Source organism: Cinclus cinclus, chromosome 2 (assembly GCF_963662255.1).
Source record: "Cinclus cinclus chromosome 2, bCinCin1.1, whole genome shotgun sequence".
Taxonomy (NCBI): Eukaryota; Metazoa; Chordata; class Aves; order Passeriformes; family Cinclidae; genus Cinclus; species Cinclus cinclus.
Window position 1 is genome coordinate 109,341,466 of NC_085047.1, and position 144,179 is coordinate 109,485,644.

Here is a 144,179-nt window from a genome sequence, read left to right on the forward strand (position 1 = left end):
GCAGGAAGGAAAGCACTTTCTAGAGCATCACCTCCTCCAGCCCTCGTTGGTCCTTTTTAAACACCAGCCTTAGCTGAGCCCTTCCTTCATAAACAGCATGCCAAGTGACCAGCTTGCTTGCTGCTACACCGGCCAACAGAGCTGATGGTTCACCAGGGAGGAAGGGAAAAACTCCTTAAAAATGCTGTAGGCACAGAAAATCTTGGCCATGTTTCTCTGGAAAGCTGAGCAAGTGGGAAAACATCCAGATGAAGACAAAAGGGATTAGCAGGAGGCTGATTTTTACCCCTCCCAGTAAGATGCAATGTTTTGTTTGCAGATGTCCGAGAGGATGAATCTGTGTCCTCGCTTGCACATGTGTAGAAAGAAAAGAAAACAAACAATGCTTACTTACTGGTAAGTTTTATTTGCTAAGAAATGAGCCACACCCAAAATGCTGGACCGCACATCTGAGGAGAAGCTCTGAAGATTGCTATACAGCCTGTTTTTCCCTGCTTTGTCTTTCTTCATCCCCTTTCCCCCCAAACCAACATAAAGAAATATGCTAATGAAGAATCAGCCTTTTCTGTTCCAATGCTTTATACTCTTAGATTCACATTGTCTGTTCCTCAACATTTAGCAGTAGTGCTTCCAAACCTGGGGCAGTTTTTAATATCTGCGTGAACGAGTCATTATGGTTCACTTACCATGGTGACATTTTGGCTGACATGAGTATAATCCATTTTGGATCACCATGCAAAAGGAATTTACATAGAATCCACATTTTAACTACTTGCCCTGGCATGAATTGGCATTTATTTATCTTCACGATCTCCGAGTTAATTTTCAATGTGTCTGCAGAGGATCACAGGTTAAAAGGCAAAGAAAAATAACCTAAATAAAGCTTCAGAGAATTATTTGTGCACATGTTTGAAAGGAAATTTTATACTTGAGAATTTTACTGGGAGGAAATTGAGACATTTATGAAAACAGCAACATAGCCATAAAAGCTGTGCTTTCCCCTTGGCTGCTCATAAATGTCTGAATTATTTTAAGACTTACCTCTCATATGGCCCATTGATTCTTTGCAGAGAATCAATAATGTACAACAAGGCACCAGTGACCAGTATTTTTAGGTAATCAAAATAATGACAACTCTAGTATGTCCACAGATTAATTTACTAAAAAGAAACACAGTTACCATTCAAATGACAAATGAAATGCTACTTTTCTTTAATGTCTAGGCTTCTGGGGGATTTTGGCAGAGGAGAATGATATTAAGACAAAAGCAGACTCTTTAGAAAATGGATACAGCAAATGAAAGATTTATTTGTAGTAGCAAAATACTTCTCAATAAACATGCCAGTCTGTTCACTCACCCAGCTACATAATTTGGTTTTGGAATGCACACATGCATTTGTTAAACACACTTCACTTGGCACTTCAGGTAGCAGGTTAACCTGAAATGCAAGCAATTTTATGGAAAGAAAAAAGTAATGAAAATCAAGTTCTCTTGCATGTGCTTCTAAACATTACCATCAGTAAGCCCAGGTTTTGAGTCAGCTTACCATTGACGGTTTTGTCAGCACATATGGATAAGAAAGAGAAGCTCTTCCTGATTTTCATAATTCAACAACCTGCTCTCCCAGGAGCAAAGGCAACGTAAAAGTTACTTACTTGAGTGCATGAAAGAGTTGTGATCGATATTTGGTCTAATTTCCATTGTTAAAAACAGCAGAAATTAAATCTTGATCTAAATATCCATGAGAAAAACATGGAACTGGATCACCAAGATTGTATAATCCATCAAAAGAAAAAAGAATTAAGCTTTCTGTCAGCAAGCAGTTGATCCTCTTTAGCACATAAGCAAAGCATTCACCTTTGTATCTACTGCGTGCATAAACATCCTCATCATCTTCAAGGGGTGAATATCCCGATCCTACAATACAAAATAAGAGAAAGAAAAAACTGCAGCAAGAAAGGAAATATAAATTAAAAATAAAAGAAAGCTTTGAGAAAAGACATGCAAGATTAGAATGCAATAATCTATGCAATGTCTTCAGCAGGAGCTTCTCTGAAGCTCTGAGTCAGAGCAGACCCACTTTATAGTGAATTTGAAAGAGGCAAATTGATTTGATAATCAAGTGAAGCAGTAAATTTCTCTTGGTGCTCCTAGAGCAATGTTGTGCAATGTTAAATGGCATGTGCCAAGTCACAGACACAAGAGAGCCCACGTACCATGTAGGTGATCTCCTGGACAGACAGAGCAGAACAGGTACAGGTGAAGGGCCTCCTCAGAGGTTTCACTATAAAGTGGCTCCTGGTAGTGAAATGGCTGTTAAGTGTCAATGGCTGTTAACAGCCGTCAGGACCAACAGCAAAAGAAAAACGTAAATAGCTCAAGAACAAGCATCCTTAATGACCTGTAAGATCCTCACACCAAGAACAAGACATTGAGGTACAAGGCCTGCAAACACAAATTACACTCAAATCAAAATCATGGTTTGGTTTCAAGAATTCTTCTGGCGTTGCTCAAATAAAGACAACAAAGCTCCATTCTCTTAGAACCCTGTGCAATAGCTGAAAAAATAAAGGTTGAAGCTGCTTTCTAAAAATCAAAAACCAGTTGGAGCACTACTACTCAAATAATCCATCAATAAAACAAAGCAGCTGGCAAGAAAGCCTTCAAAATTCCCTAAACAACATTTATTAAAAATTAGCAACTTCAGAGCATGAAGTCTAATCTAAATTCTAGAGAAATCATTTCTACAAAGGGCTCACACAAATTCCCCCTTTGAAATATCCTTTTAAAAATCTTGGATGCAATAGGCAGGTACTTAGGGGCCACAGGATCTTCTCACATGGTATCTCAAGTTACACCATTTGGGGTTATTTGATCACCATTTGTTGATGTCCGAGACTATGGTCTGTGCAAGCTGCTACTTAGACAAAACTATTTAATTCAGGCACCTCAATAGCTACTGATTCCATGAGCAAAGCATAAAACTGTTCAGCAGAAATCAAACCCAAGAGTTTGCTTTCTGTCAACATCTGTCAACAGACTCCATTTCTTATTTAAAAGAAACCCCAAAATATCTGCCCAGAAAATGGTGAAACTTGATTTCTGATCTACCAGACCCGAGGAAACCCAGCCCATGTATCTGCAGCTGCTCAATGGGAGCATCTTCCAGAGCACTTGATCACTGGGAATCCCTCCACCAGTTAGAACTGGGACCTGAAGAAGTGTATTTCCAAACAACTTCTCTGAAATTGAGGGATTTATATGTAACAAAGCCTTTTTATCACTCAGAATAATTTCTCTGGATTTTTTTGTATTTACTGTTGAGGTTCAATTTTGATAGCTCAACATTGGTATCTGAGACTTATGAACATAAAACCAAACTTTTTTGCACTTGAAATCTAACTGCATAGCAAAAAGAGCAAGCTGTGATCCCTGAGGGTTTCAGGAAGTCCTTGATATGCAAATGAATACCTCTCTAAGCATCAATTTTTCTGCCAGAAACTGGAATAGTCTTAGCTAATTACTCACTTTGAGGGTTATAAAACTGTTACCTCAGTGTTATCACTAATAATTGTCCAAATTTTAGTGTGCACTGACTTCAGCATCTAAAATTAGTACATCTTAGAATTATGTGAGCTCTTATACATTTGGCTTTCTTAGACATGAAACCATTAAAGTGCTTTTGAAAGTTTTCTAAGAAAAACTGGCCTTAAAGATTTATTCACTACTTTTACCCTGAAACAAGGCTCTCTTGGTAGAGCTCAACATCTCCCATTTCCAGCTCATTTTCTAGCTCAAAATGAGAAGTGAGTCAGGTCTCTTTCCCAACAAGCAATGTTTTCTTAATAACCACAACAGGTTTGGCTTGGAGAGCCACAAATCAAAGTGTTTCTGCTCCACATACATTCAATACTGCCTGCCAAGCCACTAAGGACAAAGCATTGTTCTGTGTTGGAAGTGCTAAAATTACCACAGCTCAAGGTATAGAAGGCTCCTGCCAAAAACAGCTGTGGACTTTGTTCTGGCAGATGTCAAGCAAAACACATGAATTAACACTTTCCTTTTAAGATTCAGCTATGGATTTACACTATTCTGTTTATGTCAGGAAAAAAACGATTTCTTCATTCATGAAATAGAACTCTGTCCCCATTGCAAAGGTTCATTTGTACACGTCTGATGGCAAGATCAGGGCACAAGAACATAGTGCCAAGCCAGACACTGCATACACATGAACAGCAATTCACACGCTATTGTGCTATAAATCCTTTGTAACAGAAAAAAAGGACGAATGTGACACATAAGAGGCGGAAGAGCTATGCACACTTGCTTTCCCAAGACTGACATAAGAATTATTTACCTGAGTTTAAATTAAAGTAAGCTATAGATAAAAACAGTATAGCACATTGAACCAACCTGAAACTTTTCAGCTTACTGCCCTGAAACAGCACAAGTCCTGGAACACAAGTCCTATAAGGAATTGCTGAAGGAGCTAGGGATGTTAAGCCCAGAGAAAAGGAGGGTCATCATTCTCTTAAACTCCTTGAAAAGATGCTGGAGTTAGGTGGGGTGTATCTCTTCTCCCAGGTAAAAACCAACAGGATGACACAGAGGAAACAGCCTCAGGCTGGGCCAACTGAAGTTTAAAACAGCTATTAGGAAAAATTTCTTCACTGAAAGAGTTGTCAAAAGCACTAGAACAGGCTGCCCAGGGAAATGGTTGAGTCGATACCCAGCAGTTATTTAGAAGATACCAAGATGTGGCACCTAGAGACATGGTTTTGTGGAGTATTAAAAAAAGTACTGCATAAAATACTAAATAAGAGTACTTTGGAAAATAATTTTACAACAACCTTTTTTTCTGGTATAAGCCCATATCTTCAGCTCCTGTGAATTGACCTTACCCCAAAGAGCACTTGAAGAAAGCGTGTCAGGAAACAGGGCTCGTAACTCATCACTCTGACTACCTTAGTACACTTTTTATGCAGCTAAACTAGTGGATAATTTGGCGTCTAATACTGCTGATAAGAAAGTTGAAGAGACATTCTGAGAAACCATGGCCTTATGCCACTGCAAAGTTTTGGCACGGATAACCGCAGAGAACACGAGGCGCGGGAAGCAGAGCTCGGTGCTGTCATTTCCAAACCAGAACTCAGCGCAGCGCCCCCGGCCCGGCCCCGCTCCCCGGCCCGGCTCTGCCCCGGCCCCGCCGCCCCTTCCTCTCCCTCCTCACCCTCGTACTCCAGGCTGGCCCGGGCGCCCAGGGCGAGCAGCGCGGCGAGGCGCAGCCAGCAGCTCCCCATGCTCCACACGGCGGCTCTGCCCGGCCCGGGCTGCGCGGCAAAGGGGCAGCAGCAGCAGCAGCAGGAAAAGGAGCAGGAGGAGGAGTGAGACGGGGACATTCTCTGAGCGGCTCCCGGGGACCGCCGGAGTCTCCTCCTCCCGCTGCCCGGCCCCGCCTCGCCCCGCTCGGGCCTTTGGGGTTCCCGTGCCGGGGCTGCGGTGCCGCCTGTCCCCTGTTCCCCGTGTTGTCCCCCCAGTGGTGCCCAGGCCCAGAGATGTGCGGGGTCCCCGCTCGGTCCCTGAGCCCGCACTGGCTGTGCCGGCCCCACCTCAACCAGGGCGCCGAGCGGGCCGGGACAGCGTGTCTGTCCAGATCTCTTCCCTAGGATCACAGAAGGAGCTAGCTTGGAAAAGACATCTGAGATCCTCGAGTCTAACCTGTGACCGTGACCACCCGGTCAACTATAACATGGCACTGAGTGCCACGTCCAGGCTTTCCTTAAATACCTGCAGGGAGGGTGACTCCCCCACCTCTCTGGAATGCTTTTTCCGATGTGTCATGACCCTTTCTGTGAAGACAGAAGAAAAAAAATCTTCCTAATGTCCCTGCCCTGGTGCAGTTCAGTATCACGTCCTCTCATCCTATCACTTGCCTGGTGGAAAAGACAAGAGACCAACCCTCATTTTGCTACACCCTCCTTTCACAGGGAGTAGTAGAGAGCAAGAAAGTGCCCACTGATCTCCTTTATTCCAGGCTAAACCCAGCTCCCTCAGCCTCTCCTCACAGGACTTGTGCTCCAGACCCTTCCCAGCTCAGTTCCCCTTCTCCTGACCAGCTCCAGCCCCTCGATGTCCTTCCTGAATTAAAGGGCCCAGGACTGGACACGGCACTCATGGTGTGGCCTCACCAGTGTCCAGCACAGGGATGGTCACTGCCCTGGTCCTGCTGGCCAGCATGTTGCTGATCCAGGCCAGGTGCCACTGGCCTCCTTGGCCCCCTGGGCACACCTGGCTCATGTTCAGCCACTGCTGACCAGCACCTCCAGGTCCTTTTCCTCCAGGCACCTTTCCAGCCACTCTGCCCCTAGCCTATAGTGCAAAGACCACCACATTTCCAACTATTTAAATGCTGCTGGGAAATGGAGAACAGCAAAAAACCATAAGAATACAGCAATAATACCCAATTTCAGCTGCATGGCAGCTTTCATAGAATAACAAAAAGAATAGAGCAAAATGAAAAACAAAAAAAAATAAATCCCAAGAGCCACCTCAAAACTACAATGACACTTGAGCACATAGAAACAACATGAATTAAATGAACCAAGGCAACATCTTCTGTAGTGTGCCAGCACTGGCTACTCTTGATACTGGATACTCCTTTCACATTTACCCCATCCTTCAAATCAGAGAAAAAGTGCTTGGGAATTCCATTTTCAAAAAGTTCATCAGTTTAAGCATATGTAAGAAGAGAATGACCAGTTTCCACCAGTAAGTCAGCAACATCTGGATTTCGTTCCTCCAGTGCTTTGCCTCAGAGTTTTGCATTCCACAGTATCTGAAGGCATATCAAATATGCGAATTTAAAACCTTAGCTCTACTGCAGCAAACTGAAGAGCTTCGTGGACTATGGCAGGGCTAAGGTCACTCTAAGACCTCAGAAGTCTCGAAGAAGCACATGATGGGTCAAAAAAGACACAAAATGGTCACGATGTTCACATTTTGTGTGCAAAAATACTTACATTCATTTTTATGATGGTACTAAAAATGGAAAGCTGGGTTTTTCATCTCATTCTTTACCGGCTAAACACCCCAGAGGTCTGCAAAGTTCATGTTAAAAAAAAAAACATTTGCTTTGGTGGGACCTCAGTATTGGTTTAAAAACTGCCTGCACAGTTGGGTGTTTTGTTGCATCTTGTGCAGGTTTGTGAGGCTTAATATATATATATAAATTGTTTTGTTACAGAAATCCTACAATCATAGAATGGTTAGGGTTGGAATGGACCTTAAAGAATTTTGAAACACAACCATTATTTAGTAATAGTTGTGCTCAATTGAGAACAGAGGATATCAAGAAAATTGGGGCATGTTCTTGAATGCCAACCAAGTTAATAATCCCATGTGCAACTTATTAGCCCAAATGATTAATTTCCAGAGATGTTTAGGCAGTTCCCTGCTCATACATATGGAAATACACAGGTGTATAGCACAGATTTGAGTTTCCATGCACAGTCATAAGCTGCAGTCCACTGTTGTGCTTCTATTCCTTGCAGGTGTACAGTCTTTCAAGCACAGAAAGTAATCCTACACCAAGACGATCCCCTCAGGGCTGTACACAGATTAATTCATTGCTTCTCAGTATTGATTAAGATGCAAACACCATGTTTTAGAGCACAGGTTTTAACTTGCTTCAAGAAGAGATGCCTCATACAAGATCCCATCAAAGAACAGCTCTTTCAAAGTCACAATCAAAGCACAACTGAAATGCAGAACAGAAAACTTCAGAATTACCAAGCTCAAAAGAGGTCAGATTTTGCATTCCAGCAGTAGCTTATGCTTTGTGAAGTAAAACCACCCAATTACACAGAAATCATGAATTGGATAGGAAAAAAGCAGGCATGGGTTCTTTTCCCAAAAGATAATCTCATTCATCCTCCCTTGCCATCTGTGACCCTATGAAGAAACACTGCAGCTGACAGCAAGCCGTAAAAGTGTTTCCAAACAGATTAATTACATGTTGAGAGAGCTATTGCTTTGCATAGAAGGCAGCTAACAAAATAAAACTTTTTCATGTGTTGGCAAATATTGTGCAACAAAATGAGCACTACTCCTGGCTCAAGGAGTTTCCTTTGCTTCAGTGAAGTCCTACACCCAGAAGCAGGTAGCCATGCCCATGCAGTTGACTCTCAGAAAAATCAGTGGTGGGATGGAAACTGCATGGATGCAGAAGTTAGTGCTAGTCCAGAAAAGCTCTGTAAAATACAGCTAAACTCTGCTTCCTTTTATGGACAGACACAGATATCTTAGATACAGCAATACCAAAGCAAAACACTTTCCACCACTGATTTTGGTTTATTTTCCCCACTCCAGACTGGCAATAAAAAGTGGAAGTGGCTCAAGTGGCTCTGACTCAATGCAGGCAGAAGTCCTGTAACACAGCTGCAGTCAAGGGAAAGCTGGCAGACATAACAAGAAGCTACAAACCCCTCTGCCAACTCATCCGTATGATCCACAAACCTTAGTGCAGTCCCAGGCTGCTCCTGGGTATCTTGCACCATTGCAAATGAATTTGCTTTCACTGTGATCATGTGTTTAGTGTTAGAATGAGCAGTACCTTCAAATGCTGCTTGCAGTTTACACACTTAAATGGCCAAAAGTTGTTTTTTAAATACTATTCACTTGAAGGTGTTAAAAAAAGATAATAAAAAAACCCAAACCTTCATGAAAATGGTGTCCTTATATTCAATGAAAATAAACAAAGCGTTTGCAGATTCCTAATTCTGGAACTTCTAAAGAAAGTTCCAGAATCCTAATTCTGAAAATTCTGGTTTGCCCTGAATTGCTCGTGATGTGACATTTTGGGTGATTCAATGAAAAGTGAGGATTTAATTTCAAGTTATCAAATGTATATACATCTACATATTGGGTTTTCAGCAGAAAATTAAAGAAAATCTAGACAATAAAAAAGGGAATATATGGATGAAAGGCCTCTGCTATTGAAATAAAAGTGTTGATTACTGTGGGTGAAAAAAGGAAGCTCAAAAGGCCAATAAGAATACACCTGGGAGTTAACATTGGTACAACTTCAAGAAAATGATCAGTCATCCCCTTTGTTGACCCATGTTCCCCACATAAGCCATGTTCCCTTGGTTGCTGAGCAGTATGAGCCACAAGGTGCCACAATGACTCATTAAGAAGATGGGCTCAAGCTGGGAGCTTGGCTCCAAGGGAAAAATCTGAACATTACATACATGAATAGTGCCCTCAAGTGATACTGATTTTCAGCCCGACCAGGGAGTTGGGTTTTGTTTGTTTTGGCTCATTGCCCAAAGTTTTAAATAGAGAGGGGCAGAGGAAAAGGAGGAGGTTAGCTTCCATGATTTTTAAATAGTCAAGAGAAGGTTCAAAAGTGACTTTCCTCCCTTTTAAAGGATTCCAAGGATCTTTTCAATAAAGTTAAATACAGCAAAACAAAATAAAAACTCTGAAAAGACAGGCAAACAAAAGCAGTCACTGATCATTTGGAAAGGCACCTAGAATTATGCCAGCAGGAGACTAACAGGGAGGAGATCGGAAAAAATGTTTTCTTTGTTCAGGTTGTGAGGAATTCAAAGTTTGATTTTTTGATTAAGGCACGCCTCAATAAATAATGCTAAAAAAAATAGTGGCAGCATCTCTTTTTATGATCAGAAACTGTAAGGCTGTTAACAGAGAAAGGATGAAAAGTGTGATGAACACTAAAATGCAAATCAATTCAGCTGAACAAAATATACATCCTTTAATCAATAGGTTTAAGGAAGGTAAGTGTTGCATTATATCTACACAAAACACAGATCTTTAGCTGCATACTGCAAGGTATATTTGTTATCCTGAGCACAGATGTGTCTGTGCTTTTCTGCTATGCCTAAACTCTGGCTAAGCCTTCAGTAGGGGTACAGCAGTTATGGGGTTGTCCATGGATATAGAAGAATGTTTTATACAGAAGAATTTGCACTGTGTGTCTGACAAACTCCAAGAGGCTCTGCAAAGGTTGTTTTCTGCAGGGGCTCAGGGGTCAGAGCCTGGAGCAGTGTCTCTGTGGTTATTCCATACCACACACGTCACCACTGTGGCCAGGAGTAAGGGACTCTCACTTCTGGGAAGAAGGGAGTGACTTTCAGTGGAAAAAAAGATAAATAATTCCTGTGAACATGCTTCAATACGGGCTTTTCCCCTTATATTTAGATACTTAAGAGTCTTTAACGTAGGCCTACATTTTACGAGCACATTGAAAACACGGAAAAACAGGAAGTCACCTATAGAAGGCCAATAAGTGACTGAAAAGAGATAGAACTACTAGTAACTGTTTAATTAAGTAAAGACCATTTAAGCTGAAAGTTTCTCTAATGACAAGTTCCAGTGGACTTTGGATAACTTTCCAACAGAGGAGACTGAAAACTAATCCTGATCTATTCTGAATTGGTGACAGATGGAAGAATATTTTCTTTTTTAATGCTGACACTGGAAACTGGCACATCTCAGCTTCTAACTTTTAATGGTACAGTACCAGTTAGACTGGGGTTTTTAAGACACGCTATTTTTGAAGCTCTGTCATTTAAAAAAGGTTTTTCAGATTTTATAAGCAGACTAAAAGAAAGGCTCCCTATGAAAAAAATCTCAGCTTGAAGTGTCAGAATCTACACCAGCACTTGAAAACTAGCATCAGGAGTTGCTTGTAATCCATAGGAAACTCTCCAACAAGTTCCTAGAAAACAGAAGGGGAGTGGAAAAATGTGATGTTACTAACAGTGATCTCCTCCTGCTCTTTAGTAAACGGAGTCAGAGAGTCTCAGAAGCAACACAGAAATACTATAAACTCTAAGCTGGCAGCGAACACCCTTCTTTGATGAAAACAAGGAATTTAAGGACTCCAGGACTACTTCTACTCATGTTTTACTAGTGCTTTGCAAGAGTAGAAAAAAAGCAAGCATTACACCAGTGAGGAACAACTGAAGGAACAACTCCAGGGGAAGAAGAGCAGTAACAAGACAAAAAATGAGCAAGGACAACAGAAAAACAGGTAGAACTCAAAATCCAAAACAAGATGTAAAGGAGCTTCGAATTTAATACCAAACCAATAACTGAAGGAAAAAGAAAGCAACTGCTTCAATACTCACGAGATAGGAATTTAATTTCTTTACAAAGAATAGTATTAAAAACAGCCTCACAAGAAACAGAATCTAATACAGCCAAAAGCACAGTTGTACAAACCAATTTATGAGAAGTGGCTTGCTCCTTTTGTTTAAAATAATCAATGTTAATCATATCCTGAGGTAGAGTCAAAAGTTCTTTTCACAGGGCCAGCATAAAAATAATGCTGATTAGGTTTTAAAGCAACATTTGAGACAGTCTGTCCAAACCCTTGCTCTTTTTCCATTAATATTCATGTCAGTGTCAAATCCCGGTAAGGAGGATGTTCTCACTTCCATCAAAATCAAGAGGGTAAACAAATTTCCTTCTGAAAGAGTGGTTACCAAGTTCATTTGAGAGGATATTGACTTAGAAGATCCAGCTTCACTGATGACACACACTGTTTGGGGCACCACAATATAAAAAGGATATAAAGCTATCTGAGAGTGTCCAAAGGAGGCTACGAAGATGGAGAAGGGTCTGGAGGGGAAGCCATGTGAGGAGGGGCTGAGGGCACTGGGTTTGTTCAGCCTGGAGGAGACTGAGGGGAGAGCTCAGTGCAGCCACAACTTCCTCGTGAGGGGAACAGGAGGGACAGACACTGATCTCTGCTCTGTGGGGACAGTGACAGGACCGAGGGAATGGCCTGGAGCTGTGCCAGGGGAGGTTTAGGTTGGGTATTAGAAAAAGGTTCTTACCCCAGAGGGTGGCTGGGCACTGAACAGGCTGCCCAGGGCAGGGCTCACAGCACCAGCCTGACAGAGCTCAGGAAGGGTTTGGACAAGCTGTCAGGTGTGATTCTTGTGTGCAGAGCCAGGAGTTGAACTTTGATGATGTTAGTGGGTCCTTTCCAATTGAGGATATTCTATGATTCTTTGTATATTATATACAGAGAAAGACAGAGGTAGATATACACATATATGTAGCCATAGTGCCAAAGACAATACTCAGAAAATGCAAATGCCCCAAACTAGAAAGTAAGTAAATAAAAAGAAATCAAAATAATATTCAATTTCCTCTGCCTTTGGAACCCTAACTGCTGGTTTAAGGCAAAAGGAGACCTGGCAACACCAATATAATAACTTAATAACCTCAACATACTGAGGCCATGTTTCCAGAATTACACCCTGCTTCTTCAGGAGATGGACAAGGGCTATGGAAAATCCGCTGTCACTACCAGAAACAGGAGAGGTGACTGAAGTACCTAAAATGGAGCCCTAAAAGAAACCTGTCCAGAAAGAAGAGGAACATGTACACAGCCAACTTGTAGGTTTTACAAAAGTTATGGCCAGCACCATGGTCCTCAGCAAGAAGTATGATGATGCCCTGTTTCCTTCAGCTCCTAAAAATGCAGTGGCAGGTCCAGCCCCAGACTCCTGTCACCAGGACAGGGTGTGCTGGGAAGCTGCAGGGCTAAGCAGGGAAATGTGAAGTTGTGCTGTATTTGGTGCAGCTACATTACCTAAGGATGGCCACACTCTGGGTCCCTTTCATTAAGGGCAGGCTGATATGTAGGGATTGATGAACAACATCTGGCAGGAATGACCAGCTGCAGCAAGCAAAGCTGGCAGACAGCTTCAAATTACCAAGGTCAGGGTTCACTCAACATAATTAGAATATTATCCTTTAATAGTCAGTTGTATGAGTTTTAGTTTCCACAAAATCAGTTTGGCACTGAAAAAATTCTCTTTATAAACATCCCGAAGACGACAACTAAAGGCCGTTAGGAAAAAAAACCAAAAACCAAACAAAACAAGAGAAACTTGTAGCAGAACAGATATTTTTAAATAGCAGATGTATAGACTTGTTGGTATTCTTGTTACACCAGTTTCTTCTGAGTGTCGAAGTATTACGCCAGTCAAAGACACTGAAGACATAAACCAAAAATCAGTTGTTTGCCTCACAATGGCAGGAATAAGGTGCCATTGTATTTCTCACTGTTTCCTCCTCACAGAAGATCAAAGTCTGGGAAAGTGACTTGTGAGGTTCAGGGATTGCCATTAAAAGCAGACTGACAACCTGCAAATCTGCCATGTGGATGAGAGATATAGATGTAAAAAGGGAGCATGTCAAACACGCTGGGGGGAAAATAATCCACAGAAAAGGTACACAGCTAATAGTAATAGTTCTCATGGAAAAATGAAACCACTGCGTGAATTGTTACTGAGAGTTAATACACTGTAAATAATGTGGAATTTTACCCAAGCATGTGAGATGTATCACTCTCAGCAGCACCAGCCCTGACAGGGGCTTGGCCTCGGGATGCCCCTGTCCCTGCAGCCAGAGCTGATCCCTGTCCTACCTCTGCTCATGCCTCTGGGCTGCTGGGGGAGATCCCTGTCCTATTACCAGCCCTCACAGAGCCAGGACAGACCTAACCCTGCAGTCTTCTGTGTAGGAAAAGAGAAATTTAGCCCCCTCCACTGCCCCTTTTTAAAAAATAATTTTATAACATCAGTTCTGCAGTTTCCTACTTATCTCAACCAGGTACAATGTTTCATAGAAAAATAACCTCTTCAGCTGAGGAACCTGCACAGGTTTTGCAAGAAACCATAATGATTTGGACCACCCAGACACAAACACAAAATCAAGTGCTCACATTCCTGAATGTAATGCTCTCACCTTCCCTTTGCAAATCTGATCCCATGTCATTAAAAATGCTCGAAGATTTGATGAGAATTTCCATTGCAGACAGACAAAATAACCAAAAGATACACACAGTTGCGTATCTAAAAATGTGCTTCTGAGTTGATTCCATAATTTAAAGTTTCCTCTCTTATGAAATTTTACTGTAACACACACAAAAAAATTAGAAACATACTGTACAGTCAGTTCCACAGTGTGGTGTGTCTTGTGTGCAAGACAATCAGCATTGCTCCCCTGCTGTTATTATCACAGACCTGTACTGGCCTCAATACATCGAGGAAAATGGGATGTTATGTTTGGCAGGAAGTCCTGGCAGAAGGCAAAGGGTCAGACCAGCCACACATGGCAGCTCCCCAGTCACTTGTCTCTCACCACTCTGCAGTCACAGGTGCTTACTTATAAGGATTCAACAGCAACCTGAGACAAAATCAACATTTGCCAGTGAGAAAAGAGGCCAAGGGCAACCTCCAGCAACACCTGACAGTAACCCAGCTCACTCTGGGAACAGGAGACATTTTCTGGGAAAAAGCAGAGCACAGCTTGTTTCAACCATCCCTCGACAACCTGCTGCCTTGGCAAGGAGCTGTCAGCAGGAGCAGTCCATCAGCCAGCTGCCTGATGTGAGCTTGCTCCAGCTGTCAGAATCTGTCAGGAGCCTGTTACAGGAGCACTCTCATTGCAGGTGGCTGACAAGTGAAAACCCAAAAGAGCTGCAGTCCCGTCTGGACTTGTGAGCTGCTGTGCACCGTTGGTGCCTGCCAAGCCCTGCTCAAAACACACACAGAAAGTACCTCAGTGCAGTGGCGGGGATTCCTCACAGCTCTTTCCACATTGGAAATGAGAGGTGACTAGGAATTGAATGGCACGGTTTTAGAAGAAATGTTTATAATACAAAACATGAGTTACTGCATCAGCTCTGAAAAGGGCTTGGGAGGACGGCAAGGAGCTTGTTGAATGGAGCTGGTGCACAGGGCTTGCCAGCTGAACTTTATTTAAATTATTCATCTTTGCAGACATTAGGTCTTACTTTTGTTTTTCCTTTGTGCACTTCTGTTGCCATTTGTCAGTCCCACTTACCATGGTGCCTTCACACAAGAAAGGCCAAGAATGTTTTGGAAAGCATGGCTTCCTGTGAACTGGAACCCTGAGCAGCATCTACACCACCAAACCCATTATTAATATTCCAGTTTATTCTCATGTGTCATGTACTACAAGCTTGATTATTTTTTTCTGTTCCCTGTCTTGCATTCTCGTTGTCTTTGTGCAGTTAAGAGAAGCTTTATTAATCACAGAAGAGTAAACAGAGACCAGGATTGTGCTTTGGAGGCAACATTCACCCACTGCAAACAAATCTAATACCATACTCCTTGCAATGGGCTTACAAATAGGGAAATATTTTCTAACTCAGATGGAGGATATTCAATTCCTTTGGACTGATCTGTTTCAGAAAACCAATTTACTCTTCCAAAAGAGAAATGAGCTATAAATCAATATTATCTTTCTGTAGAGTTGAAAGTTGCCTTTATTACACACAAAATATTTGTGGCTTTTAATGCATATTATTGCTAAAATGTCTGAGTGATTTTCTAAGTGTGACACATAGTAATGACTTGCCTACGATATGACAGACAAAAATATTGCAGAAGAATGGTTTGGATAAGAATAAAACAAAAGAACTTAGAAGGCTGCAGTGCTCGTCTCATGCTTTACTGGCATCCAGGATGTGTGAAATGCCTTGAAGACATCTAAAGGTACAGTTTAATATTCTTGGTTTTGACAAGCAGTTGGAGAGAGGTACAGAATCCCCAGTCAGAAACACTGCTCCTAAAAACAGAGCCAAAACACAATTCAGGTGTTTCAATTTCCAAAAAGATGACAAGCTGTCAGACAGTCAAACACTGCAAGCTTCTGGAGTGCTGGTTAAACAGAGGCATCAGTGACACACCAACAGCACTGCAGGCATTCCTACAAATGCTGCCTTCCCTTACTAAAGAACCACTCAGGATTTGATGTATTTGACTGGAAATTTCCCTAAACTCTAAGTCAAAGCAAGTTTCCAGTTATGGTTACCTCCCGTTCCTCTCAGATATGTGTTTCCTTCCTCATTATAATAAATGTCAAGTACCAACAAGAAACTCAACATATGGTTACCAACACTCACTGAAATGGATGCACATCCATTTGAAGCAGTAAGGAGAGCAATGGAAAGACAAGCCAGAAGAGCACAGAGGACAACCCAGAGTCACAACCAGGTCCAGGTCACCCCTTTTCAGCTCCAAAGAGACAAAAGCCACCTGTAGCATTTCCATAGCCAAATACACACACAGTGTTACTCGATATGGTGCACTGCAAGTGCAATGGCAATAACTGCAGCTGAATGAATGTTTTCAGTCAAAGCTCTCTGGTCAAACCATATTACAAAGGAGATGCAGGCACAGGCCAACCAGCTGCCTTAATGTGACAAAAAAGAAATCAGTGCTGCAAAGCTGAAGCAAACTACCAGTCAGATGCCTTCACAAGAAGCACCTTCAGCAAGTCATTCTTGTTTTCTTTTTTCTTACTACAGTAATAGGAAAGGTACCTGCTTTCAGCACAGGGCACTCACATCCACCCCTTTCCCAGAAAAGTATGGCAAAGACCTTTATATTATTTGTTGAGATTTTTTTTTAATTACACATTTCACTACAACGGTAACTCTGCGTTACATGTGCAATGTTTCTGGTACCTGTCTCTGGGCAGTTTAGAACAGGGAATGTCTGCAAGCCAATGTGATTTTAATCTTCAGGAATAGCTGTACAGAGGCATGTTAATTTTGGGCTCTTTTACTCAGAGATCACACAGTATAACTAGAGAGCCACAGTGGATGGACTCAAGACAGGCAGACTCGAATCAAGTAATTACATTTGAGTGCATTGCCCTGAAGTTGACAACTCCAAAGAAAACTTTAACAGGCAGCGATTCACAATTTAAATGACGCAGGAGTTGGAAGCAGCATCTTCCCCCATCTGGCCAGTCAGCATCAGGAAACCTGACAAAAGAGCTCTGAGGGACACCAGGATGGACCACAGACCCTGGCAGGTTAAAACTCTCATGACACAGCCTAAAAGGAGACAGACTTTGCTGAGTGACTCATGTTGCCAGCCCACACTGGGGTTAAGTGTAGGTTTTGGGTAAACCATGCAGCACAGCACAGCATGGCTACAGAAGCCTGAATACAGTACTGCTTAGCTATTCTTAGTGAATGTATGTGCAACACATCTAAATCCAGTACCCTAAATAACAATGGCATTTCCTCAAAAGAACAAGAAGAGGGCGAGAAGTAAGGAAGAAAAAAAATCAGATGTCTTCAATCATGCTGCTCAAATTATAAGGAAATGTGTCTATTCAGAGTTGTGACAAATTTTAAATTTTTCACTACAGGACAGAAAGGGTTTCCTTCTGTATCAAAACCACAGTAATTTCAGACTCTTCAAAACAGGATTAACTTATAAAACTTCTAAATCACCTGATCTGCACATGTACAGTACTCTCGCTCATGCATATTTTCATCTGCTGCAAGATCTGAAGCAAGGGATAGCACTAACATAAAATTTAATGTTATATATCTTACTGCAAAGCTGCAGAAGTTTCTTCTGTGTCTCCCTGAAGGTCACAGCTGCACATCACAAATCAAAGACTATACAAGTCAAAGATGTATACACCCATATGGAGATATTTATTCACCAGTTTCAAATAAATGAATGCAATCAAAAATCTTTATGATACACATCCTGCATGTTTCAGTTGCGGATCTTCTTTTCTCTCCTCAAAACCAGCTCATAATGACCTGCTAGTGTCCCAAAAGAACAACCCAAAATATGCAAAAATTTCAAGCATTCTCTGTTTTTCAGGTCTATGCATCAGGCAGCTAAACTTGGTCTTTTAGAGCAACCCATCTATCTGAACCCCACAGATGTCATCTGTCCTTAGCTGAAGATGTATTTTCACTGAGCAAGCAAAAAAGCATGAAGTTACACAAACTCTATCTGCTCAAATGGCAAAAAGCCTTTGCCAAAAATGTCCAGCTATCCCCAGATTGAGCTGCATAGGCTGGCAGAAGCTCAGCTCTCTGACATGGCTGGAGGTGTTTCCCTCTCCCTGCCTGTAATTTGCCATGCATGCTGCCAGCTCTTCCCAAATACTGAGCCAATGTTCAACAGCCAAAACGAGGGCAGTGACGACGTGCAGAAGGCTGGAAGGGACAGCACCATCCAGAGCAGCAAGATGGGTCCCACCCTCAGTGCTTTTTTTCACATCAAATAGCACAAGAGGGCACAGGAGAACATCCAAGAAAAAATTATGGAAATCATGTCCTGAATTGGCTCACAAGCAGGTTTCCCTCTCCCCTGAGCCTTGTGATCCCATGGAAAACACTTAACTGACACCTAGGGAGCCAGGGATGCTCACCCAGAGGAAGGCAGGACGGCTGGGCAGCCCGCCTCAGACTCCAGGGGTTAAGTTAAAATACGCAAGCAGAAGAGTAGCCAAGAGCTGAAACTGCTGCCGAGGTGAGAGAAGAGGGGATATTTCCAGCAGTGCAAAACAGGTTTGGGAGAAAGCTATTTTGGAAATCTCTCCCACACTGCAGCCATGCCTAGGTGCCCTGGCCAGAGTCCAGACCTGGGCCCGGCTGTGTCAGCACCTGAACAGAGACTGAGGCAAAGCATCCTGCCCAAGGTCTGGGATGCCAGGAATGAGACAGTAGGGATGGGTCAGAGAAGGCCCAGGACAGCCATGGGGAGAACACAGAGTCCACCAGGATCAGCAACAGGCCACAGTTGCCTAATGATTCCTAGAGGGAATGTACAGCTCCCGAAACAAATTAAGAGATACTGCGGAGAAGAATGACAGGGTGAAGGAAGGCAAAGCAGCTACTTTTCCAAGGTAGCATCTGCTAAGTGCTACAGGAAAAGCACAAAAACAGCACTAAATATAAAATCAAGAGGGCTGATGATAAGGTCCAAAAACTTGTATTAAGGAAACAAACCAAAACTCATGAGCGACACTTTCTCTCCAAATAAGCCTTCCAGCAAAGAAAAAAATAATTTTTAACAGTAGTCCAGCACCAGGGTATTCAGACAGACTCATTTTTTGCAATCTACTATCAGGCTCTTAATGTGGTCCCATGCCAAATGCATTCTCCTTCCATTTTCAGAGAAATGAACAAGTGTAATTTTAGACATTTCTCTCAGGCTAAATGCCTGCAGCTGCCAAGAAACACCATTTAGAGGTAATGGTGGATTGGGGAAGGATTTCTTACCATCCCGATGCTGCATTTGACAGAGCTTTACTCTCTGTATAACTACTCCCTCCACATTTCTGGTTATGTCCATGCAAAAGATACTATTTATTTTCTCAGGCATAATGAAATCTCGTCAAGACTGTTCAGGAAAATCAATGGAAAATATTGGCAAAGCTGTGCTTGCAATATGTATTAACTTGGGGAAACCTAATGTTTTCCTTGGATCTCTCAAGAAATACAAAAATCCTTTCTCTCTTCCTGTGAACATGTGCCAAATGACAAGTCAAAGTGGTTTCAAAGTCAGGCAGAGATATTAAGTGGCTATTTCAAGTTACAGGAAAGATCAAAATAGTTAAATTTAAAACCCATCATTTGGAGCCATTTTCCAGGTACTGCTGCACAAATTTTCAATTTGAACAAACTTAACAGTGCCCTTTAGATACAATCAATAGTTAGAAATAGTGGCAGAGGAGTTCCAGGCAGCCAGCCATGTTCTGTATGCTGAGATGTTAATTTACAGTGTTTAAAAAATTAAGTAAATGCCTTGTGAAATGGGTGATACAAACACTTTACAACTTTTCACATAAATTGAAACAGCAGATTCAAAGAAAAAAAAATTCAAAACAACCAAAACACAGCCATTTTGGAAGCTGAAAAATTAGCCAAGTATTTAGAGGAACATGTAACTTGTTAACCCACTTAGGGAAAAAAACCACGTACAGTTTCAGAAGTTTCACATAAGTACCAGGAAAGATTGACAATATTAATTTTGAGTCTGTATTACAACGCATTACAATTAGAATTTTGTGAAGTATGAGATTACTGATACGTTTTTTGGGCAAAAAACGAGTGTGATGGGGGTACTGGCAGGGAGGGATGTGTTTTGGTTGCGTCCTCACTGCTTTCCACTCCAAACAATCTCAGTGCTGGACTGGGGAACTGTACCTTGGGAGCAGCCTCTGCCAACAAAGACACTCCTGTTTACCCACAAACATCAGAACAGCTTAGTGTGGGCTCAAGTCCACTCCATTCTCCCAACTCTGCAAAGTAAGTCTAATCATCTTGCCTAAGGCTATATGTAAAATGTGTATGCAGTGTAAATTTTCAAACCAGTGGCTTATTCAACTGAATGCCAACACATTAACTTGCCAAATCTTGCTCCCTGAACCTTCATCAGCCACAAATTTGACCTATCAATACCCATTCTGTTCATAGCTCTAGAGTAGGAGAATAAAGCTGTGTTTCAGTGATGTTCATTTCTAAATAGTCATTTCAACTGTGAGATAAGGAGACAAAAGTAAAACACAAATCAACACTTCCAAATTACTTTTAGAATCAATGTTTTTGATAAAACAAATTGTAAGCACATTTGTACTTTTCACAGAAAGAACCTCTCACATACAGATGGCTATCTCAAGTGCAAGCTTTTATAAACACTCTGGTTTTTACACTGTAGATGTTTGGCAAGCCCTTGTTATGCAAGTATTTACTGCTGCAGTGGACCAAGAAGATAAAGGGCCGTACAGCAGCTTGCAGGCGTGAAAAAAACTGACATTGATTGCTTTATGGCACCTTCTGTACCACCTCCAATGCTTGCCCAGACTTAGCTACCCAAGGTATTAAAGGCAGTTAGTTTGTCTGTGCCATCTGGCAAGGTGTACTTCAGTGTGAGAGAAAGAACAGTTCAACAACTCATTGAAATATCCTTCATTTCACTCTGTTTATGTGATCTCACCCTGGAGATTCCAGTTGCACTGAAGCCCCCAGGTGCTACTGAAGAGTGAGCAGGCTCAGCAGAGAGAATGAAATTAATGACCTGATTATTTAAGGACCACTCAGAAAGAAATGTACTGCTTTGGTAATGCTTATAAAGCTGCAAGTTTTCAGTAGGGAATTACTACAGCTCATGAAAATGGTCCACTTCAGACAGGAATATATGAAAGCAGTGTCAGGAAATGAGTTAACATTACTGATTGATATTAACATGACATATCTGTTATGCCTGAGGTCACCTGAGAATTTAAGTTCTCTTAGGCTTCTCTGCTGCTTGCAGTCTTACTTATATGCAGCTGTCCAGGTAAGTGGAGCTTGTTCAGACAGAGCCAGCCTATCCAAAGCACAACTGTGGATGAAGCCATGCCTCAAAACACACTTACTTGCTTGCATTCAGAACATCAGAGAACCACAGAATGGCTTGGATTGGAAGGGTTCATAAAGCTGCTCTAGTTCCAAGCCCTCTGCAGTGGACAGGGACACCTTTCCTTGGAGTATCCATTGCCATGCTGGGTTTTGTGCTGGATTTGGCAGCACACAACACACTCAGGTCTGTGCCCACCACGGGTCATGAGTGGCACCTGCAGCTCCACACGTGGATCCTGTACATACAAACTGTCACCCAGAATTGACAAGACAGCCACCAAACTGTGTTTAAAACACTGCAAAAGAACTCTCAGCTGGCACTGCAGTGCACCAGCTGCTCAGGGCTCTGGAGATTGCTTCATGACCTTTCTGCAGCTTGGTCTGATGGAGAGGAGCTACCAGTAGGAATCAAGTTATTGTGATGCCAGATTTTTTTAAAGCCTGCCATTTGACTTTAAGCAATCTTAAATACTTTCTTCCTTCAGTTTTGCCCTCCTATCCTTTGTCTATGTATAGTATAAACTCTACTGGGCAAGAACTGCCTTTCTCTGAAGGGCTGAAGCACTCAGAAATCTCACTCACAGATGCACCCCTTGGCCACAGCTCTGAGAAGAACTATCCCTTCCACAACCTGACTTCCATCTACTCATATTTGATCCATAATATACACAGGTTATAAGCATATGACGCCCATGTATATACTGTTTTGTTTGAATTAAATCTCATACAGCTTTTGAAAATAGCTCCATAACATTATATGGTCTTCAAGTGATTTTAGTGACATCTCTCTCAAAGTTCATAGCCCCTTCACATCAGTACCCTGCTCCAGTGCACAGTTCCCATTCATTCTATCATAGATAAGCTTTTCTTTCCATCTACCAAAAGTGTAAGAAGCAAGTACAGCCTTACATCATACAGTGCCACTTGATTTCACCTTCACACCCCCCAAATACTTAACAAGGGATCTCCATATGTATATATGTACATATGGACAGCTATACCCTCCCCCACACCACAGAAAGTCACTGAAGAGCTCCAAGATCACATCCCCCTTTTCAGTCCTTAGGGAGAAGGCTTTACACTTGTTTTAACTTCCAAAAGGTGCATCTCTAAACTGTTCTTGAAGAGAAAACACTTTCCTCTGAGTAGTGCCACCAGAGAGATGTTGGCAGTGCCTCATTAGCTTTGATCCTACCAACATGAGAATACCACAGCATCCTTTCAAAACGTGAAAACACAGTTACAGTTAAAACAGCTGCTGCTTCAAAGGCTGTTAAGTATTTGAAGAATTCTGGATATTATATGGATATTTTTTAGTTTTCTTCCTTACGCCAAGAAGATAATTAGTTCAATTACATTTTCACAGGTGGAATACTGGCTTGATTTCTACTTACCTACTATCAAAAAATTGACAGCAGAACTCTTACGGCATGAAATTTCCACCTATTTAGTGTGGTGTTCAACACAGCCTTTGGAATTGTGGAGCTCAAATGTCCTACGCCAAATACTTCAGTGTTACCAAATTACGAGTTCAAGAGATGATTAGACTATTCCTGATGTTTAAAGAATAATCTACTACTGAATACAAGCATTTTGCATGAATCCAAAACAGTCTGCTTGGCTTTGTCTATGAACTAGTCCAGCATCAACATCTTGGTAAGGGTCCAATAAGCTTGTGCCTGTATAATCAAGAGGGCCCCCAAACACACCTGCTGTGGAGATTTTTTTTTTTTAAGTCTAATTCAGTTGACTTAATGGCATTCTGTACCTAATGTTCATGGTGACATACCAACACAGTACAGATATTAGAGAAAATATCTATTAACAGTTTCACTAGATTTCATACTGGAAGTAAAGATTTGAAAGAATATCACATTTCTCTACTAAAAACAAACAGAAGAGAAGTAACATGAAACATTAACTTAATATTAGGGTTTACAATTACAGCTGCTGGTGATTTAAGCTCTTTGGAGCCTTTGACAGTAAGCATAAGGAGGAAATCAGACTTTCAAATGAGTGAGTGACGAAACAAGCAGGCTTTTGTGCAGCCAACTTGAAGATCAGATGAAAAAATTAGACTTTTGAGATTAGAGAGGTTACATTTGGCCTTTTAGGAAAACAGAGGATAGGATATTAGCATCCCCTGTAAACTACTTGAAGATTATAACATTCACATGAACCGCAAACTAAAGCATCCACTCATCTTCCTAAGAAAAAAAAGAGAATTTGCCAGTACAGTAATCCTCAGAGAAATGCCAGGACAGGAACTTCTGCTGTCTTTGTTGATTTAGCAACTGATGTGTCCAAAACCTTAGTGTTTGGTAAAGAAAAAGCATAAACTTGTGTTCCAGCATCTTTTGTCTTGGATAGAAACCGCTCGGAACCCGCCAAGGAACATAAGGAAACCTAAACCTCAACTCACAAATACCACCATTATGCCCTTTTACACCCCTCCATGGACAGAACTATGTATTAAGTAGGGACAGCTCCAGGAAACAAATAATAGGTACCATCAACATGCAGCTATGAGTTGTATTAGACACATTTCTCACCTGTTCACTGCTGCCCTTCCCTTTCAACCCAGTAACACACCTCAGTTTGAAGCCATATGGAAGGCTGCTCTGACCACAAATTCTCACAGACTACACCTGTTAAACCACCACCAGGATATGCCAGTTTACACAGGCTTTCCTTGCAATGCCTGCCAAATCAGAAGTGTTTAACCAGACAAGATGCAGCTGCATTCAAACAGGCAGAACCCCCATATCCCTTTCCTTTCGCATGGAAACAGAACATGAACTTGAGCTCATTTCAAATTTTGCTACAGGAAATGCAAACAATTATAAGTAAAATAGCATCAGCATGCATTTTTTTAATTTACTTGAAACCAGGCAGACTCACCCATTCAATTTTCACACTAAAAACTGAGATTACCTTGCGGCATGCAGTCTCACCCGGACACCAAAAAGTGCTGAAAGGCTCCGAAGTCCAAGAGGCAGGGCTGGCCCATCGGACTTACACTTTACACTCAGGGACAACACAGAGCTTTCTCTCTTCCTTGAGCAGCCTGGAGCGGTGTCGCCTCCTCTCTCCGCCCGCCAAGCTGGCGGCACGGAGGTGCCGATGTGACAGCGCTCAGTGCGAGACAGAACGCGCCGGGCTGCCAGCACCCCGCACTCGGCAGTGCTTAAACCCGGCACGGCTGCAAGCTTTACCCGCTTTACCCTCTCCAGCAATAACCCGGCACTCCACACCCAGCATGCGGCTTCATCGGACTGCAGCAGACACAGAGCGAGCGGCACAGGACGGGCCCCGGCCCCTCAGGCTGCCGCGGACAGCGCGGCGCTCCCGCCGCCCCCGGCCCGGCCCCGCTCCCCGGCCCGGCTCTGCCCCGGCCCCGCCGCCCCTTCCTCTCCCTCCTCACCCTCGTACTCCAGGCTGGCCCGGGCGCCCAGGGCGAGCAGCGCGGCGAGGCGCAGCCAGCAGCTCCCCATGCTCCACACGGCGGCTCTGCCCGGCCCGGGCTGCGCGGCAAAGGGGCAGCAGCAGGAAAAGGAGCAGGAGGAGGAGTGGGACGGGGACATTCTCTGAGCGGCTCCCGGGGACCGCCGGAGTCTCCTCCTCCCGCTGGCCGGCCCCGCCTCGCGCCGCTCGGGCCTTTGGGTTCCCGTGCCGGGGCTGCGGTGTCGCCTGTCCCCTGTTCCCCGTGTTGTCCCCCCAGTGGTGCCCAGCTGCCCTCCGACAGGAATCGGCCGGTGGTGCCCTGGCCCGGAGAGGGGTCACAGAATCATAGGATCAGGATGGTTTGTATTGTAAGGGACCATAAAGATCACCTCGTTCCACCCCCACCGCCTCCTCTGGACTCACTCCAGCATCTCCACGTCCATCCTGTGCTGGGGTCCCCAGAGCTGGATGCGCTATTCCAGGTGGGTCCTCACCAGAGCAGAGCAGAATCCCCTCCCTGCGCTCGCTGCCCACGCTGCTGTTGAGGCAGCCCAGGTGTGGGGTCCCTGCTCGGTGCCGTGAGCCCTGACCTGAACCAGGGCACGGGGCTGGCTGGGACACCGTGTCTGTCACCGATGTCCTCCCATCAGTCCCTCTAAGGCAGGGAGGCTCACAGTGGACAAAGGCAGGATGGGGCGGATAAGCCCCTCGTGCTCCCTTCAGTAACTTTTCTGGCATGGTAGGTCCTCTCTGGGGAAGTGTCATGCTGCCATCCCATCCCATCCCATCCCATCCCATCCCATCCCATCCCATCCCATCCCATCCCATCCCATCCCATCCCATCCCATCCCATCCCATCCCATCCCATCCCATTGGCAGTACCTGCCCACGCAGGCCTGGGGTTTTGCAGGCAGCAGTGCAAGGAAACAGACTGCATTTGTCAAGATGAGCTGCTTCAGTTGCTCAGCAGTTTGCAGATGGCCATCTTTAAACGTTAAAAAAAGAATCCATAAGTCAAGAGAGTAAGGAAAGAAAGTTTGGAGTCATCACATTTCTCATTAACTTTTTGAGCTGCCAGGGTGTTGCAGAGTTACACTTTCATGTTCCATACCCACAAAGTCTAGAGGCTGGTTTCCCTGCCTTGCACATGAAAGCAAATTCCCCAGACACTCCAAGCTTATAGAGGCGGAGGCTCCAGGCAGAGCATCATATGCTCCAACACTTTGGATTTGACGTCTGTCAACTCTGCAGCTTGACTACAGGTAGATTTGAGATTTCTCTTTGTGCACTTCCTGCCATGAGCATTTAATGTGCAATTTAAACTGGTGAAGGTGTGGGAAAAGCTGTAGCCCCGGCCAGAGTTTATGTGTTGGGGTAGTACAGGGGAGCAAGCCCAGGGAATTCCGGGGGTCCCTCCCACATTCTGTGCTGTTCCCTGGACAAATAGGGAAACACCATCTAGTCAGGAAAGGAATACGTCTTTAGAAATAAGGCACACAGAATTGCAGAGGAAGGAGAGGGGAAGATGTCATCTCAAGGGGAAAATGTTAGTCTGGAAACAGAACAAGGTGACAATTCTGCCACACTTTGAGGCTGGCTATACCAAAGTGGCCTAAGAAAAATGTGATCTTGCTGGCAATTAAAATAAAAATCTGTGTGGGTGCTATCTTTGGAAGCTTTCTCAGAAGTATTTTCAGCTGACTTTTCCTTTGGATCAGGAGTGCCCCTGGATACATCCCCATCTGAATCCCCTAATTTGCTGTTGGAGACTGAGATGTGCACAGGAGTGAGTGCATCCCTGGGGCCAGGCTAGAGCTCTTCCAGGAGTAAAATACCTGGTGGGGTTTGGTGGGCACTGGAGCTTCAGCACAAACTGTTCTTCAAGTTGCTCTGCCCAGTACAGCTGGAGTCTACTTGGGGTCAATAATTTGTTTTGAACTTGTTGCTAAAAAAACAAAAGACGGTAACAAAAACAATGGCAGTTTCATCAGAGCAACTGCAGTTTAACAGTCTAAGGAATTCTTAGATTTCCACATGGGATGATATTAAAATACCAACATTACTCTGTTTAAAGAAGAACATCAGGAAAAGGAGCACTTTAATTTGACAGTGATAATTGCTGTAGTTTATCTGTGCAAGGCTTTGGTAAGAGTTCAGCATTCCAACGTACTGGAACAATAAAGGGACCTGAAGCAGATCTTAATGGGTCAGGTATCTCTTGCTTTCCCTTTGTGTAATGTTGTTGTAGCTGCTCATTTCCAAAACACTGGCCTTCATTTAGGTATTTCTGTGAGTATAAGGTCTGTGCCACTGCCAGCAGAAATGTGAATGCAGCTGCAGCTTCTCCATCAGCCGTCCCAACACTACCCATGGGTCACAGCCTCTCTCCTGGGCAGCCTTTTTGAGCCAATTCAAGCTGCATGGCCACAGTACAGAAATGTGATGACTGTGGTGACAAATCCTCCTTGCTGGGTTGTCTCCTCAGCATGAGACAAAGGTGTCAGTAGTAGGTGCCATTGGTGACTGCAGCTGTGGTGTCCAGGTTAGTCCAGGCAAGAATCCTGTTTGGTTCCCTGGAATCAGTGGGACCTCAAACTGCTTTCCTCTTGTTCCTGATTGTGCGTGTGAAATTCCATCTGCTCTAAAAACATAACCACTGGTGTTTTCAGAATTTTTACTTTGTCTTGCCTGTCCACTGCATGGGGTTCTTGGACTGTGAGCCGGCGTGCCTGCGATGCTGCTTTTCCTCTGACATCCAGCTCCTGCAGTGTCCTAACTGCCCTGAGGAAGGCAAGAGATTTAACAGCTAACACAGTCTGCAACTTACAGCTCAAATTTATACCCAAATGCAAGCATAAGTATCAGTGGGAATACATCCTTCATGTCCAGTTTGAAATGAGCCTTGGAAAAATGCCAGTGCCAAGGCTTGCATTCAGCCAGACTCCAGTTTGCTCTGGAGTTTCTCTGTGCAATGTTACACTCATTCTTTGTGTTTGATAGAATGACAACAACATGAAATCACCCAAAGACTGTGGCTTGAAAGGCAAATTCAAGGGAACTTTAAAATAAAATAATTTATTTCCTAATAAATTAGATTTTTGTAGTTTTCATAAGGGACCTTTTAATAGGAGGAAGCATGTGGAACTATGAATTTTCAAAAGTCACATACATCGACTCTGAAGGCACAGTCCATTATTTTTTCATCCAGTTCAGCTTTTAATTTTTATAGAAAAAATTCCAACTATTTAAGACTGTGGTTAGGTGGAGTTCCTGACACTCCTGGCATTACACAAGAATTAACCAGACTGCTTTTCATGGAAAATTCAGGTTTTGACTGCTCAGAGGTAAAAGAAAATTTTCAAGACTGAAATCAAGCAACACTGGAGGACTGAAATGTGTGAAGATGTCGTGGTTTAATAGAAAAATAAAGCCCAAACAAAGCTAAGTGCTCTTGGAAACTTTAAAAAATATTCTTGTTATGTCAAAGAGTTAGTATAAAGACATAATTTTTCTTTTCTGCTTTTTTTGATAGCAGTTCAGAAGTATAATTTTATTACTATGTACCAGAATAGCTGTAACAACTGTAGTTACAGTGATAATAAAAATACAGCTTTTGATGGAGAGGATAAATTAATCAAAATCAAAGTTTAATAATGTTTAACAATCTAATTTTTTTTTCCAAACAGTAAAAGAATGATAAGGAAATAAAACTTACAACAACCTACATGTGTGTAATGAAGTTTTGGAATCCCCAAGTAAAGTCTAATTAGTCATAAGAGGATGACAAATTGGGCCCTAATCCAAACCACACAGTTTTAGCCCAGTGAACTGCCTGAATGCAAATGCTCTGATACTTAGAATTACTCTTGTAAATATCTGCAGAAATAGACAGTTCTAAAATAAAATAATAATCATAGTAATGCATTTCTTCTGTACAATTCCTAAAATCATTGGAGCTTATTATTACTTTCTCATGACATTTAGTGGCAGCAACATCTGCAGTTTTCAAAAGGCATCTCCCCTGCACATGCCATGCCTGTCAAAGGCACTTGGCTCATTTTGCATTTTTAAGTGATACATTCATATTTGCTAATAGAAAGCTGCTTTTCCTAAAATGACAGGAAAGAAACACTAGAGGCCAGCCTGTGAGAGGACAGCATTGGCTAAAAATGTCAGAAAGATGGACACCAGTGGAACTTCTTGTCTGGTAGCTTAAATAACAGAGATGATGATCACATGGTTTCTTGTGTGAAATAATAAACTTAAGTTATACCCTAATAACTTTATTTCCTAGGTCACACCTAAACGTCAGTGGCACACTTCTTGTCACAAATATAAAAGATACTGCCCTGACTGTAAAACTAGTGTATTTTAGGGAAAGGAAATGTTTTTCAGGGCAGTGGTCTCTGCCTGTGTGTCCCACCCCTGAGCACTATTCCTATGCAAGTGATCTGAAGAAATCTCCTTGGCTCTTTCCAGGTAAAGGTGGCCTCATGCCCTTCCTCCCAGCATTGGCACAAAGGAGATGGCAAGAGTAACTTTCCCTCAATTTCTCCACTACCAAAACCCTTGCTGTGGAAAATTTGAACATCAGAGTCTGGGTCAGGCCCACAGAAAGCACATACATGGAGCACACATGTAGCAAGTCTTGGAGAACACCAGTTGCCTTTTCCCATTCTATCTGGCAGGGTTGGTGTGTGCTTAGGCAGCCAGCAAAACAGAAGATTTTTGGGGGAAGACAGTATTGCATTCCCAGTTAGGCACTGATGCATCAGTATGTGGTAAATCAGCAGATGCGTGGTCTCACGTTTCATAGATGTACTGGAAAACAAAATTTTTGTATTTTTAATTTTTTTGATGCTGTTAACACCCCTTAAAATTCTAACAGTTAATATCTCTTCAGTTTTTGGTGAGTGTGATTGGAAACAGCTGTGTCTAAACTGTTTTGACATTAAATGAGAATGGTCTTGAAAATAAAAGACTTCTTTGTATACAAATAAAAAAAACTACAGTTTAGCAAGATTTAGATTTGGCAAGGCATTTGCTGAGTCATTACAATCTGGTCCTGAAAAAGAAAGTGGTAATTGTATAGAATGAATAAAATGTAACTCCAAAACAGTCTTGAAAGGCAAATAGGTGTGAACTTTAGAGCTCATCACTATAAGATACTGAGCAAAGCAGACTTACTACCAAAGCATTAAAATCTCCAGTTCTTTCCACTGATGGTGATCTCATTATACTCAATCAAAACATTATTTAGGTCCTTAAAGGAATTTAGACATAACAGAGTGTGAAAATGTTGCCAACTCCTCTAAGTAGTGAGTAGTATAAATAATATATATCCTAAAAGCACTGTGGGGGAATTAAGTGATAGCATATTCATATTCATATTCCCATTTTAAAGAGCTAAAGTAGTTTGAGTACATGAGTACCTTTTAAGTGAACTCATACTTAGTCTCGCAATAGTCATGCAAGATTAGATTCAGTATTCTTGGTTATCAGGACTTACAGTGGTTTACCATCATGATATGAATTCAGTTTACTTCAACTACCCTAATGTCAACAGCATGACTTAAAATAGTCCTCAGGAACAAAGACTGGATGCATTTGGCATATTGTACAAGTAATACCTGGAAGAAAAAGGAAAAAGTTGCACAAAGTTAATTATGATTATAAACTTTGGGCATATAAAACAGTGTCCAAGTAGCATGTTGTCTCCTTTTTTAATTTCAGTCACCGCAAAGTTGCATAGGAACAGCTGCTGCATGAATGATCTCTGCTTCTGGAAATCAGTAAAATTGCATATGCAAATACATGGGTTAAGTGGAAATTTCAGGCAGACATTTGATCATCCATGTGCACACACACATACACACATACATGTCTCGGTGCACATACATGTATATATGTGTGCATGCAAGGTGCACTAATACCACTTCAATTTAAATCAAACGTATATTTAGACTTACATTTATTTATCAGAACTTGACCACTGTCTATCTATATATACTTAGGAAAAAAATGAGTAATTGTAGTTTTTTAATCTTTATATTTTTACAAATACACACAGTTTAGAACTTTCAAAATGTACGGTATAAATACACCGAGGTACCAGAGTACTGCAATGCCAAAAGCAATATGCCAGAAAACATAAAGTTTTCTGAGAATTTGGAAACAGAAAATTTGATACAGAATGAGTATCTTTAACTTCTTTCAGGGGCCACAAGAAGGAGAATTTCTGGCTCCAGGGGCTGGTTATACCTTTGAAGAGCACAAACTCCACCTAGTGATAGGTTTAGTGGTGAAATTTTAGAAACCAAACAATTCTAAAGCACAATTTCAGTTGTATGGCAGGACTATAAAAATGAGAAATAAAGACTTAAGTTGATAGACTTAATCTTTGGGAAAGTAAGAAAAAAAGAGAGAAAGATGCACTATAAATGTTTCTAGAATTTTTTGCTACTCATCTGTTTATGAAAACATTTCAGCAATAAAAAAATCTTCACATTATTATCATAAATATTGCGAACTTGTTAAAAAACCCTAAAAGTTAATACACAGGCACATGTAAATTGTTTTATTTATTTAATATTTTTTATTAAAAATCAAGACACGTAAAAAAGACATTGGAATGGGTTAATATGTTCCTGTTTCTTGTTGTGCAAAGTGTGTAGACAAGATAAATGTACCAGTCCCTGAAACTGCTCAGACATACAGCAGTTTACAGTCCATGATGTAAGCTTCTGTAGTATTAGATTTGAGGGTAATTCCCATTTTAAAGTAATATTTCTCATAAAATTCGTTCACCTTAAAAAAAAAGAAATTGTCCTTACAGTAAAAATTTCTGTAACTGATCTCCTCTTAAAAAAATAATTAAAGCTTATTTAAATTAATGGGGACACCATTTTATTTCTCCTTTTCCACTTCACTCTTCTCAACAGTATAAGTAGAACAGAAACCACGTGTGCATTCAGAAAAATAAGAAAATACATAAATATAATGGAGAAGAAAACCCCCTCATGTAAAGTTCACTGCAGAAAGCAGGATTAGCCCAATGGAAAAAAAAAGACACAAAAGGATCCTAATTAACTTAATTAACTCTGGCAAAGGATGACCCAAGCATCCAGGTTTTTAGTATGATTATGGTAGCACAGAGGAGGCCCTGTGAAAGAATCTGGGCCATACTTAAAGGACACAAAGCATTCAGGTGAACCAGCTCCTGGGATGAAATCAACTCTGGACACTTCTGACCTATTATATAAAATTTAAACAACTCTGAAACTAGGAAAATTGAAGGAAGAACTGGGAAGCAACCAGCTCAGTTGTCCACCAGTTCACTGTGTGGTCAGGGATCACTTTGGGGTCACCAACCACCAGGGACCAGCAAAGAGACCTCCAGGACAGAAGAGCACATGTAAAGGGGAGGGAAAACATATTAATAATTTCAGGGAAATTATTTATCGTGTATGTTTATTCTGGGAAAATCAATGACTGTGTATCTAAAATACAGTACATAAACAGGAGCTTTTTCTGTACTCAGCCTGCACAATATCTTGGAGGAGATATCCCTGTAAGCATCTGGCTGAATAAAGAATTCTTGCTTCTTAATGCTACAGTGGTGTTAAGCAGTTTTTATTTGTACTGATTTTTGTCTCCTCCTGCTAAGTGTTCATCTGAAGAAAAGCCAGTCTGCCTGAGAAAAACGTGAATATTTTCCCCATAATGATCAGTTTGTTGTACTGATGCCACAGTACCTCTGGATGCATTATTCTCGTAAGAAAAGCTTCGCTGGAGACTCATTAAGGTGTAGATGTTGAGAGAATACAGGATTAGAATCCAAGTGAAACAAGAGGGTGTCCAGTTTTCACTGGGCCTGATTCAATGAGGAGAGAGGCCCATCAAGTCATGCCAATTTAAGCAGGAGCAAAGGTTTTCATCACCTCTCAGAAAGAAAAGCTTTCTCCCTGACCCAGTTTGGCAGGACAATTCTATACTTACACTGTTTCCACTGGGACTGCTGCCATGCATGAAATTAGGCACATACTCAAGTAACTTCTTCCATAATGCCCTACAAGTTAACTTGAAAGTTTTACTGCTATTTTTTCTATGTCAAAACAGAAAGAAACATGTATATTTCTGTGTACCTTCAATATTCTTAATTAGGTTGTTAAACCAAATAATATCTTACAACAAATACTATAATTTTGTAGGAATATTGTGCTGAAAGTGGTACTCTGTAGACTGATACAGAATAAATTTAGCAAAACTGATAAAATGCCTGCATTCAACTTTTCACATAACCCCCCCCCCTCCCATATTTTGCTTTAGAACATCAACAGGTAAGGCCACTGAACTCCAGCAAAGTGCTGATAAGCATATAATTTTGAACTAGTAAAATTACCAATAAATACAAAGAAAATCATCTGTCTATTTAAAATTACAGCAATCCAATCAGTCAGAAAGAGCAGCCATCAACATCTCAAGTCATAACTGTTTTCAAGTAAAAATTGCATTATGTGCTTTAAGACTGTCACATTTTCATATATTTTAACAGTGTTACAGCAATATACATGTTTTCATCCTTCTGTCCTGATTAGTCACAGTTTCACTGGAATTCTCCAGTGTATTCTGATTTTCATCCTTACTGTCTTCACCAGATAAATCTTCCTTTTCTTTTTCTTCACTCTGCAATGGCTTTTCAGAGCTGTCTTCCTTTCTGCTACATACATTCTTCTGGCTTGTCAGTGGCTTTCGCTTAAACAGGGAAAACTGAAGTGAAAAAAACAGGTATATGATATAACAGCAGTGAAATTCAAGATGGAAAAACCACAAACCCCTTTCAATATACTAAAGTTAAATGAGGTTGGCAGATTTCTCCTTGGCAATTTTTTTTTTTTTTCAAAACAAAATTATAAAAGATGTTAACAAAAGACATTTGCAATATTTGAAATGTGGCAAAATAGCACATGGGAATCAGAAAAGTTAAAGTGATTGTATTTTGTCAAATTGCATATTGTACAGTTTGTACAAAATGCTGTAAGTGATGCATTTATTTGGGTTTCTTTCAAACGAGAACCTGAGGCAAGGTCCAAAAATAAAGCCCCGAAGCAGTCAGTGCTTATTGTTCCTCCTGATAAACCTGTGTACTGCCATTAATGACAGTGCTTGTGCTCAGTGAGTGCACACATGTCAGAGTTAACTGCTGCTTAGGGTCTTTTGTCAACAGAAAACTCAGCAGCCTCTGCAGGAGCTTCTGGATCCTCAGACCTGTAAGAAATTCTGTATCAGGGACTCCTCAACATGCTCATGTACCTATATAGAGAGATATATGATGACAAATCAGTGCTTGTTGCAACTAGATGAAAAGTCAACGAGCTCAGCTGCTGCTTTCAGAGGCAAATGGGGGGGGGGGGGGAATCTTTTTGATTGATAACTGCCCACTGGTTTCTTATCACTGGCAAAGAAACATCAAGCCACAAACCTTTTTTTTCCCCACAGTTCCTCCAGACTTTTGGTCATCAGTGTCCTCTGAAGAATTGTTCACAGTGTGATTGTCAGTGCTTTCCTTCTCTACAAGAATTTAAATGCTTACATTAACATCCTTCTGATTAATGCAAATCAGAAAAATATCACAGAAAAGCAGAAAAAAATTGCTCTTCAGATAATTTTTGAAGTAGAGGTCACAAAATAAAACTTCAAAATCACAAAGAATATTCAGCAAAACTAGATGCCCAGCCTGAAAAGGCTATTTTTATTTTTTAATCTCTCCATATAATGTCCTGACATTACTCTCCAGATTCTTGGTTTTTAACAACAGATCACTTACAGCAGTTACAATATATAAAATATTTTTACTTGACACTCACAGTTTCCTCTTGCTGACAGGAGACAATGTCTTGCACACTTATTTGCAAGTATATTCTAATTTGCTAAAGCTGACTTTTAGGGCAGGAGTTACAGTTCAGCATGGATTTTATTCCATAGAAACAATTCTGGGAAAAGAACAACTTTCCATCTCAGTTGATGTTCCTGTGTTTAAATTTTCCTATACTCTCTGTATGAATCATATAAATTTCAAACTTAATATCAAAACTTCCAGATCACTGGATAATGGAAAATATTTAAGCATCCCTTCTGTACAACCTATTTCCATTATAATATTGAAAATAAATGGCATAGTGTCTTCATTATAAAGGCTGTGGTCTGTTTTATACCAGACTTGTTATTTTCTTTCAAGAAAACCATTATAGACTATTCCAAAATTTCTAAAATAAAAGAAGTCCTACACATACAGGGCACCCAACTTCATGTTCCCCAGCTTTTCTAAAGGAATATACAGTTCTCATAAACTGCCATCAAAGATGCAAGGAGCTTCTAGACTTACATCTTCAGCATCCTGAATAGTGTTCAGCAATTATCACACTTCACCTAAAATAATCTCTTTGTGAATGGAACGAGGAAATGTCAGCTGAAAAAGATGGGGAAGAATTCTGAGAAGCTTCTTGATTGAAGTAAAGCACAGGGCACCTAAAGAAGTTGCCTGAGAGATAATAAAACTATCATGATTTTGGCACTGCACAACCAGAACTGCTCTTAGCAGGATACAGTCCTGCTAAAAGAAAATCCTTCTTGTGGACTTCCTCCATCACACAACTGTGAAAAGTATTGACTTCTTTCAATTAACAATAATTTAAAATTAATAATGGGGGTTTGCCCATCAAATTTCATTACCTCTCAAGAACTGCTTTACCAACTATGAAGAAGAACTGTGTTGTCCACTATTTTTACAGTATTGTTCAGAAAACTTTTACCTGTGTTTAGAATGTCCAGTTCTTAGGAATTGTATTCTTACCCTGCTGAATGATGGTCTCCTCCTGAGTAGTCTCTTCTGTGGTCTCTTTCTGAGTAGCATCTTCTGTCTGTAGACCAAAAACACCACCAAAACCCACAAACCCTCTTTCAAAATTGTTTTTAAAAAAATGTTTAACTATTAACACCTACATGTGTTTCTCCCTCTACCAAAACCACCCCATACAACAACTTTGCATTTACAGGACAGCTACACATATCAAACTGAAGTTACTTGTAGAACCAAATTCTTTCAGAGACCAGTAACTTCTCAGGAGTAAATTCCCTTTACCTCTCCAGTTTCCACAGTGCTACTACTACTACTGCTTGTCTCTCCCTCAGGTGATTTACGATCCTTTACTTTTTCTTTTTTTTCCTCTTTTTGCTCTTCTTTCTCTGTTTCTTTTCCTGATTCATCTCCTTCTGTTTCTTCTTTTCCTTCTTCTTTTTCTTCTTCTTCTTCTGTTTCTTCTTCTTCCTCCTCCTCCTCCTCATCATCTATTTCTTCATCTCCAGACAAGTTTTGTTCCTTGGACAAAATTGCCAAAACATAATTTTTAAACTCAAGCTGTACAATAATCATGATCTTCATCCTACTCCAGTTAATCGCACATCAGAATTTGACTAAGAACAAGAAAACTCAGAATGTTATAAGAAGTAGACAGAAGCAGAACAGACACAGGAGACCTCAAAGTTTGCTAATTTTAATATATTTTTTAAAAACTGGCCTCCAGGAAACATTAGAAGTGCAGCTGATTTATGTTTTGCCAACATGTGCCTCCTTAAAGGAAAGGCAATGAAAACAACTTTTTGGAATGAAGATATTAATTTTAATTGTTTGAAATGAACATAATTGACACAAGCAGTATTAATTCCAACACACAAAAAAAAAATTCAAATCTGTTTCTCAAGAAGACTAATGAAGAAATGCCAGATACAATGCTTTGTTTCATGTGATTCAATACAGACACTATATTTTGAATTTAAGTTATTTTCAGCCTAAGATAAAACTTCAATATAGTAAAAATAAAATGGCTAAGAGCATTATAAAATAAATATTTAAAAGCATGAATATTTTTGTAAAATGTGTAGAAAAATGAACCAAATATATTCTTCTTCTTACTCTCTTCAATTGGATTGTCATTATTATACCAGTATGTACATATAACAGCATAAAATACAGTATTTAAATAAGAAACATTCTCTTTCCCATTGCACAAATACAAAGGCCTAAACCAAGGGATTCCAAGGTCAAATCAAGTGAAGGCACATCACTGCTCAGGAGGGGAACATTTCTGTTCCACTGCAGCCAATGTCACAGTGGTAACTGGTGGAAAGTATCTGCACACTTTTGGAAGCGTGGTAGAGGAATGAGTCTTACATTGAACTCCTTCCTACACCTGGTTCCAAATGTTGTCTCCTATCTTCTGTTAATGTTTTCCCTATTCTCTCTATGAATTTCTGCCTGCTGTTCCCTGGCTGTTCTCATGGTCATTAGAAGGTAACTTGCTGGTGAGGAGGAGACCACAGTGAATGTTTCTAGAAGTTGGAACACAGACCTTTGGTGGAACTCCTTTGCTAAGCACAGCTGACATATCCCAGGAATCTGAGACATCCTTACAGGGGACTTATGGAGACCTGCATCATTCTGGACCCCAGCTCACAGCATAGAGCACCTAATATCACACTAGATGAATTTATTTCAGCAACTGAGCTCCTCATCTTCACTCCTTTTACTCCAAGGAAGCCACATGTTTAACTGAACAGCTTCCCAGACTGACCCTGTTTCCATTTACTGCAGCTTTTCACAGGTGTCTCTGGCTGTCACCTCATCAGTTCAGCTCCCAAAATAGCACATTTTGCCTCGTAACTCTGATAGCACAGTTCTATTACTGTTACTTCTGCTTGCCCATTTATAGGCATGTTTTGGAGATTTTACCAATAGTAGGGAATGATCTGAGAAGGTCTTACTACAGATATGCTTTTACCTTAAAGGATGAATCATCTGACCATTCCAACTTATACCTGAAGAATTTAATAATCTAAGAATCTACTAATTAAAGTACATATATGTGTATATATATGTATTATATGTATATGTTACATGCATATGTTATATATACCTTTAATCTCTTCATTATTCTCTTTCATCATGCTTTAGGGGTTTTATTTTCTTATTTCACACTAAATTCCTTTTTCATAGAAAAATAATGCTGAAAGAATACCTTCAATATCTCTATAAAGTTGAGACACAGAGAAGCTGTCTTGGCCAAGGTCACACACAGAAAGTCAAAAGTAGGAGAGAGCATACAAGTAAAATATTTCTAACTGGTTTCATTTAGGCTTGAGGTTCCAGTTTCTTCAAGGACAAAACCGTGGTTGTTACTATGAAACAGCCTTAAACATTTTGTACCTCTAGTATAATAAATCAGTACAGCAGAACAGCAGTCTAGAAAATATAACCTTGCAGATTTAACACACTACACAGATTTTCATAGAGCTGTCTTTGCTGATTTTTTTTCATGCATTTATCTGGTTTTCCTGTAAATCCAGACCTTCATAACTAGACATTCTTAAACATAAATTTGCTGTTTCCAAGATTATGGAGACAAATGACCTTACTTGCACTGGTTTTGGCAAAAGTATTGCCTTAGTGGGTATAACTCAGTGGGTATAACTCTTTTGCTAAACCGACTGCAGCTGGCTTTTCTTTGGGCAGATTAATACAGAATAAAGACACTTCTTTTCAGAATGTTCTATAAAAATGTATGTCCACAGGAGAGAGGGAAAAAAACTTCACTCTGTTCTGTACTGTTGTCTCAACTGGTGCCATGCCCTGGCTAAAAGTCTCACTGAAGACTGAGACATATCTCATGGTAGATCTTACTCAAACAGCTGCAAATGAGGTTTCTCTGCATTTCTGTAATTGCTTCATTGTGGACCTCTCCTGCTTAGTTTATGGAAACAGTTCTGGCAGATGGGCTGCTCACTATTAGCATTTCAGAAGGGAAGGCTTATGGTATCTTTCCATATCTCCTCAAGAAGTCAAAATAATGTTTGCCATCACCATTTTGCATTTTTAGGGAAGAAAATCTCAAGGACACTGATGGGACAAATTTAGTTGCAGAACTTTTAAAAATCTGGTGAAAACTCAGTGATGAAGAGAAAGCTGTAATTACTATGTGTACCACTTGAAGTGGAGAGTTCTAGGAAGCTCTGGTTTACAGAGAGGTTTCTGTTTGCAGTTGCCTTGGAAACTGTTAAAAATCCACAGAGAAGGTGATTAAAGAGAGTTGAGAATGAGGTAGGTAGCTACATGTCTGTTCCTGTGTGGTGTTCTGCCAAGCAGCCCTAAACCAGCAATTGCTTAGAAGAGTTTTTAATCATTTAAGGAGCAAATTTCCCCATTACCTGCCTAGCTTATTAGCTTGACATGCCCAAAAGCATTCTCATGGCCATTTTACATGTTTACATGATAAATGAATGGTTTAAATACCAAGCAGGAATTTCCCTATGCAGTATATTAGATACTGAGTAGATGGGTGTTATGTCCAAGGAGCCTGAGCAATGGGCACAGTGCTTCATATGGGCCTGAACCATGCTCCCTTTCTGGAGCACTAGTAAAGACAAATACAAAACACATTCTACAGACTATCTTCTTGCTTTGATGCAGGACTGAGGAGGAATAGGGAGAGGAATCATATCCTATGCTAGCGGTCATTCTGCTCTCCAAGAACCTTGTGCACATCCATGGTGCTCCTGAACTGTCCATGCTGGGAAAATGCAGTGGGTTAACATTTTACTAGAACAGCACTGAACGTAACAATACCAACCTTACATACAGATGAGTGAAAAAACCCCAGAACCCAACAACTTAGTTTATCCTCTGTGGGTTGTAGGTACATGGATGGGTAGGCATGTAACATTTTCTTTATGCTGATCAGGGCATCTGATGTGAAGTGACTGGAAATACTGCCTGACAAAACTGTTAGCAAAGCTAAGATCCTTACTGTGCAGTTTCTTACCAAGCAGTTCCAGAGACAGCTCAACACCTTAAAGTCCACACAGTGTCAGCCACTTGTCATCAGGTGTTTGAACTGGCTTTCATTTTGTAGCTATTAATATAGAGAAGTTATTAGTTCAGCTACTCTAGGCCTTAGAGAAATATAGTTCACTTTAATGAATATTAAAGAAAGCTGTCCAGTTTAAAGACTGACAAAATTCAAAGACATTAGTACTCAAATGAGAGATTTAGCAGCTTATCCTTCCACTTACAAGTGATAAGGCAGCCATACTAAGCTTTCCCTATATATTGTCACAGAGACAAACAGAAAAGCTCAGCTAACTACACTTAGAAGAATTTCCAGTAAAAAGCTGAGCCTGCCACCATAACTTGTCTAAAAGTTAACATCTAGGCTTCTGCTAGGCTATTAGGTTTCCTAATTACACAATTTTATGTTAAGAGCACCTAATATGGATTACCTGATACTTATTACACTCCCTTAATGCTGCTGTTGTGTAAGTATGCTGAAAAAAATTAAGGCAATGCTGCACTTGTAATTTCAGGCACATTGTGCAGTGAAACCACTGGAAACCAGTTTTATGTCAGATGGGAGTTTCCATTGTTAAATGGCAGAAACTGAACTTTAAAGATAGTTATGCCTTCTTGTAAATATGATGGAAGAAAACATATTGCAGTAGCAGTTGCCACATAGTGATACACTGATTAGCCTGGACATGTGGTGACTAATTACCACAACAGTGCCCTCCAACAGGATGGTATGACCCTGGCATAAATGCTGCTGAAAATGATGTTGGTAGAGATTGACTGAACAGACTCATTTTCCATTAAGTTTTTTTTTGGCCCATATTTTGCTACACAACATATTTTATTTACTAAAAGCTGAACACAACAACCTACAAGTCTCCACAGACCTGTGCACTTTCATCATAGGCTGGCAGTGCACATACTTGGCATTAAGAAGATTAATTGGATTACATTTATTAACCAAGGCTTTAGGTGTCATCCTGGGACTGCACACTGGCCTTTATTACATGGAATAGCCAGTAATTTTTGAGGGTGTTCTCTTAAAGATTATTTCAGTTGGCTTTGGTGTAATTATTCTGTTGCTTCCCAGCTTGCTGCTGTAGGTGTACCTGGAGAAAGATATATCTCTGTATTCTTCTGTGAATAAAAATAACTATTTACCCATGTATAAAATTGCAATTGAAAACTACATTCTGAAGAAGTATTTGTACTTTCAGTTTTTCACTACAAGTTTAAGTAGAGTTGTCTAAATGCTTCTCCTCCCAGCAAATCGGAACATATTTTTTGTTTATTCCCCAAGATAAGTCAACATCTGAAATAGCTCAGATGCACTATACCTTTCATATACAAAACAGTTACCTTCTCATAAAAGTTTTCTTTCTTTGGAGAACAAATAGAAAATATAAATTTCTAAGCAAAAAGGGGAAAAAAACTTCTACAGAACTAGAAAGAATTTTTAAGGTGTTTTGTGAAAATTACAAAACAACTTAGAGACTGTTTACATTGAGTATAATCTCTTATGAAGTATTTTACACAGTAACATAAATACCCTCTAATATTAAGTCACTCAGAAATAGCATACCAAAGTAACTCATGGGTACTTAAGCAAAACAGGAGAAGTATAATGAGCAACTCCAGAATATGCTGGTGTTATCTGAAAAATTTACTGTGTCTCTGGAAGATATTATGCTGTATAAAATTAATTCTTAATACTAAGAGACACAGAGAAAAAAAATTACTTGGGAATATTGGCCCACACTTGGATGCAGATTGTGCATATTTTCCAAATCCTTATAGAAAAGATTTTAGTGTCTGGAGTTTGTCATGCAGCTCCCACATATTTACAAGTGAATGAGGACAGTCACTACTTTCTGCTTTTATTGTGCACATAGCTTTGAGTATTGCATGTCTCTTCCAAATCCTGCCTTAATCATGCTTGTTTTCATTCAGTGCTTTGATAAAAATACTGGTAAAGACAAATTTTTGCCAGAGCACCAAAGGAGGCAGGAAGGTTTTTTGAGATTCTCTGTCTCTGTACTTTCCTCAAACAGCTGGTCCATGAGTCACAGCTAAAACCTCCACAGACTGCAAGACTGGGTCTCAGGGGAGAGCCCCCATTTCAAAATACTCTGATGTAAAGGTGGTAATTTTTACACAACCATCGCTAATCTTTAAGCCCATTCTCATTTCACAGATTTTACAAGGCACACCCAAGTCAGTAATGCAAGTGCCACCAGCCTCCCCATGGAACTGCTCTCCACGTGGTGCCAGCACTTAGGGAAGTCCTCCCTCTGCTAATGCAAGGCTGGCTTTAAAGCACAGCTCGACTTCTTTCTGTACCCTTGATACAGGACATGTTCAGATTTGCGTTGTTCTTTTTCTGCTCACAGATGATATTGAAGTGCCTTGTAAAAGAAGTTAAATTTTGCAGCAGTTTTGTTCTGCTGCTGTGTTTCTAATTATGAAGGTAGTTTTGTGCCTTGGATAGATGCTGGATAGAATGAAAGTGAAGTATTTTAGACTTCCTGTAAGAAAGCCAGGCTCTGCCAGGGTGGCTCACAAGCTCCTTTTAGGTTGGAATTTATTGTTCACTTTCCAACTGAACAGCACAGGCTCTTGTACTAACATTAGTGCACAAGGGTTTGAAATATTACTCTTCAATACTACTGTGACCTATATCCTCACCAAAAAAGGTGCAGATAAAGGCTTTGTTTAATATAAAATTCTTTTTAGAGCCAGGTCTGTTTCTCTCTCTCACACTCTCCATATGACAGCACATATACTTTACATTTCACACAAACCACAAATGAGACTGTGTGAAAAGTGTAGCATTCATGACAAATTATAAAGCTCTAAATCCATACCACTGAACCTGAGATACTCCAGCAGACAGCCCTGCAACCCACTACAGACCAAAAGAATAATTTCTCATTTTTCAATGTTGAAGAAGTAAGAAAACCAGAATGGTAAATATTTTTACACTAACCATTTCAGGGTCCTGATAAGAATAACAGTATTAATATTCATTTAAGTTATTAGAGCATGAGGTTGATAAGCAAAAAAGCAATGAGGACTATCATAAATCCTTAAAAAATACCAAGAGTGATTAAGTGTACTTGCTTCTTCTTTTGGCAATAGAAAAATAAAATCTCTGTTGCTCTCTGCAGTGCAGTTTTCTGATGCCAAAGCTGTCTCTCCAAAATCCTTTCAATATGCAGTAAGTTAACCTCTCCTGTCTCCATTAAAACATAAAGAAGTGTATAAGAATGTTACCTCTCAGTGAGTGACTTTGGATCCCAAACATGCTAAGAAATTTACTGAGCACAATACTATGGGTTTGCCATTAGTACAAGCAAAGAATTTGTTCAGTTGCTCATAGAACGCCACAGTACTAAACACTGTCACTTCCACAATTACAAATTAGATTCAAAATTACCCTTTCACATTTACTTTGCCCTTTTTTTGCCTTTTTACTGATCTTTAATATTATATGAAAGATAGGATCTAGAAGGCAATGTCATCTTGGGAGAAAATAAGCTAAAATTTATATTAGAAGATGCCTAAAGGTTAAAAAAAAAAAAAACTAGGAGGAAAAAAAACCTAAGCGCAATGAAAACAAAAACTATATGTCATTTCTGCATAATTCTGAAAGATCTTGTTCTAAAGAATATCCATGTACTCATCCAGATAGGAAACTGGAACAAAATAATGAGTGAAACCTAGATATTTTATGCAGTTTGGAGAAGGACGTTTTTGTTATTCAGCATCAATTATGCAGAGATCTACTATCTGAGTAAATGGTTTGATATGTTTAGCTATAATAGAGAAACTTATCTGCTGAAATTTTGCAGGCACAAGACAAGAGCTGTGCTACAGAATATTCCAAAGTCACCCAGAGCATCCTCACCTGTAACCAGAGGTGTGAGGCAGCAGCAGACCTGCACCCCACCCCTCTGAAAGTGCCAGAGGTGCTGGATACCCACTGTAAAAGGCAGCAGGTGCACCTGTGATCCTGTGAATGTGTCTGTGAGACTGTGCAGGGGATTAAAGCTTCTGAGATGAGCTGCAGGGAGTGCCTAGAAATTCACAGGTGCTCATTAACACTTTAAAGATGCCCAGTGTTGCTGTCAACTGCTGTGTTGCTGCTCTTGAATGTAGGTGGTTGACTGCTGGTTAACTGTAATTAATAATTCAATAATCCACTCATTCTAGATTTTAACCACAGAACTGAACAGTTTTTCCACGTGACAATCATTAGGGAATAAATTATGAAGAGATAATAAATGCTCATTTTTCTAATACAAGAATTCAAAGACATCAAATGATGCAAATGAAAAGAGGAGTTGCTTTTCCAAATAATGTATAAAGAAATCTAAGAATTATTTTCCAAAACATGCTAAGCAGGTTAAAAATTTATTGAAAGAAATTCATGGGAAGAAAATGGATGTTAAATGTAACACATATATCCACTGAACCACAAATTATTGAAACTGATGAATATATTCATTATACTGAACAATTACAGGGGCAAAGCAACCTGTTTGTGCTATTCTAATATTATATTTTTTTTTTTTCCCAGGCACTCACAAGTAGCCACTGGTATAAAAAAGATGGATAGATCCTTGTTCTGGGCAATTGTCATTTTCTCTCTCTAATGCAGGATTTTTTCCTCTATTAAAAACTGACTCAGGACTATTTCTGCCATGTTTCTTCAGTACTGCATATTTATCTCTTTGTATGCCATAATGAATACCAAAGATATACTGGATTTTCACAAAACCACAAGTAGCAAACTTTATAAACCAGAATGAGTCAAACTAAATAAAATTCCACTCGTTATGCTAATGGAGTTCCAAAGTCCCCTGAAAGCCCAGAAATGCTGGCACAGAGCACAATTTATGTAACAAGTCTGTGGAAAACCCTGAGAAGTGCTGGAGTAAAGCTCTGCTTTTCCCCTACCACAGGAATGATCCACAAAACTACATAAGATCGGTTCTCAAATCAATGAATTTTCATCCAGACAAAACAAAGAAGAGGAGATGCCCATAAGATGGCTTCCTTCACTCTCTTGGAAAACTTTCTGCTATCAGCATATGTTAAGAGAGAAACAACAAATAGTCTTCATTTGCCTAAGAATTTATATTAAATGCTGCAACCAAACAGTAAATGAAGGGCCATTCCTACGTGGAATTGGAAATCACTTGCTTTAAAATGCTTTCTATTTTTCCTCTCTCCCTCTCTCTAGGAAATATTTTTTCACGAGAAATAACAGGGTTGCTTTGTTTTTCACAGCCCAGTTTTCTTCCAGCAATGAATTCTAGAACCACAAAGTAGATGTGATATCCAAGAAACTCAGTTTTAGGCCTATAAAAATGCTTTTCAATACTACTCTTAAGTTTAATCACAGTAATACACTAATCTTTCCTAAAAAAGATAAAATAACACATCACAGCTCCACAGCTCCATTTTCAAAGGGAAGTGTTTTCAGAGTTCAGTGATAACACAGCACACTGGCAAAATATCCAATGACTCCATTGTTAGAGAGAGCTGATTTCTTGGGAAGGGCAATTAACTGATAAAATATTCTCTAACAGAATATGAGGATATTTACCCTGCTCCAAAGACACATGCTGATGTCAAGACAATGTGTTCCACAGAATTCCAGAGTCTGAAACGAATTTCACAGGGACAAAATACAGTCACTGGGGTAACTTTTTGCTGTAGTTAGGCACAGCACATGACTGAAGTGACCTTACCTTCAAATGCGGTATATGGAAGGGGTGAGTGAGGCAGGAAGGTTGGAAATGGAGTAAGATTTACTGGCAAACTACTGATCTGCTACAGGCTTTTTAGAAAATAAATTCTGGAGACATCGTGTCAAAGATTGTTTAATGCCAGTGTCTTACAAGACAATATTAAAATGTTTCATAAGTTCAACACATGTATTGATTCCATTCACCTTTTTATTGAATGACATTTACTCATTTTGATTCCTTTCTTCATCTCTCCTCATTTTCAAGTAGGCTTTAAATAACTATTTTTCTAGAGAATGTCAATACTAAGATCTACTTACAAAAACTTCTCAGACCACCCATTGGCGTAATATTCAAATAACAATGCTGCATGATTAGTCCCTATCTCTTCATTTGCCAGTTCAGTCCCTAGTGGTTGAAAGAGTGAGGCATTATCTTACAAAAATCATTTGCAAGGCTTGTTTGTGTATTTTAAGGAAATTCTAGAAGTATTAATTTTGTCTTAAAAAAAGAAAATCAGACTTTCTTGCCACTTTCTTTACTATTCCATCTAGCTTGTTGGTTTACCTCTTTTTGGAGATTACAGATAGGACTTTTAGGAGGGAAAACTATAAATCTCCTCCACTAAGGAAAAGGTTTCACTCTGATCCTGAGTACATATATGTGTTTCACACAGCAACAACACATATTCCCCCTCCTGGAGTACCTCAGAGTTAGAGGACAATTGTGATGTAGTCTTTCACAGGCAGATACGGAATCTTTTGTGTATTGCACAGCATAAACAAATAAAAAATGTTTTAGAGGTGTATATTTCAAGTCCTTGGATCTATCTAATCACTAAGTGTGATATTAAAAAATTATCCTTGAACTCTAATGTAATCTAAGACAGATTCTGAGATCTGTGTGTGTCTTTTTTGCACTGAATTGTGTGCTGACACCAAAATAAGAAGTCAGCCTTAAGGCCCTTGAAAAGTCCTAGGCCATCACTTACCCAGGCCTGCATTTCCATTTACCTCCCATTCGCTGACCTGTGTACATTTGGCAACTTGACCCTTCTTTAATTTAGGTACTTGAACATTTTATCAATGTATAAACAGATTAAAAGTAGGGGGAATAAATTATGGAGTGATATCAAAATTTAAAAATAGGTACATTTCCTAATTTACTGAAACTCTTTTCATGTAAGGCACATTATCAAGTAAACTGTCCTGCAGCTAAAAATTGGTGTATTGCTGATTCAAAGGCAAAGATTACACTGATTAGGATTTAAACACAGTTTACCTCCTCACAATTAATTTTCTTTATATATCACACATGATAAACATGATTGTGAAAATGACTGTATCAATACCCTATGATTTCTCCCATAAAAGTATCCTAAATCTAAACATTTTCTTCATTCTTTTGCAAGAAATTGGCACTTATATTATATGCATTATAGTATGCTTTGATTCCCTGAAAAGTTTCTTTTAAGTAATAAAAATCAATTTGTTTCCTGAATAGGCTTAAAATGCATCTTCAATAGTGAATTTAACACTACTTTAGTGTTAAATAATGAGGTAGCACATTGTTCCAAAATTGTTCTGAATTATGTAAACCATTTGCTACATGACGTTTGGATTTCATGGTTTTTTTAGAGCTGTTTGGTAAAGCAGAACTTTCTGTCTTTTCTGGCTTCCTGGGTTTGCTTTTCTTTTCTGGAAGTTTACTACTATAATTCTTCCTTTTATCTTTTGCTTTTTCTTCTTCCTCTGCTTCTTCCTCCTCACCCTCATCTTCTTCTCCCTCATCCTCTTCTTCCTCCTCTCCTACGTCCCCTTCCTCCTCGTCTCCTTCTTCCCCCTCCTCCTCTTCACCTTCTTCCCCCTCTCCCTCTTCCCCTTCTTCTTCCTCCTCTCCCACTTCCCCTTTTTCTTCTCCCTCTTCTTCCTCCTCATCCTCTTCCCCTTTTTCTTCTTTCTCCTCTTCCTCTTCTTCCTCTTCACCCTCTTCTTCTTTCCCCTCTTCTCCTTCTTCTTGTCCTCCCTCTTCTCCCTCCTCTACCTCTTCTTCTTCCTCTCCTGTTTCATCTCCCTCTGCTTCCACTCCTTCTTCTCCTGTTTCCTCATCTCCCTCTGCTTCCACTCCTTCTTCTTCTCCCATTTCCTCATCTCCCTCTGCTTCCACTCCTTCTTCTTCTCCTGTTTCTTCATCTCCCTCTGCTTCCACTCCCTCCTCCTCTCCTGTTTCTTCATCTCCCTCTGCTTCCACTCCTTCTTCCTCTCCTGTTTCCTCATCTCCCTCTGCTTCCACTCCTTCTTCTTCCTCCTCATCTTCCTCTTCTTCTTCCACTCCCTCTTTTCCCTCATCTCCAACACTCTCTTCTTCCTCCCCTACTCCTTCATCTTCTTCCACTCCTTCCTCTTCTTTACCTTTTCCTTCTTCATTTCCCCCCTCCTCTCCTTCCTTTTCATCTTCTTCTCCCTCCTCCCCTTCTGCTTCTGCCTCTGTTCCTTCCTCTTTCTCATCTTCTCCTTCCTCTTCCACTCCATCCTCCCCATCTTTTCCTTCTTCCACTCCATCCTCACCCACTTCCTTAGTTTTTGTATTTGCATCTTTCTCATCCTGTTCTTCTTCAGATACCTCTTCCTCCCTGCCTGCCAGTGATTCTCCCAACTCCTCCTCTTCACCCTCTTTGTCTTTTTCATTCTCCCTTTCTTTTTCTTCATCTTCCTTTTCATCTTCTCCTTTATCTTCTGCCTCTACGTCTTTTTCTTCCTTTTCCTCTGTATCTTCCCCTCCTTCCTCACTCTCATCTCTTCCCTCACTTTTAACCTGCTCTTTCTCTTTTTCAGTGCCTACCTCTTTCTCATACTTCTCCTCCATATCCTCCTTTTCTCCCTCACTCACCATTTCTTCTTCCTCCATCAACCTGCCTTGCTCATCTCCTTGATCTTTGCCATCTTGCTGGCTGACCTCCTCAGTCTCCTCTGCACCCTCATTCCCACTGTCTGTTTCAGCCTGTGATTCTTTTTCAGTTTCTTCCTCATTGTCTTTTCCCTCTACAACTTTTTCTTCTGAAACTTCATCTCTATCGTTTTCAACCTTGCTGTCTTCTTCTTCCTCCCCTAGTTTACCTTCACTGTCAATTGTTTCATCCAGTTTTTCTTTTTCACTTTCACCCTTTTCACTGCCCTCATTCTCCTGCTCCTGATCAGATTCCTCTTCATTCTTAATTTCTAATGGCCTGTCTACATCAGATTTAGCATCAGAGCTTGTTTCTTCCTCATTCAAGCTTTTTAAAACAGTCACTTCTATACATTCTTTCTCATTGTTTGTAGCTTGCATCTCCTCAATCTCACTGTCTTTTTCTAAGTCCAGATGTGTCACTGTTCTCCTTGCCCTCTGGAGAACTCTGTGGTCATAGTGGACCTCTTCCTTAAGTATATATTTTTGGAGCTCATTAGTACTTTCCTCAGTTGAAGATGATGACGAAGTTACAGATATTTGTTTCAAAAACTGATCCTTTTTTTTAAGCTCCTTCTGTTCTGCACTACTTTCTTGTCCCGCGACACTTATTCTTTCATGCTTGTCAGATTTTTCAACACCATCCTTTATTTTGTTTTGACTTTCTGTTGTTTCTTGACTCCCTTGCTTTTTAACAGGATTGTATTCTTGCACAGTTAATGAACCAGTCTGGGGCTGATCCCTGGGAGCAGAAGGAAGTACCTCTATTTTAAGGAATTGCTTAGGTCTAACAGCTTTTGGTGTTTTATTGGAAGAATTTATGGTTTTGGTCAGAATTTGATTTTCACTGGGAAGATTATAAGTTGCATCCTCTCTAAAAAAATCAGGATTTTCCACATATTCTTTCTCCCTTTTCACTAATATGCTTTTGTCCCCAGTAATTTCTTCAGCATCACTTTTCAAAGTGGTATCACTTTGTGCATGCTCAAATTTACCTTTCTTTATGCTTTTTTTGGCCACAGGCTTCCCTACAAAGACACTCCTCTTTTCTAAATCTTGTCCAGATGACTCTGAATGTGAGGACTGTTTTTGTAAAGAGCCAGACTCTAATTTTGAGCCCTCCTTTGTGAATTCAGAATCCTTGTTTTTCAGCCCACCCTTACCATCTCTTTTCAGTTTCACATTTTTATTGTTCTTCTATTCCACATGAGAAGCAGAAAATTAAAAAGAAAGAAAAAAAGCATTAAAGACAAATGGCAGCGAAAGAAAAAGGTTACAAAAGCATCTGAACAAGAAACAATTTGTGAGAGGGGATTAAAAGACAGCATAAAAGGTAGAAAATATTTCACATGAAATGTATTTGCAAGTGCACATTGTAACATCCTGTTAATGATCACTGCAGTGCTACACCTTTCTCACTATCCAAGGAAATGCAGTAAGAATTATGCAGCCAATAACACATCCCATAAACCAGAGCAGGGGCAATGCATGAGGCTGTGTAAGCACGAGGAAATTAATACAGTTCTTACACCTTCCTCTTTGGAAATCTGATGTGCTCACTGTTATGCCCTTTTTAAGAAGTTTGAAAATCTGTTGCCTTTCTGCTTTAAATTTTACGCTGATTTAATAAACTATTAAAAATAACTTTAAAAATCTAAAATAAAATTTTAATGAAATATCACAAAACGCTGAAAAGCTGGGATCACTTAAGGAGTGAAACAGGAAAGTATTGCAAAGTATTTTAATTTAATAACTAAGACCAGTATTATTCTTAAACTGGTTAAATATTAGACACTCATCTCAAACTGCACTGGATATGTGGAGTTCTTGGTGCCTGCACAAATTTTCTCTGCCTTTATGCAGCTTCTTAGAATTTTAGGTCATGGATATTCAAAAAATTAGCAAGAGGAGGTCTATAAAATTTGCCTGACTTTTTAAAAACTCAAAGCAAAATAATGAAGTACTAGAACAATACAAGAATCGCAGATTTTTTAATAATATCAATATACAAATATGTAATTAGTTACAGTACCTTCAGTTTTTGGAGTGGTGACAATTTTAAGGACCAGTCACCAGGATTCAATTTCATTGCATGTGTCTGCAAAAAATAAGATCTCTATTAAAAAAATAAATATATTCAATACAGAAAGCAGCATCAAAGCCCAGTTTTACTAAACAGAACTGTTTTATTAACATTTTAATATTATTGCACAGTCAGGGTGAGACAAACCTGTATGATCATTCAGCTCACCTATTTCACTTCTACTCTGTCATTTACTGCTTATAAAGAGAGTGAGACCAGCTCAGATGTCAACACCTAAACTGTCTGTAGAGACTGAACACGACCCTGACGTTTCACAGAACCCACAGGCATGTTTGAGATCCACCTTGCACTCCCTGTGAGGTTACAAATAGACCCTCACCCCATTATCATCACAAACTTCAACTCAACATCCAGTTTGGTACCACGGCCTTGAAAGAACATCTTCAAAGAAATGTTACACAGCAGAAATTTTCCTTGGAATCTAATGCCATTATCTCTTCCACATAAAGCAAGAAACCAAAAGGCAACATAGAATACTACTAGGTGGGAATAAATAATGACATTTTGCTCATCCCTTGCCATATATTCCAAATGACATGAAAATATTCTCTGCTGCTGACTGTTAATTGCTATATTTTTTTTCAACACAGTGAGCATGGACAGTTCTCCTTTCAGACTCCCAATAATTTGTATAACCAATATGACATTAAAGGTTTTCCCTCCTCTTGTCACTAAGATGTATGCTGCCACAGTCTAGAAAAAATTGAAAAAAACTATGCTGTAACAGATTGCTTTAATTCAGATCCAAGAAGAGCAATCATTTATTTTGTATTTTGACACGTTTGACTGATGGGCTTTTCTTCAAATTTTTTTTACATATTTTTTTTTAAGTATTTTAAAATTGATTCGTGGTAGGTATAAAACCAAAAAGGAGAAGGAAGTCTAGCACAAAAAGTGTGCAATATGTAAATAATGCTTCAGTAAATTAATGAAGGCCATGCTGTGCATTGGATCTGATCAGATTTTTTTCTTGTAAATGAAAATAAAGTTTTAAAAAGTTAAATAAATTCCATGCACAAACAGACTGTTAAATTACTAAGTACTTTTAAATGGAAACAAATAATAATTCCTATAAGATGTTCAATCATTCCAGTATAAGTGTGGCTGCATTATGGCCAGGACATGTCCCTTCTGCTGAGATAACAAAATGTTTTGAAAATTGTACAAGTGATAAGGTGAACATATTTTTTAAATAAAATAAATATGTAGGAACAAGCTGGGGGATCACCAAATAATCAGAATGTCTGGATTTTGGCCTTCTCTTTAATATGATCCACCTGTATTAAAAACCCTCTTCTCAAACAGGAAAAGATGCTTTTCTGCTTCATTTCCTGCAATTCTCTGTTGGAAATCATCAAGAAAAGCATGGCCAGAGATAGAGATCACCATGTGGCCTCCAGCATCCTTTTCCTTTTCTTCCTGGTTTCCAGACCTAAAGCATGAGGAGGCACTGCACTACTTGGACTGCTTCACTTTCACATCACAATATTACTTTGAAAACTAAAGCCTATTTTAGCACTGGGTAATGTTGATATAAAATGCATGCTCATTTAACTGTGTGTCAGTACTTCTTGGTGTCACATATGATGATCTGGGCTAGTCAGGAATTCTGTATTACAACCTGAAACACAATTTAGTTTCTTTGTCTCCCCCTGCAAAAAATTACAGAATTACAGATCCATTATTGGAATATATTACCATATTTAGGATGTCAGTTGTATCCCCAAGGTTTCTGTCAATATTTTCATTATCTGAATCTTGTTCTGAAGAGACTTCACCAGGTTTATCTTTTTGATGATTATTTTCTGCAAGGTAAAATTTGGGGGAAATAAACAAATGCCATAGCAAAAAGAACTATATAGAAAACAGAACATCCCACTCTTATAAAATAGAGATTATTCCTATTTTGCTAACATAGAACTGAAGTCCTCAAATTCTTCATTCCCTCAGCCCAAGACACAATAGAAACACTTCCATCCCTTCATCATTAACAACAGAGGTAGCTCAGCAATCTGGTCTCAGTGCATTGTAGATCTCTGATAATTTCTGCAGTCTTTCAAAGCCTAAATATTACCTGGGACAAAGATTCTTTTGGATAATCTCTTTAATAATAAGGTAACAGACCAAATTATCTGCTGTCATGTTATCTCCATTGTATATTACCTTTGTAATGGATGGAGAGACAGTGAGTTTAATGCCACATTATAAAAATGTCTCTGCATCATTAAGCTCATCAGGTCTATGACCATTTTGTACAGCACAAAACCTGCGGTTTTAGGCCTAAAAAGACTCCGAAGGAAATTCAGATTTTATGGTATTGCTTTCCTGGAACCAGAAATGCTAATGGACATGCTGGCAGATTTAATCATCTTCATTCTATGAATGAATTACTTTTAAACTAGAATTGTCTGTCCAGTGAATCTGAACTAACTGTTACACAGAAGCTCTGCATTCTGCACTCTTCAGTATTGTTCTTCCTAGGAAATCACACAGGCCCAGGATTCCAGGCAAGTCCAGAGCTGCTCTAGAGAATCTATGCCAAAGTCCAGTGCTGTATTATGGTTATCCAGACTTATTCATCAGCTAGAATATCATAAATCATTATTATCTTAGATAACAAAGAGTGAAGAGTACTTCTGCATTTCCAAGTGAAGAAGAAAAGTCCTGTAGGAACTAGTAGACCTCTCTTCTTATCCAAGCTCCTTGTAGGCTTACCTATGTCCTTAAGACTGTTCCTAATTTTTGTTTTGTAGTTCCTTTTCTTTATGTGTGAAAACAGAGTAAGTATTTAATGCTCTCACGATATTTTTGTGAAATCTTATTTGTAAAGGGTTAAGTAACCACAAGAACAATTTATAAATTGTTTTTATTTCACTTAAGCCTCCTCTTAATATTTAAACTTGTTTTGCAAACATGAACAGTGTGAGGCAATTCTTATCTGCATTTCTCAGTATTCATGCCTGTATGCTGCCAGACCCTCCTGAGGTAAGACTGAACCTGAATCTTCTGACAGGTTCAAAATGCACATTTGTTTATGAATTATGAGAGTCAAACCATTCTCATCAGAAAACAGCAGGAGATGTGGGGACACTTCACCTTTTTCATGGTCTCCATCCCTCCCAGATTCAGCTTTAGGATGACTTGTTGCAGAAAACCAGAAGGGGCTGGTGTTGCTTGTCACAGGCAACGAAGATTTTAAAAAGCCTTCCCCCATTGGAGGCAGAGTTTGTGCCATTCGAACAAATTGCTCTGGTGACCTTTCCTTTAGAAGATTGAAAACAATACATTGAGAAAAAGGGTAGAAGAAAACAAATGTAAGCAATCTCTCATACTTATCAGTGGTATTTAATTTTAGTTGATGATACAGTTTTGCAACTTAATAAGCGTAAAAAAATATCTTCAATATTTTAATTATTTCTAGCCCTAAAATTGGGCAGGTACATAGTGGGATTTTAAAAATAATTTCTATGCAATCCTAAAATATAAACAAAGGAAAAAAACCCAAACTTTTTTTCCATGCCAAATTAAAAATTAGTCTCTCAAATAAAACCAAGGTATTTAATCTACAACATCAATACATTTTTACAGAATAAATTCAGGTTTTGGTAGAGTTAGTTCTCAGACAGGTAAGTGAAATGATCCAACTCATTGTGCTGTTTAAGGAAATCACATGGAATGTGTAGTGGAGAAAAAAGAGCAGAAATCAATATTTTAAGTAGCTACATCAAATATTCTCCTTTGATATTTTATAAACCATGAAATTGTTTCATATATTCAAGGACTCAGCAAAAGAGTCCTGTTCTTGCTACTTGAAAAAAATATATTTCTAAGATAGTTTAAAAAATGCAAAGGAGGACGCTCTACATTTTAGAAGAAAAAAAAATTACAAACCAAATTTGAACTTCTGTCACAGAAATAATTAAGCAAAATCCGACCAATACCTTTTCTTTTCCTCCTACATCAATTTTTAGGACCAAAGTAAATGTATATTTTTCATATTATACATTAAAATGAAACAGTTTAAGAAGATACATATAACTGCTTGGCATATGCTGTGATTTTAGCTTTAAAAGTGATTTTGTTTCCTGAAAGAAGTATGGCAACTCTGAATACCTCTGCACTTACCCTCTCTCGACGTCGCATTCGTGCTGCTGATAATTGCAAAGTGTTTGCTAGTACAAAGTCCCCACTTGTTTGAGGGATAGTAGCAATCAAACGAGGCTCATATAAATCTTCCAAGAGTACTTCAGATCCTTTAGGTCTTGGAGCAGCAAAAACCAGCATGTGACAACCACCACAGGCAACCTACAGCTCAAAAAAAGGTCTCATTACTTCAATTGCAAGTATCAAGGATGTATTTTTCTTACAATTATCTCTAGGGGTTTAGATGATAAGAAAAAAATGTAGTAAGACACCTCAAATGGCTTCAAATTTAGTTCCTAATTATACCAGCAAGATAAAAGTACTTAATTATATTTTTTAGTGACTAGTGATCCATGTCCACTTCTAGTTAGTTAAATACAATATATTTGTATTGAACAGAAAAAAAGAGAGGCCTATACAATTTTTGATAGAAAAGACAGAAAAGATATTTCAACTTATTTTCAAGAGATTTTAGTTAATTATTTTGATACAAGTCAAATGAGAGCAATACTTATACTTCTGGTGACTCAAACCTAAATATTTTATCACAAAATCAGCAAAAAAAATGTGACACTCTCCAATAGATGCAATATTATTATGTAAAGATCAGGGGGTTTACTTTTTTAAAAGGTTTAAAACACTCACTGCTTCCAATAAAACTTCCCTCATCTGTTATTCCAGTAAACAAACGGAAGTGATCAATAGACTTTTGTCACAAATTTTGTTCAATCCTGATTCATGTTAACATTTTTCATGCTGACAATTCTGTGACATTTATTTCTTCTGCACCTCAAGAAGCAGATGAAGAAAGTTCCCTTACATGATTCACAAAAGAAAAGACTATTCCTGGTTTCTTGTCTGGTTTGGATTAAGAAAACCTAACACTTCAAATTTTCTTAAGATTTAAAGATATTCTACTATGCAAAAATTACCAAAATATAAAAGATGACTCTGTGGTGTTCACAGAAAAGATATAAATTTCACAATATTTCCAACCATCCAAGAGCAATAAATAATTCTGTTTATAAGCCACCACAGCTCTGAAGACCAAAATACTGTGGCACAAGAGTACTGAATAAAACCCTAAGGAGCAATCTGTATGGGTAGCCCAAGTCAAAGACATTCTAAACTAAATGAACACTGTGCTAAGCATATATAATTTCCTCTTTCCTTTGGTTTATGTTGTCCACTATTTAAATGTTACAGAAAGAAATAATTTCAGTTCCCATTAATAATGTGTTTCATAAAAAGATAAATATCTTGGTGTCTGAAAAGAATGAAGAAAAGTTTTACCAAAAGGACTGTGAACTTCAAGAAATTGTAACACAGAGTGGGATCAAACAGATTTGTAAAACTCTCTTCTCCAAATCCTAGCTTGCCATGTCGTCCATCTCCAAAAGTAAACATGAGGCCATTCTCTGCATGTGGGAATAAAAAAGGATGTTAAAGATTCAATGCAAAACCAGGATAGAACCATTACAAACAAAGTAACAGGCCATGAAAGTAAGGAATATTTCCCTTTCTAAAGCAAAACCTGAACTATTATTTTTAGACCTTCAACAGATGAGTATTAGTAAAAAATATGCTTTTTTTTCAGACAAAGTACTGCCTGAGATTTTGGTCTAACCAATTTGTAAAAAAAAAAAAAAAAACCACCCCAACAAAATAACAAGATTTAAACTATACAGAAAAACAAAGGCTTCTAAACAAGAATATTCGTTAGCAAGGCATGATTAGGTGGTTATAATTCCCCAGGAGATACAGAGTTATGCTTGGCATGGCTGTGAGTCAGAAATTTATATCAAATTCACCTTTTTCACTGGCTCATTTCACCTTCAGAACAAGTAATGGATATGTCTGCTACTGCTCATTGCACAAGGAAAACTTTCACTGTATAGCAGAGAGTTGCTAGAAGTGTTCCAGAATTTTGCGCTCCCATACCTGCTATCACAGCAGTGTGATTTTCCCCACATGCAATGTTATGTATTTTATGCCTCTTCAAGTGTTTCACAGGCTTTGGTACTGAACTTTCAAACACAAAAGTGCCATGTCCCAGCTGCCCATATTGTCCAAGTCCAAAGGTATAAACAGCTTTCTCTGAAATTATACAGGCAAAGTTAACAACAAATATGCTAATACATATATTTATTTATTTGTTTTTTCATAATAACCTACATTCTATTCACCAAATGGAAGGCCACTGACATAAACATCATCAAAAAAATGTTTGATCAAGTAAAAAATGTGCCAAATAATAAATTACACTTATCAATTATTAATATACAACAACATGAAAAAACAGGAATTGAAGCACTGAAGTATACACAGAAAAGAATTTTAAATGGTTCAATATGCCACATATTTTCTAACATAAATGCAAAGTAATCCACTGATCATATGCACACAAATTTAAAAGAATGTATGGGAATTTACATACTGCAATCAATTCAAGACCACAATGCTTATATATATATATGCATTTTCAAAATAGCCTCATCTTAATTTCTTGTTCGCTCCATGAACATTGTATGACCCTAAATCTAATAGACAAGACCTCATAATTTGTATGTAAGAAGAGACTGGAACAGTAACAGAATAGGTTTCAGTATTCTGTTCAGCTACCAAATCAGCCCTGCAATAAATACAGAGAACACTATAATTGTGTTATCTTATGACAGAATAATCATCTTTCCACATTTATGTTTTGTCTGTTTAATGGACTGTCTGTGCCAGGAAAAAGAAGAAGAGCTCCTCCAAAGCAATAAATATTCTTGGTGTGTGCATCCCTGGCATGCCATCACAACAGGGGAAGACTGTGAAGCTTGGAAATCTTGATGAGGTCATGCTTGAACAGAGAAGTTTTATGGGAAAAAAGGAGAAGTTTTCCTAGAATTTTGTTTCCTGCCCCTTTTTCTTTTGCATGTAGGCAACAAAGGAAAAATGAGAGAAATTCTACTTAAAGCGCTTGAAAAATCATTATGAAAAAATGGGAAGGATTATGAATTAACAAATAATATTCCATGTTAAGTTAAAAGAACTTTCCAATTTCAAAGGAACTCTCATGAAATAGTAACACTACATATGATATGGAAATGTTATTTCTAGGAAAGTATTTTCCTTTCTGTTCCTTATATATTGTTCCATACTAAGATGCAATGAATTGACATAATTTTTAAAAGCCCAATGGTCTTACTTTTTTTTTCTTAATTATCAATGAAAAATACTGAGTAAACCTGTTTTTATTACTAAATGTAATATTTTACTAGTAAATTACATTTTATTATTACATTTTACTAAATGTAATAGTCTCCCTCTGCTGGAAATTTTGGTGCAAGAAAGTAAAACCTTCTTGGGAGTTTTAAGTAAGAATTCTCCTGTAATATTCAGACTTTCTGCATACGAATCAAGAAACCACGCCTGAAAGACAGGAGCTTTCTCTAAGCAAACAAAGGTCTCATCTTCATTTTAGTAAATGGCTTTCTCAGGATGGCTGATTCCAAAAATTCTGTTTAGAAGAACTCCATTTGTTTTAACAAATCTTTGGAAACTGGCAGGTCTTGCAACTACATGGTTTTATCTGACAAACAAAATTACTTTGAGTGAACTACAAGGTTTTTGTTTTTTTCTTTAATCCTAGCATGAAACATGCAACATCTTTTGCATTTGTGTGGAAAGGGAAATATTCTCAAATGTTAGCTTTAAAAGTGCAGGGAATTTTTTTCTTTCCTCTGTTTCTACTGAAAATGAGGAAAAAGGCCAATCCCAAGCCAGGTTAGAGTGCCTTTTATATGATGAATAATTTCTTCTGCTGCCCTTATAGACCAAGGGCACCTAAATGTTGCTCCTCCTAAATTTGCTTCTTAGTGGATTATCAGGGTAGAGGAAGAAAAAACTTTGCAGCTTTCTTAAATGATTCACCACTCTGGTACAGAAGTGAGGTCAAACCTCACTAATAACCCCCTTTAGTAGAAACGTGGTATTTCCTTCAATCTGTCTTTAGAAGTGCGTGGAAAGAGAAGCATGGAAAAGCAACCTGACACACTTATTGATAAAATGATGGCTGAATTTCATCATTCTGAACACAGCAGCAGCCCATGAGAGGGCACTTGAAGGATGAAGAGAAATGGTTTCAGAGCTTGCACAGAAGACAATGGCTTTGCTGTTCCAAGTGACCTCCGGCACTTCACTGCTGGAAGAGCTGCTTCTTTACTTCCTACTCCCCTTTTTGGAAGAACAGGGATATTTCCCTGTAACTGTGTTATCTTCCATCTTTGCAGGCATCTTTTGTAATCTCTGTGACCATTCGCACTATCAATAAAACAGTCCCAGGCAAAGAGCTATATAACTTTCACAGTATTTTCTAGAACATGCTATTTGCTGACAGAACTGCGTGAGCTCAAAGAATGTTTTTCAGAATCGTGTCTTCCCTGCTATGTATCTAAGGCTACAGATGAAGTTAAAAAGTCCACAGAACTAAAAAGGAAGCAGGCAGGCAAGTTTATATCATAGAAACATAGAATAGTTTGGGTTGGAAGAGACCTTAAAGATCACCTGGTTCCAACCTCTTGGGCAGGAATACTTTTCACTAGACCAGGTTGCTCAGAGTTCTATCCAGCCTGGCATTGAACACTGCCAGGGATGGGGCATCCACAGCTTCTCTGGGCAGCCTGTTCCAGGGCCTCACCACCCTCACAGTAAAGAATTTCTGCCTAATACCCAATCTAAACCTACTCTCTGTCAGTTTGAAGCCATTCCCCCTTGTTCTGTCACTCCAGGCTCTTGTAAATAGTCCCACTCCATTATTTCTTGTAGGCTCTGTTCAGGTACTGGAAGATTGCCATAAGATCAGCAGAGAACCTTCTCTTCTCCAGGCAGAACAACCCCAATTCTCTCAGCCTTTCCTCACAGGGGAGGTGCTGCACCCCTCTAATCATCCTGATGGCCTGTCCACATAAATTCATTTCCCTTGAACATAATCATTTTTATCATTATTACTACCACTACTATAACTATTATGCCAATGAACTATTCACTCTCACAAATAGCTTTATTTTTAAACAGCTTATGCTGAAAAATGTTACTGTAAAAAATCAACTGTCAACACAGTGTTCAGTATTACCAGAGTTAGAAACTGGATTTGGGGATTTCAGTATAAATAGTATACAAGTTTAAGAATGGTTTGAAAAATTTAATAATTTTATATGGTTTGAATTGTGAGTTCTGCCAGGAAAAGGTAGAGCTTTTACACCCTTTTTGTCCTCTTTCAAAAGAGTGCATTGGCTTTCTTTTCTTTTCTTTTTAAAAGACCTTGAGACAGAAGATGAAAAATCCAACATTTTACATACTAATGCACTAATGTTCTTATGTCAAATGCTCTATTCTCAAAGGTCTGCTTCACTTTTTCCTTTGAAGAGTTATCTTTGCTTTCCTTCCTTTCAGAGAATGAAAGGAAGTAATATATCCTACTATAGAAAAAATTATTCCCAGAGGATGTGTCCTCAGCTGAAAAAAATGCAAGATATTAAGGCCACTCCAAATAATCCGTTTCTTCTTCTCTAATTTCTAGATTCTAATTTATTATTTTTCTACCTTTTAAAACACTTTCTTGAAAAAAGCATGCAAATTGGGATTGCTACTCTCCCATATTTCATTTGCAAGTGATGACACTAACAGCTTTCATTTGAAGCAGAAAGCACCTCCAAGCATTAGGAGTAGTTGGTGCACTTTTTTCAGTCTCTGAGAGAATGAATCTGGCATGAGGACAGGATCTTCTTGGACTGGCTGATTGACTGCCATGAAATGAATAACTTTGTGCTCTCAAGATTTTGCACAATAGAATTTCTAAGTGCAATTCTGTTTATTGTCTAGAACAATTACAAATGTTAAAGGCAGAGGTAACAATAACCATCTTCTGTGAAGAAGATGGTTTCCAATACCACTCTCAACAAATTTCTAAAACCAATCTTTAAAAAAACTGGTTCTTCTCTAAATTATTGTTCTCAACAATTTAATTCTTGTTCTCTGGGAAAAGTAATTGAGTTTCTCATTTTGGAAGAATTTTGGAGCAAAAAAATCCCGAAGAATTATTTTAATATATACTTCCTACCTTTTACTATGATACTTTTTCAGAGATTCCAAATAGTACCTTGATTTAATAACCCATATAACAGTGGCTCTTACCATACAAAATTGCCAATAGAATAAATAACAGTCATGAAAAAGAAATCAAATTAAGTGTTTTGGAATAGACTAATTACACGTGAGAGGCAGGAAGAAACTTCCCTTGTACTCTGTAAGATAACTGAATTATGCATTCTTCTAATTTGATAAACTCTAAGTAGAAATGATGTCAAGAAATGAGCCAAGACATCTAACAGTTTTCTGCTGTTATGACATATGGCATTTTCTCTTGTGTTTTTGCTATGTTAAATGAGATGGATGAAGCAGGGGAATATTTAAGAGTCACACACTCAATTCTTGTTTCCTGAGACTGAAACGTCATATCCTTAAAATCTGGAAAGATCCTGAAAGGATGTAAACCATGTCAGTATCTATTGAGTTATTAAAGGCAAGCAGCACCCATTTTCATGGAGGAAGACATTTGAAATTCAGAGTTTCTTCAAAATTGCATTACCTTCTTAATTTATAAAAATGACCTTAACAGCTCATTGTCATGTAAATTAAATGCAAATGTTTCTGCACCTCTTTAAAGCTATATAATCAGAATTCTCAGTTTCCACTTCACCTCAAGATGCAATTTAGGACTAATTTAAAGTGAACTTTCTGGTGTAAAGTCATTAATGTATGTATGTCACACTCACTACATTTTTAGTATCCATATCTATCTCTTTTCAATATTTTCTTCAAATTTTGCCTTGAGTCAGAAAATTTTCTCTATGTCAATACTACTAAGTATCTTTCATTTGAGACAGTATTTCCACTATCCTCTTCTCTTTCTCTCAAAGGGTCTTAGTCAGAAGTTCACATCTGTAACCTATTTAATAAGAGTTGAATCACATTTTAAAAATATATTTGACTTTTCATTCTTATCACAACTATCAATCTTTAGGAAATGTATTTCTGGGGGCTATAGTTTTCCTCTTTTTGTGACTCAACTCAGGTACTCAACACTTTGATCATCAGCTGCCAGCTCAGCCAGCACTAAATTTCTTATTTACCTTCTACTGAAGAATTTATTTCCATAAGCAAGTAAATCTTACATACATGCATACTTATTGTATTTTGTTCATTGCATTTTTTCTAGGGCATTTATATTTCCCTCTTTGTTCTAGCTCATGTACAGATTTTACTATAATGATGATGGCATCCAGGTCTGTATCTTTCTTCTAAATCTCTGTAAATTGGTTATAATAATTTTTCTTTATTACATGAAACACCATTAAGTCAAAATAACTATTGGTTGAATTCAGATTTATGCTTAAAAAAACTAATCAATGATGATAATCAAGTTCTTTCTACAAAGCTTTACCTTATAACTCATAAAATAATGCTATGATTTATACATTTGTTGGTCCCAAATCTATGGCAGTTTTTTTTCACTAATAATGATAATCTGATTTCACATAAGGAAATTTATTTTGTGACATAGAATACTGGCAGAGTAAGACTGCATGTTGGTGGAAGAAGGGAGGCAAAGGCACTGAAATGTAGACAAATGTTTACATTATTTCCTGGATTGGCTACTTCTATTTCCTCTTCATAGTTTTCCCAAAGGAATTTTAACCTACCCAGAATCTTGCAGCTTGACTCACTACACAGCATTGATCTTTCCCAGCATTTCACTTCCACCTTTACTCTTTCCAATGGCTTGCAGCACAACACCACATCAGAATCGTCACAATCTCCCTCAGTCAGATTTTCAGTTTATATTTTAGAAAGTTTGGCTACATAACCTTGAAGGCACATCACAAGATTGTCAAGAGACAACTATAGAGAACCTTCAGAATACAGGTTTAAGGACTGATATCTATACATCCAACTTGGTTTTACAGCTTCTTCATTTTGGCAGAAAAAGAAAATCATGGACTATACAATTTTACACATATTATATTAATTACAAGCTAAAGTTGATATTTTTTGAACTATCTTCAGGTAGAGTCAAATTTATGTTTGCTGCTTCTACATCACTCTAGGTGAGGATAGGATTTGTGGAAAGAATTGGCTGCCACTGCTTTGCACGTATGCCTTGGAAAAGCTAAGTCACCTCTGGCAGACAACTATTTAACAGTTCAGTAACACACAGCATTTTCCAAGTACTATATGTGTGGCCCTGTGAACTAATATGTAACAGTTATATTTGCTGGAGTTTTCATAACCTGCACAATATGTCAAATGTATATGTCTGTAATAGTTTCATATTTATGCTAAAGATTCTGCTCAAAGGCACAAGCAAATTCTGCATCACAATAAGAGATATTTAATACATTCAGGTATGCAGTAGATAGTGAAGCTACTTGAAAAGTGACTTCCTACACACCTTCCTAAATATTCAAGAGCATTTAAATTTGTTACAGAATGGAAGCTTTCCTCTAGAATTTCCCTCTCACTGCAATAAGAATTTCAAGCTCTCTAGAGGAAAGAAACATGAATCATCTGTGTTGCACCAGGTGGTGCAGGTTTATTACAATTCCAGCAAGAAAGGCATTCAGCCTATGTAAAGTTCTCTTAAAATACTATTTATTGCAGCTAAGACTATAAAGGAAAAGAAGACAGGATCAATAACCTTCTGTCCCTTCAGAGGCTGGGAATCCTGAGCTGTGTGGAATTGAAAAGGACCCCAGCATGCTGTGCAGATCCTGTCCATGGAAGGTTACCTCAGTTTGAGCTCTTACAGGATTTTCATACATCCAAAACAAGTCTATACATCATTTATACTGATAAATTCAGCATTTTATACTGAATAAAAGGGACATTCAAATGGCAACTTGCTGCTGAAGTTTCAGATAAAAGCAAGGACAGGCAAGGGGTGCCAGCCAGCAGCTGCCTGGAAGCCCCTCTGTTAAAATCACTTGGCCAAGTTCATCCTGCAGCCAAGGGACACGGGCAGTGCAGCACAGGCCTGCCTTAGCTGGGTGGCACATGGATTTCTACCTCCTTGGTGTACAATGGTCTTCCAGTTAGGATCAGTATCCAGCATTTCAGTGGGATGTACATTTTTTAGAGTTAATGGAGTTTAAATTACAGGGCTGTAAAAAAAGCCAGTTAAATTGCATACCTGTCAGCACCACGGTGTGTTCTCCACCACAAGCAACCTTTTTAACCTTTTCCATAATTCCCAGTACAGGCTGTGGGACTCTACTGCTCTTCAGCTGTTCAGGGAATAATCCCAGTTTCCCATTCACAGGTTCTCCAAAAGTATAGAGCTCACCATCTCCTGTGAAAAGAGCAGAGCATGGTTTCCAGCATATGCTCAGGAGCAAGGATGGGTTATCAAGGCTGCTGCAGACACAAATTATAAAGACAGAAAAGTGTATGAACATTACAGGATAGCTGAACATATTTGTGTAATGCCCAAACAGCTGCTTTGATGGGACACACAGGTGCTAAATTTTAGACCCCCTCCAAATTCATAATCACAGTGTTTTCCAGCAAGGAATGTGGCCACAGGAAAAACAAAACCATATACATTCTGATTCTGAGAGGTGGTAATTCCCTCTGTAATCAGTATTTAAGTCAACTGAAGTTGTTCGTAAGGATCTGAACTGAAACAGAAAATAACTTTGATGGAAAATGAAGCAGGGTCATCCCAGAGCACATAGCACAAGATTGTGTCTAGACATTTCTGGAATTATCTCCAGTGAGGGAGACTCCACACCTTCTCTGGGTGCTGTCCCATTGCTCGGTCACTGCACAGTGAAGAAATTCTTCCTCATGTTCAGGTGGAACTTCCTGGCCATCAGTTCCTGCCCGTTCCTCCTGTCCCATTGATGGGAGCAGGGAGCAGAGCCTGCTCCATCCCCTGACCCCTCCCTGCAGACACTGACAGACAGGGATGAGGGCCCCTCTCAGCCTCATCTTCTCAAGGCTTTCTTACACTCTTCTACACCTCTTTTCTAAGAGTTTTTTGCAGTCATTTTAATCTGCCTGTGCTTCTTAAGAAGCAGCAAATTATCTCAGCTGCAAAAAATTAAAATTTAATTTAATTTCAAACCTATGGACTATGTTTAGGCTTCTCTGCCTAGTTTGATTTTCTGTTTTAATTCTTATTTCTATGTGCAGAAATACTGTGAACAGGCTGCTACTTTGCTATTATTTGCATTAGCGTCAATTTTCTGTTCTAAAAGAGTAGCCCAATTAAAAAGATAAAAATCAACTGCAGTGTGAGGTTTTCTGTAATCAAAATTCTGCTGACAAAAAGAGATTTTATAAAGTATTCTAAGTGGAAAGAAAGAAAAAAAACCACACACAACAAAAATAATCCTCTATTTTTTGGAAGGTACATATTTTTTTCAATACTCTTAGATCAGCCATATATTTCTAAAAACAAGTTCAAAAAACCCCAAAAGCACTTGGGAGATAACTACTTCCACAGTTCCCTTTGAAGAGACCAGCAGTTCTTTTTAAACATTATTGCACTGAAAAAATTAATCCAATCACTATCTAATTAAGAGGATTAGAGATTCAAATGGCCAAGCCTCCCAAACTAATCAAGTTTATTACATTTTTTCCACTTAATAATCCAGCTAACAAAGATAAAACCATTTACCAAAGCAATTTTTGAATACATTACACATCCCTTTTAGGCAAATAGTGGTCTAAAAATGATGAAAAATAGCAATCAAGCATAAACAGAACCCAGTCAAACTGAGATAAATTTTGAGTGCAGTATGTGTGCAGTACATCTGCATGCTGAGGACATGATGTACTGTTTGCAGCACACCTGAATTTTAAGGACACTCCGTTCACAACAAAACCTGGTTATTTAATTTTTCTCCTCTCATATGAGTCACACTCTCACATGTTGAAATTTGCCTAATGTGGCACATTTTCTGTATCACTAAACTTAAAACCACAGGACCAGATCAAGAAAATGGACAATAGAATGGAAAATGTCCCTCAAAGGAAAACGTGCATTTGAGAGTAGATAAGAGACCTGGCTGGTGGCAAATGAAGGACAAAAATGAGCGGACAAAAGAACTGAATAACTCTAAGATTTCTTGAATAAATAAAGAAGAAAAAGAAAATAAATATTTATTAAGATGAAATTGGTTAAAACTGTCTCAAACACTGAAATTCAGAGCTTGGAATTGTTTGTTGGATGAATGATTCTTAAACCAGTTCTTAAAAATAATGGCAAAATACATTAAAAAATAATTCAAGGAACCTGCAAAGCTCTCTATGAAAAGGCATCTTCACAATAAGAATCTATCTTGATTACAGTTACAGTTCAGGCAGGGGAAACACTAGAAGGGGTCTAACACATTCAATTCCTTTCTGTTTCCACAAATCTAATTCTGCTCTAGAACCCAGAGCAGTGGTGAGATACATCAGCTTTTCCTGCTCTCCATCTCCTGCAGTGAGAAAATGAGCTGTACATGCCTCCTGAAAAATTGTCCCCTCCTCAGTGTGTGGTCAAAGGAAAGGCAAGTAAAGATAAGTGTGTAAATGCTCAAAATTGTTGCTAGACTCTCCCATCAGTTTATTTCTGTGTTGATTTGCTTGAGACATAACCCTGACACTGGGATGCAATGTCCAAAGCCTGCAGAAAGGGAGGAAAGGAAACATACTGGGAAAAAACCCTAAAGAGAGCTGGAAGTGACAGACTGAAAGCTTCTTTTCAGTGGAACTCTGATGAATGCAAAGGAGAGGGAAAGGGAGCAAACAATCATCTTTCAAATATGAACTGAGTAATCAAACTAGTGCCTAATTTGCACATGGAACTGAGTCAACCATTGTCCGTGCATGTGCCTAGTCTAAATTTCAGAAGTGGGGTTTTTTATTTAAAATATTCAGGATTCTGAATTCTATTCTACAACCACATTGGCATCAGTGGAGTCCACGTGTACAGGTGACACATGTTCAGCATTTAAATTATTGTCTGCAAAGAAGGACTTCTAGGAAGCAGAAGGAAGAAGGCTGACATAATTTTTTTGGAGCTATAAAAGGCATTGCTCTTGGCTTTATAGCAGTTAAACACCTTAAAGATAAAAGTCTACTAAAATAAAATCTTCTAAAACCCAGCAATGTCAAAGAAATAAGAACTTCACTTTAAAAAGAAAAAAAAATAAAAAATAAAAAAACCCACCTTGGAATCCATACTTTCTTATTCAATACTCTCTTATTAATGAACATGCTGCCCTGGAGAGGGCACTCTGTGTCCACAATATGTTTTCTAGTGTCCTAGTGAGCCACCTTTTAGTTTTAACCCAGAATGCCCGTGTTCCCCACAGGTTTTTCAGCCAGTGCACACCTTATGTTAAACACAAACATATTAAGAAAGGGAGCCATATGCCATGCTCATCAGTTCAGTTTGACAGCATTTGCCAAGTCTTAAATGCTGCAAGTATGTTACACTATTAAAAACTGTGTATTGTTTGATGTCTAAAAATCAAAATGTGGTAATTTTATAGAATTCTAATAACTGATAAGTAACACATCCTGTAACTATGGTATACTCAGAATAAATGCATAAAGTACATTTTTAAACACTGTGTGAATATACACTGACAGTAGTGTAACAGAAAATCGATTCTGCAGAACTACTTGGATGTCCAATACCAAATTTTTACAGTAGTTGAAGTATCATTCAAATAAACTGTTGGCAAAGGGCCAAAGGAAAACAATTTTAAAAATTATGCTTTCCCCACAAAGAAGGCCATGTGCGTGTCAGCAGCTCCAGTGACATAGACTGAACCTAATTCATGCAGGACTTGCAGATATTAAGACTGAAAATTAAGATTTTCTATCTCATACTCAGGCCTGCTTAGGTAGTAACATGTCCATCCTCCTCATTTTCAGAGGGGATAACCAGTTCATTCTTCCTATAATATTTTAAGAAGGTCTATTTTTTTTTCTTACAAGCCTAAACCTTTTTTTCTTATCCCCTTCCATTAAAAGTTTCCACTTCCTTAGGGCACTTGGCACACACTGTTCTCTTTTTACTCTTAGATATCTTTCCTCAACCATTCTACTACTGATGAGAACTTTTGTTATATCCTGCTGTACTCCTGAACTTTCAGCTCTTGGCTCGAAGACAGAGATACACACATTACTACTGCAGCCTTGAAGCAAGTACCTTTTCCCTCCCCCCCACTTATTCTGAGTCCAGGAAGCTGTAGTTTTCCAAGCAGGTGCTGAGGTCCTGATCAGCCCCAGACACTTAATCCATTTACTGTGATAAAGCATTTGTAATAAAAGTTTCACACTTCTAGCATATTACCTAATTAATATTTGTCCACCGTAGCAAGCTCTCATTCTGTTAACAGCATGTTCTCGGAGAGCAATATAGATATTGTATGTGGAAAAATAACATTTATCAAGTAATCTGGGAAAGGTATCTGATGGAATAGCTCCTGGGTACCCATTAAAAGCTTTACTATCAAAACTATCGATGCTTTAAAATCTTTAATTACTCTAAGGGGACCAAACAGTAAAGTTTAATAATGTAAATCTATATGGCTGAGAGGAATTCATAGCTGCTCATACATAATGCCATCAATACTGGCTGATAATTCATCCATATTGACATTATTAAAAGATTAGTGGACTCTTCACTTTAGAAACCAATGGAGAGTTGGGAAGAGAGAGGTGGAAAGCACAGGGAGGTTTGGTTTGGAGATCAGACAATAGCTCACTGTAGCATTGCTTCTCCTCATATCACTGCCAGTTTAACTGACCTCAAAACTGAAATTTTAAGACTGAACAACCAACTTGGACAACAATCTTTTACTTCTAACAAGATTAATTTGTTCTCAACATAGCAACTCAGTTCAATATTGATATTTCTAGAGAAGATGAAATTTACTATTTGATCATATGAAAAATAACATCAAAGAAGTTGGATTTTTGAAACCATAGTTTAAATCCACAACATATGCAATAACCTCTATGAAAACAAACTGTGATACTTCATTCTTTCTAACATACTTTTACACAACAACGTGCAAATGCAGAAAATTACTGCAAGTTTTTTCTCTGTGTGGTATAAGACTACATAGGAGGCTTTCATTCACATGGCAGTTTTTAACAACTAGAGGGTATCAAGTTTCAAACAACTATTTGAAAACCACTGTCTTGTCTCCACTAACTTCTATTCCCATTCTCTTACCTGTAATCAAGGCAGAATGATAATATCCACAGGATACAAAGGAAACAGGTTTTCCAATATCCACTTTACAGGGGACACTGACAGAGGCTTCACTGGCCAGGCCAATCTGACCTTCTGAATTATCACCCCACACAAAGAGCTGCCCATCCTCTACAATGAAGACACGGATAGTTAATAGAGTTAAAACAAAAACTAATAAAATGTTCATCTACTTACTGAAGAGTATTTCAGAAACTCTGTATATGATACTACTGAATGCCACAATCTCAAGAATATAAAATGATAATTTAGCACAATGCAAAATAGGAGTTGGAAATAAGAGGGTTTTCCTTAAGCTATTCAGAAGTGACACAGAACACTTACACACCAACCAGTGTTAGGCCATAAATACCAACAGAAAAAGTACTATGTGAAAAACACTCCTTCAGAGAGAGGAAGACTGAGTGAGACAATTCAGTTGCCAGAGGTCAATATGAAAATATTACAGTGAATTTAAGGCATCTCCTCATTTCTAGGTCAACTCTTTCCCATTTATCCAAACTTATTCCCTGTTCTGACTTTGGTAAGCATCCCACTTACTCATGCCTTATCTTTCACTTCTCCTCACATGTGGTTATATTCACCAGCTTCATTTTGCTTTCCTTAAACTAGTACATGTCCCAGATTTATTAAGACCAACTTTATTGAAACAGACCAAAGACAACCATAAAAAACAAAAACAAAACAAACAAACAAACAAACCAAAAAACCCAAAAAAACCAAAAAACAAAACAAAACAAAAAAAAAAAAACAAAAACAAAAAAGCCCCCCAAAAAACTCCCCAAAAGGCAGTGAACAACATGAAAGGTCTCTTTAGATAAGATCTTCTCTATGAGTATTTCTTATCAGTGGGAAGTATGTTTTGAATAAAAAAGTATCACCTACATTGCTAGTGAGGTGGTGTTAGGAGCTAGAATAATTCAAAATTGCCCTAAAAAATCTTAGGAGAATGTCAGCAACTGGCATAAAAAAATACCAAAAACCAAACAAGCAGGCTAGCATCTCTCTAAAGTTCTGAAATTACACCCTCAATAATTTACTCTAAACAGAAAAAAAACTGCTTTGTAACAAGACTTGAAAAATTGCTTTATAGGGTAATAAAGGACCACCCATCCAGTGTCTGAAGTATTGTAACTGTGTGGATCTCAGCATGTTGTGATGTGTCATTGGTATAATTCTGCCACCTGGGAAACAGGTGAGAGGCTCAGCCTCTCCTAGAATTTGTAAGGAATGACACAGCTGTGCAGCCTGTACCAATGGACCACAATAGCTGCAGTAACAAGTGGAATTAGACATGCTTAGTTTTCATAGGATTCATGTTTTGTAGCTGCTTTCCCTGGAAATGAACCTATTTTGTTTTTTCAATTTTGAGGGTATTCATACTGTTCCTCCTCTGTAAGTATTTCTACTAAACTTTCACAAAAACTCTAAGAAGTTAATGAGACACACACCTCCTACCAGACTGTTAAAACAGGCAATTGGCTTTCAAAAAATTACTGTGGCTACCAAGGAAAGAGGACAGCGAGGACAGAAAATGCACCCACATATGCAGACAGAATGATGGATTAAATTATGTTCCTGGAACCAGGTTGGACACACATAAATAGATTTTATTAGCAGTTGTTCTCACCAGTTACTGCTGCTGAGGTGTATGATCCAGCTGACAGTTGCTTGATCTTGTGCTGGTTGGTAAAAAAACTAATTAAATGAAACGTGGTCCTTTCCTCTGTGTCACCTAATCCCAACTGGCCTTCACTGTTTCCTCCAGCAGCATAGACATTTCCTTTTTCTGCATACAGAAAAGCACAGGTAATACACAGAAAGAAGAAACCACAGCAAGTAATTTAATTTTCAGTGGAAAAAACATCACAAAAACGTTAGGGTCTATTGTTCTGAAACACCTTCCAGCTGAAATTAGCAGTTTCTGTTGTAGCTAGCAAGGTTTTCCAGCACACACTTGGAGCAGAACTTTCTAAAGGCCTTACATATATTTAGACTGCATTTCCCACTATTCTGGAGACTGATATAAAAATAAATGTGATTGGAAATTCTGCAAGAGCTCTGAGAAAATGACTACCAGTAGCCCTGGCAGCCAGAAGTAGCTCCTTCCACAAATAATGTATATTTTGAGATAAAGCATGAAGAAAAGGGTGGAAGATGTCACACACAAGAAAAACTGAAGCTGTATTAGTAGGTAAATTAAAGGAATTAATAACATAATAGTTTTGAGTACTATAAATGAAATATATTTTTACTTAGTTTTTTATTAGAAATATTTTACTTATTTTAATATTTAAATAACTTCTGATTCAATTAACCAGGTATTTTTTGCAGAATCTTGAATTTAACACTGATGACAGATAACTTCAACTTTAGAGAACTTTACATTTTATATTTTTAATTTTAGTATGCTTCACATCTAAAGTGCTCATCTATGAAGAAACAGATACAGCCTATTATTAACACAAACCCAAACAGAAATGTGATAAATAAACTGACATATAATTTACAAATGGCCATAAATTATCTAGCCAGCATGTACACCAAAGGTGACTAATATTTACCCCGTGCAGTCTTGCATACTTGATTGTTATTAGTATGTTCTATTTTATTCTAACAATCTTATTTGCAGTGTTCAGGGTCTCCACATACATAAACCTCCTAATCATCAAACAATCCTCTTTACAACATTACTGAAAGTTAAAGGATTGCAACTACAAATATGGCTATTCCATTACATAAATTACAGAAGTATGACAAGAACCTTCATAAATTCTCTGTATACTGCATCTCTACAAATTTATTTTTAAATTAAAATTTACAGTTTGTTTATTTATTCATAGCTTAATAAAGCAACTTGTCATTGAAATAGCAGATTATGTTGTATAACCAAAAATGCAACAAAATTTGAAGACTTGAAAACATTCAGTTCTAACTTCAGACTAATAAAGATTATTTGTCAAAGGTAAATTTGAATACAGATGAATATAAAAATAACAATATATCTTTACAAGGCTGAAAGGAAATATTCATAATTGTTAACCAGAACCTCAAATGCAAGCAAGATTTTTTTTCCATATGCCTATTACTAGGAAATTACTATCTAAAATTAGTTTATAAATGCATTTGCTCAGAATAAATTTACAAAATCTAAAAAATACTGAATTCTATGAACTGGATGTCAAACCCCTAAGTTTTAGAATACCCATTTTCATTTTTTTTACCTTCTTAAACACTTCTGGGGTTACGTATGTAATTTTGCATGAAAGCAAAGGAAGAAACGTATCTTGAATATGTATGAGATAGAGGTTACATACCTGTGTAAACTAAAGTGTGGTTTCTTCCACAAACAGCAAGTTTTGTTTTTTCTGGTTTTAAAGCTAATAATTAAAACCAAAGAGGAGGGAAAGTTATAAACAAGTTGATAGCCAGTTCAACAACAAAATATTCTGTGCTCTAGAGGGAGCTCTGATATCTTCTTTTCACATTTTAACCAACAATTATTACAAGATTCGTTGCCCATTTGAAACTAGTATATGACTTAACAAATCAGTATTCCCTCAAGATAAGAAAATAGGTCAAACCTTAAAAACTTAAACCACTCAACTTGACGATGGTTACTTCATCCCAATGCCACAGTCCCTGGAATTTGCCATTTATGGGATATGCCTCAAAGAATATATTAAGTTGCAGGATAAAATTAATGATTTACGCTGTCTTCAGTTTTCATTAACAGTGCTATTGTTACTTCCCTCTTAGACTTTTTCCACTATTGTAAACCTCTGAAACCATCCTGTTCCTTTGTCTTACCATCCCTACCTCCCTTCTCTTTTCTGCTCTGTTCTGCTCACTTCCTGATCGCTGACCTCAGTTGCCAAGGGCAGCCCTACCTAGACTAGTGCCTACATTTTTTGCATGTGTCATCCTGTCTCATTTTCAGCTGAGTTACCACCAATGAGAGTGCCATGGCATGCACTTCTTTGCAGTCTGGTCACTTTGAAAGACTGGGAATGTATGTGAGGGGAGTCAGGAGTTATTTTGGTGGGAAAGAGAGAATACAGAGGCTCCTCTTCTCCTCTGACAAGTGGACTCCATTTCAGAAATAGAGAGGAAAAATGTCTCCCTGACTTTTCCATCCTTGCTCCAGTTAGTGTTCATTGTCAACAAATTTTCTTCTGTCACTCATGTCCATGTACCCTATACAATTCTCCAAACCAGGATTATTTTTACATAATAAATATTTCATTGCTTTTCCACTGATTAGTCCACAACAAAGCCAACAACAATCATCCCTTTCACAAACCCTTTTTAAGCCCTTCCAGATCAACTTTCATCAGCTCTTTAACATCCAGATAAAGGTGCCTTCTACCAAGTCACCAAACAAACCTATTAACTTTAGCATGAACTTCCCCTGGTCTGTCACACAGACACAAATTTAATTTGTCCAAATTCAGGTTCCTGCCTCTCCTATCCAACACCTACCACTGCCATCAGGCTGGAACCATAGCATTTCCAATGGTGGCTTCTTCCTACAAGCTTTATATACCAACACTCTTCAACTTCAGAGATGATTGTAATCAGCTCTTCAGAAGCCTGTGCTCCCTAAACTTCCTCCCACTTAGGCTACCAATTGTACATTGTAAGACATGCTATATTTACAATGTTGCTGGTGATTTTTCATAGCCAATTTCATTAATCTCTAACCAAGTCTCAGAAAATATTTTCTCAGAAAACATGCAGACACAAGTATTTGGCTCCAAGCAGAACCTGAAAAGTGCCCTTTCAGCCCCATTCCCAAGGCCAAGTGATGACCATAGGCTAGTGAGTAAAGCTCCGGGAATTCCTCCTGCTGTCTACTGCCAAGAGAAAAAAGACACCCTCCTTGTGGCTCTTTTCAATGGATGCCAAGTCTAGATTGAATTGCTGTCATCTTCTCTTCATCTTTTATTCTCCATTGCAATTCAACAGCAAACCCAAAACTTGAAACCAAATCTATTTAAGCCAAGGTAAGAATCAATCTCTCACATGGCTGACAGAAGATGTGTACCTGAGAGCAGCTGCATTCTCCATCTGAAGAGAGATGGAGGCAGGAGCAAACAAAGGACAGTAGAATAAACTAAATCAGGAAGAACAGAGTTTGAACAAGCAGGATAATTTGTTTTTAACAATAAGCTAACAGATCGATCTGCTGGCAGAAAGAGTGAAGATAAACATTTAATAGTGGAAAGAAATGTGTTAATAGGATAGGTCTGACTTGACATAAGTAAAGGGACAGAAGAAAGTATTGACTTAGCTTTGTTTGACAAGATAAAAACAGCTAGGAAAGATCAAGAAGATCACAGTGCAATGAAAGCATATTTTCCAACATGTGAAAGAATACAGGAATTTATTTTACTGCCTCATAAAAATGTATTAACATTAATGCCCCCTTGGACATTTCTTACACTTGCTAAAAGTGTAGCAAGACTTGTGAAAAGTTTCTGATAGATTTTTTTCATTTACAAAGTTGCTAAGAAAATAGTGAGGCACAGGTTGCACAAGACTGCTAGAACTACAGTTTCTAACACACAGACAATGCAAAGACCAAGCATCTGATTATTGTCTGCAGTAAAAAATGAAGATGTGGATTGTCAGAATAGGCAAACACTACATAAAGTTAGAGCCTTCAAAAATGACAGTATTCTATGTATCTGAAGTAATCCTCAGATGCAAATGTACTCAGAAGCCAAAGTAATGGAAAATCAATAAGGGATCCCTTTGAGCAACCTTCATGATCTTGTGCAGTAATGTGTACACATGACAAATAAATAATCAGTTATTTTGGAACTGCATCACATGAAGTACCTTTTTGCAAGGGTCACCTTTCAGAAAGGCAAAAAGAAAAAAAAAAAGTAAAAATCACACAAACCTTTAACACACGTTGGTTTGCTGACAGTGTTCTTTGATCCTAGTCCTAACTGGCCCCAGTCATTACTGCCGAACATATATAGTTTACCTTTTCCTGAAAAAAATCACAGACAGAAGCCATACAATTGTTTGAATATCTCATTCAAGACAAGATGGTCATTCATTCACAATGAACTTGCCAAACTTCCTTTTTAATGTAAAGTTTAAGTTTGGGCAATTCAATGCGTAAGTGTAAACAATAATTAATATCCTTGCGATTTTACAGTTCAAAAATAGTAATTGCATTGTTTACGTAAGAAATCCCCAGCCAGAAGAAGAAACACCCTCATCTTTAATTGCAGCACAGATGAAGTGCTCTTCAGAAAAAAAAGATGTTGTACTTCTGGGCAGACCCTGCAGTTCAGAAACCACAGTAACTGTAGGCCCCCTTACAAAATAACAGCACAAATAAATGAGCACCCACATCTTTTAGCCCAAAGACACAAATGAATAATGCAGCTATTTGATAAATACAAATTTGTAATATTTCACTGTTTAGGGGGGATATTTCTTTTACTGCTAAATGTCTTCTGTTAAAATTATTTACAAATACACATTTCTGTCAAACGTAGTTTCTGGTAAATTTTCACAAACTGTATTATTTTGTTATTCTGCATATAAAGACAATGCATAAATCATCATGCAGCCAGAGAGTTTTGCAAACCTAAATGCAAACATTAGGTTACAAATGTTCAACAGGGCCAATGCTAGAATCGCCCTTCAGAAATTCCCATGATGTGTCATTGGACTTGCATGTTTGACCATTGCAAACTTATAATTCTGAACAACCAGTGGAAGAGGATGGTATATAAACAGATGAGAATTTTGTCTTCTGAGATGAAAATTACCCAAAACTGACTACTGATAATATCTTAAAATGAACTCATTTAATTTCATTTTTTTAAACTATCACATCTTAGCAAGCTGTAAAGTTCCCACTGGAAAACAAAATCCTCGTTCCAACAGAAATCTTTGCAAAACAATAGAAACTGATTTATCAAAAAAACCCACAAGAAAGCAACATCCACTCCCCAAAACCCCACCCTTTAACAAGAATTAAAAGGACTTCATTTACTTCTGAAGGCCTGCAGAGCTCTGTGCATTAGACTCCATCACAAGTTGTCAACCTCAACAGTAATTTGGTCATAGAGCAAACATAAAGCATGCTGTCACCCTCATCATCCACAATAACCACAACCACAATCCATAATAGCAATTCCATGTAATAATGCCAAAATAATATGGCTGTTCCCAGTGAAGGTTCTGATTGTGATTTACAGAGACTTTGAAGTACAACATTGCAATGTTTTAAATATTACAAAAAAATCATTTTCTAATAAATATCCATTCATTTCCTGAAATATAATCACACAGTTAAAAAGAAAAAAAAATGCACAAATGCTTAACTATAACTGGTAACTAAAATGCCGATGAAATGGTTAGATTTTGCAATTCTTGGCATGTGGGGTTATGTGTCAATATTATGTCTTTCAAAGAAAGCTGGAAGGTAAGACAGACAGAGCTCAAGTTCATGCTCACAGTGTTCCACTAACAGAATTTATATATCCATCCTAATTTTGATAATGCGATCACGTCAAATACATGCAGAGCTGTCCCTGACAGCAAACACACCTTAACAGAAAGGATTTTTATCAGCAAATGACATCTATCCTATATTGGCACAGCTTCCTTGTATCCTTGCTTTACACTTTCCAACTGCTTTCCTAAGACAGCACTACTTCTATGGGAGTATGATGCCAAGCTGCCCTAATTCAATTTAAGCACATTCTCTTTTATCCATGCAAAATTCAAACAAGGTTATGCTTTTCATCCTATAATCTGCTGGGTTTTATATCGGTCTTTAAATTCTCAGGCATTTCTTTGTAATTCAAGAAGCTTAATAGATGAGAGGATTTTTTTCACATTCTTTTACAACTGAGTGACAGCCTTTTATAAGTTCAGGTATCCTAGGAGTATAACAGAAAATAAAAAATCTGGGAAGCAGTTAATTTAGAAAGAGAATGAGAATTAATAGACAGTGCAGAGGAACCTAAACAAATACCTGTAATGAAGCAACACTTCTCAGTCTGTACAGCAAATCAAGTTTCGGAAGAGACATGATTCAGTCTAATCTGGCCAAGAAATCCAATATAATTTTGCATGCAAAAGGCACAATTTTCATAACTGGATACTGAGAAACCCCAGCCATCACCCAGATGCACTAAAACCAACAGCAGACGAGTAGGCAAGGATCAAATTTCAAAATTTCATAAACTTGAATTGCTCTTGGGCTTTTGTTTCCACTTTTTTGCTGTCATCCAGAGTGTGGCCATGTGTCAGGTGGAATGGCTGGCACAAGACAGGTCCAGCAGAGTAAGACTGGGACTCTGGGCAAGAGGGAAACAATAGGATACAATGAAAAGGCCTACGCAGACTGTTTTGGTGATGGAAACATGCTTCCAACTGCAGTGTCCACCTTTATCCTGATGCAAAACTAGAGTATTTCTCCCAAGTATGTGTTCACTGGCAGGTACACCAGCAGATGTTTCACCAACAGCAATTCAGGGCTACCAGGGAAACAAAACACATCCATGTGTAGCAACAGAGGTTTCGTGGGACAATTCAGTGAGAGACTGTTTCCCACCTCATTTCTCATGAATAGTTGCTATCACAACTGTGATTCCTGGCAGCCCCATCAGTCACGTGCACTTCTGGTTCATGAAGTGCTTTTAAAAGTATTCATTGGACAGCTGGGAAATACCAGCTGAAATCCCATATGCTTTGTCAGAGCAGGCAGCCAAGTAATCACCTATGTTTAAAGGTATGTTTTACATATTCCCCCTTTTCTTTTTAAATTATATGAGCATGGGAGAGAAATAAGGTTGGGATTCAATGTACAGACCTTGAATATTTTCTACAAGATCCTTCTGAGAAACTGTATCTGAATAAAACATAAAAGGTAGCATTTTGTACAGAGTAGCAAATGCCAAGGCACCATGATTATTTTTTAATTATTTTTATTTGAGCTGTTTAGTGAATAAATTATGTTAACAGTTGATTTAAAACTCATATAGAAGTCAAATAGATCCCAGGAAAACAGGAGCAGCATCAGTTTTGTTAGACAAGTCACGATATTCTCAGAAACTTTATTGAGGAAACAAGAACAGTCATGCTTAGGACATTTGGCATTACACAAGCAAAACCAACACAGTATGATGCTTGCTCATATACATCACCACAAATGTGTACTACTTATCCTCCACTTGCAGTTGATGCAAAATATACTGTGCCATGTCCTGATGACCTACTGGTAAGCAGAAAGAGTAAAAGAAAACTGGTGACAAAACACCTGGAGAAATTCCAAGGTCTCTTTGTTGAACATTTAATGCCTTACAAAAACTGAAATTATGAGTATACTATCTTCTTGTGGTTCCATAAGCATTTCATTTCATCTTTTACAATTTCTTTTCACTTTTACAGTTGATACTTCTTTCTTTCCTTCTGCCTTCTTTTGTTGGGGGCTTCAATTCTGTCCAGAGCACTGAGTTCAGAAAAGGTCTCTTCATTCATCAGTATCTTCCACCTTGTGAACAGGATCAGTCTCTTTAAATGTGGTTAAGCTGCCTAGGATACTCTAATTGGGGCAAATAAACAGTAAGACAGCTGTTAAATTTAAGAGTTTTGTTGGAAATAAAATTTAATACACAGGCACTGGAAGGAGATTCTTAAAAGTATGAATATTCATACTTCTTCATACCAGCTCCCATGAGGATGAATTAATTGCTTTCCAAAGTCTGCAGTTATAGAAGATGTAGGGAATGAACTATCAATATTCTTGGGCCAAAAAACATGAAAATTAGGCAAGAACCATTATGAAACATGTTACAATTGATGCTGGAATATATATTGGTCATGACTGCATTCAAAACCTAAAGAAGACAACTGCTTAGAAAAATTCCTGCTTGGACATTTTAATCAAGGTTATGCCGATGGTAGACAGCAAAAGAATAAAAAACCAGATTTCAATCCCAAACTTCCTTCCTGGAGAAGAAAACATTTCTTCAACTAGCTCAGCAAGCCAACTCAAAGTCAGCAAGTAACTATTCCTGGTCACTTCAATTCCAACATGCAGCTACAGCATGGAAATAAAGTTTTGGACTCTTAACTCCTGACCTAGAAAGACAAAGGATGAAGTGTTTTACATTTACTTTAAATTTGTCTTTATAAAATTCATATGGGAATATTGATGCTGGATTAGATAAAAGAAGTATTTGAGAAGTTCTGAATATTTTGTTTGAACGCTAAATATAATTTCTTGTACATTTTCTTCATTAGTATTCAGTCATGATTTGGTGCTAGATGCAGCTGTCTCTCCTGCCCAAATCCATCATTAAGGAATGATTTGTATCAGTCTGGATGATTGTTTTATTTATGACTGTTGAGAAATGTTAAGTGTAAAATTGACACATTCCTAAATTTTAATCTACCTCATATTCCCACTGTCCCCTACAAATACAGCTCCCACTCATTCTTTCAAGATGTGGGGGAAAAAAATAGGAGGGGAGAAATTTTGTGACCTGTAAATAAAGACTGAAAGTGAAATGAAGCATGCATTAACACACACCTGCTTGAGATACTTTTCCTTTCTCGCTGATGTTTGTCTTTTATCTCTTCCAGGTCATGTTCAGCTGAAGAAACTCCTGGTTTCCCAAAAGCTCTGTACCCTTCTCAGTAAATTCATTATCAGCATGCACTTCTGGGGCATTTATTCCAGGTGTTACTGCAGCTCAGGGTCATTCCCAAGGGCTTAATTCCACAGTATCATCCAATTCCATCTAACTGCAGGAATGTGAGGTGCACATGGGCATGCACTGGTGTGAAGAACAAATGGGGGAGAAGAGTCCCTTCTTCACTTATTTTTGTATGACCCTTGCAGTTTCTCTACCTTTGCTTCTTGTTGATCCACACTTTACTCTCACTGTTGTCTTTAATTTACAGTGACCCAGAAAACCTTTTGCCACCAAAGAAGTCTTTTACTCATGCTTCTACAGTTGCTGGACTGCAAAAGCTTTGAGGAAATAAAGATCTGATCCTCTAGAAGGCCCCCTGGTGATGCACCTGCCCACTACAACAGCTAAGGCAAGCTACAGAGACACTTTTTGAAACAAGCTGCATATACTAAAATAATGGAGAAGGAGAAATTGTACAGAAATAGTGCTGCATGAAAATCTCTGCAAGATGACTTCTTCAAAAGCTTTATCTAAGTGGTCACTATTACAGTGATGTGGGAATTAGGGGATTGTTGCTGACTGGAGTTAACAGTGCTGCCCAGGCACATACTGGGAGGCAATTTAAATTGACTGGTTTAGACACAGAACTGTATCTGTGTTATTTCAAACTGGGAGTGGACATATAAAAGTATATGCAAAAAGAAAATGCAAAAGGAAAATGCCCCAGTGCCCCAGGTTATATCCAGATTAATTTAATGCAAGAGGTAATTTAATATTATTGGTTCAATCCAAGAAAAAGTGTCAAGCTTTGTTGAAAATAAACTATTAATGCATAATTCATTTCCTGTGAAGTTAAGCTTAAAAAATTCATCATGTAATTTCACCTCAGGGTGTTCTGCAGCCCATGAAATCTATAGTCTTTTTTATCTTACCTGGCATAGTTCTTTCTAAAAATTCAGCATCTTCAATATTGCTTGTGAACATTGCAAGAAACCCTCAGGAAATTATTTAATAAGCAATGACCAATTGGATATTGATAAGCAATAACTACATTCCAATTTAAAAAGTCCTGAAAATACACATTTTTTTTCAACAACAAAGTCCTATTATCTGTCAGCAGTTGATTGTCACTACAATCATCACACATGATCATCCACAGGAGAGTAGTCCCTTCCATGTAAAATAAAATGAACAAATTCTTTAATGAGTATTTCTTCCATCATTTCAAAGAAAAGGAAAAAACTTTAATAATGCTCCCTCTATTACACTGGAGTTTCTTTAAACAATTTTTCCATTTATTTATGATTTTTGTAGGATTTTCTGAAATCCTTTATTGAGTTGCTCTTTCAAGGGTTATTTTCATCTGAGGGTTAACAGTAATTCCAAGCTTCCTTGGAGGGACATAACTGTATTTATTGTCTGGAGGAGATTTCCAGTGAACTTGTGGTGTTCAGCAGTTACTGTTACTTCCATGATATAATATATGTAACATATTAAACATCATCAGATTAATAAGAAACATTCATCCTTTACTAAGTTACACTTATTTAAATCCTGTCAATACACTCAGTTACTACGAACTTCTTCCAGACAGTTCTTGGGCATGTCCTGTGAAAACCTTGAGCAACCTCACACTAACTCCAAAGGCATCCAACAGTTCCCACAAATCATCCCTATCCCCTCTCCCCAGCCTCAATTAATGTATTACCTCAGGATGCAAGTAAGATTCCTAACTTTCAAAGGTGTCCAGATGTATCACCTTTCATTACATAGGTCAGCTTCACTACAAGAAAGACATTTGAGGAGCTGGAATGTGTCCACAGAAGGGTCTGGAGCACAAGTCCTATCAGGGAAGCTGGGGGAGAAAAGGGGGCTCAGACCTTATCACCCTACAACTTCCTGAAAGGAGGTTGTAGCCAGGTGGGAGTCATCCTCTTCTCCCAGATAACAAGCAAGAGGATGAAAGGAAATGACCTCAAGCTGTGCCAGGGAAGTTCTAGACAGAGATTAGGAAAAATTTCTTCATGGAACAGTATGCCCAGGAAAGTGGCTGAGTCACCATCCCTGGTGGTCTTTAAAAGATGTATAGATGTGGCACTTGGGGACATGGTTTGGTGGTGGACATGGCAGTACTGGGTTAATGGTTGGCCTTGATAATCTTAAGGGTGTCTTCCAACTTAAACAATTCTGATTCCATACCCTCCATTTCCAACACTGACCTGTAATAATAGCTGTATGTTCATCTCCACATGATATAAGTACAGGCTTGTCATTTTTGAACCAGAACTTGCTAGGAATATCTTCTGCAAATTTGCTTTTCCCAAATGTGAAAACAGCACCTGATTCTGAAACACAAAAAGATAACGTCAAATTTAATGAAAGCAAATTTTGCCTCACATATTTTGAAATAGACAAGTTCTATCAATTCAGTGGCACATTTTATTTGCTTATTTTTATCTTCTTTCTTCTCTCAGCCTTCAAAGCATGGGTTGGCAAAACTCTCATTTCACCTGAACAGGAGGAAGAACTTCTCTCCTGTGTGAGTGGCAGAACAGTGAAATACGCTGACCAGAGAAGCTGTGGAGTCTCCATCTCTGGACAAAATCAAAACCTGCCTGGACACAATCCTGTGCAACATCCTCTGGGTGAACCTGCTTTAGCAAGGGGGTTGGACCAGACGGTCTCCAGAGTTTTCTTCCAAGCCCAGCCATTCTGTCATTCAATGAGAAGACCATGATCTAAAAAATCTAAACAAAACTATCCCAGAATAAAGTCCAAGCAGCTCTGTGAGCTCTGTCGTCTGCCTGATTTTCTCAATTCACACTTTTCAAAAGTGTTAGCAACATTGTTTCAAAACACAGAATGTTAACTATTTGTTCAGCTTTTGGTTAGGCATGTGGTTTGACAGAAAATACAAGTTCTACAGAAAAATACATAAACTTGCAAGTTAAGTAATTTGTCAAAATCCTCGCAGACAATGTCAGATCAGATATAAAAGCTCAATTACATCTCCTATTTTAAAGTGTCAAAGCCTGTGCTATAAACAGACTTTTTAAAAAACAAAATCAAGAATAAACCAAACCTTTTACTTGTAAATTCTGTTAGCATGTTAACAAATGTTACAAAATAAACACAATAACAGTGGACTTTTTCTGAAAATTACATTGAGACATCTTAGTGCATTTAGTCTCACTGAAAACAATCTCATCAACAATATGCACCCCAGCTCCAAAACCTAAAAGTTCTTTCTTAAACTGTATTTTCATTTAAAATAATTATTTCATGCGAAAGCTTCCCCTATTTCCAAAGATGTTATTTTGTGTATCAGATGGAGCAGACATGTATAAATTGTGCTTATTACTTCACTAGATGTGTTTTTCACTTTCACCTGCTCAACAAGCTTTCTGCAGACAAATGCAAGCTTTTTAAAAGACAGAGTTGAGTATTTCCTTATTTTACCTAAACACACCTACAACTACAGAAAAGCTAAACAGCATCTGAAAATTCTGTTTTAAGTTTTCATCTCCAGCCAGACAGCCACGCACTTCTGAACTTTCTTAGTGATCTCTTTGGCACTTAGAGAGCTCTCTGGTTCATTTATTTTCTCTTCAGAAGGGTTAACATGAAAACATATTATGTTCTTCATTCAATGTATACAAAAAGCTGGTAAGTTTCCCAATGTTTTTTGTACCTCGTTCATTTGACTAAGCCACAATATTTCACACCTGGACACAATTACTGTGCCTGGATCTGGGCTCCTCAGTACAATTGCTCACAAAGCATGTCCGGGGCAGGGGGAGCAAGGATGACTAGGGGACTGGAGCATCTCTTATGAGGAAAGGCTGAGGGATTTGGGCCTCGAGAAGGGACAAGTTGCAGGGAACCTCACTCATGTGTATAAATATCTAAATTTGGGGTGGGTGCCAAGAAGATGTAGCCAGGCTCTGCTCGGTGGTGCTGAGAAATAGAGCAAGAGGCGAGGGGCAGAAACTGATGCTCGGGAAGTTGCACCTGAACAAGAGGAAGAAATTTTTTCCTGTGCAGTGATCGCGCGTGGTGTGGAGTCTCCCTCACTGGAGATATTCCAGAGCCATCCGGACACAATCCTGTGCCATGTCCTGTGGGATGACCCTGCTTGAGCAGGGAGGTGGGACCAGATGACCCACTGATGTCCCTTCCATCCTGACCCATTCTGGGCTTCTGCCATCGGTTCGGAAACTGAATCCCATCAACCGGGTAAATTAAATCCCACAGGAGGCGTTTGTTGTCCCAGCAACGAGCACACGTCCGAACCTTACCCTGGTCCGAACCGCGACACAGAGTAACCACGAATACTCAGAATTAACCGCGCCCCCCCGAGCGCCCGGCGCTGCCCCTTGTCCCCAACGCGGGCCGGGCTGCCCCGTCCGAGCCCCGGCGGCAGCGGACGCGTTTCTCCCCACACGCCGCGAGGCGCCGGCCCGGCGCGGGCCCGCAGCCGAAAGGAGCCGGGGGAGACCGGCAGGGGAGAGGCGGGCAGGGGTCGGCGCAGGCAGACGGGCTCCCCCCGCCCCGGGCGCTTCGAGGAGCGGCCGCACTCACCGGGCACGGGCAGCTCGGTCCCCGCGGCGGGCGCGGCCATGGCGGCCGGGAGGAGCCGCGGGCGGGCCGGGCCGGGGGCAGCGCCGCCTGCCGGCCGGAGGGAAACGGCACCGGGCCCGGCCGGGACCTGAGGGGGGAAAGGGAATGGAATGTGGTACTGGGACACAGGATGGGCTGTGCTGGGAATGGGAATGTGGTACTGGGACACAGGATGGGCTGTGCTGGGAATGGGAATGTGGTACTGGGACACAGGACGGGCTGTGCTGGGAATGGGAATGTGGTACTGGGACACAGGATGGGCTGTGCTGGGAATGGGAATGGGAATGTGGTACTGGGACACAGGATGGGCTGTGCTGGGAATGGGAATGGGAATGTGGTACTGGGACACAGGCTGGGCTGTGCTGGGAATGGGAATGTGGTACTGGGACACAGGCTGGGCTGTGCTGGGAATGGGAATGTGGTACTGGGACACAGGATGGGCTGTGCTGGGAATGGGAATGGGAATGTGGTACTGGGACACAGGATGGGCTGTGCTGGGAATGGGAATGGGAATGTGGTACTGGGACACAGGATGGGCTGTGCTGGGAATGGGAATGTGGTACTGGGACACAGGCTGGGCTGTGCTGGGAATGGGAATGTGGTACTGGGACACAGGATGGGCTGTGCTGGGAATGGGAATGGGAATGTGGTACTGGGACACAGGCTGGGCTGTGCTGGGAATGGGAATGTGGTACTGGGACACAGGCTGGGCTGTGCTGGGAATGGGAATGTGGTACTGGGACACAGGATGGGCTGTGTTGGGAATGGGAATGGGAATGTGGTACTGGGACACAGGCTGGGCTGTGCTGGGAATGGGAATGTGGTACTGGGACACAGGATGGGCTGTGCTGGGAATGGGAATGGGAATGTGGTACTGGGACACAGGATGGGCTGTGCTGGGAATGGGAATGTGGTACTGGGACACTGGATGGGCTGTGCTGGGAATGGGAATGGGAATGTGGGTACTGGTACACAGGATGGGCTGTGCTGGGAATGGGAATGGGAATGTGGGTACTGGGACACAGGATGGGCTGTGCTGGGAATGGGAGTGGGAATGTGGTACTGGGACACAGGATGGGCTGTGCTGGGAATGGGAATGTGGTACTGGGACACAGGCTGGTCTGTGTTGGGAATGGGAATGGAATGTGGTACTGGGACACAGGCTGGGCTGTGCTGGGAATGGGAATGGGAATGTGGGTACTGGGACACAGGGTGGGCTGTGCTGGGAATGGGAATGTGGGTACTGGGACACAGGATAGGCTGTGCTGGGAATGGGAATGTGGGTACTGGGACACAGGATGTGCTGTGCTGGGAATGGGAATGTGGTACTGGGACACAGGATGGGCTGTGCTGGGAATGGGAATGTGGTACTGGGACACAGGATGGGCTGTGCTGGGAATGGGAATGGGAATGTGGTACTGGGACACAGGATGGGCTGTGCTGGGAATGGGAATGTGGGTACCGGGACACAGGATGGGCTGTGCTGGGAATGGGAATGTGGGTACTGGGACACAGGATGGGCTGTGCTGGGAATGGGAATGGGAATGTGGGTACTGGGACACAGGCTGGGCTGTGCTGGGAATGGGAATGTGGGTACTGGGACACAGGCTGGGCTGTGCTGGGAATGGGAATGTGGGTGCTGGGACACAGGATAGGCTGTGCTGGGACAGGGAATAGGAATGTGGGTCCTGGGACACAGGGTGGGCTGTGCTGGGACAGGGAGTGTGGGTACTGGGACACAGGATGGGCTGTGCTGGGAATGGGAAAGGGAAAGGCCTGGACTGGGATGTGGGTGCAGCATCACAGGATGGGCTGTGCTGGGAACAATCTGGGATCACTGTGTACAACCTACACAGGCAGCACCACCATGGCACTTAATGTCCCATCCAGTCTTTCCTTAAACACCTCCAGGGACAGTGGTCCACCACCTCTCTGGGCACCCTGGGGCAGCACTGGGCCTGGCACAGTTCCCCAAACTCCTATGGAAAACTTCTCTATGAAATCAACCCCCACAGTGCCCAGGTGGTGCCCCTAAGTACCCCAGACCTCCTGTTGGCCAGATTGATCCTGGTCTCAGGACCAATGATCTCCTTTTGTCTCTCTTCTCACTTTTTTTAAATTATTCATTTATTTCTCTTGCTACTATGAGACTTATACCAATTTACATGCCATGTGTATAATTTACTAATAAAACTTTGTAATAAAGTTTTTTTGGACCCTCTGGCATTTGCTGTTCCTTTTCCACCACAGGCGTCTGTAAATCTTGGCTGCTCTCTTCCTCTTAGGTGAAACTTGCTCACAGGAGCTTGCTATGAAATTGTTCCATTTGGGAATTGGTATCCTCTGTACAGGTGTGTGGTGGATCAGCCTTCATTGGGCACCAGCTGCCCACCAAGCCACCTCATGTCTACCCCTTCGCAGCTGGATAGGGGAGAGAAAATAAGACAGGAAGCATAGGTTGAGAGAAGGCAGTTTGCTAGACCAAAAATGAAAGGTTGCATGCACAAAAGCAAAGCAAAAAAAACTAAGATTTTTTTTTTTCTCCTCCCCATCAGCAAGTAATGTGCAGCCAATTACCAGGAAGCAGGACTTAAGTGCCTCATCTTTGCTCCAGAAGGCACATATTGTAAAATAAAGAGTGCTCCCCCTTCCTCGTTTCCTTAGCTTTTATATCTGAGCTGTCATCATATGATTAAAAATATCCCTTTGGTTAATTCGAGTCAGCTGTCCTAGCTGTGTCCCCTCTCAAGATCTTGTCCACCCCCAGCCCACTGATTGGTGGTGGGAAGCTGGAGACACAGCGCTGATGCTGTGCCAGTGCTGCTCAGCAGTACCCAAAAATTTTGGTGTGGTATCAACACCTTTCTAGTTAGGAGTGCAGAGCCCAGCACTGTGAGAGCTGCTACGGGAAAATAAACTTCAGCTCAGCCAAACCTGGTAAAAGGTGTGACCTTATAAGAGGCATTGGTACTGTCCCCTCCCTGGGAGGCTGCAGGACAAGACTGGCGGCCTTGGCACCTCGACCACATTTGCTTTGTCTGCTTTTTTCTCCTGGGCATCACTAATGACACAAGCTGAGCCCCCAGGGGCTTGAAGGTCATGGGAGTTATTTGCCAGACGACAACCAAGAGGGAAAACATGGCCTGACATTCTTCTTTTCTTCCCTTCTCTTTCTTCTCGTTCTTCTCTTTCTTCTCTTTCTTCTCTTTCTTCTCTTTCTTCTCTTTCTTCTCTTTCTTCCCTTCTCTTCCATTCCTTTACTATTAATTTCTTTTGGATTTTACTTCTTTTTGACATTTCCCCTGACAACTGATTCATTTCCCGAGCATCTCAGGGTTGGTTCAGCGTGAGGGGTCCTGAACAATCCCATCAGGAGCTTTCACACTACATGACGTTTTCACAGCTGTCTGTCTTTCCCAGGGAGTCAAACTTTCTCTCTGTATGTTTTAATTATAAGTTCCTTGCATTGTAATTTTAACATATCACCCTCTCTGACAGATATGCCATCACCTTGATTTACACTGGTGCATCTCTCCTTGCAGGAAGGAGGAAATGAGAAAGTAATGGTCATATTTCAAAACCACCTACAGTGCAGGTGGCATAAAATCTTATCTCACAATTATATTTGAAGGTAGAAACTTTAATGAAATCACTTTAGTATTTAGCAATTGACCTCCTTCAGATTATACGGCAAGCAGTTTAGCCTAAGGAGGTAGGTAGGCTGCAATATTTCACTTTCTGGGCCCACACTGTTTAACACTACTGCAGCATAACTAAAAACTTGGGAACTTGGTCCAAAAAAACCCAAAACAACCCAACCAAAAAAAAAAAACAACAAACAAACAAAAAAAGCCCCCCAAAAAAACCAAACAAAACCCAAACAAAAACAAACAAAAAACAAACAAAACAAACAAAAAAATCCTCCCTCTCCAAAACCCAGGAAAATGTCAATTTCTTTAATGCAGACTACTTCATTATTATCAGGGTCCCAAAAGCATGAATAAGTCTTTATGCCTTTCCCAGTTCCATACCCATGGGCCCAGAACCCTAATTTTGGCTCAGCTCAGGGTCAGCAGTCCCTGTCTGGGCTGTGCTGGAGCCCCATGGCCACAGTCCCATCCCCAGGGGGACCATCCTGCTCATGCTGATCCTGCAAGTCTTCTTTTGCCTTTCTTTATCAGCACATGCTCCTGTACAAATATTTAACACTAAATAGCTATGAAATAGTATTTACACAGGTATGATATGACATGGTGAGCCCACACAGAAAAGCACAAACTGCAAGTGGTGCAATGGGCCCTGGGAGAAATCTCTGTATCTGTAGGGTTTGATCAAAGAAAAGGTTCAGGGTCAGCCCCAGCCTGGCCCAGCCCTGGCTGGAACAGCCAAAACAAGGACCTTCGTTCTCGGTATTCCCTCATTTGCACAGCAGCACAGCTCACTCTCTGCTTCCTACTCCTTCCTTTCTCATAACTTTATTTGTGGATTAAGAGAAGTCTTAATGAAAACAGAAGATGCTGTTTAATGGGAGGAATTTTGTCAGCATTGCAAAACTAGCAGGGACCAGCAAGCAACTGCTGCGACAGTTTTGGTGAGCTTGTCCTTTAATTTTATCTCATGTGTGGTGTTTGCTCAGAAACCTGGAGTCAAAAGTCAAAATGGAATACCATTAATTTGTTCTGTGGGATTTAGCTGCAAAGTCAGGAAGGAATGTTTATTCTTGAGGTCAGTGCGTGCTGCAGGTATTGTAACCAGTACATAATTGAATAAAGTACAGGTAATCTTTCTCCATGTAGACATACAGGCGTATATCATGGCCAGTTTGGGTGGGGAATTCTCTCCTTGAAGCAGTAAGGTGAATCTCTGCCTCATTATTTTGTGTCTCTATACACCCTGGAGGCATGCAGGAAAAGCATGATGTGGTGGGAGATTCAAAGTCATGCAGGCAGACCTGCCTCTGTGACCTGGCTGTGGGTTCTTTCTGCACCCACATAACTGTGCTTGTCCCCTCTGATTTCAGGAAAGTACCTGTATGCAGTGTTTCACTAAGCTGCTTCTCAGGTTTGTCACATCTCCAAAAACCAGCTCAAAATTTTAGAGCTGAAACTTAATTCCATGTTTTCTAATGGCTTTTAGTCAGCTTCAATTAGAATAGAATTAACACTTGTTACATAGCAAGTGACTAGCTCTAGAAAACAATATGCAGAAATTTCACATTCACAGGAATCCTAATATGCAATAAGTAATTTTTTTTTATCACTTCTACATTACATCATATGAGAAACAAATGTTTTCCAAGTTCTATGATTTATTGGCTACAGTTTTAGAGTGGCCTAAGGCTGAATGTTTATTTTTTTAAATGAATTTTGGATTTTTACTGCAGCAAATTGGGAAATTTCTGCAGTTAACAGAGATGATGAAAAAGCAAGTTTGGAAAACAACTGTAGTAAAGCTGGTTTTCCGAGGAAGTAATCTTATTTGTTAAGTTCCACTCACAGCACTGTAATTTTTGGTGGGTTTTTTAAAATTATAGCATAATGTTGGAATAAGCTATCACCACTGTCTGTGAGTATTACCAGCTAAGCACTCTGTGTTTGATGTGCAAGATAACCTAATGTCTGTGAGTCTGTGCTAATTGTCCAAAGTTATGCTGTCCCTGCTCAGAAAGGAAGAAGCCAAAATTGTTTTATCTTGCAATTCTGCCCGTTACATTTTAACTTTGGTATGTTGTCCCATGCTCCTACTCTGGAATTAATTTTTCCATTTCTGCCCCTCTTTCAGATATGGAGAACAGGGAAGGGAACAAATTTCTTGAAGGTCATAGCAATAAAACAGAATCTTCAAGAGGTCAGGAGCACATCTCTAGTCCAACTTTCTGCTTGCAGCCTGTCAAACACCATATGAAAGCAGCTATGTGTTTGCTTAGCCACATTTTGAAAATACTTAAGGATGGTTATTCCAAATCCTCTCTGGGTAACCAATTTAAGTGCTTCACTATCTGCCAGTGGAGGAAATAGTGGTGAATGTTTCTCAGTCCACTTCTAAATCATGCCAGATGGTGAAACAAAACCAATGAACAGAAGTTGTCTGACAAATTGAGATTAGATAATCTCTAAATCCCTTGAAGTAGTTGCAGGTTGAAATAAGAAAAACAAGGAGCAACCCCAAAGATGTTCTGGAAAGAAGGAAGCAGAGGAGAGTTGGAAGCAACAAGCAATTGCATGGATTTTAAAGCAATTTAAAGTTTGGGTTTTTTTTCCCCCACAAACAAGTTAAAAAAGCAAATCCCTGTTCTGAAAACTTAAAGTAATTAAAGAAATCCCAGTTACAAAACCATTTTCCTTCAGAATATATGCAATATAAATTAAAGCAAATCCTGTGATTATTAACTAAGTGTCTTGGTATTCAAGAGTGGATTTCAGTATCTTATCTTGGTGGGCTGTTTACCACGGTGTGGTAGAAACTCCCTGACCCATGAATGCCCATACACTTGTTTCCCTTTTCTTCTTCCCTCTGCTTCGAGCTGCAAATGTCTTTGAAAACATCCAGCAGACAAACATTTGCTGTCTGCTCTGGGAGCCCACACGGCTTCAGGACCTTGTCACCTTGTCACCTTGTCACCTTGTCACCTGCCCAGCTCCCTTGAGAGGCACGGCAGAACCAGCACCTCAGGAGCCTCGGCAATTCCCCTCTGTGATTCATGGCACACACTGCAATGGTCTGGAATTCCAGTTCCAGCAAGGAAAAGGTGTCCCTTCCCTCTAAGGCAGAGCTCTGAAAGGGCTGAAACCCAAGCACAGCAAGATCTTACAATGACATTTCAAGACCAGCCTTTGTAACCTAATCAAGGGCTGTTTTAGCACATGGACTGGGAAAATGATGTGGTGAGGCTCTTTGGCTGGAGCTGCCATGGGTACAGATGGACACCAGGAAAGAAACAGAGCAGGCAAAGAAAGGCAGAAGAGAAAGGAGGACACAAAGAGTGCTGAGCTGAGAAGGCAGCACTCTGAAAACCGAAGTTGAACCTACTGAAAAGGGACAGGACAGAAATAGAGAATTTGGAAATGGCTTAAACCCAAGGGGAACAAGATCCCTGAAGTCCAGCCCCCATCCCTGGCCTGCAGCTGCACATGGAGCATCTGCCCACAAGTCCCTGGCTGTGTCCATCAGGCCAATGGTTTGTGCCCGGTTTAGCCCACCCTCCAAAGCCAGGGCTCTGCAGCACGGGGCTCAGGCTGCCACGTGGGACTGTCCAAAGCCTCACAGGGGTATATCTGGGCATATTTTCCTAGCTGTGGACTTCAGGGCTTGACGATTGGCAGACACTGCATCTGAGCTTAGTCTCAATGGTGAGCTGCAGGGAAATATAAAACACAAATACAACTGGAAATAGAAAAGTATTAGCTGCACTCAGTCCACTTCCTTGCACTGCTTTGGTCTCCATTTCATTAGATCAGTCTAAAAATGCTGACTTTAAATAAAAGGACATGTTTAGCTCATACCCACCGAAACATTAGCAAGAGTACAGTGTGAGCTGTGTACTGCTAAGGAGGGCTGTAAGTACAGAGCCAGAGAAAGAGCTGAACTGCCACATTTCCCTTTTAATCTTACCTGTGAAACATGGGCTTGGACAAGAATTTCAGTGAGGTACCTCATTCTAAGCTAGAGGAAATTTGATCATGTAACTTCTGTGGGTGATTATCGACATCCAGTTTCATGTGATTCTGAAGTCCTAAATCTGGATGGAGGCCAGAATACACTGAATAAACACCACATGTCCAGAATGTCTCTTGTGTGGTACAGTCAGGCTGTTTTCTTGGGGTTTTTTACCATTTTCCCCAGTGTAATGAAGAGATTTCATACACATTGATAGAAATACCACCTTTTGTGAGAGTGGGATTGGAATGTGGCAAGTGTCTACTCATGCACAGAACAAAAAGGAGGGGGAAGCAGCACTGAGATCCATTTCTGTTATTCTGTCCCCTGAAAGGGCAGCTTTGGGGTCTACATGTAAGTAATTTTACCAGATTCTGAATGGCTTTATTTGGCAGGCAGCATGCAGTTTCCATACGCATCTCAGAAGACAGAAGAAAATACATCTAATGTACATTTTATAAAACAATTTGAAACATTATTACAGTGGCCATAGAGCGGCGTGCTGTGCCTGTCTGACAGAAGGAGTTATTCAAACTAATTAACACAGCCTATCAGGATGATCCAGCTGGGTCAAGTGTGGGGAGTGGGAGAGATTTCAGGCGCTTGCTCACTGGCTTTAGCAACTCCATTTAGCATTGAATGGCGAAAAAATACACATTTTTCACTCTTTTGACACAGGTATGGCACACCAGCTCAAATGAATGTTCATCTGAAAGGTCGGGACCTCCTCACTCTACAGAATTACACAGCTGATGAACTGAAGTATTTGCTGTGGATGGCATCAGATTTGAAACAAAGGATAAAGCACAAAAGAGAGGTAAAGTGACAACTGTCATTTATGTCCCTCAGATGCTGAAAGAAATACTGTTCTGAAGAGTATTGTGAAAAAGCCTTTCAGCTGTCTTGTCCTAAACAAAATCTCCTGAGGTCTTAAATACTGTAAATCGAGTACAACAAATCAAAGAGCCTTCCTGTAAAGTGTCCAGAGATATTCTTTGAACACTTCAGAGGACTTTGTGAGTGGGAAGGTTAAATAGGTTTGTGGAGCTAACTCCCTGTTGTCAGCTAACCCCATCCATCCACACACAGTGTACATGCAGCACTAAATGTAGGAAATGGAAAATGCTTCCTTGCATGGGATTGAATCAGTATCTGAGATCTACTTAATGCTGGCTCAAATTGAATGCCAAAATTCAGTTGCTTTTGGGTCTAGAATTACTTCTTTGCATTTAATCTTTCCACTGCTAATAAATTCATTGAAGGGCAGGAGAACAAAACTACAGGTAAAAAAACCCCAACACTTTTGCAACTTTTCTAAGGGTGAATTAAAATGTGCATTAAGTATTTCACACTTTAAAGTGTATAATGATTATAAAATTGAATTACCTTCATGTTTCAGTATTTGCCTTTGATGCAAGGCAAATCTTTGGCCATGATTTTTGAGAAGAGAAGCACAAGAACAAGATTATCTGCAGAAACAGGTAGGTCTGAGCAGTGGCACAGTAAGACTTTATATGAAACTGAGTGTGTACTGAAAAAACACTGCATATTTTTGCATTTAGCAATTTCTACTCAGGAGATACCTAAACTTTGAAAGCAAAAATAAGAACAGAATTGTGGCTATTTGTATTTCACCTTGCATATTAATTTTGCAAGCACATGGCTTTGATCACTGAAATTTTGCCAAAATCTTCCAAAACACATTGGATCAGAAATAAAGTAACAGGCAGAAATAAGCATTTCTGGTGTAAGCTCCTAGCTGTACTGGCAAGATGTACATTTTTTAGTCTCTACTTCAGTAACACCACAAATTTAATTTTGTGCAAGCTGTAATAAATATTTTTCTAATTTAATATGCATTACCATTGTTACATTTCTAAGTATATGTTTAGGCTGGGAATCATAGTAATGCCTTGATATAAATTTGGGGGGGAAATTAGCATGATTACTTACCGGGGAAGATAACTTGATGGAGACTCAAGGGTATTAGCCTAATAATATCAGGCACTGGAATATTTTTCTTTTAGGTTACGGTCCTGCAAACACTGAAACACATTCATACTATATCGTTATTTACATGATAGTTGTTCTGAATTCAATGGCACTGCTGAAATAAATCACTCATCAATCAATCATTCATAGCAAGAAATAACTCTGAGCTAGTGATGCATCAAGGAAGAACTTCTCTCTTATTTAAGTTGATCCAGCATCCCTCAATTCCCCCTAGTAAAAGAACAGGAAACCTGTGGAGTATTCACATTTCTTTACAAGCTGTAAGAGAGAAAGTAGAAATAATGGAAGGAGGAGGCAATATATTAACTCCAAGCATTTCTGAATTTGCCTTTGTATTGTCTGGCACAGCCATTTGCCTGCTGATCCTGCTCTTTAAGCAGACTTGTTGTTGCTTTCTGTTTCCTCCAGATAATGAGGACTTGCTAATGTGCATTCCCTCTCTGTAAAGACCACCCATCTTTTAATTCCTGAGTTTGCAGTCCAGTTTCTTGTTACTTGCCATCCTGGTATATGGCCAGGTAATGAATTCTCTGGATGTGTTTATCCTTCCTTCTTCTGTATTCTGAGGGAAACACTTCTTAGTTCTTGGCTTTTGAAGACTTATGGAAGGGGGAAGCTCAGGAAAGTTCAAATGAATTAACTTAAGGATGGGAGTTAATGCACATAAATTCATCCAAGGGAGAATTAAATTCCAGTGAAATAAAATAAATTTGTTTCTGAGTGAGAGCTTCCACAGGGAGTTTAATGCAGTTTAGCTTCTGTGCATTAACTTTACACCTTCAATTAATTGGTCTTAAGTCTGTTAAGCTTAAGACTTTGCTTCAAAGGCAGACTCAAGTTTTTCTGTCCACAAAAACTATATACATTTCAACTGCTTTTTTAACATAAATTATTCCCTTCTTGGAATTTCTAACTCAAAACAAATGTGGAGCCACATGTGTTCCTTTTAGCTAAACAAGATAATTTAATACCAATTTTCTAATGTCTAGTGAAAGAGGACAGATGCAGCGGATTGAAGTGTTTATTTATAAAGTTCCTGAGTCATCTCAAATAGCACTTCCCAAGAGTTGCCCCTTCAATAACTTGAGAGAGGTCACTTGTAGGGCAAGGTCATGGGGGTGAGATAAATCTAAACAAACTTTGCAACCCTCAGGAACAGCTAAATCAGTGGATTTCATTACAGAGTAGAGACTTGGAAAGCACTGATTACAAAATCTTCTCTGTCCAGTGTCTAGGAGTTTGTTGGGACATAATTAACACCATGGAAATCTTTTCAGAATTCCTACTGTCCCTGTGCTTATAAAGAACAATATTAATGAAAAATAAATAAACAGAATGGTTGAAGTTGGAAGTAATCTCTGGAGGTCATCTGGTCAAATCCCCTGCTGAAGCAGGATCTTCTAGAGCCAGTTGTCCAGGACCACATCCAGAAGTCTTTTGAATATCTCCAAGGATGGAGATTCCACAATCTTCTGAGGCATCCTACTGCTCAATCAGCTTTTCAGTAAATACAATTGACTGTTTGGAGGAATCTTCCCAGTTTGCGCCCATTGCACCACTGAAAAACATCTGGCTCTCTCTTCTTTGTCTCCTCCCTTCAGATGTTTATTACATACATTAGCAATATTCCTCCTGAGCCTTCTGTTCTCTAGGCTGTGCTGCCCCAGATCTCTCAGTTTTTCTTCTCATATAAAATATGCTTCAGTCCCTCAGCCAATTTTGTGACTCTCTGTTAACATGGACGTCTACCAACTGTATCCAATATGTCCATGTTTGTCACACTGAAGACCCCAAATCCAGGCTCTTGAGGTCTGGTATCACCAGTGCTGTATAAAGAGGAAGGATCACCTCCCTCCACCTCCTGGCAGTGTTTGTCTGGTGCAGTCCAGCACACCATTCGCCACCCTTGCTGGAAAGGTACACACACTGCTGGACCATGTCCAATTTGCTGTTCACCAGGACCCCCAAATCCTTTTCTGCCAAGCTGCTTCCCAGCTGGGAGCTCTCCATCACATCCTGGTGCATGGGGCTATTCTTCCTCAGGTGAAGGATTTTGCATCTCTCCTTGCTGAACTTCATGGGGCTCCTGTCAAACCATTTTCCCAGCCTGTCAAGGTCCCTCTGGACAGCAGCAGGACCCTATGATGTACCAGCCACTCCTCCCAGTTTTGTGTCATCAGCAGACTTACTGAAACTACACTTGGTCATTGAGACCCTTAACACAGTTGTTAAACAGGACTGGACACAAGTGGACCCCTAGGGTACTGCTGTCACTGGTCTCTCACTGGACTTCGTACTGGTGGTCACCACTCTCAGGCCTGGCCATTTGGAAAGTTCTGAACCCATCCCATGCTCTTCTCATCCAACCCAGGCATCCACAGCTTGGCCAGGAGGATCTCATGGAAGACACTGTCAGTGGACACAGTGAAGTCCAGGCAGAAAAAAACCCACTGCCCTCCCGTCATCTACCAGGCCAGTCATAGAATCACAGAGGCAGATCAAGCTGCTCACTCATGGTTTCCTCTTGGTGAAACCATGATGACTACTCCTGATGATTTTCTTGTCCTTAATCTGCCTAGAAATTGGTTCTAGGATTAGGTGCTCCATCACTTTCCCATGGATTGAGGTGAGGCATCTTAGTTTGTATTCTCTGGCTCTTCCTTCTTGCCCTTCTTTAACTTAGGGGTGACATTTTTGCATTTCTCCTGGTTGTCCAGATTAATTAAAGTTTATCAAAACATTAATTTATGATGCAGTGTAATAGAGCAGTTGATATTTAAGGTTTCCCGACATCCTGTTTCTCTGAACTGTTTCATTCTAATGACATTGCAAGTGTACTGAATAATGCACTGCTCCTTGGGGTATAATTCATTGCCTCTTTAATCTTGTCCTAATGTATATTTCTGAAACCCCTATAATTTTACCATTTCTAAGATAAGTAGTGATGCTGTAAGTTTAATGCATGACTAGAAGCAACTTCCATAGAGTAGTGGCAAAGTAAATCCAGTTCTGTGAGCCTAGTGGATTTATTTCTATCACTGGCTATTTTATTAGAAAATGTGACATATCTGCTATTACATTGGAAAATGTCACCTCTTCACAGCCAGAATCCCATACCCCTTCTGCATAAAACCTTGTGTACTTTTTGAAAACAGAACTATTCACATGGTCATATATTACTTGTAAAATAAACATCCTCAGGCATTGCACAAAAGTGAATGCCCTGTTTTTGTTATAGCTTTGGTGTAAAATATTCTGATTGTCACTGTTGCTCTTAAAATATACAGCTGCAGTTATGTTTTAGTGAGTAAGCCATAAATAAATCCAACCATTTCACAGACACTGAATGCAGACAATATTTCACAGGGTAGAAATGGAGAGGAAGCAGTGCAGGTAGGAAAGCTCATCCTACCTTCTCTTGTTGTGCACTGGTCTATACAAGATTTTAACAGCCTTACAGGGGTCCAGTGCCACTGGTTTTGGTGGAATTACTCCCAACCCACTGCTCCTACACAGTGGGGTGAGATGAACATTATGGCCATGCCTGAAGACGGCTAAACAGAGTCACAGAAATAATTGCATCATAGCATATGAACTAAAGCAGAGGGGATGTTTATGGCAGGGGTTCAGGGTCTGTTTTTTTGTTGGCGTGGCTAAGTATTATTTAGCTTGGCCTCATTTCAGAGTGCCCAAATGCACTCTTAGTTTACTCTCCTCTTAAAAGGATGGCTTAAAAATAACTTTGTAAAACTGCTTATCAGTTTTTAGCTTCTGCTTTAGGAATATTCAGCAGTTGCTGCCTAGGAGACTTTTCTGTAATCAGTCTAAATGGAAAAGTACTTTCTATTTTGTAAGTCCGGGCAAGCAATGAGGAAATTAATAAATGCAAATCCTTATGTCTTGAAATTCCGAAAAAGATTCTTCCTTTGAGTCTGAGAAGATGACTGTGTGTGTCTCCTGGTGACAAACCCAGAACTGCGCAGCCAACCTGTGAGCTGAGGGATTCATTTTGGCTCCCATGCCCCATGCAGCAGGGGCAGCCTGGGACGAAGATTTCACTCATGTCCTGTCTGAAAGAATCTGCATGAGTGGGGTCAATAATGTGCCACAGCATGAAATGTGAAAACTAACAGTAGTGAGAAGCGTGGACATGAGGTAATAATCTGTTTTGGATTTGACGTATGAACGTTTAGTAGTTTGTTGAAGATACCATGATTCCTGTAAATATTTAACTTGTGGCTTTGGATATGACCAGGTTGTTACAAAAAAGAGGATTAGTTCTCCCAGTTTAACACAGCACTCCATTGTTTATTTGCTGAATTGGTGCCTGCACATCTTCAAAAGTCATCATATTTTTCACTTTCTAATGGTATACTGGATGAAAGAATCTGGAAAAGATTCTGTTTCGGCGACTATATACAATGCTGAAGGACAGAGCTCCTGTATTTCCAGATGGAAAATTTTGGATGGAAGTATGTTCCCAGGCCCTGCTCAGATGGCCAGTTATGAGCAGAAAGCCCAACACATCAGGGCTCTGCTATGCACACGGACTCCAGGTGGCAGCTCTGACTGGGCTGCATGGCATCTGGCAACTCTAAATAAATGTTCAGATTTCCATTTTTTTTTACCTGGGCATCATTTATAGAAAAACAGAATATGTCCATTGGAGCCTGCCTGGACTGTGAAATCATCTACCAGAATGTATGCATTTAGAATCCTAAAATGCAGAGTTGCTCTATTGTGTGGAACTTGCAGGAATACCTCACAGACATAATTCTATATGACTCAAAAAAAATCCACAAGAATGTGGGAAGGAAAAGTTACTGCCAACAACAATTCATCCTTGAGGTCTTGACTTTAAAATTTGCACTGAATAAACAGGCTGTAATGTGTAGTTTGCAGACATTTTCCTGTAAATTGTGTTTGTATCTGAACTGCAGCAGGGAGATGAAAAAAGTAATGTAGAATAAATGATGCCTCATACTTAAAACTTTGCTCTATGTGACTTGCAATATTGCTGAGAGTTGGAGCGATCCTTACTGAAAACAACAAGCAATTAAAAAGGGCCCCTTCAGCGAAATGAGTGTACAGTGGCTAGAGGGACCAGAAATTTGCCCTTCAAGAGGTACCTAAAGCATCATTACTTTTAATATGACATTTAAGTAAATTGAGGTAGTCCAAAGACAATTCTTTTCCAGTACTGTTTATATCTATTGTCCTTTAAACTCTAGATACTGGCTGAACAGATGGAAAGAAGTAGACCTCACCTCAATCCTGCTGTCAGCAGGAGATGGAAGTTAATAAGGGTTGCTCTGTGTTAGGGGCCCAGCTCTGGGGCCCACACCTGCTGGTTTTATCTGTGAAAGGTTTCACTGTTCAGTCCTGGTTTAATCCTCTTTTAAAGAGCAGCTGTGGGACGAAGTTTTTAATCTATGGCAGACCTGTACAGCCGCCGTTCTGAAGCTTCAGTGCAGAATCTGTCAGCAGTGCCATCTAATGGATACAGCCAGCCTGAGCAGCTTTTGACCTTCTATTTATTTCTTCCTTTTCCACCTTTTTTTCCTCTCTCTTTTTTATTTTTTTTTTTCCTAACAGAACAAAATTCATCAGCCTCTCCAAGACATCACAATTTGGTAAATGAAGTGGGGGATCTCTACTCTTCTGTGCTGTATGCAGCCTTTCTCTTCCTGGCAGTATAAACATGGGTTTTTTCTATATTTTTGTCACAATAAAAGACTCACACCCCTACAGTGTTGTCTCAACAAGGATGCTTTGTCCATACTAAGATTCTCTAGGAATTTCCTTCCTCAGAAATGCAAGTGATAGGGCAGGATCTGCCTGCAGAAGAATTCTTTACTGGAAGGGAGTTGTTCTTATCACACAGAAAATGCTGTGTACAGCCCAGTTCTAGCCCTACACTTTGTATATCCCCAGCTGTGGGACCCTGTGTCCCGTGCTAGGCTTATGCTGAACCACTTGTGACACTTCATAAAACAGCCCCATCAGGCCTCATCCTCCCAATGTGTGGCCATGAGGGACTTTACACTCAGATTTCAGTAGAAAGAGGCTTCAGACTTAAACCAGGCAAAGGCAGAGAGACTCAGATGTTGGTGAAAAGATGTTTTCTTCACTATCTGTGTTAGATGGTTGCTTGTGATAATTTTCTACTGGTGGTGCAATTAAAATCAAGCAGCAGAGAACCTGAGAGTTGCCCTTAACATGCAATTTCTCTTCATCTAAAACACTGTTCAGACTCTTTGTTCCCCAAAGTGTTTTCTATTTTTAAATGATGGTCAAGTCTTTCCAGAGTTTCCTGCTCAGGAATGGATTTTGCTCTTCATACCTAATGCATCCAGTTCTTTGGACCTCCTTGCAAATTCCTAACTATAGCAGGGTAGAAGGATGCTGGCAGGGCCTGAGACCTTTCCTTTTCTCTCTCTCACGTTATCATTTTTAAGGCACTTGGTCATTTGAGACCAAATTCAAGTTTGCTACAGTGTATGAGGAGGGTTAGGGTTTTCTCTCTGAGTGACTTTACATGAAAGATAATGTTGATCCTTGTAAGGATGTGGAGGTGCCCCAGGTGACTCAGGTGGCCCTTCTAGGATGCAAAGTCCCACGGAGTAGAAGTGCAGCATGATGAATGGATGACCTGGCTCTTAACGGGGAGCAACAGTGATGTTTGTGACAATGTGCAGCCTTGGAGCTTGAATGACAGCTCCTGTGATCACAGATCAGAACTCATGGCTAAGGATTTAAGTAAGGCATACATCTGAGTGGATTTATGCCAAAGCACATTTATTTGAAATTTTGTGTGTCAAATGCTAATCATTTTAACATTCGGATGTCCTGCTGAGTTCTACTTTTATTTTTTAAATGTATTTTATATCAAGAAGGTTTTGAATCTTGGCTGTAAATATGAGGTGCTGGTGTTTAATTTCTGTTTTTAAAAATTTTTTTCCTCACTGTAGGATTTGCTCTCCTTGGGGGACATCCTTCCTTCCTTACAACACAAGATATACATCTGGGCACTAATGAGAGCCTCACAGATACAGCAAGGTTGGTAAAATGTCACTTGATTGATCACTACATTTGGTAATTGATTGGGCTGTCTTGTAGAATTTTGGAAGCTGATATTTTCTTTCTGGAAAATGTCAGAAGGCAGTCTAAATTTCTTAAATATTTATAGATCAGCTCACAGAATCTGTAGCTCAGTAAACCTTCATTCTATCCTCTCAAGCAATCCTACACTTCCCACACTGAGAATTATTTTGGCATATAGAGTGTTAATTAGGGTTACACTTATAAATGGAACAATTTCATGAACCTCAGTAGACTTGTAATTCCACTGATGACAGCACATATACTCTAACAAGACTCAAACCTTCTGGTTCTGCTGCCCTTGGAGCAAAATCAAAAAGCAAAGACACATTTTGTGTCAGGCCAGCTGCTGGTGGGCCTTAGCCTGCTGTGGGAGCATCCCTGGGGTGACAGGGTGGCACTGAGGGTCTTTCTGATCCCCCTATTTCAGCAGCACGAAACTGGACCAACACTTTGTAGCCAATTTCAGATTTCCTGCACCCTCCTTCCCAGCTGGACCCGCTGTCAGGATTGATGTGGGCTATGGCTCCCTTCTCTTACTGGAAGATCTCAGTCCTGCCCAGTCCCACATGCATGCAGGGGTGGGCAGCAGCCAATCTCCACTGCTGTGCCAGGGAAGACCTGAGCTCTGAGTTTTTCTGCAGTGGACTGCCTCTGATGTTGCAGAAACCTGGCAAAACATGAGGTCATGTTTTGCATGTGATCCTGATGTTTTCCATAGCACTCCAGCTATTAAACCTTCATCCAGCCTTAGCATTACTCTGCTTTCTAGGCAGCCCTTTTGCAGCCTGAGGTTGAGTCAGTCAGGCCCAGCTGTTGGAAGGTTAGCATTGTCTGAGTGGTCCTTTTTGTTCTGGTGAAAGTTATGCAGTGTCAAGCTCATCAGGCTCAATTCAAAATGTGCAATCAGGTGCATGAGTTCCACTGCTTCTGCTGAATATCACAGTTCTCAGTGGGAGAGACTGTTTGGGAACTGTGTTTCTGTTCTCTGTGATGAAATCCAATGAAAATTTAAGAAAAAAGATCAAACATTTTTACATTTAAAATTTTACTTCCTTGTTTTCACTACTTAAATGGAAGACATATTGGTGTTGATAGTAGAAAGTAAAAACCTCAGTCCCCTGAATTTTGAAAGTTTGAAGTTTCACTCTCTGTTAGACTCATAACTCTGCTAGAACCAAAGCAAGCTGCAACAATAGAGTCATAGAATGTTTTGGGTTGGAAGAGACTTTAAATATCATCCTGTATCATGGACAGGAATATTTTTCATTAGACCAGATTACTCAGAGTCCCATCCAGACTGGCCTTGAACACTGCCAGGGATGGGGCATCCACAGCTTCTCTGGGCAGCTTGTGCCAGGGCCTCACCACCCTCACAGTAAAGGATTTTTTCCTAATATCCAATCTAAACCTACTCTCTGTCAGTTTGAAGCCATTCCCCCTTGCCCTGTCGTTCCTGTAAGTAGCTCCTCTCCATCTTTTATGTAGGCTCTGTTCAGGTATTGGAAGGCTGCAGTTAGGTCAGTCTGGAGCCTTCTGTTCTCCAGGCTGAATAATGCCAGTTCTCTCAGCCTTCCCTTGTAGGCAAGGTGCTCCTTCCCTCTGATCACCTTGCAGCCCTCATCTGCACTACTGCAAAGCTGGCTGTGAGCTCCAGCAGCCAAACCTTCAGCAAGGGGGAAGATGCAGTCAGGCTCCTTCCAAAGTGCTTCCCTGCAATAACCTCTACTAACATGGTCCCACCAGCCATGCAGGACTGTCACCTAGAGCCTCTCTGACATTCAGATGCCAACCCAAAGCAAATCTGACACAAAACCAGATATGCTTAATATAGGCCAGTTTTCATTTCTGCTTCTTCCCAAACCTGACAGTAAAGGGACATTAAATCTTTTTTCACAGTGTCCTGAATGGCCTTCATTTGCACAAGCAAAAAAGGAAAAAGGCAAACAATAAGCTACAAGAAACAAGGCAATAAATAGAAGCAAGCAAATCTTCCAGCTGTTCTGAAGGCATCCCCATCCTGTGGAAAAAGTTCCTACAACAGCCACTTCCCAAGCAAACTTTTCAGGCCCCTTTTCTCTGTCACTGCTTGCTCTTCCAGGACAAGTCCCTCTTTATGACTCTTACCTGGGGATTTTGCTCCTCTGCTGAGTCACAGCTCTCACCTGCTACAGTGGGCAGGGTGTTTTCCCAAATCCTTACAGAGTCCCCATGTGCTCTGCTCCACTCCTGCTCTCATTAGCAGAAATACTCCTGACTAAAAGAACAACTGGAGTGCTAATTCCTTGGTGCTTCTTGTGAATGAAAAATGACATTCCAACCTCATTCACTTAATGTAAGGACAAAAAAAGAATGCCTGTAGTAGACCCAGAGGGTATTTTGAATATTTACAGCCATGTGTCTGGGGCTCTGAAGGCCTTTGAAGTACTTGAGATTGAGACTTAAAGTGAAAGGGGCACAGATTCATAAAAGTCACAGATTTTATTAGAACTGCTGCAGGTAAGGGTTGAAAGCATTGCTGCTGTGAACATATTTTTAGTGACTTATTACGTGCTCATAAATCAGTTCCTCCAAGCTTCACAAGACATTTACATTTACGCTGACACAGTGGCAAAAAGTTACCACCCATTAAGGAGCTCTAAGGCTTTCAGTACTGTTTAACATATCTGATGTATTACCTGAAATGAAATATAAGTACTGTGTCTGTATTTCCCACTGTAGAGCAGTTCCACTGGGCATCACTAAAGCTCAGTGGCCATCAGGTTCAGTGAAAGCCCTGAAGAACTCATAGGGTGATTTTACCAGTCCACTGGAATTAATAAGGCATTAATCTCTACATCTACAGGGAGCAGGTTTACTTTCCTGAGAACACATGCACTGTCTGTGCCTGTGAGACTATGAGTGGAAGTGGTCTTGTCAGAAGCTTAAAGCTTTTGAATGGATATAAACCTCCAGAACAAAAGCAAAATTACCTTGCATAGCAGTATTCTATACAAAATATATGCAAATGCCCCATTTTCAAGTTCAGAGGTCTGCCATACCAAAAAGGCATACTCTGTGTTTAATCTTGGATTCCTCAGAGGATACCGTCGAGAAAAAAAAAAATTACTTCAAAAAGAGAGATATGCAGCATTCCAATGTACTCAGTGTTCCAATATAATGTATTTCCAGGCTCTGGGACTTTGAAGTTCATAGTTTCACAGTTTTGCAAAAGAATGAAAAGAGAGAAAGACCTAGTGGTTGATAAAATAAGAACCTTAAATGTAGTCACCTGATGAACCTGGGCTTACAGCCCCTCAGCTTCCAAAACATGACCTTTGATAAGATTCATATATTCAGGACCTTTTCATTCCTATGCAATTCCAGTCTTACGTGGTTTCCTTTAAACTGATTCAATTACTGAGACTTAATTATTCCCCTGTAATCAGTGACCTCCAAAGGAGGGTTTTGGGGGTTTTTTTTTGTGTTTTTCCCCCCAAGTTTAGTTTTAGTTTGATTTCAGAAAGAATAAAGCCAGTTTACAGCTGATTTTCCTACTGTAAAATAAGACATCTAGAAATGCTGGCAGAAGGACTGTCTGATATCCTGCTGGTAGGTGTCTAATAAGTCTGACGTCTATTTTCAATAGACTAAAGATTAAAGTCCAGCAGTTTTCACTAGTTGGTAATCACGACTGAATTTTCTAATGGCATGCCCTATGGAGGAATCATCTTCTTTAGTTTCTTGATCAGTCAAATAGAAATCAGCTGTCATGACATGCTAAAGGAAAAAAAAAATCTATAAGGAAAATGAGGGATTTCCCAGTGCAATCCCCCCTTTCCCTTGACTGAGGGGGACTGGCTGTGTCTTGTTTAGGGTGAGCTAGCTGGTGAGATGGCTAACAAAAGGAAACATGCATCTCATCCCCAGTGACCAGTTCAGAACAGAACTGATTTCCCCCAGAGAAAGGAACTGGTGAGCTAAGAAAAAATAATAGCACCAAAGGAACTGTTGCAGTGCTTTGTAATCAGTAAATACCTTGTTCAGTTCCTGCTTTTCATTTGCAGCTGCTATTGACAGTCTTTTCTGCAGAGAGAGCTCTACAGGCAATCTTGTAACATTTTACAAGAGCTTTGCTTGTGTGAGGAATGCCTGGTGTCAGTAGAAAATACCTGTTACTGACTTTGTCAGGAGACCTTGCTGGTGATTGTATTAACAGCCTTATTTCCACAAGAGCAGAAGTAAAAATTTGTCATGGCTAATCAGGAAGGCAGATACTGCAAGGATTTTTTTCCCACATACTTCTAATTCAGTCCTCCCTTGTTTTGTTTTAAGGTCCTATTTCAGATAACATGAGAACACACAAAATGCTACTTCAAAGTCAGGCTTCAGGGCCTGATTAAAACACAGAAATGCAGAGAATTAAGGGCTCCAATCCATATTTAATTTATCTAAAAAATTCAGAGTATACTATGCTAATCTCTGTGTCTTTCACACTTCAGCAAATGAGGTTAATGCCAGAGTGGTACAGGAGCTCCTGCAATACCTTCCCTTGTACTGAGTTTGAAATTTGGGCATTACCTGAATGCTGATACCATGTGAGTCAATACACAGGTGTGTAGGTAGGAGAAAGCTGGCCAACACCCCCAGCCTGTTCTGTTTCTGTGCTTATTAAGATCATAAACAATTGTGGCAATCTAAGACAGATCTGTATTGCTGACCCTCACAAAATACAGAGTCCATAATATACAGTCAATGCTACATTTGTTCTTTGCTAAAAGACTGAAAAAAAACATATACCTTATATCTTCTGAGGTTATCAAGTTCTTCAAATGTTACAGAATCACACAATCTCTTATCTTAGTTCAGAGAGCTTAACATGTATTGATGCTCCATCGACTGTGAAATGCTAAAGAGGAAAGAATATAAAATAGAGCAGCAGTTTTCATTTACTTACTATAGTAGTGTTAGGAAGTGAAACTTCGTACTTATTTGCAGCTTGTTAATGACAACATTTGAGTCTATTCCACAGGCATGATAAATTATTCAGATAGCTGAGAAATATTGGTTCATTACCATTTCTCATTAATATTTATGTGTTGCATGGTGAAGAGTGCAATAGGGGTATATTTATTATGTTTGACTTGAGTATTTTCTGCCATCTCTAGGGTGTTGTCCAGCATGACAAATGCAATCTTAGCTCGAGTTTATAACCATAATGATCTGGACTTAATGGCAAAAGAAGCCACGATTCCAATAATCAATGGATTGTCCGATTTATACCATCCTCTTCAGATTTTAGCTGATTACCTAACTCTTCAGGTAAAAATATTAAAAGTTTTCTTTTTTTTTTTTTTTGCTAATTCTTAGTAAGTACTTGGGGAAGTCAGCTTCAAAAAACATTTTTCCCTAGGTTTTTCAAAGTAGTAATTACATGGCACTTGTTTAAAGAGATCTTCATCCAGTAATATAATTAAGAACCTGTTTAATTTAAAACAATTATGTAGTCCTATCAGCTGTAGTGGGGCTGAAGTTAAGCATAAAATGAAGTATTTCATTTGAATTAGCCTGCAACTCAAAGAATGTACAGAGGGCTGTATATATTAAGACAAAGATGAGAATCTGGCTCAGGCAAAGCCAGCAGAAGTTTTTCCACTGACTTAAAAACATTCAGTAGTTTGCTCTTGATTCCTCCCATAAACTATGGACAGCTAAAAAAGGAATCACTATTTAAATATTAGGAAATTGGTTGAGCTAATTTATTCTGAAAAATCAGTTAATGTTACCAGTACAAACACCTATTGTTCAGGTACTTTAACCAGTTTAGACTTTGCTCACATCAAAGAACAGTTAAAAGAGATCATAATTTTTATTTTTATCTAATGTAATAGTGGATCTGACAGCAGGATAACATTTTACACACAGAATACCAGATGTTTATCTCTGAACAGAAGAACTGTCTAGTTTTACAATCAATTGAGGATCTAGCTTATAAAAAAGATTATTATACTGCAGGGCTGGTTGACAGCTATGATGAACTCCTCTGACCTTGTTTACTTTCTGAATGAATAAAAACCACACTGCTTGAAAACGGTAGGGCAGAGTAATTTTCTGATTAATTCAGCTATGTTTTTCAGCTGTTGGAGACTTTGCCATGGGACATTCAGTGTGTGGGAAAGATCTAGTGAGAGTAATATTAAATTATTCATGCTTTAAAGCTTAAATACTGAAAGACTCGTGTTTAGTGAAAATCACTTTTTTATTTTAAGTATTTTTTTGTAAATGTTTTATATTCACAGTGAAGACAGTAGCAAAAATTAATGAACTTGAGACTAAAATGGTTACAGAGCTCAGGATAAGGGAGATTTGTGAGATCACATTGAACCAGCCTCAATGTTCAAATTGCATAAGACAGTAAGCGGTAATGAGAATGTCATCATTTCATTGTATAAACACTGTGTGCAAATACAAGTCAGGGGAAACTTCTGGTTGTCTTTTGTGGGGTGTTCTGTCTTGCAAATACCTTATTAATTAGCATTTTATCCCTTGTGAACAACACTCTTCAGGAATAAATCTGCGACTTCCAGCCCACACAGCCATGGATATCTCTGCCCCTAAACATGGTTTTATCAAGGCCACTGACTCCAGCACCCAGGCTCACAGTGCTGTTGCCCTCTATTCCACCTCCAGTTAAAGAGAGGCCAATGAGCATCTCAATCACCTTCTGCAGATGCATCTCTACCTTAGGGGGAAGCCTGTGGAAAGCAGCAGGGTGAGAACATGTCCTGCTGATCACCCTCTGCTCCTCTTCCACTGCATCCTCCTACAGGGCAGCTGTGCTAGAAGGCCCAGGTGAATATGAGCTCACAGGCTGCCCTCTTCCCTGGTTTGAACACCAAGGGCAGCACCAACAGCTGGGGGTGTCCTTGCTGCACCAAACACCAGGGAGGATGTCTTTGGTGATGAAAAAACAGGTCATAGGAGTTGGTGCTCAAACAAAAGATGCATTTGACACGGAGAGCTGTCATGACAAAGTGAGCACTTACAGAGATCACAAGGAATGGCTCAGCTTTAGACAGACATGGACGTTTTAAAAATTTGCAGCACTTTCACACTCAGCCCAATAAGCAGAGCACAATTTCCTCCATCTGCCCATCTCTCCCTGACTCTTCCCAGCATGTTCCTTAGCCCAAAGTTTGTCAGGAGATCTTTATAGGGCAGCTGGGTGGCCCACCCTGCTGTGCCAAGGGCATGTTGCACTGCTGGTTGCTGACTCACTTTCCATTCCTGCTTTCTTATCCAGGAGAGAGGGGCAGGCAGGGGAGCTCTCAGCAGCTCCCTGTGGGTGATGGCACTGCCTGAACTCTCCCTTTCTGACCTGTTTTCCCCTGCTCCCTTGTTTTCCTCTTTGCACTGCACAGTGAGTTGGAGAAGGCTGGAGTGGCATGTAATGAAACAACATTTTAATCATATAATGAACTTTACCAGGCCACAGAAGAGAGATTAACTCTTGAAGAGGTGTGAGCCACAGGGTTTAGTTGGTACTTACCCCAGTCAAGCTTCTAGTGTGATTTTCAGCAAGATGTCATCCAAGTATTGCCTGCAAGAAGATTAATACAGGGATGTGGAACAGTTCCACTGATTCTTTAAATGAGTTGAAAGTCCATATATAACATTTAGACTGTTTCTGTGCAATGCAAAAGCAATTTATTTGATTTATACATATATGCAAACTACAGTAGTGGCACAGACTGCTAGCCTAATATTTAAATGTAACTACAGATTTTGTGCAGCTTATTTCTCTTTTAAAAATGTCTCTTCCTTATCCCCATAAATATTTTCCTGCTTGGATCTGTTCCTCCCTGCTGTCAGTGCATACCCAAAATGTACCTTTTTTTCTTTTCTCTTTTTTTTCTTTCTCTGTTTCCCAGTGGAGCTCTACATGCACTCTGGCCCTCTTCATGCTTAGCACAATTTTCTTCTTCCATTTTCTATATCAAATTAATTTTGTTGAGTGCCTTCTTGAAACCTCCTCAAGTACTTTCTCTTTGGTCTGAAACTACATAATTGCACGGTTTGTTTTGAAGAAATGTTTTCTTGCTTATAGCTTTTGATTCCCTTTTTACAGGTGGATTTTAGTACCTTTATTTTAGTATAGTCCATTGCATCCACCAAACAATGCAGCTGGTTTCTTTTCAGGGCTGTCAATTCTTATTCTGTATTCAGGGCAAATTTTCATCCTGGAAATGTTCAGGGTGTTCTTTTCAGATGCTGCAGTTGCTCCTGTTATGAATATTGGGGTGAGATTCCTCATGTTCAGCATTCTCCTGCACAGTGCCTTCTTCCTGAGTAACCTGGATCCCCTTGCATGTTTGAAGTCTAAGCTGGCTCTGTCCCTCAATATTGTGCTCAGGGTTAATGGGTTTTCTTAGCATATATATGCACTACTTTCCTTCTTAAAGGTTGTGTTGAATTGAGTGTGTTTGAGTCATAACCCACTCAAAATGGTTGCAAACATGTAAAGAACCTCATTTTGAGGATTTGGGGATTTGGCCTTTAAAGACTGTGAGTTTGTGAGCACACACTGAGCCCCTTTACTGCCCAGCTTGTGCTGTAACAGCCACGTGCTGAGTCCAGCCAGTGCCTCTCTGTGTCCTGGGCAGGAGTTGTGCTCAGCTTCTGCTCTGTTCAGCGTGGCTGGAGGGCAGCATCACACCATTTGTATTCCAGAGACAGCCTGGGTATTGACATTGATTCAATTGATATTAATGTCACTGGCCAAATCAGCTCACTTGTAGCTGACTGCAGGATGGCCAGACTGGTAATTAGAGTGGATCCATATGCCACTAGATTTTTGTGTCATTGCTCTGGGGGGAATTTTCTTTTCCAGAAAGCAATGGTTAGCATAAGAAATACATCGGTGATTTCTTTTTAAACAGCATAACAAATAATGTTGCCCAAATTGAAAAGGGCTGCAGTATATTCTCAACTTCTCCTTGCTGTGTGACCCCAAGATATCAATTTATTACTATTTTCAAATTCATCACCATTATCATATTTATTATTCTAACAATTAGAAATCCCAACTATGATATTTCCTGATCCTCTGAAATATACTGTATCCATAACCATGACAACAACCATGTAACCATGTTACACCATGGGAGTAGGAAAGATAACTGGCCCAGCATCCGCCTTAAGCCCACTTTGAGAGCCAGAAGATCCAAATTTGCCCAGTTTCTCATCTGCTGGATTGCACTGTCTCCCAAAGGGCTAAAGCTTTGATTAGTCCCTGGCATTTGATTTTAAAATTTGACAGATTATTGATTCATTATTCAAAAGCTTGTTTTAATTGAGGGCTGTTATGACAGTTGTGGTCAAATACTTCAGAATTAATCTATAATGGTGTCAGAGTTTCAGTCTCGCTGGAAGCAAGTCCAGGCAGAGGCAGACACAAATGTCCCTAATTAGTTAACCCAGTCTTCTTCACACATACTGCAGGGTCAAATCACTGAGCATACTTATTTTTATCCAGGGTTGCCTACACTGATACACTGCAGCCATGGATAAGAACAGAAGGAAATATTATAAAAGCAACATGAGGGTGAGAAAATTGAATGTAAATTTGGTGTTACTTATTTAGCTGGGATTTTTCATTAGAAAAACACAGGCAAATTTTATGGCACTACAGCAGCAATAACTAGTTTGCCAAAGAGGTTTCATAAGGGAGAAGGGCTCAACCTTCTAAATACGTTGGGTTTTTGTGTAGCATTACTAGGAGTTGTGCTCCAAATGTAGAGTGAAACTGCAGAACACCCATGCAGGAGTAAAGCCTACATCAGTATAACATAATTTGTAAAATCTGGGGAGAGATGCAAAGGGGGAATATCTTCAGAGGTTCTGGTGAGCAGCAGGTATTGCAAAGGCTCCTGTTTAATTTAGTGTTACTGTCATGGCAAAACACTTTTAGCAGGATTTCACCTGTGTGATTGCATAAGCACATACTATAAAGAGGGAGTGGGCAGGAGGGCAAGTGTGTCTCATTTACTGTAGCTTTTGTATTACCTCCAAGCTTTCTGGTTCTGACTAATAGAGTCACCTCATCTTTGCTGGAAACTGAGCATGTGTGCCTGCTTATAAGCAGTATAGTCACAGTCGCAGTGGTCTGGCTTTAGATGAAGAGGTTTGAATTACAGCAGCAGTGCACCAGTGGCAGCATAAAGCCTAGCACAGGATATAAAACAGGCTCCACTAGCACACACACAGCTTGATTCTGCCTTGCCATGACTCCTTCCATTAGCAAAACGTCTTCATTAAAATCAGTTCAGCTATGTCCACTCTATACACTGCAGATGTGGTTTGCAATTTGAAGTGTGTAACAGGGATCATTATGCAGACACATCCAGTACTCCATATTTTATCTGTAACAGCTTGTAGCTAGGGAAAACAGAGGAAAGTACTTAGTATGCCCTGTGCTTCTTTTAATGCAGAGTAGCAGCTGGCAATAAGGTGAAGTTGTTTAACACAGCAGTATATTTGTGACTCTAGTCAATACTTTGAGCATTAAGGCAGAAATGTCTATTTTTAAACAGTGAGATGAAAAGAACTCAGGACTGTCTCACTTGCTTCTGGCTGTGAGTTCTAGTCTCAGGTATCACTAAGCCCTAAATGGAAACAACACCTTAAATACATGTTTCAGTTTGGCCTTCTCCTAGGAGCACCATTGCTAGGAGATGTGGAAGGACTTAGAAAGATCCTTGGAGACCTGCAGATTGAAAGTTATACTGAAATAACTTCCATGTCCACAAAGTCCTGATTTGTTCTTCTGTAAATGCCCTTGTATCCAACCTCTGCCAATGAGCCTGCTGTTAACACACTTTGGCTAAAAAAGTGATATTTTTGCAATTCCATAGTTTTAGCCCTTAAACCAGAACAGTCTAGGACTCCATCAGATTTAGATGTTTACAGCATTTTAATGTCTTTCAATATTTCAAGTATTACTATTTTTGACTCAAAACTGTGGTCACTGGAAGAAATGCTAATAATTTTGCTCTGGAACAACTTCACAAACTATTTGTTTAGGAGAAGCTGCTGCCAAGAGAGGAGGGGGTAGTCCCTGCCCTTTTCCTGTTCAGTCTTTTGGCATCTTTTCTGCAACTGCCTGCAAGGTTGCCACTTAGTACAATGTGGATGCTTATCCTCTCTGACAAGCATTGAATCATGTCACACAAAGTGTTGAAACACTGTCTGGCTTCCAGCTACTACAGTACAATTGTAGCATGGCCCAGATTTGAACTAAGAATTAAAGGCTCTCCAGAAATTGTTCCAAGTCATGAGGTAGAGTTTTACAGAACAAGCTTGTAGGAGAATTTGGTTATATCTTTGTAAAAATTTTGGTATCAGCTTAAGTGCCTATAAACATGCATACTTTAAACACGGCTTATTAAGGAGCCTCTAATTGTCCTGCTCTGGAAATATGCAAGCCCTGTTACTCTTGTTCCTCCTTTGGCCTTATCTGCTGGGGTGGAGGGACAGAGTAACTGCACGTGGCCAGGCTGTACGTGCCATCAGGCAAAGCCACAGTTAACTCTGTAATGCTGTTTCAAGTTTGGGCAATCCACATTTTTTAAAAAATCCTTGCACCTTTTGGAGAGCAAATCCTGCAGGCCATGAGTGGCACAGCTGCTTTAAGATGATGCTCTTTGCTGTCCTGTGCAGCTGTGGGTGAAGATGCACTCCCAGGACATGGCCACTGCTATGGCCACAGGAAACTAAGCCAGAGCAAACCTTAATAGGGATATTTTCACAAACTGGGGGAAAGCTGGAAGGAGTTCTATTCCTGGAATTAGGACTGTCTCTAAATTAAGCACTTCTAACATCCACTGATGCTTACGAGGCCCAAAGCACAGCTGTACATCAGTGATGCTAAAATTCAGTGGTGCTGAATCTCTTAGCCTGAGCCTCACCACATGGCACATGTGCCAATGTGTCCTTCACCAGGGGAAGCAACAGCACCTGGGCATTCTTGTATGACACGGAGGCTTTCCCTCGGTGACCATCCTGCAGGAGCAGTAACTCCAGGTCTGGAATTACAATATTACCAAATGCAGGTAGCATTTGAAGGCAGGCAGCTGTCTTTTCGCAGACACTTCTGATCATTCCCTCTTGTCCATCAGCCTGCCCAGCTCCTCCAGAATGTAACCCCAGAGCTTGTGCTTGCTTTGGCAGGAGCACTATGGAGGGCTGAAGGGGCTCACCATGGCCTGGATCGGGGATGGGAACAATGTCCTGCAGTCCTTCATGGTGAGCGCTGCAAAGCTGGGAATGCACCTGAAGATTGCCACTCCCAGGGTAAGAAAAACCAGCGTGGAGAAAAGAAGGCAAACTTCACCCAGGCTTGTCTCAAACACTCAGGTATTGGTTAAGGGCCCCAGCTGGGGGTGCCTGCATCTATCTTGAGTGCCTGTTTTCAGAACCAAGGTACAAAATCCTGATCCAGTTATTTGGATGCAAAGCAGGAGCGATTCTACTGAGTCCAACATCAGAAACTGGAATACATTTCTGAAGGAGTATAACTCATGGAGGACCACAGTTCCATTTGATAAAGCCTTACAAAGTCATACAATGCATCCTCCCCATATTAAAAAAAAAAAAAATAAAGCCTGTGTCAGATGGATGGAAGTGTTGCATCTCTTTTTGTTTAAATAGGTGGTGCAGCATTTCAGAATGTTGCATTGTAATACAATATAAAATATTTTTAAAATTAGTTTAGAACAAAAAAATTAAATGTTGTATATGCATTTAATTCTGTAGCTGTCAAAATACATTTTTCTTATGTTTTTAGAACACTTTCTGCCACTTTATCTCCCAAATGAACTTTCAACAAAATCAACATAGTTTCTTCAAGTTTTACAGTCCTGAAGAATATTCTTTTTCCATGATCAATGGTTCAATAAGTATTTTTCCAAACATTCTTATCAATTAGTGAAGATCTTATACAAGTTCCATTATGTCTTACCTATCATCTCTTTTGTCAGGGCTTTGAACCAGACCTCAGGATAACTAAAATAACTGAACAGAACTCCAAAGAGGTAGGAGCCTAAGAAACAGCCTAGTAGAATAGTTTGAATGGAGTTTGAATAGAGAATGAAGTTGAAGTTCATTGTCTTAGTGATCTTCCTTATTTTATTCACATTAGTATGGTACCAAGTTACTTCTCACAACAGACCCTTTGGAAGCTGCAGACAGTGCCAATGTCTTAGTTACAGACACATGGATAAGCATGGGACAAGAAGAGGAGAAGAAAGAAAGACTAAAGGCCTTTCAAGGTTATCAGATTACAATGCAGGTAAAAACTGAGGTTTTGGGGTATATTTACATTTTTACAGTTTGCATTTATAAGAATCAACATCAACGAAGCATGAGTTTGGGGGGGTTTTGAGTGAGGTCATGGAAAAGCCACATGCAAACCTCTCTCCAGCTTAAAAAACTCACAGGGATAACAAAGTCTGAGTTATATCATACACTCCACATGGCTTGGCCTCTTTCAGAGCTTCCCAGTGAGATCCAGCTCCAGAACATGTGCAGCAGAGGGGTTTCCACTCCCCTTCTAAAGTCAGAGATTTTGGAGTGACTTTTTGACTTTTGTGAAGTCATATTGAACACTTACAGACTTGCATGGAGATAGTCCCGTCTTATTCACAGATGAGGAATTCTTTTGAAGTCTGTGGAATTCTTCTGAGTTCATCATCCATGTAACCAGAGTGGGAGTTAATGTAAAATTTGTTAACCTTTTTTACTAGTTAAGGATTTTTACTAATGTCCTCACATATGTCTTTATTTTATCTGCTTTTTAATCTACAGACTGCAAAATCTGCTGCTTCCAACTGGACTTTTTTACATTGTTTACCCAGAAAACCTGAAGAAGTTGATGATGAAGTATTTTATTCTCCACAGTCATTGGTTTTCCAGGAGGCTGAAAACAGAAAATGGACAATTATGGTAAGGGGAAAAAAAAAACCAAAAAACAGTATTTGGAGATTAGGGTCAATTCTGTTCTGCCTTACATAACAGGCTTGAATTCAACCTGGTTCCACAATAAATTGTGAATGTTAAAACATATGTTTCAAATTTACTCCAGAGTATATCACAATTTTGACTATAGGCAACATTGTAGCACAAATACTTCTGGGCACAAATGTGATCTATTTTGTTGATAATCTGCTGTTGCTTGACCCAGGTTTTATCACTAAGTGAAATCTACAATATAAGCTATAATTATTTTTTTTTTGTAATTAAATCACTGGATTTACTCTAATGATTAACTCAACTTCTTAATTAAAACATTTAAAGGCTGAGGTCCCAGGGCCTGGTCTCAGAAAATAGTTTCCCAAACACTTAAAAATAGTTATTTTCTCTCAGGAACAGCTGTTGCTGACATCAGTGGGAACTTTCCCTGAGAAAATTCTGGAAGGGCAAAGATTGGATAGATCCTGAAAAGTGCTGGTGTGGGCAACACTGTGTATGGGAACCATGAGAGGACACTTGGCATTTAACAAAAAGACATAACTCCCCTCTCAGCACTCCTAGAATTTCAAAAATTACTGCCAGACCTCAGTAGCCTATTATTTATTTTTGGCTTTAGATCCACTAAGCTGACAAAAGCTAGTGAAAACTTTCAGAGGTGAAAAGAGAAACAGAGATGGCATTGTCATTGTCCTGAGATGGAGTCTAGATATGCTCTAAATTAATAAATAAGGGGTTGAATGTTGTGTTTGCTAAAACCTCAGACATTGGACACAGTCAAAATTACTAACGAATATGTGTTAATTTCATAGTTTTGTCCTTGAAATTCAACAAAATTCTCAGATTTTTTATTTTAATTTTGCGATGTTTCTAACTGCCCTAAGTGTTATTTTTTAAAAAAGAAAATAAGCTCTTTACTTTGGGCTCCCCATGCACATTTTTGAAGAGGCTGGTGGGGAAAGGAAAATGCCATATTTGTATTTTATCAAGCTATTAAAATAATGAATGTATGGGTCTTGTTTATTTAGAGTTTTCTACCACTTTCAGCACAGAGAGCACATATTCTGAAGAACAGATTATTTTCTCAGCTGTAGATCCAAGCAGGGCTGAGTGCAGCCATGAATGGGCAGCACTGAGGGGCTGCACAGCTGGAATTCAGGCACCTCCGTGTGCCTGTGGTGACCTGTCACACTGGGCACTGATGAGGGGTAAAGAAGGACAGGCAGAAACATCACATCCCCTGAAAAAACCTCACAAATCCAGTGCTGGGCCACAATAACCACGTGCAGTCAGACCTTGCTGTGAAATCACAGCAGTGTGAACCAGGCAAAGCCTTGGCAAGGCCAAGCAAGCGTGGGGTTTGTTGTGGGCACAGGAGGGACAGCAACACATCTTATTTAGCTGACAGTCCCACCACTCCCATTTCAGAGCTGTGCCTAAGGCTGGGCAGGCAGGGCAGGAGGGGTAGATGGCACACTCTTAACCTCAAGTGAGGATTTTCCATGTTCCACTACAGAAAGTATAGCTAAACTGGGACACGTTCCAGAGCCCTTATTCTACCATGGCTCTCACTGATGCTAATGGAAACTGCTGAAACCCAAAAGCCAGCCCATGAGATGTCTGGGTACCTACAGCATCTTCTAGAAGTAGCAGAGAATACATCACAACATGCCAAAAAGGCCTCAGCATTTGATCTAAATGCTCGTGTGAGTTGATCCTAAGCTGTCCGTTAATATATTTTGTCCACACTGAGAAAATCTATCAGCTACAATATAGAACATCCTAACTGATTTTCAGCTCTTGCCTGATTCATCATCAGAAATTTTAGCAAATAAATCTACGTGTACCATTTTTTGTCAGGATAATAACTTTCAACACAAAGCTTCAGAGCTGGAAAATATTTCCTCTTATTTATTTTTATGGAGTATCTGTTTCCAATATGATTGGATTTTTTTCTTCTCTTCCTCCTCTAGGCTGTCATGGTTTCCCTGCTGACGGATTACTCACCAGAGCTACAAAAACCCACATTTTAATGCTTGGATTCCTGCCAGGAGAAAAATATTCCTCATCAGCAGAATATTCTGGTCTGCAAACACATAGATCTTCTTCAGAAAGTACCAAGGCAATGAATGATTTTTTAATAAAACCATATAGTTAGCTGTATAATACTGCATTACACTCGTGGAAATGTTGAAGACAATAAACACCATTGCAGAAGCTGCTTTTCATCTGGATGCTCCAAGCTGGCCCTCCTTTTTAGGGATCAGCATCATGGAAAACATTCCAAGGTTGTACCTTAATGGCTGGGTCTACCAGCAGCATAGGCATGGTATAGTCTACATGTGGCTGTGGTGGGGCTTGCACTGTGTCATATGGATGCCTGAACATTTTTAGCTTCTTCATCTATAGTTGTATAATTTCTAGTGCTTTTCCTGCCCTCTCTCTCATTTTAGAACAACAAGCTAACTCTTTCTAACACATTCTTGAGATTCTGTTTAGTCTTATTCTCAAGAAGGGAATTTCTAAAAAGGACACCTTGTTTTTCACCAGAATTTTAGAGACATAATAACATATAGGACAAACAACCCTCTGGAGCAGCTCCAGAGGGGCAGACCCAAGGGCAGGTTACTGGGGCAACTGATCTCTGATTGGATGTACCTGCTAGATATACTAATAAATTAACTTTAAAATAAAAATTGTAGAAATACTGTACCATGCATGAGCAGAGCCCTATTTATACACCTGAAAACTTCCATTAAATAATTGCTTTTTATCTTACCACTAACTTTTGGGAAGTTTTGTCTTTTGATTCCAGGAGCAATATGACACATACAAACCTGTCCCTTAAATTGCTGATCTCAGGAATTGTGTGTGGAGAAGCAGTGCTGCAGTTTGCCTTGGCTGCCTGCACTTCCTGGGAACTCTGGCTCCTCTTTCTGTTCTCCAGCCGACCTCCAAATCCCACTCCTGTTTGACACTAAAAATATAGAGACCTTGTGAGCATTATCCTCCTCCATGACATTCCTGTGTGCTGGAGCAGGGGGATTTGCTGTGGAATTGGAATGGAGCCGCTTCCATGGAGCTGGATGCAGCAAAGAGAGACAGCCAAAAGGAACCGGTTCATTATGTGCCTATCTCCCCCAGACCTTCATTCCCCAAACAGAATTTTTGCTCAAGAAGTGAATATTCTTTTTTTTTCTTTTCCTAATCAAACACGAGGGGCATCATATGATGAAACTTATACAGCTTCTTAGCAGAAATTTTTGCATTTTGCTTTGCACTGTAACACAGCATACATTTCAGCTAATCCTTCTCAGTAGAAAACAAATTCATGGCATTTGTAGTTTTTGTGATATCTGGGTATGTTCATTTCATATATTGCCGAAAGCTTTGAGTTGACTATTAACAAACACCTTCTTTGTTGTTTCTAAATAGCTTAAATTTTTTTCCCACTGTAATGCTGGGACAATGTCTACGATATTTTTAAAAAATCTGCAAATGGGTTTGCATATTCTGACCAGATGCAAAGCATTATTCAGCTCCTTTCTAAATTGGAGTTCACTGCAGGGCCACATATCACTGAAATGAAAATAATGGTACTTTTTTTTTCCTATCTATCTATTTACAATTGATTTCTTGGTTTTGCAGGCATTTGTGTGTGTCTTGTTAAGATTAACATTCTCCTTTACAACATTACATGGGTTTCAATAATTCAGTGAACATTTACTCTCCAGCAGAGATGTTGCTGCATCAACGATATAGGAATAGGGTATGTGTTAGAAATCAATTTTTTACTTCGCAGTTCAACATGTAGAGGAAAATGCTTGGAATACAGTAGATTTCTGGTTGCAGTAAGTCCTGTTTCTTGAATTAGGTTCCAGTTCAGCAAGATATGTAGAAATATAATTGGCCTTCTTGGACCTGGTGAGCTGTTTGTGTGCTCAGAATTGAAGATGTCCTTATTGACCTGATTTTAGTGCTGCCTGAGAGTAAGACATCTCACTTTGCTAGTCCTTTCATAAAAACCACATTAATATCAGTTTTATGGTGTTGCTCAATGTACTGTCAGTGAAGTCACGCACATCTATAATACCAAATCTGTGTTGTTAAAATGTTTCATGGTGAAGAGTTTAACAGTCCTGTTCCTCTTTTGATTCTCATTGCTCTGATTAGAGTTAATGTGCATCTTGGTTATTGCTGACCCTTTTTGTACTCAGGAATCTGAGCAGGATGCCAGACAGCTGAATCCCCTTGACATTTTTATAACACATGCATAGAGCTGCAACATAACATGAGAGTAAGAGGCTCTGACATTTCCAGGAGAGTAATTTCACTTCATTCTATTCCTCTGTGGACACATACAGCAGAGGATGACAGTCCCTGCCCTGTCTTGCACAAACTGCTCGCACCACGAGCTCTTATGGTGCTCCATAGAAATACTGGGTGGACTTTATATATCCTGAGCACTGGATTCCACTGTGTGGAATCACTGAATCTCCTACACCCTTCTGCACATGCAATACCCGCCCTGTGTGCTGGGAGCAAAAAACATCCCAGCAGGCCGATTTATGGAACATGTGTAGAGTGTCTGCACAGTGCTTAAAGAGCAGATCTGACATTTCCTAGAGGCATTGGGTGGTTACCAATTAGACTTTCTGCCCTGTGGATCCTGAAATACGGTGCCCTGAAGGGGTTCTGTTGTGCCTGTGGGGGCTTTTACTGCCTTGACATACAGCAGAACAGCACTGCAAGGATTAATCCACTTGGGCAGGTTAAGCATCCTGGGATTTCTGGGTGGTAGCCGTGGTAGTGTGCAAGACAGCATTATGATGCCACGCAGACTTCTCATTAATTCATTATTTAAATTTACTAGTGATGACTGCAAATGTGATGAATAAGGGAAACAACAACAATGTAGGGAGGTTTTCTGTGGGGGGAAAACAGTTTATCAGCATTCAAAGGGCTTAAACCAAATGTATAACAGGTAGCACTCACTAATAGCTTACCATGTTTTTCATGACATTTATTATGCTTTAATCAGTGAAAACACTGTTTTCATTGCTGAGTGTACTTGAAGAATAGGGTGTTGTTTTCTCTGTGTTTTTACAGAAATGCTCCTGCCTGGCTCCTGATAACCTAGACTTTTCTTTCCACAAAAGTCCTGCTCTTCTGTTTGACACAGTGAATAGCCCTGGGTCAGTTCAGATCTATCAAGTCTTACCCACATCTAACTCATTCAGTAATCCCCTGGTCCAATACCTCACCCCACACATCTGCACATGGCTGTGCTCTGGCCCCTCTCCAGGGCCCTGCACTGGTGGGGACAGCTGCCAGCCTAATCCATCTCCTGCTTAGAGGCACAAGGCTGACCTCCCCTGTCCTGTTCCTCTTCCCTGCCGGGCTGGCTGTGTGCTCCTGCTTGTGCAGGCACATCCAAACCTCACACACAGGCAGGCACTGAGGTTGTGCTGTGTCCCAAGAGGAAATATTCATGATAACTTTGGTGGCCAGGTGCAGATGCAAAGTTAGTACTAAATCTGGCTCTGATCCCAGCTGAGGCCATAGGGGATCACAGGGGCCCAGAGGTACCTTAATGTAATTTTAGACAGCTGAGAGTCTTGGAGACATCCGCACAGATACAGCAGATGTGACACAGGACTGATGGGCACTAAGGGCACAAACTGGTGGCCAGCAAGAGCAGCCTACAGCACCTCAGATGGCCTCAAATCCAGTGCTTTGGCAACCACTTCCTTACTATATTCATGGCTGGTAGGGGATTACTCCTATTCTATGCCTGAAAGAAAAGTGCAGGATTGCTTATTAGCAGTTCACAGACTCTGTAAATACTTGTTCTGCAGTGCATTTACAGCAGTGGGGGGATTCTTTGATTATCTGTGCATGATCTTCTAAAAGTGATCTAACATTAACTAGAGATTTAGTAGACAAAGAGGGGCAGAAAGCTTCTTTATAATTTTCTCAAGGAGTAAGAACAGCATTTTTTTCTGTGTACTACAAGTAAAAGAGCACAGTAACCACAGCAGGTAAAAGGCCTGAGGAAAGAATTTGCAAATGATTAGTGTAACTTAGGAAGGACTGAGTGAGGAGCCTGGACAACCAGGAGAGAACAAAGTAAAAATTCTCAAACAAAATTAAATATTTTATTTAAGCCATCTTACATCAGGGATGACACTGCGTACAGCAGATTTATTCATTGGCTTGCAGCAGAAGGAGTCACCTGTGAAAGTCTGAGCTGCTAAAAGAGAAATACAGGAATAATTAATAGCGAGGAAGCACCAAGGTTTGGTTGCCTGAAGGCCTCTAGAACTCCTGAATTAATGTTGCCTCTCATAAGACGGGGCTGTAAGTAACCCATAACTATTTTGCTGCCTTTCAAATTTTGTGAGAGAAGGAACAAGAGCTGCACGAAGGTCTGAGCAATGCACTGAACTGATCATTCAGTCTGGGGAAAGATTTCATGGCTGAGCTGAGATATATTGAGCTTAGTTTTGTTTTCCAGGAATGTGTAATACTGGTGGAAAGTCTGAAAAACAGATTTCACACAAAGGGAAAAGTTTCTTCTTTCTTCTGTGTCTCCCATTTCTCATCTAATCACTTGGTTAATGTATTGAGAAAACAAACAGTGCTTTTTTGATTGTTTTGCCATGGCTATTTAGCCAGCTGCCTTTCAAACGCACAGCCCAGAATTTCTGGGTCTTGCCCAAGGTTATGTGTACAGAGACACTTCATAAGCCACAATCAACATTAAATTCGGCCCAGCATTTGCTCTCACGACTAATGGGATACAGCAATTTGCAAGGTTATTTGATTCTTACATAATTTTGTTACCAGCTTTCTGAAGAAATCCCAAACTTTTGTGGCCTCTGTAAAGGCTGATGATCCCTTCCATGTGTATGTGTATAGAGGATTTTTCTCTAGGGGCAGGAAATCTGAGTTGCCTACATTCAGACAACAGATCCTTCACAGCCACAGTCAAAGCATTGCCTGCCCTTGCCAAATCACTTGGAAAGTTCCTTGTGGTCTGCATTATATGATGGAGGATTAATGGATGCTGTTGCTCTTTAATGGGCCTATTTTCAGGGGATTGGCACTCATGCAAAGTAGGCTCCAACACAAGCATAATATATCTAGAAAGAGGGACAAGCAACAAGATCCTCAATCTTTGCATAGTTGAGCCAAAACTTATATCCAAATGTAAGGAACAGCAGTGATAGCTGGAGAAGATCTGAAGAGCTGGCAGGGCAAATGCAGGTCATGCTTAGTGGTTTAAGTGAAAAATAATATTAATCGAAGGGAGAAAGCTAAACTACTCACACAGGTTATAGAATCACAGAGTCACAGAAGGGTTTGGATTGGAAGGGACCTTAAAGATCCTCTTGGTCCTCAGGCAGGGACACCTTCCACTAGGCCAGGCTGCTCAAGCCTGGCCTTGAACTCTCCCTGGGATGGGACACCCACAAGTTCCCTGGAGAACCTGTTCCAGTGTCCCACTGATGTTATGAGGCTTCACAGGTCCCTCTCCATCTCACAGTCAGCAAGACCAATGCCCCTGACTGACTTCTGTCCTGTCCAGCAGCCTCACCTGATGTGCCCTCACCACCTGTAGGTGAGGCGAATGTTCTCCCTGGTCCCACTCCTGGCCAGTTTGGACCCTTGGAGGAGGAGCCCTCCGTGGCTCCCTTGCTGCTCACACGGCCAATTCCCTGCTGGTGAGTGTGTGGGTGGGAGCCCTGAGAGGTGGGAACCCCACCATGCCCCCAGGTTTGGTCCATGTGATCCACAACCCCTCTGCATCCCTAGTGAAGGACACCTGCTTCGAAGGTAAAGGCCAGGATGATGACAGTGATGCCAGCTGAGTGGTGTTAAAACACCTCTTTTGGGTGACACAAACCAAATTCTGTTTGTGGCCCGAAATGGAGGCCAACTTTCCCATCCTGTTCCTGATGCTGTGCCCAGGTGAACTTGGCCTAGGTGTTTCTGTGCCAAAGGGTTGTGTTTGACAGACCACCGGCCACCACTGCTGGGTTCTGTGCCACACACAGTGCTCATGGCTGGCTACTGTTCTTGTTTGGGTAACAGAGAAAGAAAACCTTGAGCACCTGAAATAAGAAACTGTAGTGCACACACAGAAAAGTGCCCTGCTGAGTGCCAGTACAGGCAGCTGCACACAATCCTTGGCTCAGGACAGAAATGAGGATGTCGGAGTGCTCTCCTGACGTGTCCCTGCTGGCATGGAAGCCTGCTGTGCTCTCTGGTGGTGTAAAAGGATGGGATCTGCACTGCTCTGGTTGCCCATAAGGTTCTCCTACATGTCTGCCCCATGGATGGGCTGCAGCCACAGCAGAGCCCTTGGGTTTTGTGCAAAGCACTGTCCCACAGATGGGTGATCACATCCTGTGACCTCCTGCCCTGCTGGAGGGCCAGGCTGCCCCAGGAGCCCCTGCCCTGTGCCAAGGGGATCAACTGCAGCCTCGGTGGGGCAGGTTTGTCCCTGTCCCGAAAACCCCAAGAATCGGGACCCACAGATGGTGCACTGCTCTTGTCCTGGGGCAGACTGAAATGTTTTTAATTGATATCACTTGAAATATATCCGCTTACTTTGGGAATTCAACTAATTGAAAAGAAACGCCTGCCAACACCACAGGATCCCTGCATGATTCACCAGCAGGCTTATGAGACCCACTCCACAGCTCAGATTTCTGACTTCAATCCCAGAACTCTTCTGGGGGATTCCTGAGGACAGTGTGCTGGGGAGGGAATGGCACAAGCACCTCTCCAGGGCATTTCCCTTGTGGCAGAGCAGCCGTGTGGGCTCCTCTGGGGCACTGCCACCTGTGACAGGACACGGCCACCTCTGAAGGGAGCAGAGGCAGGATGTCTAAAACACTTTAAACTCACACTGACTTCAAGCAACAAAGTGCCTTAATCCCAATCTACCAATTACAGAACACACCTCATGTGGTGATCTATATGCATGCCTTATAGGCATATAATCCTATAATGGAGAGCTATTGATAATATGGTCTTGATTGATAATAACAGAGAAAGAAGAGAGAGCTTTCAGATCCCCCTGTCTTAATCCTCTGCACTGTGACACAGCTGGGTCTTTCTTAAGTCCTTTTGTAACCCTGAATTTCCTGTGTTTTTTGTAATTTCAATGCCCCATGTTTTCCTTTAAATTTCTCACATATTCTTGCAATGGGAGGAACCTTTAAAAGTGTAGCCAAATAACTTATTTTGAGAAGCACTGCAGAGGAGATAGGGGAAGATGTGTATAATTTGTCTCCTACCAGCTTTATGAATGTCTCTCTCTCAGGACAGGTAACAATTCCATCCAGAAATAATTCCATTAGACATGAAATATCAGAGCTGCGAATCATGGGGCATTACAGAGCATCTTCCCAGCAGGGGAGAATCCAAAAACTGCACCAGAGAGAGAAGTTTAATTCTTATTGTAACACTAGGGAGGACAATGCAATCAAAAACAGCTATAGGAAGTTGCAGTACAGCAGAACTATCTATTTTACTAGTTGTCTTCCTGGGAAAAGGAAACCAGGAGATTATAGTTATTCTCCCAGTGATACTGTTGATTTGCTCAGGGTAGTAACTAGGATTCACAAGACTGCAATTAAAGACTCAGGAAAGCTTGTTAAATAAATTCCTCTGAAAGACTACTGTAGTGACTATGCACAAATTGCTTCTAGGTGTCCATATAGCAGGAATAACTGGGTCTGCAGGAAAAGCTTTTCTGATGTTCTGAGAGGGCATTATGTCCATCCTGTATTAGAGATTTCTAAAGGCAGGACGGATCCTGAATTGTGGGGGCAGTCAGTTATTGCCACTTGGAGGGGTTTAGCTCTGGCTAAGAAAAGTCACCAGTTCCTTGCTCTTGTCCTTGCAGCTGGACAGAACTTCAGTGTTTCACTGTGGGTGACGGTGGGAGCATCCCTCCCACAGAGGTGGCCCTCTGAGATTGCCATAATTAAGCAGGGCAGTTGTTTCATCTGTAACTTTTAGGACTTGCCCCATTCTGCAAAGGGACAAAGCTGTTCCCCAGCACTCGCTGCTGATGCTCAGGCCACAGTGCGTTTTCCTACCCTTCCCCATTGCTGAGGTGGACAGAAGAAGGATCACAAATGTGTCTGTTCTGAACACTGTACACGGCAAGTAACAATAATCAGGGTCCTGCTGACTTGCCAGGTTAATTTATAGACATAGGACCTAACCTTTGGGAGAAATAAATTCACAGAAATTGCATGGACCCTAAGCACACAGTATCTCTGAAAACAAGCTCACACTGTCTCAAGATTACTGCTGCCTTCTAGAAGCAGGTGTCAAAGGCTATTACACAAAAGATAAAGGAGGTCCTTGCAGGTTATTAGCTAAGCAGCTAAAAAGGTAATCTGAGAATATTTGCCTTACATGGCTTAACTGGATTAGGCTCTACATCCTAAATGTCTGGACTGTCTCCAAAAGGGGTAGAGAGTGCCTTTCCTTGCAACAGCCCTCCTTTTCAACCAGTTGTTGGAGAGGCATCGCTCACAGATTTCCTGGTTGTCTGATACCAGGATGAAGATGGAGAACTTGTATTACAGGGGCTGTTTGCAGAAGCAAACACAGAACATGCTTAAACAAATGCTTAAGCAGGAGAACACTCTTTGCAGCAAAATTTCTGCAAAAAACTGGGGGCAATTCTTCCAGCTGCAGTTGTGACAGTATTAAAACACTTTGCCAAGCCAGTTTTTCACAGTAGAGCTCAGTTTTTTTCAGGAAATTTTACTTTGACTTTTTCAGCAGGCTACTGAAGAGACTATGTGTCTTTTAGCCCAGGTGTTTACCTGGTGAGGAAACAGAGACCCAAGTCCCTACCAGCTTTGGGGAATCCTCCTATCCCAAGCCTCTGACTCCTGAAAACCTGGGCTCATGGTCTAAACACCCTGGAGCCACCTTCAGTGTTTGGCACTGATGTGCTTGGCAGGTGACTGTCCTGTAGCCAGGGTCTTCATTCTGTTTTTCAGAGACTTTCAGCACAGTCAGAATTACCAAATTCATCTGCACATTCCCTTCTCTCCTAGAGAATTCAGTCCTAGAATCCCCAATGAATCTCCCAGCTTACCAGGACTGTAAAACAGTGAGGAACAAAGGCCTGAAATGAGAATTATTTTTTACAAAATGACACCCCCACTCTTAAATAATGAATGCAATGTGATGCTCCATTTATGTCATATATTGTCTGTAACCACAAAAATAAGAGTAAAGCAATCCTACATTTGTCAGAGAGGAAAAATTCTGGAACAGAATGAGAACTGCCGGAGATGTCTGGATCTGTAAAGAAATGCCTGCACAGCAAAGAAGTAGATGTCCAGTGTGCCAGAAGACCTTGCTGAAATCATTCATGATGTATTTCCTGCATCTGCCTTGAATTGTCAGGAGGCCTTCAAGTGTCCTTCGTAATTTCCCATCCTTTTTCTTCTTAAACTTCAGTCTCTGCATCCCCCATGGCATTGTGATCTCATGTGAAATACAAGGAGAATGCCCTTCTGGTCTCTGAATGCCATTTTGCATTAAACTGGGTGTTGGCCATCAGCAAGTGAGATGAGCCACTCCAAACATTGATTTAAACATTCCTGTGCACTAATCCACATGAAGTCATAAGCAGAGTGATTTATCATGTGTGTGCAGAAGTGCAGGGAAAAAAAAAGACAGTCTTGAGAACTGTGCTGAGGTGATCTATGTCCTGGCTAGAAATGTGTTAAGTTGGTAAAGGCTGGGCAAAAATAAATAAAAGGGGGATGATTCACTGATTCTCACCTGCCTTCTACCAAATAAATCACGAAGGCTGGCTGTGCTTCCCTTGAGATTCTCTTTTTTTTCTGCTCTTCCCCCAGCCACAATGAAAGGGGCTTTTCTTCCTCTTGAACTGACCTTTGGCAAAACATTTTCCTTACAATTAATATCTGAAATGTCCTTGTGGACTGATGTTTCTGGAGACAGCAGGAGACAGCTCTGTAGCCACTCTCACAATAGTCAGGGCAGAGAATAATTACCTGAATTTATAAGGTTAATTCCAGTCTAGACAAAGGCAGAGAGGAGTTAACTAGAGGTCTTATTTGGAGAGCAATAGGTTTGTTTTTCTGGACACTCTGGTCTCCCTGTGCTGGCTGCTATCTATATACTGTGATTATTTCTCTTATGGACTGTTGAGCAATTACTGTGTCTGAGCACTGGGCTCACTGTTCTTGTGTCATTATCAGTTTTATAGCCCAGTGTGAGCCTCCCAGGAATGAGGCTTTGACTGGGGCTTGACCTGGTTCACTGGACTAAATGGAAAGACAGCAGGCTGGGCGTGGGTGTTTGGCAGTGGGGAAGCTGTTGCCTCACTAAACCAAGGAAATTTTATTAGAAACATTCATCAAAATCTTGCTGCATGCAAACTTTAAGGTAAAGTCCAGAATGATTTAATATACAGTCTCATTAAAAAGGACCAGGATAACTAGAAGAGATAAAAGAAAAACAACAGATTAATGACTGCAGGAAATTCAAGGGTTGCACTGAACATTTTCTTGTCCAGACCAAGTTCTCCAGATTTTGCAAATTCTTGCTAAGGGGACAATATTGCAGGCAAATTACTGGCTGGAGACTGGCTAAGTGATGTGCTGTGAAACACTTGGGTTTTCATGGTACAATTATCTGGGTTTCATGGCACTGCCATGTCAAGCCAGTGGTGTTAACAGCAGTGTCACTGTCAGGATGGATGAAGAACATTACATAAGTGAAAAGAGGTAAGATCCTTCAAGACAAGGTTTTTGGCACACAACTAAAATTCTCTCATGTGATCTTGGCAAGGGTAAGTGAAATGGGATGAACAGTTCTTGTGCATTTTTTGGTGGCTGGCACATATACTGTTGTGTCATCCCTTCTTTCCCAGCTAGTCCATATCCTTAGGTCCTAAGCCTCCTTATTGGCTTTGGTGACATCAGTTTTATCCCCTTGCTGAAACCTTTTCTGTCTATGGCTTCTGTCCCTCTCAAGAGCTCTTTTTACTGCTCTGTGTATTCCTTTAATGCTTCTCATCAATGGATTCCTCTGTTCCTCTCCTTGCTTCCTTTGAAACAAGAATCTCAACAGTACATTGCTCATCCCCTCTGCATTCCAGCTGCATACTCCTATGGCTTGTAAGAGCCATTCATTAACCTGGAAATAATCTTTCTAGGCTAAAACATCAATGTCCTTTGCATCTTCTTTCCCTTCCCTTAATCATCAACATTCTTCTTGACCTCAGAAGTCTCTCATTGACAACCACTCCCCTTGTCTTTCAGGTCCACTGTAAGACGAATTTCCGCAGCCTGAGTTACTTGCTGTGCCAAACACAGTATTTGTAATAGTCCACTGTGAGGGGAATTCCTGAATCCTTTCCCTCTTGGCCTTCCCAGTATGAAAACCATTAAATCTAATGCACGTGCACTGATAAAGCAATTTCCTTCCCTGCTCTATCCCTTTCTGCTTCTGTCTTCCTTATAAATATATCAAGCACAAATATTCTCTTTTCCCATTCCAGATTTCTGTCCATTTATTTACTTTGATGCCCTGTTGATTTCCATCCTCTGCAATGCCAGAAATCCCAGCCCCATTTGTGTGGATATCCAATTTCCCACTGAGTGCACACATGCTCTCCTCATTGTGGAAGGGGAGTCCTTCTGATACCAATCTTTAAAATCTGCATTTTGCAGGCATTTTCATTGTGCTGCCTACACAGCAGTGCCAATTAAGCACGATGGTACAGGCGGCCAAGGAGATGAAAAGCCCTATTCTGAGTGGTGCTTTGCCCCCACATTTACATGTGTGTGGCTGAGCTATTCATAGGCATGACGTGATCTCTCTAAATGGGACAGAGTATGTGAGGAGGAGGCAGTGTGAAAGTTCCTGAAGGGCTGGCCTGTGACTGGGGCTTTGATGCCAGCTCTGTCACTGCTTTGGCATGCTCTGACAAGTCACCCGCTCATGCCTCTGTTTCCCCACCTTTGACACTGGGATGATTTTGCTTAACCTGTCTTCCAAGTGCTTTAAGACCGAGTGATTAAATATGCTATGCAGTAACCATGCACTGTTGTTTTTCCTGTCCCATTCTTTCTCATTATATGTCACTCCAGATGATTTCATCTGTGGCTAAATTAGTCCATGGGCATCTGAAGGAGTCCTACATCTTTCATTTTTTACAGCATGATGGTAGAGGCGTTGCAGTGCTCTCTAACTTGCAGGGACTAATGCAGCACAAATAAAAATTATAATAAAAGCACCTCTCCTGGACCCGTGGACAGTGCTACAAAAGGGAATGTTAAGTGTCTGCGCTCAATAATGGGGATCTAAAGTGACTTCTTGTGTCATTTTATAGTCGGATTTGCCTGAAAAAGAGCCCATATGGGATGTAAATTGCATGTGTTGTTACCATATGCTTGGAGAAGCAAGATCTGTTTGTTCTGTTAGAAGAGAGGAGCCTGCTGAATTCAAACCAGAAGTCGGGTACACATCGTGTGCATCCCAGCTTGTGTTAGACTGTAGCAGTTTTTTATTCTTTTTCTTTTGAGTGCTGCACAGAGCTCTGCTTGGTGAGGCTGAGCTTCTGTCACAGGGAATTTGATTTTTATTTGTAAAGGAATGTATCACATCCTGCTTGCAAACTGTATTTGCACTCCTAGGGAAAAAAAAAAAAACCCCATATGAGATCCCCCATAGAGCATAGGAAGCCAAATTCAGGCATAAGCCTAACTCCATGAATTTCCTGACTTCATGAGTGTTCCAGTCACTTACATGAGAGCTGAGTTTGGCCTGGGATGCACACTGGAGTGCTATTTGAAAACTAAGAAGTTTCTCTTTAATCTTTTCAAGATTCTTATATTCCAGGAAAGGTAGGTAGAATGGGTAGGGAATGTTGTCTGAATTTTCTCTATCCTCTATTTCTGTATTCTGACACCTTAGAATGTTCTAGGGGTTCTTGTTTCTTGTTTAAGACCTGTAACAGTTTTATGGCATGAATACAAGAAATAATAACTTGGAAGACACAGAAACTGCCAGACTGAATATATCCATTAGATATTGATCTTACCTTCCCCTTGCTATAATTCTAAAAACAAGGCAATTTTTGATTAAGGAATTATGTTTTGAAACGAACAGCAGAATGGCTGGGACCCTTAACAGTATCTGTGATTTCCTAATAGCACATCTCTCACCTCCTTTTTTTAAAAATTTGGCTCTGACACTCAAGAATCTTGAAGCAGAAGCAGCACAATCCTGAGAGGGTATTTTCCCTCAGGAAAATATTCCAGGCCGTTAGATTTTTTTTTTTTAACAAGATACATATACTAGATCACGAGAAAATGGTTTTGCTTCCAAAGCATCCATTGTACAGGTGTCACCTGAGGTTAGGGGGTTTGCAAACCACTCAGCAGCTGCATCAAGCAAAGTGCTGCAGGGCAGGTTCTGCAGCTTCTCACCTAACTCCAGACCCCTGCACTGCTGATATCTGGGCACGGGTGAGCCGTGCTGGCTCCCCGTGTAGGATGGGGGCAGAAACAGGCATTTCTGAGAGATGCATTTTGTCCTGGTGTGAATATCCAAAGCAGTCCAACAGGTAAATATCTTAAGCCCAGCTACTGCTTTCTCCTGGCTCTAAGTAGGGGATTTGTGACCAGCCCACATATGGACATCTCCAGTGAGAGAAATTCCTCTCACACTGTTTCAATTTGGTCTCCTGGAGTTAATGGATGCTTTGAATACGTGTAAATTGCTTTCCTTGGGTCACAAAGTGAATCCGTCCCCCACGACATCCCTCGGTGAAGCTTCAGATGGCTCATTCCTACACTGGTCACATCCCAGTCCCTGCCTCTCTCTGCTGTGTTCCCATCTCTTTCTCATTGCTTATTTTTTGATTATGTGTCCAAATGAACACTTCCACTGTGAACGTTTGAAAGAGCCACTCACCGTCTTTCATTTACATGCTGATAGAAGTCATAAGCCATGAAATAGTTTAGTAATTTATCATCCACATTTCCACCTTCCTGCAGGGATTCAAGTCAGCCTCCCAGGAAGAAGTTTTAGGAAGTTTACCCACCCCTAGGCAAGGGTAAATCTCTCCTCATTCTTTCGCCCACATATGGACTGCCAGCAGAGAGCATCACAGTCACTAATCCATTTAAGAGGAAAAAGTAAAAGCAAGACAAGACTGTGAAAAAAGCCCCTGGAAGAAGAAAAGAGGAAAAAATAAAAGGAAAAAACCCCACCAACAGTAAATAAGAAAAGGAGAAGTAACTAAAGTGAGTTAAAAAGAAGTTTTCCAGGGATGCTGCTGAATGAATCTTTTGTGGTACTTGGATGCTGTGGATTCTGTGCTCAGGCCATGTTATGTGCTGCATCTCTTCAGTCCCATTTCTGTGCCATGATCAGCACTGCTCTCTGTCTCACAGCTGCACCAGAACTAGGAGCAGTCAGAAGTCCCATCTTCAGGAAAGCTGAAGAGCTTCAAAATTTGGTTTAATTCTGAATCATAAATAAAAGTGACTTGCACTGATTTTATTTTTTTCATGGTAGCAAACATTCAAACACTAAAGTCAAATTGTTTCCTTTTGGCTCATTAAATTTGACTTCATTTTGCATTTATGTAAAATAACAGTGTAATATAAAAGTGCAGCAAAAAGGTAAGAATGGAATATTTCAACGTATTTTGCAAATATTTTAATGAAAGCCGTATGTGCCACTTTTGTCAAACCAGCAATCCCACCTGGAGAAAAAGAATCCCTCTAATGTATCTCTGTCTTGTCTTTCCAGTACATTCACTTATTGGTTAAAACTAAGTGTTAAACAATCAAAAATATGTATCTGTCAGGCTCCTCTTTTGATTTCCTTTCTGGAAGGAAGAAAGCCATCCAGTGATTTATGGAGGCCTATGAAGATCAACAGGTTTTTTTTTTTTTCTGATGGAGACCAGCCTGAAGGTTTTTCATCTCTGAGTCATACCATGATTTAGGCTTCAGATGCAAAATAGAGAAAGCTGGTGGGAGAGGAAGAAGGGAGAGACCATAACCCCGCCATGCTCGATGGTTGCAGATGAGTAAAGGTTGACTCCACTATTTAAAACCAAGCCAAGGTAAATGTCAGGTATTTATAACATCATTGCTTGTCATCATTCTCTTATCAATATGTTGTGGGACATAGGGGCCAGGCATCCCTTGCATTCACACATGTAAAAGCAACACCACAGGCAGTAAGCAAGTAAGGTCCCAGGTCATTCAGGAATGTAAATATTTTTCTGTCTCTCTATGGGTCATTTACCTTGCCCTTGGTGGTCTCTCCAGGTCAGCATAGTAGAATAATGCACGTGACTGAGCATTTATGAAACTCCAATAACTTGTTTAGGCCAGAAAATGAGGTTGTGCATTGTTTGATAATCCAGCAATTACTAATAATCCTGATAGTTTCCTCTGGGAAGAAACAATTATTTTGGGAGAGTCACTGCATGAACAAAGCATTCAAAATGCTTTTATGAAGTGGATAATATTTTACAACTTGTTCTGTAAATATATCCCTGGGCAAGGAGATTCAAATCAAGACTTAAACTAGGGAACACCACCTATGATGAAAAAAATATGTTCCTGAGAACAGTTGGAGCCATTTGCTGAGATAAATCAGATGCTACGCTCCACTTTTATGGGTTGCTAAATCCCAGAAATATATGGTATGTCTAGGATCTGTTGGCTGCATTCTTGTGCTATGAACACAGATATTGTAGTCCACTAACAAAGAAAAACGATGGACCCAGCAGGCAATGGCAAATATCTTATTTTCTCATTCTTACTGATTAGAGCTGAGAGAAAACTGCTCTGGTGAAACCTCTGGAGCTGTCTGATTTTTCCCATATTAGGCACGAGCTGAAAGCAGCCTGAGTCTCCTATTGCCACTTTTACCTCTAGGAAGGGAAGTAAAGAAAATCACAGATCTTTTATTAAGGCTTTTTTTTTTTTTTTTTTAAAGGGCAGAAGGCTCACCAACTGTTACAAATACCTGGAAAGAAAAATGCATTTTTAGGAATGCTGCCTCAAGAGACAGTCTTAGAGACCACTTAGCCCCTCACGTCTCCAGCACGTCCAAATTTATGAAAAACATACAGTCTATTCTAGTCTATTCTGGACCCTGTCAACTTATATCAAGGGAAACAAAATCACTTATCTTAACAATGATCAATGGGTTGCAAGAGCAACAAAAGAGGAAATATATGACATTGTCCTTCCTCCCTCCTCCCCTCCCATGCAGCATGGGTTTTATCCACGAAAGCATTTCTCACAAACAATTGCACCTGAAGACTTTTATCCAGGAAGCCAGGGAGCCATGGGGACATAACGTTTGTAGGTAGAAATGATCAAGGATGAGGATGATGTGAGCAAAAAAATGCAGGTATAAATTAATAAATACAGAAAGCATATCTCAAAAGATGTGATGCATCACAAGTGTACAATGAGGAGGCATCGCATAAGTGCTTTGTTGCTTTGCAACATCAGGATGCAGAGAAAGCTCCCTTTCCAAGCAAACCCAGAAAAGATGGGATGTGAATGATCTGCCCAGTTCACATCTTGTCTCATTTCCATGAAGCTTCTCTTTCTTAGACTGGTGGAGGCAAAGCTAAGGGACACACAGTTGTACTCCAGACACTTAATTGGCTGCCAGTGAGATGCACAGTGCTTTCTTATGGAGATCTCGTGTTTTCTCCCTCTAATGTTCTCCTTAGTCTGTGTTAGTATTTATGTTATGGTTGTTCTTCTGCTAATCAGTAAACAGCTTTGAAATTCTCCCAGCTGAATTATCAGCCAAAACTCAAAGCGTTGCTTTTGTTGGCAGCTAAGAGAGACATCACAACATTGCATCACACAGAAGAATTTAGCCTTCTATTCTCACACTCTCTTTTTGTTCCCTTCACTTTTCTTTGGCCTGGATAGAAAGCAATGGTAAATATGTTATTAGCACTTACAGGACAATATTTCCATTATGAAGTCTCCAGGACATATTCTATTCAATTGGTAATTTAAATTTTGAACTTTCAGACTAATTCTCTTTGCAATTCCTCTGACTCAGCTTCATAAAGAAGGGAATTTGCCTGCACTTTTTTTCTAAAGCCACTTTAGCCAGTTGAGCTATACACGTGTTTAAAAAGAAAGCTGTTTCTTCCTTCTCATCCTGCTTCAGCACTGACACTGATGCAGCCTTTTGCTGTGGAAATGTGCAGTTTCCTGGTGAGTGATGTAATGGAAGGCAGCACAGGGGAGCTCCAACACACCTGCAGTGAGAACATGCCTTCCACCATTTTTGTGCCAAACACAGAAAAATCCCATTTTTAACTAATGACATTTTGGGGTGGCTTAGGGGGTGGTTTTAAAAGCAGTGCCAATAAAGTTAGACAAAAATCCTGCAGTTACAGAACTCTCTGTTTGGCAGCTTGGGTTGAAGTCATTAGCGTAATTAAACTTTTCAGAGAATATTCTACTGCTAATGGCACCATGTAGAGTAAGTGTGGACCTGACTGTTCCTGTGCAGGCCAAGAGACAGAGTGGAATGCACACAACAAACAGCACAAAGAAGATACATTCACACCTTTCTATTCATATAATTTCTTTCTTCCACACACTTGGCCCCACTTTTACAAACCAGGACAGATGTATCCTTTTCCCTTTTTACATCTTGCACATTGAGTTATGCTGATGGCTAAGAAAAGCATTTCTCAAGGTCAGAGAAGTGGTGGGTTTTTTCCACCTAGTGGACCAAGGAAACTAAAGAAACATTACAATTATTAATACTAACAGCAAAGTGTACTAGGAACAAACTGCATGCTCCACAGAAAGATCAGGGCAAGGGGTGTACTTTTAAGTGTGTGTAAAAGAGAAGGAAAAAGAGCATTTTGTAGTGATCATTACAGAAAAGATACTTTTACAGAAGTCTCAAAAACCAGTAAAGGGAAGATGTCCATACCCTTCCCACAGTTCCTCCTCCTAGACTGGAAAGAAAGCAGCATTTGACACATCTCTGAGGGTGAGCTGTGTGCAGTTGTTCTCACATGGGTAGAGCAACACCACCAAAAAGCCTGAAGCAGATGGCAGGCACGTGGGTGGGGAGTGGATTGCAGAGTTTCCAGGAGTAACAAGGGAGAACAGTGGTTATTAGAACTGCAAATGTGCAGGGACATGTCTTCACCCGTGTTTAGCCCCCCTTTGCTGCACAAGCCCATGAGACACAAACACTCTGGAGGGGTATCAGCCAGTGGGAGGAGTGTGGTGGGACATCAACACTCTGAGATGATTAATAGCAGCATGGTGAGAGTTGCCATTTATATTTAGTCATTCTTCTCCTCTGTGTTATGAATCATCTGACACACCAGAAGCTGAGAACAGATTGTGCAGAGTTTGAAGTGCTCATGGCAGGGTGCTACTCAGGTAGCATGGGCCATGCTGGCCCTGTGGTGAGCCCTGCAGGTCTGCTCTCCTCTTCTTTCAGAGAAAAGTAGAGGCAAAGTCTGTCACTGCTCCTTCTCTGGACAGCTCACACAGGCTTTTGGAATATGGAGACAGGGAGCTGACAAATATCCAAGTCATGATTCAGGTCTGGAAGTGAGAAGAAGGCACACACATGGATCCAGAAGCTGGGAAATACCTCTGGATCCCACAGAAAAGGCACAAATCTGAATCTGAAATTACCAGATGGATTGGTGAACCAGTAGTCCAGACAGTTTTTGAAAAGTCAGTGTTCCTCAGGAGCCTACTTTTCCACCAGTACCTTCATCAGAAATCTGTAGCACAGAGCAGTTTGGGATGATCTACAGAGCCTGCTGGAGAAAGATGCATTTGGGGCAAAGGAGTGGCCTGCAGCCAGTCCAGCAGAAGGGGCATGGAATCACATTACTGCCTCTTTCTACATTCACATTGTCGAGATATTTTCACACGAGCATAAAAACAGAGGCATCACACAGAGAGCAGGAATTGAATCAGAGGTAATGATCTGGTGGAACAACTGGCAAGGAGATCAAATTGAGAACCTAATTCTATTTTATCTCCTCGTTTTTCTGTCCTCGATGTCTAAAGTGTCCCATGTGGGGACAACAGTGTCAGTGTCATTCTCTGTCACAGAGCCAGCAGGAGGTACTCGGACACAAAGACCCCAAGAATGGGATCACAGCTCTGCATGCAACATTGAGTACACTTGCACACACCCATGCTCAGATATCCACCCCTGAAAATAACAGTGAGCATGAAGAAGGTTAATCCAAGTATATGCCAGCTCCCAGTGGTGTGAGGCCACTCAGGGCAGGATTTGCACTGCAGGGCCCTGGCTTTTCAGGACAGTGGGCTACCCTTACCCTGGAGCCCCAGAGTCATGTTCTGTAACATGAAATATCCTTTTTTTTTTTCTTTTTAAACTTGCAGCACTTTTGCTAGATGAACTCCCACTTAGTACTGCAAATTCTTAACACCAGGAGTTTGTCTGTTAACAAGTGTTGGAGAAAGGCATCTCTGAGCCCCCACAGGCACATTGCTTCTGGTGATGCCATTTCACAAGATCCAGGGATATGTGCAATATGCAGAATATTATTCCAGGAATGCCAACAGCACCAGGGCCAAGAGGTCTCCTGAAACCACTTAGAAGAAGACAAAGGCAATTGCTCATTTTCTCTCAGTGCTCATACCTAGGTTATATAATATGTCCCAGTCACTATTTTTATTTTTGTCTTCCTGTCCTATCCCTGTGGCAGATGGTTCACCTTGTGTTAATTTGATTCATAAGATTTCTGGGATAGAGAATGTATCTCACCGTGCTTGCAGTGTGTACATCTGGCATTTCCTGGCTATCAAGTGCTTGACTATGCAGCCTGAAAAAATACAGGTTTTGTACTGAGATATTTGTAATACATTTGTATTGCTTTATTTATATTAATAATGTATCAGTAAACATTGAAGGAAAGTAATTTGAAATGCAAAATGAAGAGAGAGGTGGATACAAAAAAATTATAATGCTGTAAAATGTAGAAAATTGGAATATATTCACAAGGTAACTGAATTAGGTTTTGCAAAATGACTTCTACATACAGAACTTTTAATTTTTTAAGTGTCTGCCTTTGCAACTTGCTTCTTAATATAAATTTTTTTGCATGCTTCTCTTTTTAAATGTAATTTTCCATTTTTTCCCCTGGAGTGGAAAATGATGAACAACAAATTTTATGTAGCTGTAGCAACCTGCTGCCATTGTGTCTGTCTGAACTCCAGACAGACACAGAGGATGGGACTTGCCTCCAGACCCAGACCCCAAAATCTGGGTGTTGCTGGAATAGCTGTCTACATGTGAAACACTTACCTATCCTGCCACTGTAGTCACTGAGGTCTACAGGACTTCCCTAAAATGGGATGTCTGGTGAATTCACAGCTCTCCAGGTCCTACTAAATGGCTCTCCAGTGACAGTACCAGGATCTGAGACATTCACTCCACCTGCAGGCACCTGTAGTGGGGATAGGTGTGTTTAAGTGGCTGAAAGTGGAGCTAAAGAGGAGCATCTGAATCTGTTCCTGTATCATGGACTTCTGGTGCTGTATTACACTCTCTAGGGAACCCCGTCCACTCTCCAGACACCTCTCCAGAAGACTGTGGGACTCCTGCTTTTCCTTCAGCCTCAGAGAGATCTGCAGGAGAGAAGAGGGTGTCTGAAACAGCACAAGTTGTCTTTGGATAGCAGAACTGAGTCCCCAGTGTCCCCTCCAGGCTGGGGAATGGATATCCCCAGGACTGCCATGCCCAGCTCACTCCTTGCTTACCTCTGGGATGGGAAATTCCTGGAGTGTGGGGAGGGAGGAGGGGGGAATACTGTTCAACATGGTGCCCCAGAAAAGAAGGCACTCTGCTGCTGTGTACAGGGCTCAGAATAATGTATGACTGTACAGGCCCCTGGCCTGCTTCTCTTCTCATCACTGATTGCTTCAGCAGAGATACTGAGGCCTCCCAAGAGAACTAAGATGAGTGGTTTTGCTACGGCCACAGCCTATCCTCAGAAAGCTGATGGCTGGCAAGGAAGCAAGTATTTCCTAAAGATTAAAATTAAGGGTGATATTTTGGGGACAATATACTTCTTCACAAAAACCTAACAAGATTTTCACTCTTTCAGCCGAAAGGTTTTGCTGCTGCTGAAAATCTAGCTCCCCTCACCCCACAGCAAAGCGGTGAATATATGAAAGTTTCTGGTGAAACGTCATCATGGTCTTTTGTAATGAAAAGCATTAAGCAATGTAAAATGACAGGGCCCTTATCCGCTCCTCCTGAATTAATCAGAAAGTGGTTTAGGCTTTTAAGAGAGGATAATGAGGACAGAGTTTCTTATCATGAACAGTATGCCATTTACATGGGTGCCTGACAGGCAAGTCATCTTGAAAGTGCTGAGTATTGTTGTGCCAAGCCCCTGTGCTGGTTTGTGTGATGCTCACCGAGCCTGGAATGCAAAATGAGCTGCTCTGATGGAAACTGCAACTCTGTGAACTATTTTCAGAAGACACTAACAAGAATTTGCTTTGCATTTATCAGTACAAAATGGAAAGCCCAAAGAAGATAGAAGGAACAATTGCTGTCTTGCAAAAATATAGCTACATCCACATAAACCTGAAGTTTGAGTTTACCAAGACATTAAAAATTGGTTAAAATTATATTAAATGGGGCATCACATGATTTTTATTCAAGTCTGGCCCTGTCCTGAATTAGAATGTGCCAAGTTTGTCTATGGACATCCCCTCTTAGTCATGCTGCAGGCATGTCTACAGCATCACAGTTTGATGTTCTGTCACATGTCCTCTTGGCTGACAAAGACCTGCTGCCACATTCCCAAAATGTGCACAGCTGACAGGTGGTCACTTCCATGACTGTGCCATCCAGGAACATGCTCTGACACAGAGTCTTGCTTTTATTTTGTTTAACTGCAGATGACCTGCTCACCTAGCTATGTTCAGCCTGGAGATGACACTTCAGTGAGATGTCACACCCTCTCTATTAATGGCATCCTCAGCCACATGTCACTACAGCAGCTGAGACCCTGACTTGTTCTGAAAGGGGATATTAGAACACAGGTTTTGCTTTCTCCCAGGGTGCTAGGACTTTATCCCAGCTTCCTGCAATTAGAGGTTTTATGTTTCCCTATGCTGCTTCCCAACTGCTGTGTTTAAGTGCTGCTAATGATAGCTTTTGGTACCCTTGTTGCTGGGCATTTGCATCAGCAGCTGTGCAGGAGCTGGAACAGACTCGTGGCTCTGCCATGGCAGCGGCAGAACAGCCAGAGTCAGAGGGCTTCTCTTCCAAGCTTCCTTAGCATGTCAGCTATGAATGGCTTTATTTTTCTTCATGTGTAGCCTCTACACGCTCAACGCTAGCAAGCAGTTCAGAGGTGTCTAGGAAGTGGGTTGGACAGTGTGCTCCAGCTGGAATGACCCATAAATTCACCTCTGTGTGATGCGGAACTCTGCTGGGGCTGAGGCCAAACAGTGACTGAAGCAATAACCACTGCACGTTCCTGCCTGTGTTACAAATCATTGATGTCCCACCCCTCAAAAAGTCTCTGGGAGAGCCCCTGGTGTTATCTACCTCTCTACTTCTCAGGTGCCATACTTCAGACTTTGGAAGATGGGTCCATATTATAATGGACCAAATTGTTAGACTGCCCATTAGCAGAAGGCCACTGTGACCTCTGCAGAAAACTATTGGAGTGCTACAAAAAAAAAAATCAATAAACTTAGCTATAAAATATGAATGGGTTAAAAATTCACAGTTCTTTGTTTAAATATTTTGTTCTCAGCAGAGCACAGAGCTGCCCATAGTGTGCTATTAAAATACAGTTAGGCAGAATATTTTATACTGATGGAAAACCATAACAGCAATAGAAGAGCTGTGGTATGGAACCAAATCAAACCATGTATTTTGTAACAGCTCAAATGTACCCTGACTCTAACTGATTGCTACGTTACTGCTGTAACTGCTGCATGGACATGCTGGGAATGTATAAAGAGTCACTCACTGTTACTCAAGCCCTTTTCTCTGTGGAATGACAACTTCCCATTTTTCAGTCTCCAGCACTCCTTCCTTTCTGTTCAATTAAGATGTGCTTAATTATTCAGACCCATTTAACTATTTGTCCTACTGCAGCGTGATTCATACCTCAAGACTTAACACAGTAATTGTCACACTAAGAAAAAAATATGACAGCCATCCAAGACACCCTCTTCTCAACCGGTCATCCCTTAATTTTCTAGTGGAAAACCCTTTTGCTTGGTTTTATCTTACCAGAAAGATAGAAGCTTTACTGTTTCAAAGTATTGAGGTTCTTCTTCTGTAGCAACTAGGTACAGTATACAGCTATTTTTGTCTCCTATTTTGTTCTTGTCTTTTCCATGCATTTCTCCTAACAAGCTTAGAGCCATGCTGGTTGCCATCAGTTCTCTTCATTTGTGCTCCTATATAGTTGAAGGCTTTTCCTCTCCCCAGTCTTGCCATTCTCAGCCTGCTCAGAACCACCCCTCTAGTGGAGAGAAGAAAGCTGTTTCCAAGTATTTTGGATTTCCTGGAACAAAAAATATTGTACAGATTTATTCTTTTTATCCCCACAGAAAAATAACCAACTTTTGGTTTTGTGCATAAATCAAGACAAGGGTGGAACAATTTGTCATTTGTCTGGGTCTGCCCCTCTGGCCTCTTCCTCAGTGACTAGGTCAGAGGAAATGGTTGATGGCTCTGTGTTGCTCCCTAACTTTCTACATTTATATTTTCTTCCTACAGTCCTCTGGAAAAAGTTACTCCCTGATGCCATGGCTTTATAGCATCCTGAATCATTCCTCCCCTGAGGCAGGGGGATCTCAGGGGCAACAGCTGGGTTAGGAGAGAGCCTGAGGAGACTCCTGGTCCTCCCTCCACTCTGCTATAAACACATTGGTCTCCTTTTCCTCAGATTCTTTTGCAGCAGCTGTGCTATTTGTCTGGCAGAGGGTGCTCATTGAACCTTGCAGATATTACCCAGTACTCCCCGAATACTTACTGGCAGTGCACACATTTGAGAATTTGAGAAATTATGGGCATTTCTTGGGTAAGCCTCTATAGACTCACCAAAACTGTCTGTAGAAGAGAAATATCCAGTAGAGAAATTTATTACAACCTTTTGCTGTCTGAACATTGATCCTATAAGGTTTTAAGGATGAGCAGCTGAACATACAACTCTCATCCACTCCCCTAAATCCTTGCTATGGCTTTTGGAATATGAGGTTTTTGGTTTTTTGTTTTTTGTTTATTTTTTTTTTTTTTTAGCTGGCTACAAATATTAGGACTTCATTGTCTCTGTCTGCTGGAGACATGGGAAATAAGCTCCTTCTGAATTCTTCACAGAGTAAGGGCTGCTCTTCTCTAGACCATGGAAACAGCCCAGCACACATGAGGCAGAGGATGCATGATAATGACAATGGGGAATACAGAAAATACATGGGGAATCCAGCAAATACAGGTCCCCATGGTCCCTGCAGCACAGGCAAATTTTTTTTTTCATGTTCCTGAGGGAGTAGGACAAAACTGGGAGAAGTGCAGCTCTCTGCTTCTTTCCACAAGCGCACACATACACACACACACACAAAATCCATGTCATGAGTCAGTGAAGACAGACACAGACCAAGCAACATTCATCCAGTCAAATCATGACTGACATATCTGACAATATACAAATGCTCCATCTGAGCCCTCCACATGGAGTTCAGCCAAATCCCCAAAGATTTTCAGTCATAAATCATTAAAAAAAAAACATTTATGTCTCTTAACTTGAAAATAAATTAAGAAATTGTCAAGAGTTTAGAAGACAGGAATTGAATGAGTTTTGAAGGTAAGATTGGGGACAGGTTAATCTTAAGACCAAGCTATTTCCAGATAGGCAGAACCTCCAGGTAGGTTTAATGTAGCAACTGGTGGGAAAACCACACGATCCAGTGCAAAGAAAGGAAGGGAAGAGAGAGGAAGAAAGAAGTTGCACTAGTGGGTATAAAATATGGTGCAAACATTACTCTGGTTTCTAGGCATCCAGAAAGTCTCATATTTCTGTAACATCCAGCTTCAAGTCAGAGATACCTTTTGCCATTAACACAGACTTCTGCAGATTGAAAGAAATAGATATGTTTTCTATATAGACTAAGAAACAAGAGTTAAAAATAACCCAGAGAGTCAAATAATTCTGAAATTCAATAATTAAATCACACTTGCACGTACATTAATTTCAGAGCAGTGACTGAACAGTAATTAATAGACATCACAACAGCTGAAAGACTATATAAATATCATCCCTCATTTATAAATATGAGGAAAAAGGGAGGGACAATAAGTGATACGCCCAAGGCTACTGAGGAATTATAGAAGAAGCAAGATGAGAGAGTGGCGATCTTTGAACACCTCCACTGGTCAGCAAAATGGGCTGTTCTTCATTCCACTGGAAAGTGAGCACAGCCTATCACCAGTGAGGAGTGGGGGAACATTCCATTACTGCTTGGCTGCTTTAAACAGCTCAGGAATGGTGGGCAATGGCACAGTGGATTCTTTGCCCCCTAGTCCCAGGGTCAGATAATAACATCCCCATGCATAACCCCTCTGCAAAGGAAGTATGGTTCAGTTACCAGCAACTCAGGCAGAGCTGGAATTAATTAACTTTACATTAAAAAATACTTATTGTAGAAAAAATCTATGTTAAACATTAATACTGGGAAATAAGTTAACTATTACACAAGAGCAGAACATAGTACAAAAGGACTTTACACACAGAGGCAAGTTCATGAACATAAAGTAAAATCGAGGCCCCGCTGAAGTCCGTAGGATAAAGATTTTATCTGCTTGGCTTTAATGAATTTAGTAATTTGTCCACAGATTCTTCTCCTGTAGAGGACACCATATGGTTCACCACTCTTGTTATTAAAGCACAGGACAAGGAAAATTATGTAGGGATTCCATTTCCTAGGATAGGTTGGTAACAATACAATATTTCCATCATCCTGTGAGGAGGTGACATAAGTGCTTCACTAGCTGTCCTTGCTAAACCTCATATTTCCCCTTCAGCACTGCTCTCAGAAGTGTTATGGCAGTATTTATACTCTGCCAGAATCACTCCTCTGTGAGTAGAAAGTGGTTGTACAAGCAGACAGCACAGCAGCTATACGTAACTGGGTGCTCCTCTTCATGTGCACACCCAGTATTTTGTTTTCAAAGGCTGGCCATGGGACATCTGTGGCAGGTTTCCACCCTCACGTGAACAGGCTGGTGGCCCCAACCACCAAAGCAGAAGCTCTGCAGACAGAGCCTGGCTGTAATTGGGCTTTCTAATTTTAAAGCCAGACTACATTACCACTGGTCAAATTCTTCAGGGCACTGAAATCGATCTCTGCAGTAAAGCTCTACCCACGGATGCTGCCCATGTGATCCTGTTTAAATTGGAGCACCACAGAAAAGACAAACTGTTGTGATTGGTTTTATCCCACTCTCTACAACAGACATTTTCCAGCCTGCTGGGTTGATAGAAGAGAAAAGCAGAATAATCCTTGACTGTCTTAAACTGTGTCAGCAGATGCCTCTGGTGCAGATACAGCTACACTGGTGAGAGTTTGTGTTTTCTGGGATAGTTTGGCTTGCTCATAAAGTATAGCTTTGCTTTCTTTAGGAGCACAAAGAGCAGAAATGGTGATACAGCTACAAACCCAAGAACAAACTGTGTTGTTCAAGTCATTGTACCTGAATTATTGTGCAAGAAAAGTCCTTCTAGGGCCAGCCCAGCTTCTGACTGTCACGCATGAGCTTTGGGAAACTTGAGAAAATGCTTCAATGTGTGACCAGATCCAGCCGTCACTCACTCCCAGCTGCAAAGGTTATTGCCCCCTTAGCAATGCGAGGTGAAGGAAATGTCACCTCTTCTTTGGTGGCTCTAAATTTTGATCCACAGCATTAGTTGAAGGCCTTCATGTGCAGGATTGGGAATGGGGGCAGATGTAGGTGGGTGCACATCTGCTGATTCTTAAAAGATTGTGACTTTGAACAGAGGGACAGAGCAGACAGCTGGAGGCAATAACATCTTAAACTGCTACAGCAAGGATTACCATCTGACAACACCCTTTGTAATGAAATTGTGTATGTTGACTTGAGAAATACCGATGTTAATATCATCTGCTAAAGCACCA

General features: G+C 40.4%; 3 protein-coding genes across 3 annotated transcripts in view; 1 reads left to right on the forward strand and 2 right to left on the reverse strand.

Moving 5' to 3' along the window:
• Positions 1 to 5,301, reverse strand: part of SRPX (sushi repeat containing protein X-linked) — a 20,119-nt gene extending 14,818 nt beyond the window's left edge. The window contains exons 1-2 of the mRNA XM_062515174.1: positions 5,232 to 5,301; positions 1,859 to 1,918 (exon numbers count right to left, since the gene is read on the reverse strand). Of these exons, the coding sequence (XP_062371158.1) occupies positions 1,859 to 1,918; positions 5,232 to 5,301 (130 nt within the window). The remainder of the gene's footprint in view (positions 1 to 1,858; positions 1,919 to 5,231) is intronic.
• A 27,932-nt stretch (positions 5,302 to 33,233) lies between these two features.
• RPGR (retinitis pigmentosa GTPase regulator) lies at positions 33,234 to 84,142 on the reverse strand. Its single transcript, XM_062515175.1, has 17 exons — positions 84,103 to 84,142; positions 81,741 to 81,866; positions 74,754 to 74,846; positions 72,163 to 72,225; positions 70,476 to 70,634; positions 68,807 to 68,956; positions 63,755 to 63,913; positions 56,461 to 56,616; positions 55,813 to 55,937; positions 54,502 to 54,681; positions 53,473 to 53,638; positions 52,075 to 52,181; positions 50,305 to 50,370; positions 35,818 to 36,054; positions 35,530 to 35,572; positions 34,159 to 34,247; positions 33,234 to 33,446 (listed from the first exon to the last, which is right to left on the reverse strand). The coding sequence occupies exons 1-17, from the start codon at positions 84,140 to 84,142 to the stop codon at positions 33,234 to 33,236; spliced, it is 2,172 nt and encodes a 723-aa protein (XP_062371159.1).
• A 4,513-nt stretch (positions 84,143 to 88,655) lies between these two features.
• Positions 88,656 to 116,948, forward strand: OTC (ornithine transcarbamylase). Its single transcript, XM_062514969.1, is given in 12 exon segments — positions 88,656 to 88,740; positions 89,525 to 89,587; positions 89,923 to 89,988; positions 92,418 to 92,614; positions 93,197 to 93,278; positions 100,782 to 100,869; positions 106,059 to 106,212; positions 113,119 to 113,241; positions 113,928 to 113,981; positions 114,089 to 114,238; positions 114,754 to 114,891; positions 116,889 to 116,948. Coding segments are annotated over 12 exon segments (1,260 nt in total).
• Positions 116,949 to 144,179: the final 27,231 nt, after the last annotated feature.

Coding starts and splice junctions, on each gene's coding strand:
- RPGR (XM_062515175.1), bottom strand. CDS start 84,142: ATGGCCGCGCCCGCCGCGGGGACCGAGCTGCCCGTGCCCG. Junction 56,617..63,754: donor ACACACCGTGGTGCTGACAG/GTATGCAATTTA, acceptor GTATAATTTCAG/AGAAAGCTGTTTATACCTTT. Junction 55,938..56,460: donor TCACACTGCTGTGATAGCAG/GTATGGGAGCGC, acceptor TCCCACATGCAG/AGAATGGCCTCATGTTTACT.